Source organism: Plectropomus leopardus, chromosome 18 (genome assembly GCF_008729295.1).
Source record: "Plectropomus leopardus isolate mb chromosome 18, YSFRI_Pleo_2.0, whole genome shotgun sequence".
Lineage (NCBI taxonomy): Eukaryota > Metazoa > Chordata > Actinopteri > Perciformes > Serranidae > Plectropomus > Plectropomus leopardus.
The window spans coordinates 12,906,481-13,039,959 of record NC_056480.1 but is presented as its reverse complement, the minus strand read 5'-3'; the positions used below and the strand labels follow the sequence as shown (position 1 = coordinate 13,039,959).

Sequence of the window (133,479 nt, the reverse complement as noted above, 5' to 3'; positions counted from 1 at the left end):
GGAGGAGGTCCAGGGCCAACCGCAAGTCATGTATGACCTGAAAGCTTAACCTCTGTCCCAAATCAATACCGCATACTTATTCTAACAGTATTTAACAGTATTTGCTTATGTTGTGTGTTCACACTGGGATGATCACAAGAGTAGAGGTGAAATAAGTATTCAGATCCTTTAAAATTAAAAGTGTCCAATGCAGAAAAATCCTTTTAAAAAAGAAAAAAAAATCCAAAAAACTCCAAAAACTTTACTTCCATAAAACGGTTTTGTTAATTTAATATATAAGAAAACATCATAATTTTCCTAATAAACAAAGTAGACCACCGCACACTGAAAGACTTATTCAGAGCGAGCGACAGTGACCAAACCTGAAGAAGCAGCAGGCGAAACGCGTCGCTCGCTCTGAATAAATCACAGTAAAGTCATTCAGTGTGCAGTGGTCTACTTTGTTTTCCACTTTATATGTTCCTGCTACCAACCAGCACCTGACGATCACACTGGCTTTGCATGAGCAGTTTTGCTTATTATCATAATTTTTCTTTTTCTTTTTTCCACCTTACTGCCTTTCAACTAAGCCAAAGATATTATATTCTCCTGATGGTGTTTTTTTGTGCTTTTTTTCAGGAAATTCTCTTGTAACATTTAATAAATATCTTGCAAATTTTTGGGCCAGCTCCCTCCGTTTTTAAATAAATCAAGCCAGTTCGTTTAGGTTTGAAAGGGTACAGTCACAGGTGTGTTTGAGGAGATTTATGGTCACTTTTATAGTCAGGATGGAATTGGGACACCGATCAGTTAAATCACAATAACCGTACTTTAACTTCTCTCCTCACAGTGAGGCGGACTCTGAAGAGCGGTCTGACCCCAGAGGAAGCTCTAGCTTTAGGACTAACCGATTCCCCGGATGCACAGATGTGATCATCGCCGTGGAAACACAGCTACAGTTGTCAAAGCGACATCTCTTTCAGCCGTCTGCCTTCGCCAAACTTCACAGAGTCACAAACCCCTTTTGGTTTTTGCCAGCTGCTAATTTTGCCTGACGTGTCTGAGTGATGAAGCTGCAGCCGTGATAGTGTGTTTTAAATGCCGCACCAAGAAAAAATCTTTGAAGTGAAGAAAAACAATTTCGTCGAATGAGGACTGATGTACTCAACAAGAAGAAGAAATTTAAATTCAGTCACGCTGCCTCGACACTAAAGTGATACTTTTTTTTTTTATATAAACGTGCATTTGACATGTTGCATTAGTCCGATGGGATGATTATAGCTTGAGTTTCTGCAGCTGTGACTTCACCATTTTTTCATTTATTGAAGCTGTGAATTTTCATTGTAACGATTGATTTGTTGTCAAAGAATCCCAAGAGATCGCCACAAAAAAAGAGGCTAACCGGGAAACGAGGGAAACATTTGCTTCTGCAGCTGCACGTTTGACAAGTGACGACTGTTTAGTAGGATTGTGGAAGGTTTTCAGTCTGATGTGTGCCTTTCATGTAAAAGGGACAGCGTTGTACCTTTTCACCATCTCGTTTGAGTCACCTCCTACTTCTCAGATAACTCACAAAAAATGTCACATTCACAGGCGCGGTGTCGTCGAGTGTGACTGTTGATTAGAATTTACTTTTTTATTTTGGCAAAATATTTATTTGCAAAGCTCGGAAATGTTGCACCTTACTCAACATTAATAGTTTCCAATGCTGAAATGAACGACTGATTCAAAACACAAACAAAAGGACGTATTTATCTCAGAGGAACTGTTTGTAAAGTGTAAAAAGACAAAAAGATAAAGACATTTTTTTTTTTAAATTTTAATAATCTATTTTGAAGGACATGCAGATCATTCTGCATAAAATGTGTAAATGCCCTCGTCAGCTGCCAGGTACAAAGTACTGTAGTACAACAGTGTGCATGTTTAGTGCCGTTCATGTGATGTATTATTTTTGTAATTTCTGTAGAAACTTGTATTATAGTCTGAGAGAAAAGGGTAAAATGAGGCTATTCTGTGAATTGTAATAAAAGTAATAATAAAAAAAACTGAAAGATGTGGTCATAGCTGAATTATATGTTCTCAAAGTGTTGCTCTGTGCTGAGAGAGGGGAGCAATATTTGGGCATTTACTTTGAACTCTGTGGTCACATTGTACTTGAAAAGGATTGTGGGTAATGTAAGTGTCAGCTGAACCATCCGCTCCCCTCACAGCGCACCAAAAAACAGGGAAATATCGCTGCATTAATATGATGTGGTGAGCTGAACATACACTTTCACTTGAAATGCTGTGTATACACACTCTGCAATAAAAAAACAAAAACCACTGAGTGAAACAAAGAAGGCGCATGTCATTCTTCTTCACACAGTCAAACACATGAATGTGCTTTTACTGACCAGCCTTTGGATGAATGAGATGCCATAAACTGATCAACTGCTGCTCACTTTATTTGTGCAGTTTAATGGTGAATCGTGTCACTTTGTTTCTTTGAGTTAGCGTCTGTCTCTGCAACCATGGCCGAGTCGGATGGCCTCCCTGCTGGAGAGTTATGATCACTCTGGAGGAAAAGAAGCTGCAGGGCTGCAAACACAAGCTGCTGTCTTTGGAGAAAGAGAAGCACAAAGCCCAGGAAGTCTTGGAAATCAACCCAGAGGACAGCTGGGTGCACTGTGGCATGCACAGGGTGATCGCAAAGACAGCCATGCTTAAAAGGATACTTCACCCTCAAAATGTTCATCTGAATATTAAATACTCATCTTGTGTTTGAATTCCTGTGTGTGTGTGCATGTGTGTTGGCACAGGTAACCATACCTTACCTTATGTAACCTTAAAAAAAGGCAAAATGCAGTGGATTAATTCAAAGTGAATAAAAATAATAATTAGAGGATGTTTTTAATCGACTTTTTTGGTCAAATTGGCTTAAAGTAAAGCTATGATGACGGAAGATTATCAATACTATGAGTTGCATTACCTCACCCAAACCAGCAGGTGGCAATATGTGCTTTTATAATCGCTTGAGATGCACATGAACTGTGGAAAGAGTTAGAATAAATCCGTTGTTTGGTGTGCACTTCACTTGTCTCTTCAGCAGCAGACTGTGTCGGAGTTTAGTCCAGTCTGATCTGAAACCATGGCCCAGGACATGACTCTGCTGTGGGGCTCCGGCTCTCCCCCCTGCTGGAGGGTCATGATCGCTCTGGAGGAGAAGGATCTGCAGGGCTACAACCAAAAACTGCTCTCCTTTGAGAAAATGGAGCACAAGTCCCAAGAAGTGTTAGATATAAATGCCAGAGGACAGGTATGGAGGTGCTTAAATCCACCGTAATCTGTAAAATGATAAAATAACGTTAGGCTGATAATTTACCCCGAACATTTCCCTCCCCGATGAATAGCAGCATCTTGTTTTAATACGAAACGCAACCTACAATCTGAGCGTTTTAATGTCCCTGTTAGATACGTTATATAAGGCGACGCCAAACTCCATTCAAAACCTCATATATAAAATGATTTTCTGTATACCGGCATGAAAATAAACTAGCTGAAACATAACTGAAGGGTGTAGATGGATTATGTGGATGTGACTATTAATGCGGCATATGTTAAATTCACCAAGCACCATGTTTGTTTTAGGAAAAAGCACGAATTTGTATCAGACTATTCACTGAAGTGTCTTTGACACAAACGCACCACAGAGGGCGGTAACGGCACCGCAGAGCATGACAGACGGAGAGGTTTCTGCATTAGGTTTACTATCAGCATCACCAGTCTTGTTGTCACAATTAAAGTGCTTTTTTCTTGATTTATGTGACATGCATTTTACCAGTAAACTGAATAAGATTTAATCTTTTGAGACCTGGATTAACTTCTGCTTTCTTGTACAGCGTTCAGACACCTCTTACAAGTATTTTAAAACTTTGAACCTTTGAAACCTGAGCAAATTGGTTTGAATTTTTTTAATTTATCTTAAAAAAAAACACGAAAAACATGCAATCCGCAACTTGGCATGACATGTCCTGCATTTGCAAATAAACTGTAAAAGGTGACAAAGGAAAATAACTAAGTTAGCTAAAAAATAAAAATATGAAAAAGAGAGTCTTTAACTATCAAGAAAACTCTAATTAGGATTATATATTTAAAATTGGAGTTACAATAGATATATAGATTTGTTTTGATTATTTCTATTTACCTTTTTTTTAGCACTTTTTAGGGCCTGTTTTTTTTTTTTTTTTTTTTAGCTTATTTCAGGTAATTTTCCTGCAACGTTTTGTTAATTTCTTGCTAATTTTCGAGTAATTTCTTGTCAAGTTGCTTATTGCCTTCTTTTCATGCTTTTGAAATAAATCAAGCCAAATTTTTTTAGGTTTCAAAAGTTAAAAGAAATACAAAATACGACAGTTTAAAGTTGTGTGTTGTATGTCTCTTGTATGCCAAAATAAAAAAAAACTCAAGTCCCTCCCCAGCGCTTAAAAATGTATTTGACATTCCTCCCCCATTTTGCTCCCTCCATAAATAACAAACAGTCCCTAATAGAATTAATTCAGACGTGTTTTTCCCAGTAAGCCATGTGCAGCAGTTTTTGTTCCCCAAGAGTCTCTGTGTGGTGCAGTGCAACAGGTTTTCTTAACTGCTCCCAGTGCCGTCTGTGCTAACAGCAGTAAACCTTGAATAGTCTCCCTTGCTCACATTATAAGCTGTTTTATTTTTCAGCTTCCTTCTTTCAAACATGGAGACATCATCGTGAATGAATCCTACGCAGCCTGTTTTTACCTGGAGGTGAGTGACTCTGTCCATCAACTAACAAATATCAATTTAAAAGGCAGTTTAACAAACACTAAATTCAGCATTATGAAGTGTGACATGTTGAAATGTTTGTGTCTTTTCTGTCTACGTTGCAGAGTCAGTTTAAGTCTCAGGGGAACAAACTGATCCCAGACGGCCCGGCAGAACAAGCGCTGATGTACCAACGCATGTTCGAGGGCCTCACATTCTACGAAAAACTCAGTAAGACAAATGAATTAATAACACTTTAAAAACACTGCATAGAGTTTCTCGCAGTTATCGCACATTATAATTAAAGGGTAAAGCTTGTAAGTCCACCCCTGGTGGAAAACTTATTTTTTTAAATTTTGGCACAAGCGACAGCAGTTCAACTGTCCTGCATTTTGACGTAGTAAATGACCTGCTTGTGTTGAGGTTAATCAAAGTACTCGCAGCTGCGTGAAAGAAGTATGTTACTGGAATATTAGTTATAATTTGCAGTGTAAACAGCTTAGTATGAATATTGGCTTTTTTGGAATGAAGACAAAAATCTGACTAAAAGCCTTAAAATAACCCCGATCAGATCTGCTTTATATTCCCATTTGAGTAATGTTGAACACTTCAGTGCCCAGCGTGTCAAATCGTGTCAAATAATGTTGCTTTGTCTTTAAACAATAAATGATTGATGCTTGATAATGCTGCACTTTTAGCAATACTTGATATGCCAAGGAAATAGGATCATACACCCAGTGAAGACACTATCCTTTGTTTGTGTGTGTGTGTGTGTGTGTGTGTGTGTGTGTGTGTGTGTGTGTTCCTAGATTTAGTCATCTACTACGACTGGTTTGTCCCTGAAGGAGAGAGGCATGACTCAGCTCTTAAGAGAAACAAAGAAGCTCTGGCCACTGAACTCAGCCTGTGGGAGGGTTACCTGCAGAAGGTAGTGTGTACAGTACACACATAAACACAAACGAACGACATTTGCACATTTAACCATTTGAAACCTGAGCAAATAAACATAATCATAAACATGGTAAGAAGGCAGTGTGCAAAAAATAGCAAAATATGAGTAAAAATGACAAGAAAACGCCCTGAAAAATAGCACAAAAAAAGTTTAAAAAAAAAGATTTTTAAAAATGATCTGTAAAAATAGTGCTGAAAAAATAATTAGAATTCTGTAACATAATTTTAAAATTATGATAATTATAAATTAAGTTTTCTGGACATTTTTTACCTAACTTTTTCGGGGAGGTTAACGTCAGGGCTACAAAAATAACAATATGCGATAATGTGAAAGATAAAAATGTATAATGACATTAATGTTAATCAGCGTTCCTACAGATAATCCTTTTGAAACTTGAGCAAAAACATGGACAAAGGCACTGCGCAATTAAATAAAAGTGCAGTTGGTGGATGAACTGGAAGAAAAGCACTAAAAAATAATGATTATTGTGTAACATAATTTTAAATATGTATTTATGAAAGTAATAGATATAGTTTTCTGGACATTCTTCCCTAGGTTTTTGAAAAATGTTTATATAATTCAATTTTTTTAATAGATTTTTCTACATTTGCTGTATTGCCTTTTCCCCCATGTTTTCGAAAGAATTCTTTCTTGGTTTGAATGAAAGGCGTCTGAATTCAGCACATGAAACGTGATGTGGATCCAGGTTAAACATGCTTTATTTTCCACCTGTTTCTTTTAAGCTGGGCTCGAACTCTTACCTGGCAGGACCATCCTTCTCTCTGGCAGATGTGACTGTTTTTCCAACTGTTGGTACTCTTTTCAGATTTGGGTAAGTGAATAAAGAACGGCTGTTGCATTTTCTACAAGTCACACCGACAAAATACGTGAAGTCTTGACACTGCGGTTCAAATGTCGTCCACCCTTTTGTCTGCAGGTTGTCTGCTGAGCGTTACCCTAAACTGGGAGAGTATTATGCTCTGTTGAAGGAGCGGCCGAGCATTAAAGCCAGCTGGCCTCCTCACTGGCTGGACAACCCAAAGGGACAAGACACACTCAAAGACATCTGAGATCCACACACAGGTTACAGCCACGTCTGACCGTCATGTTGCGGTTTTCATAGAAGATGCTTTTGCTTTTTTATAACCTTTTGAAATCTGGAACAACATCACTTTTCTTGTGCTGCAGATTTAACCTTTTAATCCTGAGCAGTTTCTTTCAAATACACGGGAAAAGAGCAACTGTGTAATAAAAGATTGACAAACTGCAAAAAAGAAAAAAAGTTAGGGAAAATTGTCTAGAGAAAAATAAAATAGGTAAAAATGTCTAGGAAATGAAATGAAAATAGCTGGGGGAAAAAACTGTATGTATAATCACAATTCCATAATTAAATTTACGTTGCAAAAAAAATTTTAAGCACTTTTTACAGGCAGTTTACTTTTTTTGAAACATTCCTTTTTCGTCTTAAATTTTTTTGCTAATTTTCAGGTAATTTTCATGTAATTTTGTGCTAACTTTTGGGTCATGACGTCTCGTGTTGCTCATTGCCTTTTCCTGATGTTTTTGAAAGAAATCAATCCAGTTTGCTCAGGTATGAAACAGCTAATATAGTTTCAGCTCACATTTTGTCAGATATGATCGAGCTTTTTTATTTGTCTGATTAAAAACAGGGAAAAAAGTGTTGAGATTGCCAATATGTTACAAATATATCGGTGTCACTAGAGCAGAAATGTGCTCCTTACTTTTTATTTTGTCAAACTGACTTTCATATTTAGTTTGGTGTTTTTTGTCCGTTATGTTTCTGCCAAATTATTGCCCAAAAAATCAGTTGATAAACACAGGCTACGTTAAACTGCAACATGTGACGGTTTGCAGGGTTTCACATTGTGATGTTGTTGGCATAGCAGCGTTTGTTGCTGAGATACACGGCGTGTATATCTAACGGCAGTGCCGTTGACTTATAAATGTACAAGTCACTATAACAGCAGTTTGTTTGCATTTAGAGTCTTCCTTGTGAAGTCAGTTGTTTTAGTTGTTTCTTGTTCTAATTAACCTCCATTACAGCCAACATGTCTTTTAGGCTTTAGCACTAACTACAATGCAAATAAGAATATTGGCTCTACAATTGTACTGTAGCAATGGCCAAATAAAATGAAGAAGAAGAAAAGGATGTCTGAGAGTTTATATTAAAGTTTAGACTTAACTATTGCTGAGCTCAACATTGCATTAACCCTGTAAACCCAAATAATCAGAATAAGCCTAGAACAGACTTTCGATATCACATTTTAAAAAAAAAGGTAGGTGTGTTTGTAGTGATATGATCGTATGGTTTATTGTTTCTGTGGTCACGCCAAAACCTGTTTGCCCTGCACAGAGGTAAGTCAAAAGTGCTGCGTTATCATGACTTTGCATGAATGAGATTAGACTGTTTCCATAAAGTGCAAATGGTTTTACATCATATGTAGAGTGCACAGCTTCTTAGATACACAGCAGCTGCACTGCATGATGGTCAGTGTTACCTTAATTTAAAAACAAAAGCATTGTACATTACTGTAAAGGGGCATTTTAAATACTTTTAACTTTGAGTTCAGATCCTGCACACAGTACCGGGAGTAGAGCAGCTTAAGAAGCGCCAGAGCAACGTTTCTCAAACACCTCCTTGAATACCACTTTTCCTGCATGTTTTAGATCTCTCCCTGCTCCAACACAGCTGATTAAAATGATAAACTTGTTGCGCTTTACAACAAGCTAAAAGACTTGTGCCAAGTGACACACTGTTACTCGTCTTGGCCCAACACAGTCGCCAGAAAATATGCTGGCATTGTACGTTTATGCAAACCACAGATAAGTTACATTCACATGTCATTATGACACAGATACATCGAAACTTCATGTTTCAACAAGTGTGGTTAGATTTCAGCACAAAATGAAAATCTGGTGAAAGTAATAGAGTATGTTGTGACTTAAAACACCTAGTTTGGGCAGCACAATCCCTGCTGGAAACGCAGTGGTGTCTTAAAAAAAATGCTTTTCGAGGCACTACACGACTGGGAAAAAAAAGCAACGAGCCACTACAGAACACCCACATTTGGTACTTAAAAAGCTGCTGGAGACACAGCATTGACCCACTAAATCACAACCGTTTTTGTTGTTTGTCTTGAACAGTGGTCTGCAGTTTGGCAGGAGTCTTCCCGAGGTGATGTACCATCCACCATCCTCTAAACGTCCTGATTACAAAGTCACCTCAGGTACTGCATCACTCAAGAGACATTGATGTTTCATGTATAAAACTTGCAAGTGTAACATATTCGTGGTTTGCAGAAACACACAATGCTGTCATTATCTTCCGGCGACTGGGCTCCTTTTATCACACACTACCTGTTGCATATTCTTGATCTTTCTTCGAGTCTTTAGTCCTGGTACTGTTGACTTTGGGCTTCTACTGTTTTGCACCATCAGCTGATGATTACAGAAGCAGTTTGTATTTTATGTGAAAGAGATAAATCAACTATCATGGGGCCGCCAAATCAAGCCAGCAACCCCTGCTGCCTGTGCAACATGAGCAATGCACTGTGTGTTTGTCAGCAGCAGTTAAAAGTTCACACACAAGGAAGGAGTATAATGCTTACTGTGAGAACTATTATCTGATCAGGTAGTGTCTTCCTATTCACCATCAAACCAAACTGTTTCCTGCAGGACAAACACTGAGTTAGATCCATACATGCATCAGTATGTCAGGAAAGTCTGCAGCCACAGGGTCCACTGGTGTGCTTCTCAGGGGTGGATTATCAGACAATGGATCCCACCACCTCACCTACACAGGCACGTGACACAGACATTTTATAACTTTGTTTCATTTCGATGTCAATTTTTGTTTTATCAAGGTAATTTTGTGTCTCCTTGTGGTTGTTTTTTGTCTCTTTGTAGCTATTTTGCCTATTTTAGCTGTTTTGCTTAAGAAAATGTAATTAGGAATTAGAAAAAGCGACAAGAAAATTACCTTTGAATTCATTTAAAAGTTACAGAGAGAGAAATTAATAACAATTAAATGAATAATAATAATGATAATAAAAATATGGAAAAATGTCCAGAAAACCATCACTATTATTATTATTAGTAGTAGTAGTAGTAGTAGTATCATTATTATTATTATTATTATTATCATTATTATTATTATTCTTTTCATAGATTTCAGGTAACTTGTTTTTGTGTTGTCAAAAAGAAATTGAGTCAATTTGCTCAGGTTTCAAAGGGTTAAGTGACATTTTGCAGGCAAAGGTCTGGGCCTGTGCCTTGTAGGCCTATTCATTAATCCATCCATGATGTTGTTGTATCAGATAACTTCATCCTTGTTACGGAGCCACTACATTTAAAGGAAAAACTACAACCAGTATTTTTTTGTGTGTGTACTGTACTCATTCATCCAGCCTTTATTTAAAAAACAGGATGGTCCAGTTGGAGCAGTCCAACTTTGTGGGCACTCTGTGTACACACAGAATTCAAACCAGCATACTGAATGTTAAAATGCACTAAGTCATGCATGTAGAGCAGAACCAGTATCAGCCATAGTGCCCAAATAACATAGAAAAACCAGTTATATTGTAAACACCATTGCTTTCTGTCATTCTCAATATGCTTTGTCAACAGAAACTGTCTACCTCATGCTCATCAAGCTGATGAGCTGACTAGCAGAAGAATTTTAGAATGACGATAAAACGATATGAAGAGGGGGAATGTCACCGGTGCACTCAAAGTCACAAACGGATCATTTACAGACTACCTGCTCTGACTGGTTTACATTTTGATGCAATCTTTTTGTCATGCTTCTCAGGAAAAAAAAAAAAAAAGTGTTCAGCAGCTGAATGAAGCGCTGGAAGGAACAACCTTCAGCACCACATGATTTCCATGTGATTTCTGAAGCTTTCTTTCATGCAACAGGTTTTATTGTGATTGTAAGTGCAGAACATAATAGCAGAGATAGAGACTGTGTCAGAACACATGACCACGTTGATACAGGCAAACACTCAAGTGCACGACAACAGTTCAATGACTGACTCCTATAAAGAGGCATTAAGAAACCATTTCAGTGAATCGGTGATCTTTTTAATGTCACACATAAATGCTCATGCTCAAATGATAGATTTAGATACGTGTTTTTTTTTTTATTGCATTCAGTCGAGTTGATTTTTTTAGTCTTAATGACTGTGCCAGAGCTTTGTTCCTGTGTGTGCAGGAGTGAGTGAAAAGTGCTGAGTCACTGTGACTTTTAAACTGTCAAATTTCAGGATGCCGTTAGCGCGCACCAGGAAATAGTAATGTAAATCACTGCAGGAGGTGTTTATATAAATGAAAACATTACATCAAGATGACATTTCCTCATCCAATTCAGATACATTTTATGCAAGATGACTAGTGATTGCTGGACTGCCAGTAAAACCAGTTAAGTTCTAACTTCAGTGAATAGAGCCACTGTTGGTTACAATTATAATGCATAGATGTTATTATTTATTTGTCTTGAGTTATTCTCCATCAATGCACAAAATGTATTGTTATTTCAATTTTGGACTCTATTTTTTCTTTTTAGTTATACCATGGTCTGCATGGCTGAGAGCAAAGAGTATTCAAAGCAAGAGAAGTCCCTCCTCCTCATATGTCACTTTGCTAATGCCTGCGTATGCAAGCAGCTAAAGCAATGGCACTTAATTTATGGCCCACGGGCCAAATCTGGCCCCAATAGGGTCCCGAGTGATTCACAATGGGAATTTTTTTTGTACTTTCAGTATATATAAGGTGCCAGAGTGCATAAAAAAAAGAGTGCCAGTGGAGGATCCTCTGCACCCCTGAGAGGTCCTAGCTAAGCCTCTAGTGTCCTTAAACCTATAAACATCTTAAAATTATTGTTCTAATAATTGTACTGTAATTATATGTTTTAACATTATGTTTCAGAAATAATCTTTTTATTGTAATTATTATTTTTATTTTTATTATTAATTGTTTGCGCTTATTTATTTTCTTTTTTCCTCTTTTAACTGGTTTTTTTTTGGGTGATTTTCTTGTAACTTTTCAGTAATTTCCTGTTAATTGCTTATTTTGGGCTCATTTCTTGTTATGTTGCTCATTGCCTGTTTCCATGTTTTGAAATGAAATTAATCTAATTTGCTCAGGTTTCAAAAGGTAAAGCACTGAAAATATTCTAAATATAGTGTACAATCAAACTAATGTGGACTTTTTTTAGGTGGCTAGAATGCATTTTGTTGCTGAAACCTCCACAGCAGCACATTGCTTAGCCTCCATGTCCGACTCCAGCCTGCTTCTCCAAACTGGGGGCGTACAGACGGAGAAGGTGAAGTACCTTATACAACCCCAGTTCAAAAAATCTGAACTATCCCTTTAACAGAAGGTGGCGTTTACATGCTTGGACAGGGTGTGAACTATCTTAAACATCTTGAGTCACAAATCTTTGGCAATAACACAAAAATGGGATGGGACTTAATCCCACCAATCCGGTTGCAAAGGGCCGGACTTGTTATAAAACAGGCATCTGCCACACTGTTGCTTCACTCTCCAGTTCCTCCACCACTCACAGCTGTAGGTATTCTCAGGTGTAGCAGCTCACTTTGAAACCATGGCCCAGGACATGACTCTGCTGTGGGGCTCCGGCTCTCCTCCCTGCTGGAGGGTCATGATCACTCTGGAGGAGAAAAAGCTGCAGGGCTACAACCAGGAACTGCTCTCCTTTGAGAAAATGGAGCATAAGTCAAAGAAAGTCATGGACATGAATCCCAGGGGACAGGTAAGTTCACTTCAGACTTTGCTCTTACAATGTCACTCTGCTTTTACTTTATATGCACACATTAAAAATGTTACTTAAAATTCCCTTTCCACCACTCTTTCTTTCTTAAAGCTTCCCTCCTTCAAGTACAAAGACTATACCCTGAATGAGTCCTATGCTGCCTGCATGTACCTGGAGGTAAGCACTCTGCCAAAGCGCTGAACTTGGGCCGCCTTGTAAAAAATTTATGCAGCAATATTCCACCAAGTAGTTAATAAGTAGGAGGGTTCATTGTGCTGTGTATGACCAACAATGCCTCATAGACAAACAGACACCCTACACCTCAGAGGAACAGAAACCGGAGCGCCATGCAGCCGTTCATAACAGTTTCTCTTTTCATGTCTCTTACAACAGAGCCAGTTCAAGTCTGGAGAGAAGCTGATCCCTGACTGCCCCGCTGAGAAAGCAATGATGTACCAGCGCATGTTTGAGGGGCTCACCCTCAACCAGAAAGCGGGTATGTTAACACCAACATGCAAAGCTGTATTCTACAGCTGTTTTGCTAAACCAAGCTGTTGGTCCTGTAAATCCTGCATATTATTATTAATAAATAGTCATTATCTTTGAGACACTTGGATCAACCCTTTAAAGGCACAGCAATTGGTTTGATTTCAAAAACATGAGGAGAAGGCAATAAGCAAATTCAGAAGAAATGACTCTAAATAGCACAAAAATTTGACTTAAAAAAAATGAGAGAGAAGTAACAACCTGGATGTTAGCAAAGAAAAGTAAAGTTTAAAAAAAACAAGAAATGTACCTAAAAATTTGCAAAAAAAAACCCACATAAAAAGGAAAGGAATAATAATGTTTCTGTAGCATACTTTTAAATACATAATTATGATAATTAGGAACATAGTTGAATGGACATTTTCCCCTAGCTTTTATTTTTTAAAGTTGCTCTATGCGTTTTTATGTTTCTAAGGAAAAAAAAACAAAACAATTTGCTCACAATTCAAAAATATAAACAATTGTGAAAGGCATCTGAATGCAACACAAGAAAACTGATGTTGATTCAGGTTTCAAAGGGCTAATGCTTTGTCAGGTTACCACATCTTAGTAATAACCTTTATGACTCGGCTGATGTTGTTATGTAGCAAGAGAAGACGCGCACACAGAACAGAAAAAGATTCAATCTTAAGTCTGGGATTCAAATATCTCTGTTTTACTTGTCGTAGGGCTGTACAGACAGTGGGCAAATGTGCAAACATTTAACACGGACTGAAACATTTGCACATTTTTTCACTGTCTGTCCAGCCCCACAACATGTAAAATAGATATTTGCAATTTCAGTCTGATTTTTTTGTCGTTCCTTGTGCAAGTCAACAAACAACAAACAAACATGGGACAGTTTTTTTAAGGCGTAGCTCATGCCGTGCCAACCATTTGGTTTATGTTGCTGCAGTTTAGAGTTCTGCCTTATGGGACTTTGAACTACAGTGCTCTTGGCAACATCATACATCAAGCTGCCACCTGGGACCTCATGTCTTTACTGAAGCTCCTCAGAGGACTTGAGTTGTTCAAAACACACCCCATGCACTAATGAGCTGTGCATCCATATTATTAAGCTACGGCACCATGCATAATGTATATGTGGTGCACCCCTTAAAACAGGGAGTGATGTTTAGGGGTCAAATGTTAATCCCTCAAAGGATCACATGCTCAGACTAGCTTGCATGCAAGTCATGAGACAGAGTAGTATTTGGGGAGGGGTGCAAAAATAAAAAGCAGTTTTTCCAGTTAAATACAATCAACTTGTGCAAAATTAGAAATTGGGCTTTTAAAGTTTTCTAAGTGGGCTCCCTCAAACTTTGTTTTAGCTACTTTTCTGCCTTTAGTTTGACACTGTTGTCTCTTTACTCACCCCTATCACAGCTACTAGACTATGTCTAACTAAGAAGTTACATGCTCACATGCTTCTTACATGCCTCCATGAGCAGCCGTCAAGACTGAAGGCCTGTTTTGACATTTTTAGGGGACGTTATCTACTACAACTGGAAGGTCCCGGAGGGAGAGAGACACGACTCGGCTATAAAGAGAAACAGAGAGGCTCTGACTGCTGAGATAAAGCTGTGGGAGGGATACCTGCAGAAGGTAAACAAGAAAAATTATAAAATACTTTTCCCTCAAACACACAAAAGATACTGAGCTGCAGAGGAAGGCTTTGAACTTAAGTGACACTTGCTCATGAAACATTGCAATTACATGTCGGATGTTCTGTTAAACTTTAGCAGCAGCAGAATTTTGGGAGATACCCTTATTTGATTTCTTTCGGGGAGTTTTAAAGAAGATTCATGTAATTAATATCTGTATGGCTGGTTGGTTGGTAAGCTGGTTAGTTTAGCTTAGCGCAAAGACTGGCAACAATCGGAAACAGCTAGCCAGGCTCTGTCAACATGTTACAAAATACACCTATCGCCAACTCTAATGCTTACTAATTAATGTTTTTTTAATCCTGCTTTTTTTAGCTGATTTAAACTATGATTGTAAAAATATGTAGATGTGGTTTTACAGAGCCAAAGTTTCCCCCTACTTACAGTTACACTAAGCAAATCCTGGCGGCTGGCTCCATTCTTATATTTAGTATCCTGACACCAGCACGATGTCAATATTTCATAAAATAAACTAAAAAGTCATAAATCAAACAAAAAATCTTATGTGTAAAAGTGGCATATTGTTGTTTTACGTCAAAGAGTGCCCCAGGGATGACGTTTTTCTGTAGGCCAATCCAGAGGCTAACATCGCCCTGGTTCCCTCACCAAAAAACTAATGGGATTTTTCCGTTGGATTTCAGAATGTAGCGCAAAATAAGCTACAAACGTTTATGATGCTTTTTAATATCGTAGTGACACCCACAGTTGCCATCATGCCCAGTGCTGTACTGAGTAGTTTGCCGTTTATGTTACACTACAGAAATGTCACTTGTTCGTATTGTTAAAAATGTGTTTGTTAACAACATGGTGGTTTATGTCGGTTATTGTCATTTTTGTGTTAGTTTATAGTTTAAACCATTAGTGAGTTGGCTGTTACACTTCATCAGTCCAGCTGTATTTTCTTGCTATCATCTTGTAAACTTGCTTTGTACATGTTGAAAAATATAGATTTAGTTACTTAATGTGAAACTGCTTGCCGTTGCTACCTGTGCATATTGTAATGATAGTATTAATTAAGAAAATAAGTTTTATTTTCCAGAGTTTGAGCCCAGCCCGACACTGTCTGGCTTTTCAGGACTTTTCAGCAAATAAGTGCATTTCTTAAACTATGGAACTGTTTCTATAAAGGCATAATTGATTTCATTTTGGCTAACTACTGTATACTGTAGCATCCAGAACTGCTAAACTGTAGTTGTAAATAGGGATCATAGTACATATATGCAGCCCTGTGCAGCAGCTGACTTGAGTATCTTGGTTGTTCAGTCTGCCCACCAGCGCATAAATGTGACCCTAACTCTTTTGTTTCTGTCCTTCAGGGACCAGGCCCTTTCCTGGCAGGAAAGAGCTTTTCACTGGCTGATGTGACCGTTTTTCCAGGCATTGCTTATCTCTTCCATTTTGGGTACGTGGATGAAATTACTGAAAGTAACTTTAAGCTGCTTGAAAAAATAAATGCAACAGATTACCGAATGTAACAGTTTTTTTCTTTTCTCCCTTCTGTAGGTTATGTGAAAAGCGTTATCCTAAACTGGCGGCCTACTATAACTCTCTGAAAGACAGACCCAGCATCAGAGCTACCTGGCCTCCTACCTGGAAGGAGAGCCCACAGCCACAAGACCTGCTGAAAGACATCTGAGAGTCAAACACACATTAGCTGACACTATGGAAATGTTCCTGTTGGGTATATGTAACCACTCCTTGCACTGCACTACTGTTGTTGGCTGAATTTATAAGAAATATACACTTGCTGTTGCTGTGGTTGTTATTTGCTTGCATAATTTGTTTGTGACCTAAACAGCAGATGATTATTTTTGTGCTGTTAACAAAAGCAATAAAAACTGACTTTCAGATTTGTGTGCTGTTTTAATTTCTAGACCAGTGTCCACGGACTCCTGGTATATATTTTGCAGAGGTCTATGTAACTGTAAATTGTAGATCTCTGCACCTAGATATTTGACAGTTGGCATATAAACTGGTCTTTCACAGTGAGTTTGAAGTTTTGACAGCAGAGGGCACTAAACTCAAATAAACTACTGCAGCTTTAATTGTCCTTTGGTTTAGTTTCTCTCCAGAGAGTCCTAAAACCTGGAAATGATTTAGTATTTCAGCACCTCCAGTTCCCTCGTCTAGAAGACAATGGTTTTTTTAAATGGGTTTTTGATTAGATGCCTGAAATAGGCTCTGTAGTTAACACAAGTTTAAGAGACTGTCATGTTTTGTTGTACGACCTAAAATAAAGATGGTTCATAACAAGTGGCCAAATGAGAATTCAGAACTTCATAATGCCACACTGTGCCAAACATGGTTTTACAGCCTCATTTTGGTGGCAACATTAGATCATGCGACTATGGTGTAGTTAATTTATAGCCAAATATAAGCTTTTTTTTACTTCTGGTGATTGCATTAGGGTTTTAAAATTGATAAAAGTTTTTTGTTTTCTTTTCTTTTCTTTTCTTTTCTTTTCTTTTCTTTTAAACTTCAGAACTTATTTTCTACAGTGATACAAAATCCAATGGAAAAATCCCACAGGCTTTTTGACAAGGGAACCAGGGCAAAGCTAACTTCCAGTGACATAAAAGTTATACGTAAATTATCCCTAGGACACTCTATAAGGTCTGTGGTTGACACAAGCTTAGGAGACTTTCACATTTTGTTTTATGACATAAATATGTAAATAACGTAAATACTCCACTTGCAAACTTTATGAAGCTTTTATGTGACTTAAAAAAGGTGGTTGCTAGCAAGTGGCTAAATGAGAATACAGAACGTCATCACGCCAAGCCATGTCTGACTTGGCTCTGCAGCCTTGTTGTGGTGCAGATGTCATATCCTGCAACTATGGCGTAGTTTGTTACAGAGAGACACATTAAAATTGCATAATTCCAGGGTACATAGCTGTGGCCTCGGACCCTGGCTTTTTTGACCCTAAAAACAAAGCAAGTTAAACCATCATCATTTCAGGTGACAATTTTAGGCCTCCCAAAGCAACATTTCAACCACACTCATAGTGCAACATAATACTTTTAAGAACGCTTTTAAATCATGCCACGTAAGCAAAAAGTGTGTTATGAAGAAGTGAAAATCTAGTGCAATGATATGACTCAACAGACCATAAAAGCAACAACATTGGGAATGACACAGCAAAATGACATTTGAATTTGAAATGAGGAATAGGTCAGCAGAGTTAAAGTAAACAGAACACTGTTCCAAAGTCCTCAACATCCCACTGTTTGTCTTAATCTGGACCCTGAAAAAGCCAATAGACCTAATGGGTCACAGTTCATATAGGGTGTCCTTAAAATTTATAAATTGAGAAACAGTCTTTTGACTGACCTGCAGTTGCAGCACCAGCTTGTTATCTGCAGTTGTGCTTCAAGAGTCTGTTCTGGCATCAAAACTGAGAAGATGGGAGCGTATTTGATTTTGGTGGGTCTGCTGTATATCTGCAGCCTCTCCTTTGCTCAAGGTAATCCATGTAATTTCAGCACTTATGGTAGAATGTATTTAAACTTGTATGTAAAAGTCAGACGTTAACATCTTATGTGTAAAAGATAGACATTATTAACTAACTAACTAACTAAACAAGTAAGCAGATTTCTTCTTTATTCAGACTTTTCTCATAACTGAGCTCTCAAGTTATGATCAATATCCGGTTTTAACAATTTTCTAATACTTGTTAAATACATCTCTTGAGAAAAAGCCTCATTTTAGATCTTGAAATGCTTTTTTTCTCTCTCACTGCATTTATACTTATTTGTCTGAAATAATCTGCTCTTGAGGTTACAGTAAGACTCAAAGGAAAACTTTACTGGCTTATAATCAGCTTGCAGAATTTCAGAAATTTGTCTCAGTGATCAAGTTAAAACCTTAACTCTGTATTTTATCTAGCCAATGAGCACAGCAAAAGAGCTTCTGATGAATGTTTCTTTTCCTCCTTAATATTGTAATATCCAGATAAGAAAGTGATTAATTTCTTAGAGAAAAAAAAGACTGCAAGCAGCAAAATTTATCTTGTGTGCATAAGATAAGAAACTATTCAACTCCTGGGACTTCGGGGGCTTTGTATAAATGTGTGTGTTTTCTTCTCCATTTATTTAGACTGTAATCAACAGCTTCTGGAGAATGTGGATTTCCCAGGAACAGACATCACATCTCTCTACTCTCCCGATGCTGAGCACTGTCGGCAGCTCTGCACCGAGCACTCCTCCTGTCTCTTCTTCACCTTTATTCGGGCTGACTGGACCAGAGATAACAGGTACCGAACAAGCAGTACACGTTATTAGATGTAAGTAAGTGACACTAATCAAAAACAAATTCCTATTTTTTTTAATACTAAACTACCATAAACTGGCAGAAGTCAGGAAAGTGCTGGACATAAAAAGCAAAATGCAGTTTAACTGCAGTGCAGTTTATGACTTAAGCTCTTTTGTAGACAGAAAGACAGTTAATAAATGTCTGTTATAAGTCTGTTCGTCTTTAGATTTTTATTGTCTTAAGACATTTAGATTTTAGTTTTTCAAGGTTCGAAAGTAGAGTATTAATAGACATCAAGGTCTTAGCCTAGAGGAAAGAGTGAACAGAATCTGTTTGTATGACAAAAAATAAACATTCATAATTTAAACACAGGAGTGTGCAGCACCTTTTTTTAAAAAATTATTTATACTCTTTAATGTGTTTTTAATATATTTAATAATTATTTTAAAATATGTTCTAACATTGGGCCACATGTAGCTGATAAATCTGGGTCTATAACAGGGTTAAAGCTTGGAGACAATATTTAATGTTCAGTGGGTTAGAGGTGTTCTCTTTTAGAATTGCAGTGCAATGTTAAAACCATATCTGTTTTTGCCACAACTGTTCTGACACATTGTCCTCTTCACTTCAAAAAAATTAAAGTCAAAGACACAAAAAAACATCTGCCACTCTCTGCAGGCATTTCTACTGCTACCTCAAGAGCACTTCCACTGGACAGCCCAAAGTTCGGACATCACTGCTGGGTGTCACCTCTGGATTTTCTCTGAAATCCTGCATTCACGAGTCACGTAGGCTTAAAACTGCTTTGAACCATTATGAAAACCAGTATTTAATAAGTGATGCATGGTCACATTCCTCTTTCTTCTCTCTGTCTGTCTCCCAGAGCCTTGTTTGTCTAAGGTGTATCAGAATGTGGACTTCTATGGTGCAGACTACCAAGCCTTGTTCACAGCGGACTATGAGGGGTGTCAGAGAGAGTGCACACAGGATCCTGCCTGTCAGTTCTTTACCTTTGTCAATGGGGTCTTCACACCAGAGAAGATCAGGTAAAACTGGATCGCCTATTACACAGCTGTTGAAATTTCGTAATTTTATCCTCTCCCACTAGTTGTTACACACATCTTCTGAGGCACTGGGACAAGTCAGCAGTGATGGTTCCTGAGGGTTTCAGGTCAAGAGTAAATAAAGGGGTGTTTCCACTAGCAGGTCGGTTTAGTTTAGTCCAGTATGCATTTTTTTGAGTTTCCATTGTGAAAAGTTGTGGATGGTACCTTTAGTACCTTTGGAACTATTCCCACTTTTGGTCACCCCTCTGCTTGAGGTACCTAGCACACTGATCCAGCACTAAAAGACAAAGCTAGAAACGCTGCAATCAGTTCTTTGATCAGTAGAGAATCAACACTCTGTGCTCAGAGCTGAGCTGTGACTGGTTTAACCTCTGTTCATAACACGACATGAAGTTTTATATACATTAGTAAACTAGAATTGCAATATAAATATATTATAAAATTTCTTAGATGACATACACTAAGAGTAATGAGTTGATTGTTAAGGATTTAAAAATGTATATTAATTGTGAACTGATTATGTGAACTGCATATATTCTACTCTTCACCTGGAGAAAAAAAACTTGGCAAAGAGTCGTCATTCCTGTGCAATCCAGCACCACTAAACCCCTGCAGCCCCACTCTGTGAACGATTAATGTGGTGCAGACTTCACTCTGTATCACCTGTGAACAGAGAAGTACAGCAAGTGCTACTGGGGGGAACAATGAGTGACAAAATCCCCATCCACGTATAAGAATTCTGTCTGCTGTGGAAATGCTAAACAGATCTACGGTCGTGGTACCTATTTGTAGGCGTTACTTTTGGTCCCTAAGGTATTATACTGAAAGCTTTTGGTGGAAACTAAGCTTTAGACTTCCCCGGTCGCCCAATCATGCTGCCTCTTGATCCACAGCCCCTCCCTGCACACACACAAAGTAGCCAGTTGGTGAGAGAGCGGCGACAGGGGGTTGGTTGGTGATGAAAGCTGGCTCCTGCTGCTGTTAGGATCAACCAGTAGCAGAATTCAAATGCAATTCTGACATTTCAACCATTAGAGGGCAGTCATGATGCTTATTTGTAACACAATGTTTAAGATTAGATAAGATAATCCTTTATTAGTCCCACAGTGGGGAAATTTGCAGTGTTACAGCAGCTATGAGTTATAGAAACAATATAATAGCCAAAAATAATTACAAATATTAAAAAAAGAATAATAAAAAACAAGGTGCCAAATAAATAAGAAAACTTAGCACTCAAATGTCAAGATTTGGTCTTGAATAAATCAACAACACCACTAAATACTCATATATATTGTTTTTAAGCTGAAAATTGGTTTGCAGCTTTAGATACTATTTAATTCGACTAATGAGAAGGAAGATTTTGCTCAGCTGGCACCTGCAGGGAGGTGACTTGTTATGGGCACCACAATTCTCTAATTATGATATTTCTTGTTGTTGTTTTAGGTACAAGTGCCACCTTAAATTCAGCTGGGCAGTTCCAAGGACTCCTACTGTAGAAAAAAAGGCTGGAGTAATATCTGGATTCTCCCACAATATACAAATGTCTCAACACACAAACACGGGTACACAAACAGTCAAAGACAAAATATTAACAACTTGCCTTGCAGGTTGCTATGCATGCTTTTTTAATTGTATTTCATGTGTTTTATGCAGCATGTCAGGGCAAGCTTTTTCCAAGCACTGACATCCCAGGAAGCAACCTCTTGGCTCTGCCTGCAGCCTCTCCTGAGCACTGTCAGTCATTGTGCTCTGCTCACCCTTCATGCACCTACTTCTCTTTTGTCAGGTACTGTGAGTTTGACAAAACCCTCTCAGAGTGAAAGAAATATTTATATAACTTTATTCTCTGTCATGTAGCAAATTAGGCAATGAGTAATTATGAACTGCTGAATTATACTAGCCTTTTTGTTGTTCCGGCAACTTACTTACAGTAACTATCCTACTGTGGTTAAATATACATTTTCAGTCACCTCTGCTCTTTGTATATTATTAAAGCTTTCATCTTCTTTCTCTTTTTTTCAGTACTAACTTTAATTGTCACCTGAAGGGAAACAAAAATGACATGGTGATGGTAGCTAAACTAGGAGTCACATCTGGGCTACCAGCACACTTCTGTCAGCTGAATCACAGTAAGTATATTAAAAACATCAACAATATGACATAAAAAGGCTTTAAAAAGACACTCTGCCAAAGCTGGACTTTTTGTTCTCATGTTTTGTCTGTATTTATGAAAGAAAACTTTCATTGAAATGCAACATTGTTCAGTCACATTTTTTTTCTCATGTTGCATTGTTAAATGTCAAAATCATAGATATCATCTTTCTTTTTTTCAGAAAAAAAAGATTTTTTGAATGCCTCTTAAATTAACATCAGGCAGATCAGTAAAGAAAAATACAGTAATTATAAGTAGTCATAATTTTAAATAAAATGCCACCCTTTATGTTATAGTAAGAATTTGGGTAAAGTTGTCACTTATTCTGATTAATGTATATCATTTCATGTTTATTCCTTCAATTTGGGTCAGTGTAAAATTAGTCTTAAATTAAATTTCGATCTATATAAAATGTCTTAAAAAGTCTTGAATCTAATTTTTCTTAAGTATGGAAACCCTGAGAAATGTCAGAAACAACCATTAACCAAATCATAGCCATTTTTCTTTAACATTGCATGTAGCCTAAATGTTGAATGAACATGTTGTTATTTTCAGTTTGGTTATCATGTGATCTGAAATTACAAAGACTGAAATAATTAAGCACAAATGAATGTTTATGTATTTATTCTTTCAGTTTAGCCAATAGCAGCAGTCTAACCCTGTTCCTCTCTGCTGACAGGCTGGGTTAAGACCGTTCACGATGGAGTAGATTTCCGAGGTCCAAGCATTCGCTATGAGATGGTGGACGATGCAGCCACATGTCAGAGGACCTGCACTGACGATCCTAACTGCCAGTTCTACGCCTATGTCACTGAAAGCTTCTTTGACAGAAATTACTGGTACAGTGTTCTTCATGCATGCAAACGTGCATTAACACAAATGTTGTTAAAAAAATGCCCCATTTTATAATATGATGACAGCTGCATTTGTGGACCCCAGTGTAAGATGCAGTTTTGGATTTTGTGTTGCAGGCGCCGCTGCTATCTCAATCGTGTCATCACCATGCCTAATCCTCCTAAAATTACCAAACTGGACAATGTTGTGTCAGGCTTCCACCTGAGGAACTGTGTGTAGAGTGCTACACAAACACAAACACAAACACAAACACACAAACACACACACACACACAACATTGTTTAATCCTTTAACACATGTAGCAGCAGGGCATGTAGATGCAGCAGCCTGTAGCTGCTCAAAGCCCTGCTACTTTTTTGTTATATTTCGCTATATTTTTCTATTTTTTTCGGCACCATGGCCCCTTCTGCTGAAGCACGACTTTTCTACAATAGAGAAGTGATTATCAACATCAGAAGTTGTGAAGTGTGAAGTTGTGATTATATTTTTTTTTTTTGGTGCTTATTTTCAGGTAATTTTCTTGCAAGTTTTTACATTATTTCTTTTAGATCTTATTAATATGTTTTTGAAAGAAATAAAGCCACATCGCCTGAATATGACACACACTTTGTCCTGATCACTTCACAAAAACAGCAAAATCTGTGTCTCTGGCTTAAAGCTGCACCTGATAGACATTTAGAGGATTTAGGATTCATTTTTTCCCTTTTTTTGTAAATGTATCATTTATCAAGGAATAAGCTTAGATATTGCATTAGTTGGTGGCACCTTTGGCAGCAGCTACAGCCATAAGTCTTCTTCTGCATGACACAACAAGCTTTGCACACCTCTCCTTCATGGACAGCCATTTTCAGGTCTCTCCAGAGATGTTTGATTGGGTTCAGCCCGGGGACGGGCTGGGCCACTCAAGGACATTCAGAACTGTCCCTAAGGGACCTCTGCGCGTTGTCTTAGCTGTGTGCTTAGGGCCATTGTCCTGTTATATGGTATGTGCACTATGATACACACACAAACTGATAACAAAAATGTGATGCCCACCACCGAGGGTTGGTCAGGAGACAATACTGAATGTATTTTCATTGGGTTTTACATTTGTGGATGAGAATAGATGTGTATATACTACGGTGGAAACAATCAAAAAAGTGAGTCTAACCAAATGAGAAATGACTTACAATTTACAGAAACACAAACAAATTCAGGAGTAAGGTTAATGCTGATGATAACAACGCAACCACTGTGGCACAATATATGATAAATATTTGAAGTGAGATTTGCAGGAAAACTGACAACAGAATAAGATTTCCTTCAATACATATTCAGTACATACCAGTGATGAAGAGAGGATTCAGATCCTTTAAGTTAGTGCAAATATCAAACTGTAGAAATACTCTGCTACAAATCGAACATTTTACCTGAGTAAAAGTTAGTAAGTATGCTCAGGAAAAAAGTTTTTAAAATATTTAAAATTGTAATTTTAATTTAAACCAAACAACCAACCAAAAGGAAGAATTATTTTGAAAAACAAACTTAAAAATATTTACATAAATAAATTAAAAAAAAAAAAAAACATAAAAAAAAAAATAGAAATAAAAAACACCCCCAAAACTCAGAATGATCTACAAACAATACAAAAGTCACAAAAAAACGTATTTTTTTAACACCCCCAAACTCAAAATTATAAATAAAATTTTAAAAAATCACAAAATGATTTAAGAAAAGGAAAAAAAACTACTACAAAACTCAAAATTATTTAAAGTCAAAAAAAGACTTAAATGTTTATCAGAAATAGTTGTAAATCATTTTTTCTGTCAATCCACTGATTAATCAACTTGACATATAAAGTATTTTTAAATGATTTATATGCAAAAATATTAATATCACTAAAGCATTGTCATACAGTGACATCTGGTGGCTTTATTCAGACAGCCAATGACACATCAGTTAATTAACACAGCTGACCACAAACGGCAAACTGAACATGAACAAACAGCGGCAATTTAACAGTTGTTACGACCATTAAACAGTAGGCAGGAGCACGACTGAAAATACAGTCTGCCATGTGAAGTTAATGGTGAATAAGGTCAAGAAAGGGGGGAAGTTGCGTCAGTCAGGTGGTACGATGATAAGCATTGCACCCTACTCTTTGTGGTGGGTAAAGACGGACAATATTCTTCAGACTCTCTAACAAGTACAAGCAAGAAACTGCACAGGTATGTCAAAAACTCAATCTCTGTTGTTCTGAGTGTAACGTAGACAGATAATATAAGTCTCACAGTGTTCTGGCACTAAACATATTTTTATACTGAGCACATTGGCTTGATTTCTTTTTCAAAACATGAGGAGAAGGCAACAAGGAACTCAACAAGACATGGCCCAAAAATTAGCAAAGAAAAGTTTAAAAAAGTTACGGTTACAAGAAAATAAGCCTCCCATCCTCAAATAAAGCAAAACAAATATTTAAAAAATGCTGAAAATGAAAAAAAAGTGTTTTTATTTTATTAGTTTTTTTCCTGTAACACAGCATTAAATAAAAACATATAAATATTATTATGATATTATCAATGTAATTTTCAATTAATTTGATTAATTAATCAATTAATTTTTAAAACATTAATTTTCCAATCATCCTCTCCTATTTTTAAATTGTTTCCTTGTCACCTTTTACTAATGCATTTTTATGCATGATCCTTTGTTTGAGCCTTTGTTTTACTGACAGCCACTGACTGAATGTGTCACCTACAAGTCAGGACACATGTCTAATATAAACAGTCATTTGACCTGTATTTAACTACCTGTTGGATAACAGTGATGTTTAAAGACATTAAATTTCCCAGGCAAAGTAAATACATGTATGATGTGGAAAGTGACATAATATTTGATAAATGGGCAGGTTATTGTTTGAAAGCATAAAACATGCATGTTTGTTATTTTAACCTCAGATAGAGTTACTGAGAATTAATCCTTTTTGGCAGTTTGAGAAGTGATGTTCAGCAACCTGTGACAACTGTCACCTTATAACCTGTTTCACCACTCAGCTTTAAACAACCCTCAGGAATAACTTGGAGGTCTGGTGGCTCCTCCGGTGCATTCTGATATAAAAAAAAATTAAAATTTCAAACTCACAACTGTCAAACATTTCCCTGTTTTACTCATTGTTGAACGTTGACCTCGGTGCATAAGCCTTTCCCTCCTCCAGGCACTTCTACAGCGACGCCCTCTATGGTATGTACTGTGATGCCAGTTAGGAAAAAAATGTGGTGTATTTTTTGTCATAAAATAGAGCAAATAGACATAATCTAAAGACATTTTCAAAAAAAAAAACCTTTTTTGGGGGAAACTTTTTGGGGTACGTTGCCTCAAGGCAACACTGTACCATTATGGTAAGTTATGAAATAAATGCATTTGAAACACCTGAGAAAATATTCAGTTAACTCAACAGGTTATAATGTTTACTATTTGAAATGTAAAAAAAAAATTTAAACATAACTCCTTTTATAAGATTGCGTGTCTGCATGTTGCCTGCAGGCAACATCATACCATTGTGGAACAACCTATTGGAATGAATACGTCGAAGAGTCTAAGCATGTTTTATTTAAATTAATATGAAATATTTAACAAAGCAAACTATCATAACCTTATGTAAAATAAGAAAGTTATGTCAAATTCCAGTGTTTGATTTCTAGTGTGTCATTTGAATGCTTGTTTTCAGTTTCATTAGTATCAACAGTAATGGGCAAGTCGGGCTGTAATAACAGTTTGTTTGTCATCGTATTAAATAATTTAAATTAGAGAATATTTGTACAGGATTCAATTTCATTAATTGTTCTTAGTCATGGAATCATTGATGACAGCCTACGTGGCGATGATGTTATTGAAACAGGATGTTTACCCTCAGTAACGGATGTGCTGTTCAGACAGGAAGCAACGGCACCCATGTGTAGAGTGCCATTGACATGGCATCTCTGGATATTAAGCCCTTGTTGTGTAAAAAGATGTTTCTGCATATTGCTAGTGTTTCCAGCCTTACTTAAAAGGATTATTTTACAGTCATAACAAGCAGCACTCTGTTGTCATCTTTCGTGGTGAAATAAAGTGAAGCAATTTTGGGCCATTTCTTCCTCTCCGCTATATTCCCCTCTGGTTACAAGTTTCCAGCAGCGTCGACACAAGTGACGCACCATTATTTTTAATTTTCAATTGTTTGAAAACATGCCAACCTGGATAAAAAAGACTTGATAGGCTCAGAGGCATACGACTGAGATGGATCAGACAATTTGGAATTAGTTCTATACTGGAACCAGTTCTCGATTCCCATCCCTTTTAAGTAGAATTACGAGATATAAAAAGATAAAGTAAATGTTGAACGTGTTTTTACTCCCATTTCAATGTTTTAGAGGAGATTGGCAGCAAATCACACCGGTCTGAACAAACTGCATTAAAATCCAGCTGGTTACGGATGTTAAAATAACCTTTGACAGGGGCTCTGGCCCCTTATCTATTTAGTTTTAGAGGTTTTTAGTTTAGTTGATTGAGAAATATTTTCCTTCAAATGATGGACATGAATTTGCAGAGATATCAGCAGATGAAATAAGATCCTTGCTGGTCTAGCTGGTAGGTTGGTGTTACTTTGTTATTGCAGATGAAATCACAAGGACAGTGGTTACTGCCAAACAACTGTCACTATGGGTGTCGACAATCAGTCGTGCAAATCAATCAGGAGTATAAATGTGTCCGTTGCAGTGATACTTTTAAGGCAATTCCTGCAATTGCTGAAGAAGTTTTTTGACCACAGTTGTGGCTGAAGAATCGCTTCCTGGCTTCAAAACCTTAAAGGATGGGAACACTTTTGGTTTTGGTGGGTCTGCTCTGCCTCACTGGGGTCTCCATGAGTCATGGTAATATATCCACTTTTTTTCCTTGCTCTATGTAGTCAGATATGTGAGTGTTAGTGTATATCTTACCACTTAGTGATGGTTTGCTGATGTTATTTGAAGAGTATCAGCTTTCGCAACACGTGGGAGAAATAGAGTCCCTCAGGCTCGACTCAACAGGTTGAGAAATTGAGAAATGTGGCTTTTAAGTAGCCTCAGTGTGTCCGAGTTTGACACTGAATGTAATAGTTAATGAATAATAAGTTGCACTGCATCCACTTTTCATAATGTCTGTTGTGATTTGTAGCATTTATTTTCCAATGTTGTTCTTTGGTCAAGTGTCGTTTTTTTTATGTGTATTAATATGACAAACAAACAAAGTGAAACAAAGTAAAATCAAGTCAAAATCAAATCAAATTGTTTAGTAAAATCAATATTACCATATATGTACAGGTAAATGTGTCTGTGTTCCTCTTTCTTTTTTTGTCCAGACTTGAATTTAGGCCTGTGTAGACGGGAGTTTCTGCAGGATGTGGATTTCCCCGGATCAGACGTCGTACAGCTCTTCTCTCCTGATGCTGAGCACTGTCAGCTGCTTTGCACCCAGCACGCCCGCTGCCACTCTTTACCTTCCTTCGTGCGGACTGGAAAGGACGTGGCAGGTACAAAACTAGAAACTGATAAAGGAGTGATTAATAGGTAATATATTTTATTTAAAATACTTTCAGAAACATAACACTGAAAATAAATCAGAACTGAAAGTTCTAACAAATACACAACCTTCGTCTAACCACAGCTGCCCTAATGCCTTTGCCTATCTTGTTAAATGCCTGCTGTTGACCTCAGTACACCTGTCTTTATCTCCACCAGGCACTTCTTCTGCTACCTCAAGGCTGCTCCCTCTAGGCAGCCGCGGGTTCAGAAGAACCTGCAGGGTCACACCTCTGGCTTTTCTCTGAAACCCTGCAACCCAGACCCAAGTAAGTGTAGAACCATCATGAAAACCATTAGCAGTTACAAATGATGTGTGGTGAAACTCCTCTTAACTCTCTGTTGGGCTGTCCATCTGCCAGGCCCCTGTCTGTCTCGGGTGTATCATAACGTGGACTTCTACGGGCAGACTACCGAACCTTGTTCACAGCAGACTACGAAGAGTGTCAGAGAGAATGCACACGTGATCCTGGTTGTCAGTTTTTCACTTTTCTCGAACAGGGTTTTCCACCTGTGAAGTACAGGTAAATATAATGACCCCCGTGTCCTCAATAATCATTTGTGTTTAACAACTAAAGCTGTGTTTCCAACAAAAGCTTTTGGTATACGGTAGTACCTTTGGAACCAAAAATAACCTCTACAGACATGTACCTAGACCTTAGATCTGTTTTGGATTTCCACCGCACACAGGTTGTTGTCACTCGCTGCTCCGTCCAGCAGCACTCTCTGTGTTTCCTTGTTCAGTGGTGATACAGAGTGAAGTCTGCACCCTGTTTATCATCCACAGAACGAGACTGCAGAATGAAGTAAGAGTCTTTCTCAATGGGAAGTTTAAAAAAGAGCGTTTTGCACTGACTGCAAAACGCAATAGCAGGGATTTAGCCCTGCTGGAGTGCAGTTGACCGACGCATTTGTAATGCAAAATAACTAAGATGAAAACCTGATCAAAAAAATGTCATTAATTGCGAATACTTTTTAGGTAATACTTTTTCAATTGCAATTTAAAAAATAGTATTAGTATTATCAGTATAATATTTCTTTTAAACGCTCCACTAATTAGTTATCCAAAAGAGACAATAAAAACTGATGGAGTGGTTGACGTTGTTTGTATTGAAATTTAAGGTGTGTTGATGGATTCACATCCTCATCTCATGCACTGAGTAACATTATAAGTAAACGTTCCACCTTAAAAGTTGCCAGCAGTTGGCCAAGTGAATTGAAAATAATAATAATTCTCAGTCTACAGCTGCTAAGTGTTAACTGGTTAAGATAAAAAGGCAGCAAAACATCCTTTTATTTTATAATTATAGTTCACTTATGTATGTAGAACTTGTCATGTTATGAACAGAGGTTGAACCAGCCACAACTCAGCTCTGAGCACTGTGTTGATTCTCTACTGACCAAACAAGCAACTGACTGCAGTGTTTCTAGCTCCACCTTTTTTTTACTGGATCGGTGTGCTAGGTACCCCAAAAGAGGGGTGACGAAACATTGGGACAGTAACGAGCATTTTCATTGGTACCATCCACAACTTATCATAATGCAAGTGTAAAAAACTGCATATCGGGAAACACGGATATTGGTGGAAACAGGGCTAAAGGTTTAATTCCATCAGTAAGAATGCCACCTTGGTATTTTGTAATAATATTGTTTTTGTTATGTACAGGTTCAAGTGCCACCTTAAATTCAGCTGGACGTTGCCAAGGACACCTAGAGTGGTATCAAAGCCTGATCGAGTATCTGGATTCTCCCATAAACTACAGATCAGTCAAAACTTTAACAGAGGTAATCAAACACTTCTAACAAAGGTAGCAGCATTAATTGGAGTATTATCCTGCAAGTTGTTTTTATGCATCTTTCTTATTGTTCTGCTTGTTTTATACAGTATGTCATGGGAAAATTTTTCCAAACATTGACATCCCCTCGCAGGACATCCAAGTTCAATCTTCAGCCTCTTATCAACATTGTCAGGCACTGTGCTCTTATCATCCAAAGTGCACCCACTTCTCCTACGTCAGGTAAAGTGTGCTGTCACTGGTGTTGTGCATGAGAAATGTAGAATGACAACAGATACAACTACATTTCATTTATAAGAGTAGAGAAATATTTCTAAATAATTTCTTTCCTCCCGTTAGGACAACAGTTAAACATTAATCAGCCCCATCAGGCATCAAATTTGTGAGTGCTTTCATTGAGTAAGGCTGTGGGCATGCTCACTGGTGTTTTCTTACACCTGGGGCACTTGGCATTGCGCAAGTGGGGCTACACCAATACAGTGGCCTTTTGATCGAAGTGCATTAAACTGTCCAGCCACTGACCTTAAATTGTAGAATAATGATAGCAACGACTGAGGATGTTTCATGTCATACATTATTTTCTAGGTTACTCATTACGGTTAAAACACCACATTTTTTTTCTGCTACCAGCAGGTGGGACTTTGCCGCACTTGCTGCAAAGTAACCTGATCCTATATACACAACACTGTAACTGTCACAATTTCTGCCAACCTACTCTGTATTATCTGAACATTACTAAACCTGCATTTACCTGTGTTGTTATGTTTGTGATGTTTTCAGTCAAAATTTTAAATGTTACTTGAAGAGTAATTACCACGAGCTGAACAAAAGGTACAGAAAAGGAATCACATCTGGGCTACCAACACGCTTCTGTCACCTGGATACCAGTATGTACCACATCCCAGATCTGTTCCATCCAAAACATTCGAGTCATTTAACAATTATAAGGCTGTACGTGTGTATTTGTTGTGATAATTGTATTGTGTTGAGTTTCTGCAGTTTGTTGGCTAACAGCAGCAGTGTAACCCAGGTTGTCTCTCTGCTGACAGGTTGGCTGTTTCAGCGTTATGAAGGAGTCGATTTCCCATTTGATGACATTGGCAGAGCTCATGCGGCTAGTGTTGAGGAGTGCCAGAGAATCTGTGATGAGGAGCCCAACTGCCAGCACTACACCTACGTCCCTTCCAGGTTCATTTACTTTTCTTAGGTTCATTTAGTTTTCTTACAGTTACAGTATGCCATCAGCCTCCAGAAACCAGCTACATCCTCAATCAGATGCCATTGTTTTTGCTGCTTTGTAAATTTTTATCGGGCAGATTTCTGTTTTTACATGGATTTTATCATGTGATATCACTGAAGATGCATTTGTTGATTTTGTGTTCTAGTCACTTCTGCTATCTCAAGCGGGTCATCACCATACCCAATCCTCCCAGGGTAAACAAGTTGGCCAATGTGGTGTCTGGCTTCTCCCTGAGGAGCTGTCAGGAGAAATGCTTGGATTGATTAATCAATTGCATTAAACAGCCAGTGAAATAAACACATAATCAGTGTAATCCATATAACACTATACACACTATAATCACTATACTATACTCACTATACACTATAACACTATAATCCAATAAATGATTCAGCAGCATGCAATCTGTGTGAATTAATTTATTTTCATGTAACACTTTTCTCTGTTTTCTCTCACTTACATTTGTCAAACAGTTAAAAAAAAATCAATAAAGTTCAACTCAGTTGGCTTTATTGGCAGGACATTTGACATGTGTTGCCAAAGCACAATTACAGTTAAAATACAGTGAAAGGAATTAACAACAGATCACATTAATAAAAATATTAGTAAAATAGAGTTAAATAGGTTAAACTTGTAAAGAAAATAGAAAAATATATGATTAATGTTTGTTTTAGGTTACAGAATCAAGTGTAAGAAAAAAACCTAAAACTCATGGAGAAGAGTAAATAGGGTAAATAAAATCAAAAGGCTGAGTGTGAGCGCCGAAGAGATTAACTCCAGCTGTTATGTTTTGTTGTGTTTATTGTCACTTTATTATTATTATTATTTTGTCTCAGCACTGCCCCCACCCTCCATAGTGAAAATTAATTTCATCATTTAGAAGAACCCAAGACATGAAGGGCATAATTATATTAAAATGTTTATGTGGACGTTATGTCTCTTACAAAAAATGTTAACTTTAGATTTCCAGTCTTTCAATTACATTTTGGTTGAGATTGTCCATGTAGTTATACCTTGACTACTGCACTAAACTGTAAGTATAATATTTGCATATATACATATGTGTGTGTGTGTGTGTGTGTGTGTGTGTGTGTGTATACTGTATATATATATATAGTCACCTTCAGTGCTACACAGCTGCAAACATATCTAAGCAGCCATACATCTTTACTGTAGAAAAGCTGCTGGTTTCAACCATTATTTAATATTTAGTGATACTCTGGTGACTTTCTTTAGTGTCAAAGAGAAAAAAATATATAACATTCACCTTTCACAAGATTTTTTTTACCTACATGTTTAATATTTTCATGCAACAAACGTACATGTGTCTGTTATCAAAATCCACTATTTCGACAGTGAAAACAAGTTGTTTAATTAAACCAAAACTGGACACAGCTTGATAAAACAAATGCACAACTCTTGATTGTAACAGCGTGAGTTACAGTAATATTAAAAAAGTCAATTAAAAATAACAATATTTCAGTCAAGAAACAGGTTTCCATTTATTTCATACCAAGCATGTGATCATATAATTACGACGGAGGATTAGGGCCACATTAAGGGAAAAAAATTAATTATTTACGAGATTAAAGTCATTAGTTACGAGAAAAAACTCATTATTAACGAGAAAAAAAGTCATTAACCAGATTAAACTCATTATTAACGAGAAAAAAAGTCATTATTAACGAGAAGAAAGTCATTATTAACGAGATTAAACTCATTATTAACGAGAATAAAGTAATTATTTATGAGAATAAAGTCATAATATTCAAACCTGCTGCTTTTGGAGACCATTGTCAAAATGAGGGCTACGGAGGATTTGTTCCTTGAGACACAACGAAACCCCTCTGAATAGCCCATATATGCATCCAACGATAACCCTGCAGTTGACCAGTTCAGCCATTTCCCCCTCCAGAAAAGCAGCAACATCCTCCAAGTCCGACTGGTTCTTTCGCCGGAAAAGATGCAATTTCTTGCATATTCTTTTTAAAGTCCTGATACTTATGATAATGTGATGCTGATGTGCCAAAAGATTAAGTATCTCCTTGTTTGTGAAACCTATCCTAAAATACAACTCAACCAAATCCTCCGTAGCCCTCATGTTAACAAGTGTCTCCAAAAGCAGCAGGTTTGAATATTATGATTTTATTCTCATAAATAATGACTTTTTTCTCGTTAATAATGACTTTTTTTCTCGTTAATAATGAGTTTTTTCTCGTTAATAATGAGTTTAATCTCGTAAATAATGACTTTTTTCTCATTAATAATTACTTTTTTCTCGTTAATAATGAGTTTAATCTCGTAAATAATGACTTTTTTTCTCATTAATAATGACTTTTTTCTCGTTAATAATGAGTTTTTTCTCGTAACTAATGACTTTAATCTCGTAAATAATTATTTTTTTTTTCCTTAATGTGACCCTAATCCTCCGTCGTACTAATCCTCCGTCGTAACAAACCATTATGAAATTATATATAAAATTGGAGATCCAACTAAAACTTGTAGGAGTTAACTTGCTCCAGGGGGTGGCAGTAATGCTTAAAGGTGCAAAAACTGCCAGCAGGCCCGAAGAAGAGGAGGAGGCGGAAGCAGAAATCGGCAGCCGCAGTTTCACGGGGAGCCGGGCTCCACAATTCTCCTTGGATTTTTGCATTAAATTATCAAAACGTCGTACGCAATGAGGTGATTATATTTCAATACATTTATCGCCAAACTCAGTGTAATTTTACCCTCTTAAACAGCCCGTGTATTGTCTGTAGCTCGGCGGAATAATCTGACATGCAGCTTGCAGCGTGCATTGTTTGAACGACGGCTACCAGCTAACGTTAGCATGCTAGAGAGGTAGCTTAGCCAATTTATTAGCTTTTTTTTTTTACTATTCTGTGTCGGCAATGTAAGCGTATTTATTTAATCATTTTTATTTGTGCGGGATTTTGTATTATAACCGAACAATGTGTTTATGTTAGATAAATCGCTTAGCCATGTAGCTAACGTAATAATGAATGAATGATGGGGACGAGACGTTACGTTGGCGAGATATTGTTATCCTGTAAACCTGAGCATTCAGTCAAAAATCAGTCTTTTTTTTAACATCACCTCTTTCTATTTGAGCACATTTTTCCCAGTTTGAAAGAGAGTTACAGTCTGGTTTTATTAACCGCAATGACCAACCATTCAGGAGACAGAGGCCTCAAAATTGACCCATATTGGACGTGGATGTTTTCTTTTTTTTTTTTAATAATCTGAAAGCTAAAAAACTTGGTTTTCCCCGATATCAGTACTTTTTTAAATAATATTCAAACGGGGGAATTTTATTTGTCTTTAACCATTTGAAACCTGGAGAAGGTATTTATTACATTTAGAATAAAGAAGAGAAAAAATGAAAAATATTTAGGAAAAACAAAGCTATTGAAAAACTGTATTTATAATTATCATAATTGCATATTTAACAATATGTTGCAGTATTACAGATTTTTAAGAACTTTTTCCTGGTCTTGCTTGTCTTGTTTGTTAGTTTTTTTCATTTTCAGGTAATTTTCTAGGGCTTTTTTTTTACTAGTTTCTTGCTTATTCTCAGGTCATTTCTTCTTTCATTGCTCATTGTCTTCTTCCTATGTTTTTTTTTAAAAACATGAAGACTATTTTCTCAGCTTTCAAAAGGTTAAATCCTAAATTGGAAAAAAGTCATCTCTGTAGTAGACAGATGATGAATCCACAAAGCTGCACTTGATTTTAGGTTTCATCTCAAATAGTTGTTTGCATTTCACATTTGTTTGCCATCGTGACGAGAAAGCAGAAAATTAAAGTGAATCACATAATAAGGAGGCCCATCAACATAATTGCGTAGTGCAGAGTCATGAAAGATGTGCAGAGCTTTAACAATTCTTATATTTTAAAGTCAGTGGTCACAAAAATGCCTCATTTGTACATTCATATGTTTTAGAAACAAAGATCTGAAATTGTTAGCTTTCTGATGGTCAAAAAAACTATACTCTTGTTCTGTTGGATTGCCCCAGAATTCATTTTTGCAGTGGGACTGGGACAAATGGTCCCGTAGCACAGCATCATTACTCATAACATTACATGAGCATATGTGAGCAGTTCTGACATGTCACTGTGTTTGTGTGCAGAGGGGACCGCGGCAGGGGCCGGGGAGGCCGCTTTGGGTCCCGTGGAGGTCTGGTCCAGGGGTGAGTCCAGCCACCGAGCTGCTTTTCTTTTTTATTCATTAACATATTAAAGGTATCATGATTGAAACAGCTTAACTGCATTCTAGGTGAATTTAACATCATCATGTTTCCCTACAATGACACAGTATTCTGATTTTTGGCAACTCTCTGAAAACATCCAAAGCTATGTATGTCCTAGACTGAGTTTAAATCAGTCATTGATAGCAGACGGTTTAACACGGGCTGGGTTAAAATGATCATAAAAAAAGAATAAAAAAATGTTTGAGGTAAAGTATAGAAATTTGGCCCAAAGATACCATTAAACCATTTAACTAAGTGCTTAGTTTCCTTTAGTAATTTCTGTTAGCTTTTGTGCATAGTTTTTGTAGATGGGTTTTTATTTGATTAGATGTCTTCTGTTGTTGTGTTTGAGTGTGAATGTAGCTGCTGTAGAAAGCAATTTCCTGTAAGGATAAAAAATAATCCATCTAAAACCTCTATAAAAGTCACTATAAGCAATGTGTAAAATGCAGGATGCAACAAAAGTTCTCTACATCATGTTTTTTTTTTTTTTCCAGTTAGACTTTTTTAACATATTGTGAGTGTATTAAACCTTTTCGAGCTGTTTCCGAAATCAAACACAATTGTGTTAAACCCTTAATTATATTGAAATGTTGTTGTGACAATAATGACACTAACATTTGTCCATTACACCCACCACAATTTCAGCGTGGTATAATATCATTCATCCAACTGTACTCGATGCCTCAAATAGCTTACATCAGATATAATTTTTGTAGCCACTGCTGGAAGTCCGGATTACAAAATTTTAAAACTGTTTATCTTTTCCACTTTCCTGTCTAGGTACCGTCCATTTGTCCCACACATCCCATTTGATTTTTATGTGGTGAGTAAAAAAAGGAAAAAAACTTCATTTGGTACATTTTAACATGAGTGTCAACACATAAACTGCATTTAAAGAATAATTTAACAGCAGGATGGAAAGCGTTGCTCAGTCGGTTTCACAGCTGACTGCAGCCGAAATCACCAGATGTGGTCGGGTGTAGTCAGAAGGGCTCTCCTTATTTTAGTGTATAATCACCTGAAAATATGAATTGTTGTGTTTTCATTACCTTAGATTGAGCCATTTATATCTGCATAGGGAATGGATCCCTGTCTGCTGAGATTGCCACATTACACTGCCATGTTTCTACAGTAGCCCAAAATGGACAAACCGAACGCCGGCTCTGGACAGGGGCATTTGTGTTTTTGTGTCGACCACCGTATTTTGCAGCCCCTCCACAACAGTATTAGAAAAACACTTTTTTCTTTTTGTGTGAATCTGCTGTATTCAGTGATTTTTGCTTGAGTTTAAATGCATCTGTTTGTTTTGAAGAGAAAGACACCTCTGTGGATAATTAAGCTGTTAATCCTCCAAATTTTTAAGTTAGCAAAGAATAAAGGGTGAACATGTTTGCAGATGCTGGGCTAGTGGCCCGGACACTCTTAAAAAAAAAAAAAAAAAAAAGGCTGTTTTTTTATTTCAACATTTGACAAAGATAATTAACTATTTCAAAGGACCAAAAAAAATCATGTTTTGTCAGCATTATCATTAGAGGATTGATCATAAACTTAACTCTGACTGGCATTAAAAAAAAGTTAAAAATTCTTAAATCTACTTTGCCTTAGGCTTCAGGAACCCTGACCAATACTCAGTCCTACAGTATTGTCATAGTATCGGTATCGGGGTCTTTGGTCAAAAATATCATGATATATGATTTTCTTCATATCGGCCAGCTCTGGAAGCGTCTCCTAATTTAACTACTGTAGTAGTGACAAAGTTCAGAGTACTGAAGTTGGCTGTTTTTTTATCACAAGTGTGAGATGGCCTTCCCCAGAGTGAAGCCCGCGCCCGACGAGACGGCTTTCAGTGAGTGTCTGCTGAAGAGAAACCAAGACCTGAGCCCCACACCCGCAGAGCAGGTCGGTCGCAAACCTATGCCGACTAGATAACAATCATCCTCACCAAATTCTGTTGTGGTTTGTTCCTGCAGCGTGTTGCTTACGTTCATTGTCAGAAGCAATGTTTATTTTTTCCCTTCTGTGTTTAGTCCTCCATCTTGTCCCTGGTCACAAAAATCAACAACGTCATCGACAACCTGATTGTTGCACCGGGCAACTTTGAAGTGGTGAGTCGTTTTTCTTTCACTGCGCCATTTAACATCCTCAGTGACTCTGTGACCAGTGGTGTTCAGTTTATAAAGATTGTTATGAATTGAAATGTCCTGATAGAAAATCACAGGCTCCGTTATTAACACTTTGCCAGTGTGAACAATGTTGTGTTGTTGTTTTTGGCAGAAATCAAGCCAATATGCTCAATTTTCAAAGCGTTAATAATGCTAATACATATCCTGTCAATCATGGTGTATCCGTCTCCTCACAGCAAATTGAAGAGGTGCGTCAGGTGGGCTCTTATAAGAAGGGCACCATGACGACGGGACACAATGTGGCCGACCTGGTTGTAATCCTCAAGATCCTCCCTACATGTGAGTGATGTGTAGAAAGTGATGCCATCGGCTTAAAATGGAATAGGCTATCATTAGAATAATCGAAAGTGTGAAAGAAAGCTGCTGCTTATTTAGTAATTTAGTTTCTTGTAATTTGTTGGGGGGGGGTTGCTAATTTTTTGGGTCATTTCTTCTGATGTTCTCATTGCCTTTTACCTATGATTTCGAAAGACATCAAACCAATTTGCTCAGGTCTCAAAAGGTTAAACAAAATGAAAATATAAGTGGAAATTTCATGTTTAGCTTTGGGTATATGACAGTGCACATTTTGATTTGTCTTTAAAAAAGAATCAAGGTAATACAGTATTCATTTTCCAACTAAACCGTCTCGAGTTGGACGATGTGAATGGCAGCACCCTTCCTTGTTAAATTGTATGTTTATTATATTAAAGGCCTCAGTGGATCAGTCATTCAAAAGTAAAAAAGATCTTTATTCAGAGCCCATGGTGTTTTAGTGTCTGTAGTGCTAAAAGATGTTTTTTTTGTCTTTCACAGTGGAGGCTGTCGCTGCTCTCGGTAACAAAGTAGTGGAGACCCTTCGCACACAGGACCCTACTGAAGGTAACTCAGAGTGAATCATTGATCCCTGAAGTGGCCAACAGTTATCTGGTAATGTCACATTGCTAATCTCATTTTGTGTGTCTGCTGATTTCAGTGCTGTCCATGCTGACCAATGAGACGGGCTTTGAGATCAGTTCAGCTGATGCCACAGTCAAGATCCTCATCACCACCGTCCCTCCCAACCTGCGCAAGCTGGACCCTGAGCTGCACTGTATGTGCTTGTCCACATGTCTACAACACACACAAACATACACACAGCATTTAAGCTTATAGCTCGGTTAACGTCGCCACATCTCCAGTCTAGTCAGGGAAATTGTTTACAGTCATCTCTCTGCTGTCTGTCATAAAAATGCCAAAAGATTAGACTCAAATTTTAGACCATTATGTTCTATTTAAATGGGAAACAAACTTGGTTTCCTTGTGTGAACAGTAGAGCCCATCAGTGCTGGAGGTTTCATTTAGTCACGTTTTGGTTTTAAGTACTTAAGGTGCTGTAACGCTCTTGAAATAGCTTTTTTTCTGTCCCAAAAGTAAACAAGTCACAAATACCAAAAATAACAGAACTCACAGTAGCACTTTTACATGTTGGTCAGTAACATATGAACCCTATGCGATACAAACAAAACACTTTTCTTGGGTTTATTTTCTCCTCTCTTTGACTATGGCTATTTTCATGCACTCAGTGTCCACAGCCTACAAAATTTAACCTAAGCCTCACCAAGCCTCTCTCTTAAAAAGTCAGTGCCAGCCGCACAAAAGTTCGTCTTTTTTTCAGATAGGATATGCCGTGCTATGTTGCTACAATTTACATTCAAACTTGTGGGAATTCTGCATATTTTTACATAAATTCTCATGAAACATGTTTGCTTTGAGGGCAAAATACTCAAGGGGGCCTCAAGGGGGCACCACAAGCCTAATTAATAACTGTTGAGGCTTGTTTTTTTTTTTTTTAACATGATCTGTCCTTGTCACCACGTGTAATTGTGAATAATTAAAGTGTGAGGAGTTTTTAAATAAAAAACTAAAAGGTTTTGTAAGACTGTAAGCAAAATGTCAAAAATTACAAGGTCAAGGAGACTTCAGTCTTTTTGCAGCACAACTTGAATTTTATAAAGAAACGGAAAAAAGCGTATACAGCTGATCAAGCTGCCTTCTGTGAAAACAGAAAAAGCATGTGATCAAATATCAACTAAGATTCTGTCACTTAGTTGCCTATTTCATGCCTGAAATCTTTTCAGAAACATGTTTTAGCTCACTGTTTAACTGTAACAGGCCATCACAGGGTGTCATTGTATACACACGGAAGAGTATTTGCATCTTTCTACTACAGAGCTGGCCCCGTTTTATTTGAGGACTCTCTTTATATTTGTGAAATACTCCTTTTAAGGTGTTCATTATGAGCCACAAGGGCCCTTTAAATCTAGATTGGGATGCTTGGGTTAACTTGTGTTTCTTTGTTTCTTCAGTGGACATCAAGGTGCTGCAGAGTGCGCTTGCCGCCATCCGCCACGCCCGCTGGTTTGAGGAGAATGCCTCTCAGTCAACGTAAGAGTCTCTTTTAACACCCATTAAGCCATTAACCCATTAATGCTGTTATCTATCACCACAGCTCCTTCATGCATAGGCACGCTCATAAATTTATTGGATTATTTGATGTTTATAATCTCAAGGGTGAAAGTGTTGATTCGCCTGCTGAAGGACCTGAGGCTGCGCTTCCCTGGCTTTGAACCCCTCACTCCCTGGATCCTGGACCTGCTGGTAAGACCACAAGTCAGCTGCTTCACAAGTCCTGACATGTGACCCAGAAACACGGCCAGATTAACAAACAAAATGTGCCTGCATCTACAACTCAGGCCTCGGATGGCACACTGCGCTAGGTGTTGTAGTTGATATTAGGTGGTAGTGTTGACGCTGGTGTCCGTTGTGTTTCAGGGCCACTCTGCGGTGATGAACAACCCGTCCAGGCAGCCCCTGTCCCTCAACATGGCCTACAGGTCGGTTACCAATCACCTCATTTTATTCTTTGGATACGGTCACTTTTGGTGGGACGTTATTGTGAGATTTGCGTTGGCCTTGTGTGTTTTAAGGCGCTGCCTTCAGATGCTGGCTGCTGGTCTCTTCCTGCCCGGCTCTGTGGGGATCACTGACCCCTGTGAGAGTGGAAACTTCAGGGTGCACACAGTCATGACTCTGGAACAGCAGGTAGGTCCACACTGTATGATGTATTTCTATAAAAGTTGTACTCCTTATCGCTGCTCTTTTGATGGAGTTGGGGCACCCCCAAAAAACAATTTGTGTTTTTAAATAAGGTTTGAGGTGTTACAAGTCTGACCTGATCAAGTTTTTTAGCCCCTGATCCGAGTCATTTCATATTGAGTATCTGCTTATACTTAGTCCCAGTCTGATTCTTGTATTTACCTGGATAACAGCTGCACACTTCAAGCACTTTTAAGTTATTAAAATCAATACAGAGTATGTGCTTGACAGTCAAATAGCTCTGCAGTGCAATACAAGAAAAGAAGTGCATTCGAATGGTTCCTCAAGGTTTTTATTTATTTTTGATTTTTTTCAAAAAAAGTAAACAAACTGAAAATATTCTTATATGGCTCTATCACAATTCCACATATACAGCATTTCTTTTTTTTAAGTAAACTTATTGTAGAATTGTCATAAGTACAGAACACTATAAATGAGTAACATAATCATAATTATACTTCAAAGTAGTGTTACAGCTGAAACTCTGACATTCCCAGTCACAGCTAATAAAAATCGGCCACAATTGCACTGCAGCAAACCAGTAAAACTATTCCGCTTAAAGTGGTGTAGCAGCTTGAGTTGAAAATGAAAAAAACTCTGTTTCTACTTACTGGAGCAGCAGCATTACAACAAAACCTGATTATCTACCACAAATCATATGTGACACCTGTGTGACGGTGGACATAAACAAAGGATCTGGAAGGGCGCACGTTCAAAGTAACCGATGCCCTTCAATTAATAAATGCATTGATCCAGCCTGATACTGATCCTTCAGATCCAATCAGGGCATCCATAAATATTTTATCAATCAAAGTGTTACATGAACCTGATGACAGTGTGCTAATGTTGAGTTTTTTTTTGTGCAGGACATGGTGTGTTTCACAGCTCAAACACTGGTGAGGGTTCTTTCTCATGGAGGCTACAGGAAGATCCTCGGCCTCGAGGGAGACGCCAGCTGTAAGATCATGTCATTCTTCAGTATGAGAAGTATAGACGGGTATCCTGTTTAAAGGTCCAGTGTGTAGGATTTAGTGGCATCTAGCAGTGAACTTGCAGGACTGAAGCTTCCCCCATGTGCCAAACATGTAGGAGAACTAAAGTGGCCAAAATGAAAATGTGAGTGGCCCCAGCTAGAGTTAGTGTTAGATTCATCCGCTCTGGGCTACTGTAGGAACAACACAGCGGACTCTGTGGAAGAATACCTGCTCCATATGTAAATATCAACAGCTCATTGTAAGGTAACGAAAAGACAACAGATCTTAGTTTAAGGTGATTATAAACTTTTGTTGTCATGAATATTATACACCATTTCTACCACTAGATGCTCATAAATCCAACATAGTCGACCTTAAAAGCATGGGGTTGGAAAGCGTATACATACATACACGCATGCAATGCACACTCGGGCTTATCATCTGAAGCTTCAGTCATAACTTGACACTCGAATTCAAAGTCAGAATTCGAATGCTGACCTTTTTTGTTTAAATTCTAAAGGTCAAAATGTGTTGAAGAAAAAAAAAAGAAAAAATCATGCTGCGAATTCTGGAAATGATACATCTAGCAAAATTTTCCACTTTATTCAAAATTTGTTAACATTTACAACATTTAAACAAAAAACCTTTTCACTGCTGTCAACAGCACCCTAAATTACATGTATAACTTACATGTATACATCATAAAAAGTTGATTTGATAACAAAAAGGCAAACGAATCTAATGCAAAAAATCACTATTCGAACTAGCTGTGTATTGCTGTGTATGGGATATCCATTTGCATGTTGATATATTGAGCTGTGGTTCTCCAAATGGTGCTCGCATACACAAAATGAATAAATAGGACTAATCAGAGTGTTGTGTGTCTTTTGTTGCAGACCTGGCAACAGAGATGTCTACATGGGACGGTGTGATCGTCACTCCATCAGAGAAGGCCTATGAGAAACCTCCAGAGAGGAAGGAGGAGGAAGATGAGGCTCTGGACGAGGGAGGAGACGGAGAGGACGAGAGCATGGAGACCCAGGAGTGATGAGGAGGAGTTCAGGTACAACAGAGGTTTAGCAATTCTGATATTTTACACAGGTCCTATTATATTATACATTATTTCCTAGAAACTGTCGCAAATTGAACATACATAACCATGCCACTGTTACTTTGGTAATAAAAAATATTATTTAAGTGACATAACTTAATATGATGGTTTTGAGTTGTGTAGTTGTGTGGACAGTGTCTCTTTTTTATTTTAAGATAGAGGAAATTTCATTCATTTTTAATTCTCTTTTAAAGTTCCGCTTTAAAAACACAAACCACCTCCCACTCTCCCCTGATGCAGGCTTTGAGATCTGCCACTATAATACAGACGCTTGAGTAAACTGACCGTCACAGGTTCACTGACACACTGCTCTCTTTCCACAGTCGATAAGCCTATTGAGGAAGTCCTTTTTAGCGGCTGTGTTGTGTACTATGGATGTTACCTGGACAGAAACACCAGCAGGAAAAATGTTCCACCCGAAAGCCACTGGTCCCCTGACTGGTATCATTTATTTTCAGTTTTTATTATGTTTTTACTTTCCCTTTGTTTGGTTTTTACGTCATTGTTGTAACAGTAACATCCTTAATTAAACTTTTTTAATTTTATTCAGTCTAAGTCTTATTTTTACCAAAGTCAGAGCCAATCAAAGGTGAAAGTAGACCAAACAGTCCAGTCACACGTGCTCTTTATCGCAAGCGGTAATAATTATCAAAATTGAAGGATTTCAGTACACAAAAATGTAGTTTTGACTGATTCCAAAATGACAACATAGATTTTAGTGATGAAAAGTGAAACGAGTGACACATTATCTGAACTTTAAAAAATGGCATTAGATCATTATTTTATTAAATATTTACCACCAAATTCTAATCAGTTCATGCTCAAGTCCAAGTGGACATTTGTGCCAAATTTGCAGAAATTTCCTCAAGGCCTTCGTGAGATATGCCATTCAGGAGCGTGAGACGGACGTAAGGTCATAGAGACCTTTGACCACCAAATTCTAATCAGTTTATTGTTGGGTCAGAGTGGACGTTCACGCAAAATCTGAAGAAATTCCCTCAAGGCGTTCTTGAGATTGGGTTCACAAGAATGGAAAGGACCCAAAAACATAGCGCTTCTGTCCATGGCTGTTGTCCAGTAAACCTGTCTTTGGCTGCCCCCATCAACTATGTGACTGACACCTTGCATGTTGTTGTGGTCCCTTGAGATTATATACTAATTCTTGGATTCTAAGCATAAAGCATGTTAATAACCAGAAATACACATTCAGTAAAAGTATTTATTGACAGAAGTCAAAAAGATTCACATCCTGACTATCACGTTGTATCCCTAAACCGTCCCAGCTCGCTGTGTATCTCTAAATAGTTTATCCACTCAGGCTGATAATCCTGCTCGCATGTCCACTTAGCGGTTGAACTTCACTGTGCTGTAGAGAACGCTTTGATGCTACTGACCATTACATGGCCAAAGTCACTCAGCTGCTGTACCTGGGAGCTAGCTGTGAAGTCTGTCGAAAAATAGACGGTGAGAGAGGTGTGGGATCATCCTAAACAGAGCCAGTTCAAGAACCAGAACGAATTTGGTGGAAAAGAGGCATTAGTAGCTCCAAAAAATGATAATTCAGGAAGAATGTTGAAAAAAAACAACAAACTCACTTGGTTTTACTCTAATCAAGTTTATATCAAAACGTGGCTAAAATTTCAACTATTTTTTTTAACGCTGCAAAAAAAGTGCAAATTTTTGTGCTTTTCCGTCAACTCCTGTTAATCAAATAGTAAGTGTTTGAGATAAGCAGTGTTGGGAAGTGTTTTTTTTATGTAATAGTTTACAGATTACTAGTTACCCTGTTAAAATGTAAATTCTGAAACTTTTAATTACCTCAAAGTAGTGTAACTTATTACATTTGATTACAATTTGATTATTTTTCTAACATATTTTAAACAGGGCAATAAAGCTGAAAAGACCTTAAAACATACGTGCATACATTTTGTGCTGGAATTTGTCTCAATGGCTTTGCTGACCTGCGTTGTCCAAAAATATTCCAAAAGAAGGCATTCTTATTCTGCAAAAAGATGTAAAGCAACAGAATAAATGTTTTATTCAAATTTTTTTTCCTGAAAAGATTTGTTTTCCTATGGAACCCCTTTGTATTCACCAACATTTTGATTGGTAACTGTAATTTAATTATATGATCTCTCAGTTACTGTAACTGGTTACATTTATTTTGTAATTTAATTATTGTAAATGGTTACATGTAACTAGATACTCCCAGCAAGGGTTCCTGCACATCCTTAAAAAGTCTTAAGGCATCACATCCATTAGTTTAAATATAAGGCCTTAATTGGCATTAAAATATCTTAAATCAATCTTGAAGTCTTAAACATGCTCGGACATGTGAGGTAGGATTTTTATGAAGCGTTTGTTGTCTCACATTGCATTGCAAAAGCTCAAAATAGTGGGTAACTTTACATAAATAATAATAATTTACCAAGTGTCTCTTGCATTAACATCACCACAAGTCATGTTTTATGTTTCAAGATTTATTTCAAAAATAATATTCTCCATGACCATGAGTAAAGGATGTTGGTTTATGTTTTTTTCCGTAAATATCTGGTACTGCTGATGTAAAATTAGTCTTAAATTTTATTCCAGGTGGCAATAAAAAAAGATTTTAAAAGTATTAAATCCCACTTGCTCTTAACAGTAGGAACCCTGCTCCCAACACCGGCCGTCGTTATGTGAAAACATGTACATTTTTATTTTTCAGCCATCTAAAGTTGTTTATTTTCACCTTTTAAGCCACCAAGTCTTGTGCCTGTCATCGAGTGAGTTTGTATTTTCAGCAGTCTTTCTGTTAAGAGAAGTATTAGATGTCAGGACTGGGTATGCTGATGGTACAGAATTATGATATGTAGAATTAAATCATGAATGAGGGCTAGCTATAGAAATTGTGGGCTCTGTGCATCTCAAGCATGAAGCTGTAACTTTGATCAGTTCAAACATGCAGGTCAGTAATCAGCTGAGAGCAGTTAATCACTACATGGTGCAGAGTCAAACAAACTCCTCATGGATGCGACCTGTTAGCGGATATTTGATGAATTACGAGTCCCTGCCACTACTCCAAAACGTGATCACAGAATGATCTGTGTGTTAGTTTCACATGTCAGTCCTCCTTGTGGCCCCTCAGATGGACCCCTCCACTCTGAGCCGGGGGTCATGGCTTGAGCTTGAGCCAGGGGTGGACCATAGTGAGGATGGAGAGGACGGAGGAGGCCAGGCCACAGGCCCCGACGAAGCCTGACCCTGTGGGGTAAATCCCCAGCCGGTCTAGTGGTATGAAGATGTCACAACTGTTCTTCATCAGGTCCAGCAGCAGCGGCGGGTTGCTGTACAGCACCGTCACCAGCAGGTGGAACTGTCTGCGAAGCGGCGCTAGCATGACGGGCAAAGTGACAGCTCCAGGCGTGGAGGGGGAGGACAGGTGGTCAGCGGGCAGCGTGGTGTTGGGGCTGGGTGAGGGTGGGGATTTGGCGGCTCTTTGACGCTCCTCACACTCAATGAGGAGGCGGAGCTCGTAGACATCTCGAGTCAGGTTGAGGATCAGAGCAAAGAGGTAGTACCTGCAGATTTTAACCACACAGTTAATGATGCTTTGAGGCTCTACAGCAGGGATACTCAACTTGCTTTGCTTAAAATTACAGGAGACCAAGGGCAAGTTGCAGCAGCACCATACATGTTTCAAAGATTTTAGGACGGTTTAGGACTCTCTGTCTCTGATGTTACAAAATCTCTGATTGTAGGACATTTCTGTGATTTTCTGCGTTTCTTGGATTTTATGACAAATTTGATTTGAGGACATTTGTATGACGTTTGTAGGATTTTAGAACATTTCTAGGACTTCAGTATATTTTTCAGATTTTAGGAAATTTCTTGGATTTTACAACATCTCTGATTGTAGGACATTTCTAGGACTTCAAGATATTTCTAGGATTTTAGGACATGACTCTAATTGTAGGACATTTGGGGCTTAGCTAAGACCTCTGGCGTGGGGTGTGGGGATCCTCTACTGGCACTTTTTTGGGATAAATAAGTTCTAAGCAATACGGCAACAGAATTGGTTGCCCTAAGTTCAATATTTTTGGCATGTGCGATCTCATGCGGATGATGCTATCAAACTTATGTTGTTGTGTAATTCCATTTAAAAGGTGTCACATCAACCTCTGTTAACTTCACAGAGTATAATAATGTTACTTGTAAAAGTGCTTCAGATGCATGTGTCACTAAAACAACGAAAGAAGGAAACTTGCCTGAAAGATCTCTGACTCCATTTTTGCTGGTCCAGTTTGGAGATGAGGCCTGTTTTTCCAGCCCACAGGACATTGTCACAAGCGAAGTACATGGCTCTGTTGAGGTGGCTGATGGTCAGGCAGAGCCTCAGCACGCTGTCAGAAAGGTGTATGGCTCTCTTGGCAGACTCCAGCGCCTCCACTGAGTTGCCCAGACGCAGCACTGTGGGACACAAACACACGTCAACCACAATCCCCTCAGCTTTGATGCTTGGAGAAAAGCTCGAAAGCCTGCTTCACTCACACTTTCTTGTTAGGCTCATGTGTGCTTCCAGCTGACTGACGGTTCTGCGAAGTTCAGCCGCCGCCCCACCTTTCTGCAGAGTGTAGCCCAGCAGGGTGCAGGCATACTGAGCAGCCCTGTAAGTGTACAACACACACGCTCATCAGCTTGTTTGGGTAACGTTTTGGTTGACCCCAAAATCAAAAATATGTATTTTTTCCTGAAGTGTTTTTATCAATCTAGATTTTGTTGTGAATTGCTGAGTATTGGACATATCAGTCATAGAGATGTCTGCCTTCTCCAAAATATAATGAAACTATACTGGAGAGATGGCAGACATCAATCTTCAACATTCAGCAGCTCACAACAAACAATTTTGACCAACACATAGCACTACAGGTAGGGAAATTTTATTTTATTTTTTTAAATTTTGGGGGTAAACTGTGCCTTTAAAGTACTAGTTCTTTACGCAGGTAGTTAACTACAAATTTGTACCTAGATCAGAGTGATCCAAACCCAATGTTGATTTGAAAACAGGCACAAAAGTAAAGTGGATTAGCTGATCAAGGATAGAAAACCAGATTAAATTCATTGAGCAACTGGGCCCTGATAACAAACCCGTCTAACAGGCGATCTTGCTTTATGAAATACCCCTCAGGGGCAAACTCCCCCCTCTGGATGTTTTAGTTGAGCTACAGTTAAAGATCCAGATGCACCAACAGCGTCAAAACAACATGGAGAACTCGCAGATTGTCTCCACACTTCTTGACATTCAGATCAGTCCCCTAAAGTTAGCTGAATGTCAGTCTTAACTTAACTGTGAGCCATAGTGGACTTAACAGACTGATGACAGACTTTAATTACAAAATCCAAAATGTAAACAAACTCAGAGCGACTCAGTTTCAAATGTTAACCTGTAAAGTAGAAATTAACGCTTAAACCATCAAACTGACCAGTTTGTTAGCAGAGACGTTAGCCAACTAGCGACTGTTGACAACTTAAAATTGACACAAACATTTGCTGCTGACCTACAGTGAGATTTCAAACCTTATCGTTATTTATAATAAACATTACCTTATAACTCTCTCCTTGGCTTGGCTCTGGGCGTTAAACCGGACCCAGGAGTCCATACTGGTTTCTTCTTGTCTCTGGCCTGTAACGGCTGCTGCTACACCACTTAGCTGTCCACCTGCTACCTGTTTATACCAGCGACTGCTGAGCTGCGAGTTAGCAGCTAGATGTTGCAAGTATTGTCAAAAACAGTATTTAAAGGAAAGCTGTAATGACAGACTTAAGTGTTTACAGTCTCGCTAACCTCGCACACGGATATGGATCCAATCCCTGCAACCTCTTCTTCTTCTTCGTCGTATTTACAGGCAGTCGAAAACTTCAAACTGGTTTTAGGTGCAACACCGCCACCTGCTGGACTGGACCAGAGGCTTGGCGTCAAAGGGAAACTTGTGTCTCTGCTAAAAGTTTCTTGAGGCACTTTAAAATTCGTATAAAAAATGTGAAAGAAAAAAAAATGTTCTTAATTATGAAAAAAATATAAAATATTATGGAAAATGTTGTTGAACCAATTTAATTTTTACTACTGTGTGTGTGTGTGTGTGTGTGTGTGTGTGTGTGTGTGTGTATATATATATATATATATATATATATATATATTAAAAGCAACCTTGCCTGTCTGATCTTCAAGCTCATATCCCTTTGATATGTTGTTTTTAAAAAACAGGTTTAAATTCATAAAATGTATTATTATTAGTAGTTAACGAGACAGATAGCCAATATTTGTAATCGATATTCAATCATTAAAATCACCATACAGAAAATGCTAAATATCAGCCCCAATTATCATCCAGGCTGAGAATCTGTTGACCCTTATTTTGGATAAGTCCTCAATAACTGTTTCTTGAACATACAAATTCCTCTCAAATCGTATGGACTTTCCTTCATTTGAATTAACTTTTGGATATAATTAGGCAGTAGATGATGTTTTGAGGGTTAATGGAAACTATCACTGAACATTTTACTGTTTGTAAGCACTATGACGTTTGCGGTGGGCGGGGCTTAGCTAAAAGCAAAAAAAAGAAAAAGTTGACAGACGTTAGCTATCACTAGCTAGTACGTTTTTTGGCTTGTTTTTCGACAGTGGAGGAGGATATTATAAGTCACTCACTCTCCGGGATTGCGACTGTTACTGGGATAAGTTTACAGCCACCTACAGGAACTGATTATCATGATTTAAGTTTTGTGTCGTGTGGTCTGAAGTTCCGCCCAGTGAAGACACAGCAGCCTACACTTCGCATCAGGTAAGGTAAAAAGTACCGTATTTACTGCTGTAGGGATAAATAATGTGTATGTGTTATGTGTATTTAGGGTTATCATGTCCTTCTTAATCAGAATTGGGAGCTGTTGTACGAGTATCATTGGATTTTAACGCTAACATTTTTAGCGAATTAGCTAACGTTAGCTTCGTTAGCAAAACAAAACGGAGGAAACTGTTTTAAGTGACACACGCGCGTATGTCTGTTCCGATTACAGACTGTAAAGTTTGACGACTTGACAGATCCTCAAATTGAAGCCAAAACAAAAATATATGGCTTTGCTGATCGCGTCCGTCAGTCCCTTCGTATTATCTCATTTAACCAGTGTTTGCAGTGGCGGCCGGTAAACGATAAAAATCATTCATGCATTCATATTTGGTTTATTTGCTCATGTCAGTGTGTGTAATTGCCAGATCAATAGCAAAAACCCATGCCCATTTTTCTCATAATACTTCTATGCTACACATGCTATAAACAAGCACGAGGAGGAAGAAAAACGTATAATTCCTGCCCCTTTCTTACTAATAACAGAAGCTACTGTAGACAGATACAAATGACCAACATTTCTGTGTTTACCTTTCTTTTTTTTTTTTTTACAATCATATTAAATGTGGCAATAACAACAGAAACATTAAATCACAGTCATATTAAAATTACTGTAACTCAGAAAGTTCATAATGTCCTAATAATTTTTTCTTGATACCTTCTATTAAATTGAATAATATTTGAGCTGCATTTGAAGTCATTATCCAGAGAATTCCAAATTTTGACTCCATATACTGAAGCACACATCTACTTTAATGTAGTGAGAGCGCACTGACTTGAAATTAAACTTTCTTCTGTGATCCTCATCATTGGATCTTAATATGAACATCCTTTGTAGATTTTCTGGTAAAAATCTGTTTCCTCTATAGCCTACAACCCTGTCGTGGTGATTTGTGCTTCCTCAGATGTATTAGAGACCGGTGTTCCATCAGTTTTCTCAAAAAAATACAAATAAAATAAAATCTCCATATAATATTTGACAAACCAAATGTATGAAAAAAATCAGGTAAAAAAAAAAAAACAAGAAAAATGCAGCATACAAATGATAAAGATGATACAGATAAATAGACAGATGAGGAAATAAATAGGTAAATAAATAAAAAGCAAAAAACAAGACAAAACAAAAAAAAAATATAACAAGAAAAGAAATGGTCAAACATACAAATACACAGTAGTAGTACACTAGTCAGAGGACTCAGGAAGGACAGTGGTATAATTTTCCCAAAGCTTGACACTTTTATTGTTATTAATTAAGCTGACTGACTCATTGAGAGCGTCCAGTTCTGTGTGAAAAGACACATATTTAGGAGTTGACTTAGGAGTTTGTGAATGAAAAATTTAGCGAGACGTCATTGTGACTTCCATTGTATATTTTAGTATTTGTAGTTTAATATCCTTTTAACCATGAGTGCTAAGTGTGAGGTTGTCTGTTGTCAGACAAACTGCAACTGAAACTATGTGAATAATATATGATATATAATGCTATTTATGTAATGGTGCGTGTATAAATAACACACTGTTAAACCTATGGGACAAAAATAGATTGAGAAAAGTGAGGGGGACATGTCTCCCTTCCTCACTGTCCTTAATTGTTACAGGTGGACATTTTTTAATGTGTGGCAATACTTCATCGACAAAGTATAAATACTACAATACCATTTGTTAATCTTATTTTAATATACAGTCAACATTACAAGAGCAGCACATCTTTACAATAAAATATCTACAAAATAAAAAGAACAATATTCTAATTTAGCCAAATTTAATTATTTAGTACATACATTGTTTTAAGTATCAGAGTAAACATGTTTAATGTTTTATGAATGGGATGATGAAGGTATATATTTTTTTCTAAAAATGAATTACAATGGATCATCAGTGGCTTTGGTATGGGATGAAATCAGGTAAATAAGTAGATAAAAATAACTTTATATTTTAATTTGAATATTAAACTCAAACCTGTTCTCAAAAATGTAGTTCTATTTGATTTATTAATATGTTAAATAGGATTTGTCATTTTCCAACCTCCCCTGACAGACATTTTAACTCCCTGTGATATTTTAATATGTGCAAGATAAAGTCTTTATCCAGCCCTCAATCTGTGTACACTCCTGTGTTATTAATCAAAATTTACAGAGGATTATTACTTGAATTAGTAATAATTGGCAGTTTTCTGGTTAATTTTAAGAATAAAGCAGCAAGGAGATGCATTTAATTTCCCCCAATACAATGAAACACACAAAAAAGACGCCAAGAGCTGGCTGTGCACGCGCCCCTACGAGTTACATCTCGCAGCATCCACTGTCTACATCCTACCCAGAATGCAACACTCTATGTAATTATAGGGAACACCACAGTTTATGGTAAGGATGTGCAGCTATAGGCTGTGAAGAACCGACAGTAAGGTGGATTTTAGGACATTTCTCAGATTTTGCGTCATTTCTTTGATTTTAGGACATTTCTAGGATCTTAGGACATTTCTGGGATTTAAGTACGTTTCAAGGATTTCAGTAAATTTACAGGATTTTACGACATTGCTAGAATTTTGGTATGTTTCTGGGATTTTAGGACATTAGGGGCTTAGCCAGGACCTCTGTCGGGAGGTGCAGCGGTCTATTTTGATGCTGTTTTATGCACTCTGGCACTTTTGTATACTAAAAGTACATAAACAATTCCCAGTGTAAATCACTACATTTTTTATCAATAATTAGAAAATGGCTGGGGGGACAACCCGGCACCCTGGGGGGCAGGATTTGGCTTGCAGGCCGTAAGTTGAATATTACTGCTATAAAAGTTATCTAATTAATTCAGTAGAAATCTTGGTAGAAAGAAAATAGTTTCTGCATGAAACTGCTCACATGATTTCCGGAAAGAGACATTGCTGTTAAGTTTTTTTTAAATGAATGATTTTCCCCTATTTTTTGGTCCTTTTTTTTCGCATGGCGTCTAGTTCTATTATATTTGAGAAAAGTCAGACACCTTTATGGCCGATATCTCCAACATATGGTGACTCACTCCAAAACAATCTAGGCAAATAGCACTAAAGACAAGAGGGAAAACTAGCATATCTGATTTGGGGTGAACTGTTTCTTTAAAACTGTATTCATTTTGGGACGCACACTTTGCTGTGCGTCCCAAAATGGCCAGTCACTGTTCGAGCCCTGTACATGAAGGATGCTATCATTGTAAACACAAAGACACTCACATTAGAATAAGTGTCATCTATGCTTACACTAAAGACACTTGTCATTATTTATTTTGGTCCATGCAAAAAGATGCCATGTCCTCATACAGCAGTGCCTGCAGATCGACACCATCAGGCTAAAATGATTGCATTGAACAGTCAAAGTATATATATATGTATATGTATGTCAGTTTTCAAGTGTTTTTATTACAACGCGTTTTATACTGATACATAGTCTACTGTATTCATTCTATCAAACCACAGAAGTAACAACCAATCATATTCATCAACCAATGGTGGCTCTGAGGTGGACCTGCGAATGCTTTCTTTACATCAAAGTTTGAAGTTTTGAAGAAAGCATCCTCAGGTCTGGAGAAACTGGAACGCTTTATTTAATGAGTCATCATTTCTGAGGCGTTTCCTAGAGAGAACTGCTGTACGTCATTTGGTTGTAATTATATGGAAAATAGAGACAACCTTCAATTGACCGATCCTAAGTCGCCCCAAGTTATAGTTGCTAACTCGGACAAGCTAAACAAAAAGAAACATGGCGTGCTGGTTCCACTTACATGGTGCCACGTTGTTAATTAGATCTCAGCATCAGGCAATATGGCTTCAAGAAGCGAGTAATACAGACTATGATGCTGACCAAACATAAGTCTCTCTTTACTGTAGAAAGTTTCGTTAGCTTCTGGTGGCAGTGATCAAAAAGGAAACATTAGCCTTGATTTGGCTAACAATAATTTGGCTAACCATCTGTCCTTTTTCAAAGCTTGTTATGTAACCACAGAAATAAGGAGGAAGCAAATCAGTTTCCACAAGAGTTCAGTGAATGAAACATTGGTCCTTCTGACATTAAAATAATGACAATCGAGATTTCGCCGCGACAATGATTTTTAGAAATGTGACGAATCAGTGGTAGAACCTCGCTAATGCAACGCATTCAGTAAAACCGCACTTTCTTTACTGTATTACTTATTGATAGCACTAAATGGTGGAGGGGCACACGTGTCAATATGAAAACGTATGTTTAAGGACATTTCTATTTCCATTTTTGGTGAATTGTGGAAATAAGGCTCATGCCCGTGCGCCCAGCGCCACAATGAATGAGATTTATAAAACAGAATCAGGTGAACACACGGCTTTATAAATCCGATCAAAAGACTGCATGTGCATTTTTCTGCCTCTGTGGGTGCACACAGTTTTAGTCGTGAGTCTATTAAGAGTTTAATGCATCTGGTCCCTGGTGTAATCCAGTGTTTTGTTTTTAGTTGGTACGCAGCAGTTCAGACAAAAAATGGGGCCTCTGTCTGCAGACAAGCAAAAAGTCCATACATGGAGAATAAAGAGCCAGTAATCAACAAATAATGAATGGTTAACGAGTTTAAATAAAGAAAATCCTACTTTCCCTTGAATTGGTACCAAATAAAACAGTAAGCTACTTTCTAGGAAACTTCCCTTGGAATGATTAGAAAATGACTCATAAAATAAAGCATTCATTACCCAGAAAAATTTCCAAGTGGCCCAAATGCGAAAGGCCCAGACATCAGTAAGATAAAAAACAATAGTCCTGCTAACAAACTGGATGGTACCAGTTCAAACGGCAAGTTCAAAAGCAGTAATGACGAGATGAAGCATGGTTTTAGTTGTCCAGATATTTTTTACGTACAAAGATGCACACATAGACAGGTGGTGAATGCAAATCATTTCTGGGTGCATTATGGGGGTGGTGTGATGTGATTCGATTGTAGAGAGATGGGGATAATCCTCTGATGACAATGATGATGATGAGTTTGCACAATATCTGAGAAAGCCTACTTGTACCTCCCTGAATATGAGCAGAAGAGAACAGATAAATATGACATCTATTTGTGTTGTCCATGCTAAGATTAAAATAGTGCAAAGCGTACTCATTCATATTTTACACTCACAAGAGACTAAGGCAATAAATAATACTACTCAGGTATGATGAGTGCTTTGTTAATAGTTTTTTCTATTTCTAAAAACCGGTTGGACACGTTGTGATATCGTCAATAAACTACACAGATACCTGAGGGAACCACAGAATACCGTCAAAAGATTTTGAACAGCTGAAAACCAAATCACAATGTGCAACATGAATCTTCACGTGTCGAAAGACAAACCCGCGTCTGTCTCACAATCCAGTGTTGGTGCGTCTACGGTTGATAACAAAAAGGCACAAATCACAAATATGCATATGGCTGATGTTTGTAAAAGCAGCTCAGTCAGACGACAAATGTCTCATCTTATCCGTCCACAGATAAACTGGTTGGTGCATTTATTCACATTTGGATCTGTATCAACAAACAATATTCCCTGTGTAGCACGGTTGGATTTGTCCAAAGATTGTACCTTTTGAAATTGATTATATTTGTACCCTTTTAATTGGGGTAAATCTGGTGGATGCCACAGGAGAGCAGATCTCTGTCTACATGGTGCATTCAACCTACATGCTATCTAGGATTAATTTATTTGAACTCTGGCGTGTATCCTCCTTCAGTGTGAATCTTTTTATTTTATTTTTTAAAATAAAAATCTGATCACCTCTTATCATGGCTGCCACCTAGATACTTTCGGGTTATTTAATTCAGTTAGAGCCCTTCCTAAGAAAAACAAAGACTAAACCGAATCACAATGTTTATTTACAATAACTTTCGGGTAGAAAACTACCATGGGGCGTATATATAATCAAATGGCGCTGAGCAAACTCTGCCTAAAAAAAGGTTCACCTAAAAAAAAAAAAATCAATATCAGAAACGTACATGATGATGAACAAAACTTAAAACATTGATACATATTAAAGCTACTTTATGTCAACAGCCGAGGAATTTAAATTGGCTGTCTTGTTACATTATGTGGAAGGTTATCCACGGAAGATCACTTTTCAATTTCATTGCACATAACAAAATTCAATGACTTTTCCAAAGCTTTTGAGAATTCTTACTGATTCCATGACTTTTCCAGTCCAGGAAAATGTGAATTGTGAGTAAGTCAATGACCTTTCCAGATTTTCAATGACCATGGGAACTAGGTGATACTGATTTTTTTAGATGGACCTTTTTTCAGGTGGCTTAAAACTAATCAGTAAAGCAGAGTTTGCTCAGCGCCGTTTGAGCATATGTACTGCGGTTTTTAAAATGGAAATTATTGTAAATAAACATTGTGATTCGGCGTGCAAACGGCTCATTCTAAGGCAAAATAGACATATAATGTGTGTCAAAATAGAAAACCCAGTAATGAGTCCTAAAACCTGGAAATCCATTAACATTTCAGCACCTCCAGTTCCCTCGTCTCAAAGTCAGTGGGTTTTTTGAATTGGTTTTAGGTCAGAACAGAGAGACTTTTACGTTTTGTTCTATGCAAAAAAATGCATCAGTAATATACTTGCAAACTGGGAAGCTTTTATGTGTCTTAAAAATGACGGGTGCTAACAAGTGGGCTGAACAAGACTAAAGAACTAATTGCATTTAGGTTTCAAAAATCCTAAAATTGGTTTTAAGTGTCATAAAGGTTTGTTTACCACAAAACTTATTTTCTGCAATGATCCAAAATCCAATGGAAAAAAATCCCATTTTAATGAGGGAACCAGGGCGACATTGGCTTCCGCGTTGGCCTACAGAAAAATATCGTCCCTGTGGCGGTCCATATACTGTTTAAATAAAATAAAGTAATAGCATTCCTAATTAAGTAAACATTATTAATCACCATTTCATCGTTTGCGCACAGTAAAAACAGTTCTTAGCCAAAGTTTAATGAACAACCAAATTCACATTTAGAGTTACCAAACAGGGTTCTGGAGGTAATAAAGACAACAACCCAGAGTTCAGATAAACTTCTTAGTGCCCGTCGGGAGTGAATGCACAGTAGGAGATAATATCCTCAACAATCAGACCAGAGAACAGAGATGTTTCTGTCTTTGAAGCTTACGATGGTTGTTCTCCATGAATCAAGTTACTGTCACCTTGTTTCTGCTGTCAGAACTGTAGAGTTTAACTAATGTTCCACATATTGCTCAACTTATCTAGTACTGCTACTGCACATCACAGCACGGTACGTTATAAACCTAAATAAATACAAAGCGTAGTGAGAGTCCGGATCCTATCAGAGGGCTGCATTGATTGACTTCAGCCTGTAAGTGATGAGTGTGTGTGCGCATTTGGCGGAAAACTTAACTGTGACTTTGCACTGTAGTTATGAGGTATTTTGGCTTTGGTGATTCACACCAACCATTTGGTTACATACAGGGTAGCACTGTTTCATTACAAAGAACAACAACAATACTTTAAAGCTAGATGTTTTTGGCTTTTTAGTCTTTTGGTACAAAAATAATATAGCTTGAGCTGAGCGTAATAAGAGAGCTAACCAGCTATCGATTGCTAACAGTTAGATCAACGTACAGTGAAGAGCGCAGTACAAGCACAGAGATGACCTAACACTGGTTCCCTTAATTCATACTTCTACATCAGTTCAGTTTTTGATAAGAGAACGGTAATGCTGTTTGTGTTCAGTGTGAATTTACCAACAGCATTTTCCAGAGGTATGCGGTTCTCTTTCTGGAGTGGTTTTCACTTGTGGATAACTTGTGTTCGTGCAGGATTTGTACGTGTCTGTGTATATCCCATGAATAAATGTGCAGAACGCTCCTACACTTAGAGGAAGTCCAAATTGCATATAGGGGAACTGGATTTGTGTAACACATCCCTGGATTTCTACAGTGCATACAAATGTCTTTAGGTAAAAGACAAGTTGGTCAGAATTTTAACCTTCAGAGCTCCAACTCCCTTGGGTGTTTGACTTTAGATTGTAGAGTAAAGCATTAGAAAAAAACAGCACTTTTATGTCTGTGTGGCTACAGACATTTTGGTTGCAGAGTGTGTGTTTATCTGTGAGGCAGCATGAGTGAGTGATTGTTACAAGCATAATGTGTTGTTGGTCATTTACGTTCCCTTGATTTGCTTTGTGTATCAATTGGCATATTTGGCAACTTGTGTGTGTGTGCGTTGTGTGTGTGTGTGTGTGTGTGTGTGTGTGTGCACATTCAGAGAATCCAGATTGGAATTTCGAACATGGTCTTGGTCCTCAGTTAGCAGGCCCTGGGTCTGCTAGTGGCATAGTGTGCAACACCTCATCCAGAAGCTGCAGAGCGCGGTGCAAGTGGACCTCCACCCAGCAGGGCGTGTGTTTGATGCTCTGCCGGGGGTAGTCGGGTCCCCAGCCCTTCACGAAGCTGAGCCGCAGGATACACAGGCGCCTTAGGTCATCCACGCCGATCCCTGCTGCTGCTGACAGACCTGTCAGAGTGAAACCAGATATGATATCTGATTGTGCTCAGTATAAGAAATCATGACCTGGTTAGTCAAGATAATCCACAGACTTTGTCGTAGATAATGGTAGTGGTGCTAGGTGTGCTATCAGAAGGTGCACGTACCCTTCTGTCCGATTTTTCGTATGGCAGGTGTAGTTAGGTAACAAGAAAATAGTGCCTATGTGAAACTGCTCACAACATGGTCTGTGAATTTTCTTGAGAAATTGGGTCACGATTACTGGGAGGAGACTGTGCTGTTGAGTCTTTCAAATGTATTTTTTGGTGCCTTTAGCACAACAAGCTGAGTTTCTTTCATGTCGGAGATTTTAATCATTAGTTAGAGACCCCTCAGTCGACTGAGATTGTTTAAGCCGAGCAGTCGTTTTTGTTATGTTTTTTGCTAGTCAGTGTGCCGTGCAGTGGTAACTGTGGGAACCAACTCTGAGAACCAAAATGTCCCCAGAGTTTGGATCTGAGTGAGCGCTCTTGACTTTCACACTACTCTTTGGTACAGGCTGCTGCATAGACGCAGGCAGTGACACAGAAGGGGAGGGCTCTGCACTGTAAGGCTCTGAGAAAACATCTCTCCTCTGCTGAGAAGTGGTGAATTTACAGTTCACAGCCGCTTAATACGACACAGTCTCTTGCTCTTGTCTGATTATAGTGTTGACAATAATGTTGATGCACACTGTCAATCTGCTGTTAGCTTGTATACTATATTATGGGAATGCTGCTGTTACACTGACTGTCCCACCGAGTCCGGTTCAAATTTTAAAATTTAAGATGGGGAAAAAAAAGATTAATTGTTGAATATTTGTATTGAATTGCTGAATCTGACTCGGCTGGCACAATTCTGAGTTGGGTTCATCCCTAGAAGACAGGCATCTCTATGTTCAATATCTTCAAGGCGGCTCAGCAACTCACACCTAAACAATCTAGACTGATAAACAGCTCCTCTTACGGATACAAATTTTTTTTCATTGTATCTGTTCACAATGTCGTCCCCTGTATCCGAGCCAGTAGAGAAGATGTAAATATATATACATAAACTGTACCCTAAACCTTGGACACTACACCAAACACTTTGCCTTCTATTTGGTACCCACCATGGATTGTTAATATCAAATGAGTGTCAGCAACACTTACTAACTGCAGGTGCGATGCCTCCGACGCTGCCTGGACCGGGAATATTTCCTGCCACAGCAGCTGCCTGTGCAGCAGCAGCCGCCTGAGCGGTTGCTGCCTGCTGCTGCATCTGTCTGTGGCACTGCCGCAGGTCAAACACCTGGCAGAGACACAAGAAGCTTACGCTACAACAATCGTATATGTGTGTGTGTGTGTGTGTGTGTGTGTGTGTGGTGTGTGTGAGAGAGAGAGAGCTGGATTCAGACCTTGATGTAGGCTCCGGGGTAGATCTTGTGCACTGCATCACCTGGCGCTCGGCCTGCCTCCCTGTCGAGGTAGTAGCTCTGTACAAACACAGCGTGGTCGCTCATACAGCGCATCCACACATCACCCTCACCACGACACTCCAGCTGCACGCCTTTACCTATGTGCAACCTGGAACACACAAGAGGATAACATCAGGACAAACAGATGTGAAACCTCTGTTATCCTTTTTATCAGTAGTACAAAAAAGCCTGCAGTGGAAGTTGACTCAGCTGATGTCACAGGACAGTTCATTCAACAGTGGGACCATGACAGAAAAGATCTTTGGTCAAGATGATCGGGCTTATCTTAAATCTTTTTAAGAGACACACCTGGCTCTCTCACTTGCATCTGTGCGGTGGACGTTACTCAGCTGGCCGAGGCAGAAGCGATCGCCTCCTGACGGGTCAACATAACCGTCCACGGTTACTACAGGGCAGCTGGAGGGCACCTTGAACATCTCACCCACCTGAACGTCCATTTCGAAGTAGGAGATAGAGCACCAAAACTCTGGTCCTGCAATGAAAACAGAGCAAACACTTTGTGACAAAACTGTGGCTCAGATTTTTTGAAACCTGTGTGTCCTGATGTGAGACGTTCTGCCTCTCACATTGTTTTTATCACTGTAGATAGTGGAGTTAAATTCCTGATATGCCATCAATGAAAGCATGTTGATCAAAAATTTTGCAACTGTGGGGAAAATCTGGCCCCCAACAGGGTGCCAGGTGGCCCCCCAACCATTTTCTAATTCACAATAAAAATAAAGTGATTCACACTGGGAATTGCATTTGTACTTTTAGTATACATAGGGTGCCAGAGTGAATAAAACAGAATCAAAAAAGAGACAAAATTGCCAGTGGAGGATCTCCCGCACCCCCAGCAGAGATCCTAGTTAAGCCCCTAATGTCCTAACATCCTAGAAATGTCCTAAAATCATAGAAAGAAACATTTATGCTGCGACTGGCCCCTGGCCTCCTGTCAGTGGCACCCAAGTAAAGCTAGTTGAATATCCTGGTCTTACAACTCACAGTGCACAAGCTTCACTATCCCCATTTTCATAGAAATGAATGATTTCTGTCTATACAAAGTAGCCAACCAGAATGTAAATAGTAACAACATACAAAACACAAGCGTTCACACTCACTGAGCCCTGTGCAGCACCACCTTTCTTATAACAACAGTGAGCTTTAGTTAATTGCCAGTCGAAAAATACTGTGTGGAATCTGTGGAAATGTTGTCAGTTCAGTGTGTAGTCACAGTGTAATCATCTCTAACCTGGATGGTTGGACACAGACGGAGGGAAAGAGGTTGAGCCGTGGTGCTGTGACCCTGAAAGCAAAAGGTATGAGTTTGTTATTGTGAAGCAGAGAAAAACAAATCTGTACCCAACTGTTGAGTTTTCTGAGCTGAACTTATTTGGGCGGCGGGGGGGCATGAATGTTTTCAAAGTGTACCATATAGGCTTAGGGATTTATACAGGCATTTTCCCTGTATTTGCATCGGCACATTGATGCTCCTCATGACCGCTTGACAGTGTAGCTTTGACTTAAAAGTTTAGACTTTGGTAACTCATTGAGCGCCGTAGACTGTATGGATGGATGCAGAGTTCAGCTACGTTTTTAGTGTTGCATTTATTGAATGGAGTGTGGTGTGCGCTTATCAGTAAAGACCCTTAAAGGGACAGTTCACGCCAAAATTAGAAACACATTTTTCCTCTTAGTGGTGTTTATCAATCTAGATTGTTTTGGTGTGAGTTGCCAAGTGTAGAAGATATTGACCGTAGAGATGTCTACCTTCCCTTCAGTATAATAGAACTAGATGGCACTTGGCTTGAGGTCAAAGTACCAAAAAATATACATTTGAAAAACTCAACAGCAATGTCTCTTTCCAGAAATCATGACCTGGTAGACTTTGTTGTGAGCAGTTTCATGTAGGAACGGTTTTCCCTTTCCCACAACAGTATCACCGCGCAGAAAAAACTACCACGGGGTACTCCAGACATTGTGGCTTTATACGGTAGCTAATTAACAGTGTCATAAGCTCTGGTTTAATTCAGCAACTTAAGACCGTCACAATATATTAGAATGAAATTCTTAGCTAAGCAGAAGATAAATAATGATTTGTCTGATTATCTCAGAACTACATGTACTGTAACTATACTTGGAATTTTCCACACAAACAAAGGGATCCAAATTTAACTCTCCGTTTGATCATGTTGAGACTTTGTGCCAAATCATTCCCTGGGACAAACTTGCAAATATAGAATGGACCTATTTATACCACAACAATCCCACATTTGGACAGCCATGATCTAAGTTATTTGATAACATGGTGAGTGAGTCAATTTTCTACAAATGAAAAACATCATGTAAAATATTAAATGTAAAAGGCACTTTAAATGGGGGCAGTGTGAGTCTGGTTGTGTCAAAATTAAAGTGAACATCATGTGAAACCTTTTAGTTGTAAATCATGTCTTACAGTGGTGGTTTGGATGATGCAGTGGAGGTTGTGGGTGAGCACGACCATTCTGCTGGGGTCCTACAGGAGTGTAGGAGGCTGTGCTGCTGCCTGTCCAAACTGCTGAATAACAGGAAAGACAAGAATGATCAGTGTGGACATACCTTATTGATTGTTCTTTCTGACTACATGACAACATTTTTCGCATACTGCTTTTAGCAAATATTTATGAGCTGCCAATGACAATAACTGAGTAAAATGACATAGTATGTATTCAGGCTGTTCTCATAAAGTGTCTGTACGTTTTCCTACAAAAAGCAATGCATCCAAATTTGCACATATCCCATGTAGTATTTTGGAAGGCTGCAGTCACCTAACCACCATAACTTTACATAAATAACATAACTTTACTCTAATTCCGTAACTTTACGTTAAGAATGTCAACTCATTCGTAGGCGCTAATTCGTAGGGTGTTGTAAGAACATATTTGTGTGCATTTTCATAGGATTTTATATTATTTGATTGATGTTTTATTTAATTTTCCCATCTACTGGGAAGCAAGATAAAACACTGATTTTAAACAATTTCCACCATTGTATGTGTGTGAACTCACTGTGGAAGGCAGCCTGGCTCTGAGAGTGTTTATTGCTGCTGTATCCGTTCTGTCCGTGCGAGTGAGAAGGAGGTAGGGAAGGTTGTTGGGGGTGGGGGGCCTGTGAGGATTGCTGGGCAGCCTGTTGCTGAGGAGGGGGTTGTGTCGGGCTCGGGGGTCTTGGTGCCGGGGTCATGACTTGAGCCTGTGGAGATGCAGTTTGGAGACGGCCGTCACCGAGACCGCCCTGCAGTGGTAGCATGGGGCCAGAGCCAGTCACTGGAAGGAGAGCAGAGGAACAAATCAGGCCTGACTTCAACTATATCACCTGAATATATATGTATATATCAGTGACCCCCAACTCATGGCCAAATCTAGCCCTCGATAGGGTGCCGGGAAGCCCCCCAACCATTTTCTATTTAACAATAAAATGAAGTGATTCACACTGGAAATTGTTTATGTACTTAAAGTGCCAGAGTGCATAAAACAGCATCAAAACCGAGCTTGATTATCAGGAAAAGTGCCAGTCGAAGATCCCCCCAACCACCAACAGACATCCAAGTTAGGCCCCTAATGTCCTGAAATCCTAGAAATGTCCTGAAATCCCAGAAATGTCCTGAAATCCTAGAAATGTCCCAAATTCCTAGAAATGTCCTAAAACCAATGAAACATTGTTAAATCCTAGAAATGTCCTAAAATCTGAAAAATGTCCTTAAGTTATTGAAACATCCTAAAATCCTAGAAATGTCCCTACAATTCTTTAAATGTCAACAATGTCCTACATATACAGATAATGGAGAGCTGACCTTTGGGTGAGACAGGCAGGTTAGTGTATCTGGTGACAGGTGGGGGTCCATGAGGCTCTGAGGACAGCTGTGGGGGAGGCAGGGGCTGGCCATAGTGTTCTGGGGGAGGAAGCTTCAGGGCTGCTTGGTGGTCAGACAGAGGCATGCCAGGTGGGAGGTCCATCTGTATACAGTCATGGATGTATTCCTCTTTGATCAGGGCGCCTGGTGCTGCTGCAGGAGGTACAAGGAAGAATGACTGTGCTGTATTGCAATAATAATACTGTGAGATGTGGTTGATAACAGACTAAATCAGATCATCAACAAATTGAATACAAAGAGCACCTGAAAATCATCGGTGCTCAGGCAATTTATATTCCAACAGTGTGATTAAAAAAAAGGCCATTATTGGATATTTATAGTCAAGTAGGGGCTTGTAAGGGTTCATTAAAATGACAATTCACACCAAAATCAAAAATACATATTTTTCCTCTTACCCATAGTGTATTCATTGGTCTCAACAACAATGTCTCTTTGTAGAAATCATGACCCAGTTATTTAACATAATCCACAGACCTTGTTGTAAGCAGTTTCATGTAGGAACTATTTTCTTTCCACCAAACTACTCGCGCCAAGTTAATCACTGCACAGAAGAAAGGACCTTCTGCGAGCTCACCTAGCACCAACAGCTCAGCCAAGGAGTACACCATTAATATCTCACACTCTCATCAATGAGTAGAAGCAGACTTCCTTCTGTGCAGTTACAGCTCGTCAAAAACAATTTGAACATGAGGCAGTCCAAACTACAGTGTAAAGTCACTTAGTGAGTTGCTACTTGCTTCTTAAACATTTCTTTTTATAGCAATGACAGCAATAAAACTGTTGCACAGGGAGGTCAGGGTGTATGCTTTTAATCAGTGGTTCCCAACTGGTGGCTCGTGGTCCAAAAATGGGTTGCACTTCCCCTCATAATGGACCTTGAGTGACTTATGAACATGTCAAGTTTGTAAAACACACTTAATTTTGAAGTACAGACCTCCAGACTTTGTTAAGGGAGTTATTCATTACGCCAGCCTGTTTTTTACAGTACAGCAACAAGTTTATTGCCCTGTTCTTATTTGGCCCATTAACATGCTGTGGCTTTGCAGCGTCACTGGTCTTGAAACAATTTTATTAACTTTTTTGTTTGCCGTGCTATTTATTCACTAAGTTTCAAATAATTGCACTTTGTTCTTGCAATGTTTTATTTCATTGTGTGTAAGCTCATGTGTTGTTTACATTTTGCAAAATAAAATGAAATATCTGGTGATTTATCTCAGGCGTGGACCTCGATCTAATGACTAAGGAGAAATGTGGACCTGAGGCTGGACCAGTTGCGAACCACTGCTTTAAATTATGATGTGGCGCTGTAGAAATGGAACTTACCTGTATTTTGAAGGCTGAGACCAACTGTCGAGAGATGAAAACATCAAACAGAGAACAAAGCATCAGTAAAAAACCTCACCTCAACGGGATGAGTTTCATTAAGTTTGGTGAACAATGTTTACAATTATATCTAAGTGATAAAATGAGACACTTTAGCACACATGTTGAATGAAGTATGAAGCTGTCCTACCGATGCCTGGTGACACCACCCTCTCATAATGGTAGGGGTTGACACACACATTGTCGTACTTCAGGTCAAAGGCGTACTGGCAGAACTTGACGTGCTTGAGTTCATTTTTGTGGAGGTCAGGCCAGCGCCACAGCCGTGCATAAATGACGTGAGGAAAACCTTTCCTGCCCGCCACCTGAGGACAGAGCACAGAGTTATTACACCCTCTGTCATGCTTGATGACTCTTAACTCTGACTCAGCTGAGAGGATTGATATTGTATATTGATGCTGCATGTTGAAGGTGCACTGACCTGCAGCCGTCCGTCCAGCGTCCTCTGGATGGTGACACACTTGCTGGGATGGACACCATTGGTGGTAATGGCGGTGATGAGCGAGTCCAGCTCGTCTTTCTTCTCCTTCAGCTTCTTCACCAGGCTCTCGATGGCCCGCTTGGCAAAGCCCTCGTTCTCGCCACCCTGCCGGTGGCACATGAGGCTGTGGACGATGCTGAGGCAGGCGTCATTGCTGCTTGGAGGGTTGACCGACATGATGCTGCTGTACACAAGACACAAGAGGAAGGCTCGTTACACTTCTTTAACAAATTTTATCCACTCTGGTCAGCTCAAACTGGTTCATTATAGATCCTCTGATATGAAGGATAGATTCTAAACATTCCTCTCTGGAAGTAAATCTCATTTGCTGGTGGAAATGTGGTGGAGTAGTTTTTTTGGGAAAATTTCTACAACATGCCTCTGCATCAGGACCAGTGTGTCCCAGACATTTGCAACACAGGTGACTGCATAGAGTGGCAAGTATGGAAGGAAGGAAAGTCCCCAGTCTGTCAGTGCCTCTGTCAAGGATGCTTCCTTGGAAGGACATGTTCTTCCAAGTGGAGTCCTACAGAGACGAGGCAGAACTCCTTCCTAGCATTTGGTGAATGCACATCAACAGGCTAGCGAGTGTTCATTGAACAGGCCCCTCCTTCAATTCTGGCAAATCATGTGCAAAGAATTGTGGATACTTCATGCCCGCTGAGGATACACATATGCATCCTTAAAAATTCTCTGAAGGAAGGACTCGGTCCTTGGTAGAATTTGAAGGATCCTTGACATTGGAACAGTCCTTAAGCGGGATTCGATGACAAAACCTCCTTGAACCTCCTTTGTCACAGAAAATGGAAAGAAAATCTTACAAATGTGTTGTTTTCTTTGCCTGACATCAGACAGAACTGTCAACTCACTACGCTCTGTTTCAATCTTCAGTCTGATTCCATGTCCACTCTAAACGATTTGCATGGCGTAGAGGGATTTGATTTTCCCCAACCAATCACTCATTAATCTTACACCTTAATCTAACGCCATGAGATGAGTTACATGATGAGTTCAGCAGAGCAAAGTAAAAAAATTACAATGGGGTGAAAATTAGGCATTTTTTCTGGCACTATGTGGCAAAACAAAGGGACTTTTACCCTATAAGATATAAATGATAGGGGTCTAAGATAATTTTTTACCCGAGTCATCTTTCTTCTATTATATTGAAGGGATATCATGGTCCCTTCAAAGACACTCAAAGATAGCAGAACATTTATATGATGTAGGTTTTGTGTCAGATGTATAAAAAGATGCAGCTAAAGACTAGATGCCATATGGGTATCATTAATGTTTGGATTATAGAGCACATAATCTTTAGTAAAACAATAGAAACCACAAGGAAAAAAAGCTGGAGGGACATTTCTTTATCTTTCCAAAATCACAGCAGTCAGCCAATGGCTGAACATATTTCGGGTCTTACAGCAGCAAAAATCTAATAACTTGATGGCCCATGTGACTGTATAGTTAACTTTCTTTAGAATTGTCCGTGGCACTCTATGTAAATGATACAAAAGATAAACTATCAGGGCTCCCGCGGTCATGGAATTCCAGGAAAAGTTATGAAACTTGAAAAAACTGTTTTCCAGGCCTGGAAATGCTTTCGAATTTACTGAATATTTTGAAAAACTTTAAAAAAGAAAAAGTATATATTGTTTTGGCTGTTGTTTAAAATATTTTCCTAAAAATTCTATATCATGTCTAATGTTACATGAAATGCGTCTTATCTCTTGATAACGTAGTGCTGCGCTGCTGTGTGATCATTGATTGGATCTTCGGTTTTCTGTCCCCCAAACACAGATACAGCCTGGACGTTTTGTGAAGTACCCGCATGTGCCGTTCTGGTCTTTTGGCTTATCAAGCAAGTTGGCAGCAGGAACGTCTAACGTGTGAGTAAAGTGAGCAAGAGCTAGCAGTTTTCTTATTGACAAAAGTCTGGGTGCATTTATAGGCCTACCTGTTTTAATCTACTTGAAGAAATGGAAATGGGATAAAGTATTATGAAAAAGTTATGGAAGAGATTTTCAAAATTAAATGGTAAAAGTGTGGGAACCCTGAACTATAGAAAGGTGTAGTAAAACTTGAAAACTTGTGTAAAGCATGGTGCTCCTTCCACTAAGTACGTACCATGAAAATCATATACTATTGCAACACTATTTATTACAGCATGTTTTGATACGTTTACTCGTAGAATACATATATTTTTATCTAAATAATGGATCCCTTGTAGTTACACCACAGATGCCGAAAGGTTCTTGGACCCCAGTTGAAAAACAAAGCAATGGACAGTGTTTCAAATATGGATGTTGCTACAAAGAAGCTACAAACTGTAAAACATAGATGCTTCACACACATCTTGAACCTGACAGCACAGGAGAGCAGTACAGTCAGCACAGTTTCATGGTGGACGCCCAAGATTAGTGTCACCCATTCAGTATCAAAGCAAATATCTCCTCTTTTGTTCCAGAGTTATGACGCTGAATAATGGCCAATAATATTGCAGAACACTGAAGCCCACTTCTGACCTTTTGGATATAAAATGTCATTACTTCGTCATTTAATCCTATTTGACATTTGTGTGACATTCTGTCACAATTAGCTCTTGAATTCTTGAGTTATAAATGTGTTTTGTGAAGGTCACAGTGACTTTGACCACCAAAATTCTTATCAGTTTATATGCTAAATTTGAAGAAAACACAATCCTGAGATATTTTGTTTACAGAACAGAACGGACGGACAGATGAACAACAAGAAAACATATTGCCTCTGGCCATGGCTGTGGTTGGGATGGCAGCATAAAAACACCTTCCGCAAATGGTTTACTTACAAAACATTCACCTTTCAGAAACGCAACCACTGTCTTATTCATGTGGGAAGCATAAAAAATGTTGATCCACTTTATATTCGACAATGAGGAACCCTCACTACATGCCAAAGGGACAGGTGTAGCGTTTCCCCTGCAGAGTGGGATGCCATCCTGCACCCAAACAAATAGTCGAATGATCAACTGTTTCTTGCACAGATTAAATTAAAACAAAAAGAAAAAGAAAGAAAGACAGAGTGCATTATAAACTCCGATGGAATGAAGGATAATGCAGTCAAGCCTCATGCTGATTTATTGTTGAGGTTTGACTTGGTCATACTGCTCTGCTGACTTTCTTACAAGGATGTCAGTTGCCGTGCAACAATGAAACAAACCAGCACTCAAACAAAGCCTGTGAGATTATGCTTTCATACAGTGATCCTGATGATACAAGGAAATGAGTGACATTTTTATGACTACACGGCAGTGATCGCTGAGGCCGGACGCATTATAGTTTCAGGTTGTCCATCCGTCTGTTAGGACCATTCTTGTGAACGCAGTATCTCAAAAACACCTTGACTCAACAATGAGCTGATCAGAATTTGGTGTTTAGAGGTAAAAGTCACTGTGACTTTAAATCCCTCTCATTTTTGTGAATGCAATATCTTAAGATGGCCTTGAGGGAGTTTCCTCAAATTTGGCACAAATGTCCACTTGGATTCAGAAATGAACTGATTAGAATCTGATAGTCAAAGGTCAAGGTCACAGTGACCTCATAAAACATGCCATTGGCCATGACTCACTAATTCATATGCTCAAATTTCACACAAATGTCTCACAGGATGTAATGATGAAGTTTATTTCATATCCCAGAGGTCAAAAGGTCAACAGTGATATCACAGTGTTCTGCAAAAACACTTTTCTGGCCATATATAAACATCATCATCCAGAAACAGAGGGGGAGATATTTGGCCAGATACTGAATTGGTGACACTAATCTTGGGTGTCCTTAAAACTGAGGTGATTTCATAGATCCTATGTGCCACTGAACATTGAAACATTGAACACTGAACATTGAAAATGTGTGTGAAGCATCCATGTTTTCACAGACATGAACGTAAACAGTAAGTGCAACTAGACTGGTGCTCGGCAGAAACCACGACGGCAGAAATGGTGCATTTTAGCCAATCTGATGTTATATTTCCACTTGTGACATACTGTAGCTTATTTCAGTATTAAAGCCCAGTTTTCAATTTCATGTTGAGATAGAAACACATTCTTTGTCAACTCACAAATAAAAATGAAAATTCATTCAACTTTTAATCGCTAAGTCCTTACAAAGCTGATATGAAATATGGACATCTACAGTTCAGTTAATAATTATTTAGTTACATTATGGTTATTTCACACTTTCAAACCACAGCCAAGCAGTGTGTCACACTCATGTTCAACCCATGATGAGGACAGGGTTGAGGATTTTAGGACAGCTGGAGCAAATTCACCCACTCAGACCAAAGCTCACAGTGTGAAAGCCAAAAAACTTGGCAATACTGCCATACATGTTTGCTGTCAGACTTACCTGGTATTAAGTTGGTCAGCCAATGAGTGACCAGAAAGTTCATTGGCATCATGATGGCCCAGCTCTGAATCAGTCCCTGTAAGCAGAGCGCGAGATCAGGATTTAGTGGACACCAGTTAAGTGTGAAAATTCAACAGAATAGAAAAAGTATCATATCTTTTCCTGCAGTCAAAGTTGTAATTACACAGAAATAATAATAAATATACTGAAATGTCACAGAGAAATATAATACATATATGCAAGTCAATTAGGCTATTCGAAAGTGCACAGTAGGGGTCGACAGATTGTCAGCCTGGCTAATTATCGGGGCCTATATTTGGCATTTTGCTGATTATCTGTATCTGCGTTTTACTTTAATGATCACCGATACAATTAATTAATGAAAAGTGTGAGTATTACACTCAACTAACACCAGGGAAAGCAGTCTGCAATACATGCAATTAAAGTGTCAGCATGGGGGCGGGGGGCTTTTACTTTGTAAAACCTCAGGGAGCTATTTTTATTCATTAATTTTTTTAATAAATTTTCACTGAACTTTATAAAAACAAAAAATGGCTGTATCTTGCTGTATGTGATGTGTAAAGTTTCAGTTTTGATTAAAAATTTGCTAAAGACATTTTTAAAAAGTTTTTTCTTGGAGTTTGTGACATTCCAAATTCCGAATTTCGTCAGAAATATTTTTAATTTTATTGTAAATACAAATCGGTTCCAAATATCATTTTTTTGGTCTCACTAAGTACTAAATATCTGTATCAGTATCAGTCCTGAAAAAACACTATCCGTCGACCCCTAGTGTACATTACAGTATGTGAATAAATGTCCTCAGTGACCTTACAGCCGAATGAACATGCAACATACATGCATCTCATTTGAACAAAGAAACTTTCTCTAAGTTATTTCAATCCTGATAATTAAATTTACAACCAATTAGACTGTACAGGGAGATCAATTAATGGTATTGGATGTCCTGCAGGCTGGGCATTTTATTACAGCTTAATAAATCATGCAGCACATAAGCAGCCTATATGCTGAAAGTCACAGGTAGGCCTAACTGTTGCTACATACATTCACACTACACACCTTCCGTCCACGTCCCCTCTTAAACATACTGTATGTCATACTGATAATATAAAAAATAAATAAATAAATAAAACTTCCAACAGTGTGATTGATCAGGAGGCTGTGTGCCTATCTGGGCAGTGATCAGGCCATACATTCACTGACATCCCAGACTGGTTAACATGCGTCACGAAAAACCCTCTCCCAACATGTTCAGCTGTTCTAATAAATACATTCACAGCCTTTAAGACACACAATCTACCTGTATGTGGACCCGTTTATCAGGCTGAAGTTTGACGAATAGAAGGAGATAATATGAAAAGGCAAAATTCACATCTCGGCCAGTATGAGCGGGTATCATTGAAAGACTGAGACAGCATTTGTTGCGGATAAAAAGCAGGTTACAGTAAGCAACAATTTAGCGAGCTAATGTGTCCCCCTCATATTCTCGGTTATCCTGAATGGTGAGAGCAGGAGAAAAGAAAAGATGGAGATACATAGTTTGTACTTACACATCAGCCGGAGTGGAGAGAAGAAGTTGGACAGAAAGACCGTGTTGTATGTGTTGACCAGAGCTGCTATCTGTGTTTTTACTCCTTTGTATCAGACCTGTGTGTGTATTTCTCTGCGTTTTCGGGGCTAATGCTCTCTAAATGACTATAACGTGATGAGCTAATGTTTATTTCGCATACGTTGTACAGCGCTAGCTTGATGTTTCTCGGTTGTTTTATCCTTTTATCAGCCCCACTGTCTCCGCGTGCATCCTGTCTGCTCCCCCTCGCGCACGCCACAATAACAATAGAGGGGAGACGTCGTGCGCGTCAGTGTCTCGACATGCTGCAGCCAATGGGCGCGCGGGTCTCACAGGGACCACCGCTGTCGGCCAATCACGGCGCGGGTCTCACAGCAGGGCCGCGAGCCAGGGTCTGTCTGGTTCGTCTAGATTGACAGGTCCGCGAGACTGTTTTTTTAAGGTGGCGCCGCTGAGATTACCCCCCCAACGCGCGCGCGCGCACACACACACACACACACACACACACACACACACACACGTTCTGCAACTGTTATTTGAGCAACACTCCTCTCTTTTATGGTCAGAGCCAACATGCTTAAGAAAGCGATGACTTGTTCTGTGTTTTCCGCACTAATACACAGTCTGTGACCCTGCATCCTCAGTTCAAGTGTTAATGGAGGAAATATATTAGTTCAGTCTTGCATATTTTACAAATCTACGAAAAACAATGCCTTTTGCATTGTGACTCACTCAGACCGGTGGTAGAAGCATTCAGATCCTGTACTTGAGTAAAAGTATGAATAGCCTACCACCCTGTGAAAATACCCCATTACATGTTAAAGTCCTGCATTGAAAATTATTCTTAAGTTAAAGTATAATCAGGAAAATATACTATTGTACTAAATGTACAAAAGTATTTGAAGTAAAACCTAATGCAGACAAATCTTTCTTTAAAACACCCCAAAAACCTCAACATTATTTTTAAAAATATATAGAAAAAACACCACAAAACTTAAAATTATTTTTTAATACACAAAAAACACCACAAAACTCAAGATTATAAAAAAGGATAGAAAAAAATCATTTAAAAAATTCAACACACCACCAAACACATTATTTAGAAAAAACAGAGGAATGGAGGAAGTAGCCCCTATTTAAAGTATTAAAGTGAAAGTACCCAATGCAGACAAATCTAAAAAAACAACCCAAAATTATCATTAAAAAAAACACCCCAAAACTAAAAATTATTAAAAACAAAGAAAAATATCATTTAAAATGCTAAATCATAAGACTTAGGGAAAAGACACCCCAAAACTAAAAAAAAAATATATATAAAAAAAAAAAAAAAACAATTAAAAAAAAGACTTACATGTTTTTTAAAATAGTTGGCAATTAATTTTCTGTGAATCCATTGATTGATTGAACAACTAACTGTTGAATCTCTACTTGTGTAAACTGTTTGGTGATTTTATTACAAACATCATATTTTATAAGCTCTTCTCGTGTTTTTTATGCAAAAATCTTAATTTTTAAGCTGTCAGATAATGACTTGAAAGTAAAAAGGACAATATTTGCTGCTGAAATGTAGTGGAGAAAAAAGCATAAAGTGGCATGAAAAGAAAATGGTAAAGTAAAGTACAAGTACCTGAAATTATACTTAAGTATTCAGTATATTATTAAACTGATTAAATAAACTAGATATAATTGGCTGACAAGGACATCTGTGACACCAGAATAACTTAAAAGGGACCAGGGAGTGTATGTGATGTAAATTGTACATTTTACCAGATCTTTTTCACTCTAGATTTACAACCTGATAAACATCATATACTTCTGAACATTATTGTTTCCTGAGGTTTTTGTTTACTACTAGCAAAAAGTTATATCACGCTCTTGAAAGACCACCAGTAAACCAACATTCGTGAATTGGATTAAGAAATTGCCCACAACTCTACTTTTGGAAATAATCACTTACATAATTGAAGGTAAACAACCAATCAGCATTATCCTTATTGTATATCTGCATAATGCTGAGCTACAGTCAGTGATGTGATGAATGTGTAAGTGGCCCTCTGAACTGTTTGAATTCACTTTCATTTGAACCAGGTCTTTAATGTGATGTACAAATAATGAAAATCTGAAAATAAAATAAAATAAAATAAAATAAAGTAAAATAAAATAAAATAACATAACATATGGAAATACCATTTTTTTTAAAAAATATATTACTACTAATAATACCCTAATTTTTTATATGTCTTACTCCTGTAACATAATTTTAAATGTTGTGTGTGTTGTTTCCTTTTTACCCCAATTAATTTCTGATGCTAGAGACAGGATTACTGATTACTGGAGAATGACCAGGTGTTAAACCTGTAGTGATACCACTTTTTGTGCTGTTTTCAGGCGTCTTTTAAAAGTACTGAAACCTTTGAAAATTGGTTTGATTTCTTTCAAAAACATGGGGGAAAATGGCATTAGTAATTTGGCAAGATTTTTTTTCATAATATTATCATAATTAGATATTTAAAAGTATGATACAGAATAATTATTTTTAAAGCCCATTTTCAAGTCTTGTTTGCCTCGTTTGTTTTTGTATTCTTTTTCATTTTTTTTGTTCATTTTTTCCCCAATTTTTTCAGGTAGTTTTCTTGTATTATTTAATACTTTCTTGCTAATTCTGGGTCATTTCTTTTTTCGTTGCTCAATGCCGTCTTCCAGTGTTTTCTAAAGCAATCAAGCCAATTTCTCAGATTCCAAAGGATTAATACCAGATTAATAAAGCCAGAGCCCGCAGGACGATGTGTGGTCAGTTTGACAGTTCTGGTGAAGTGACAGAAACAAATGATCATGTACATGTACTGTCACACCAGTGCAATTTTAGTGTAAGCTAATGATTCTGCAGTAGAATGCAGAAGTGCTGCAAACAAATGTGTATTTGATCAAAAATATTTACAGCAATATTCCTTAATAATACAGTCACAAGTGTAAGTAGATATGTCCTGTCAAGATAGAAAAATAAGGTTTCAGACTGGAAAAAAAAAACGGAAAAAATTACTCACTGATTCACCAGGGGTACGTTATCAATTGTCAATGTTGTGTCATCACAGTGCTGTCAGGGCCAAGAGGCTCAACAATTGTGCAAACTCTCTTACACTTTTGGTGTAACTGCATTTACTTGTATTAACAAATTTTACAACGTAAAAATGTAAACAAGAATAGAAATGTTGCAGAACACAATGCAGATCACAAAAACACCAGTAACAGTGCGGCATCACCAGTTAAATGATAAACAGTTACCAGTACTCCAATGCATTCTGGTTAGCCATTAGACACATCTTCTGATGCCACTTAGAATCAATAATTTCTCATTTGGCAGTTTCGGCACTTTCATTCTCACTTCTCTCACTCACTCCCTTGCTAGGAGCAGCCAAGATGAGAGGAAGACACACAATTGACGTTAGTGGGGAGGAGACACGTTAGCATGATGATAACAGGGTTCGTACAGACAGGGGCGAATCAAATTCAAGGATTTTCAAGTACTTTTTTTAAGCACTCATTTTTATTTAAGAAACTGTTTTCACCGTAACTATCTGTTACAAGAAAATTGTGCAAATTTGTAAATGGAGCAACCACATGCTACCAGTGCCTAAAATCAATTTATTATTAATAATTGCTGCTTATGCACTGCCAAAATACAGATCAGAACTCATGCTAACTGCTCACGCTGCTTCAGTATGGCTGTTTTGCAGGCCGGTGCCGAGTATTTACTGCTGTTAACCGACCCATTTGCACTAACACAGCATTAGAAAATAACTGCAACCACAGCTTAACACAATTATCTAATACATTTAATAAAATTATTCATCATCCTGTTTTCCTCTCAATTATATTCAAGTACTTTATAGATAGATAGATAGAGTGTCGAATTCAAACACTTCAAGCACCTTGTACGAACCCTGTGAAAAGCACCTGTAAAGCTGATTCTATTGTATTTTGCCATTTTGCAGCTGCCTAACGGTAAACAGATAGCATCCAGGATTTTTATTACGACAACATCACATAAAGCAGTGCAGGACATCAGTACGTCATTAGACAAACGGTTAACTAAATGGCGAAGAAAGACTCATCATGTTACAGTTTCCTGTGTCCCTCTTCACAAAGCAGGAAGCAGCGGCTCAGGGTTTACTGGGGGAGCGGGAGGTGAACACTCCTGAAGCCTCCAGCATGGTCTTTCTTCGCGCTGTCTCCTTGGCCACATTGTGGTTGAGTCGCCTCAGACGTTCCTGAGGAGAGAATATTTAGGTTATTTGATTGTTTGCATATTGTTTTACTGTTTGTCTGCCCTTTTTTGTTTTTAAACTCGAGACTTGGACATATTTGAACTGGAGCTGCGGAGGAGCAAGAGGTAGATGTGAACACGTGGAAGCCTCGCAGGCAGCCTGTCACCTAGAGCAGCTCTGCCCTTGAGTATGTATAACTTACAAGTCCTGATAAAGTTTAACCAAGTGAGTTTTACCCCTTTCCCCCCCAAATTACCGCCTGCACACAAGTTTTTTAAACATGGGTAAAAAAAAAAATAGGCCATGAAGTACATTCGCACTGCCAGTAGGAGACATGTGTACGGGGCACTGCAGCAGACGAGTCTGCCTATCTGTGTGTGTGTGTGTGTGTGTGTGTGTGTGTGTGTGTGTGTGTTTGTGTTATTGACAGGCAGCAGAACAGGTAAACAGTAGAAAGCAACAGGAACTGATGTCTGTGAAAACTTCAAGGTGGTTTCTTCTCTTCATGTATCTCTCACTTATTCAGTCTCTCTTTAAATCTCATTACAGACTAACTTGGATCAAGGTTTTAGCGCTGCTCGGTGGTGGACACACCGAAATTAGTGGCAGCGTGTCACTGCATCTCGCCGGTTAAGGAGCGAAGGTTACTGCATTCACCTGGGTGTTGTTTTCCCATTAATGCCGGTCTGGGCCAGAGGCAAGATCACGTGAGTATTGCAGTCCAACCAAAAGTTTAAATTGTTCAAAAATACTGTTCAACCAAGAGTAATGTGTTAAAATGTTTATTAGTGCAGCTTTTTTTTCCCCATAACCAAAATCTTGCCACTGACCTGAGCATTCTGTAGTATGTTGTTTACTAGCACAACTCTACGTCTTGCATTCAGCAGCTTCTTCACATAAGGATCCAGGTCTAAAGCCACCTTCTGATGCTCATTTATCCGGCATAACTCTGCAAAGAGTGCACATTACAATACACACAAGATCAAACCAATGTATAACAAACATGTTATTTAATGTACTTAATACATTTATTTAGAAACAAAAGCTGATCTTAAAGGTCTAGTGTGAAAGATTTAAAGGCATTGAAGGGTTGAGGTTGCAGAACTCAAACTTCTCCTTTAGGCCAAACGCTGGCTGATGCAAAAATGTGATTGGCCCAATCTAGAGTCAGTCAGTATGTTTACATGCACAGATAAATTGGGCTACAGTTATAGCTTAATTAGGCTATTTAACTGGACTACCGCCTGTTTGCCAGTATACAAGCACTGGGAAAGAATCGATTTATTTACAGATGTCAGATTCCTCCATGGTAAGTGGGAATATGCCCCTTTTTGATCGTTGCAATTCGACCTTCTTCTGGTAAATCTGTTGTGTCACAGCCAAAACAAGTTAGCTTGCAGCAAACAGTGAAAATATGGAAGACTTTTCAGTGCTGTATATTTCATTAATCATCTTTGCTTTACTTTTAACATTTGTCTTGTTTTGTTTTCTTCCCTTCTTCTTCTTCTTTGTTTTTTTTCCCCCATCTTTCTTACAAATTTCTGCTGTTCGACTTCCGGGTCAACACAGCATACACAGAACACCTATGCCAGTTGAGGCGTTACTGAGGTGTATGAAAGACTAAACTGAACCCCAACTGCATCAACTAGGTGTGTTAGTCCGACTTTGAGATATTCAGCCGAGTACAGTTTCAGTTGGATTAACATGATAAATGTATTTTAAAAGTCCAGTTTTAGTCTGGCTAACACGATAATCCGGTCAAACGTCATGTAAACATATTTGGGGTTTGATTTGTTTTTTTCTGGGCTACAATAAAAACATACTGACGGTCTCTGTGAAAGAGGACTCGCCCTACTTGTAGAGCTAAACATCTCATTTTAAGGTAACAGAAACAAAACTTAGCTTCAGTTTATTTATGCCTACCATATACCATATCTGCCAGCATTTCACCCTAAATCCTACACTCTGGACCTTTAATTTTGATAAGAAAAGAAATAACAAAACACCACAATTTGGGAAAAATACATAACAGATGTTCTACAAATTACCTGTGGCCAGATTATCTATGTGTTCTCTTAATTCTACCTGGCTTTCTCTGCAAAGAAGAAAAGAATCACATTAATCCAGAGGATAGACAGATGATACAGTAAAGAATATAATGCAGTATAAGAGCAGTTTTGTACAACATTTAAAGCTTAAAACAAAATGACATATAATTGCTGAAACGACAAAGGCTCACGTGGGAGAGTTAACTGATATGCATCAAAAGTAAATTCTCAATATTTTGAATAAAATAATAATAAACACCATCGGGCCCCAAATATTGTGGAGGGTCACGAGACAGTAAAGGGACGGCAGACAGGCGGGATGGTTAATGCAAGCCAATACATGACGTCATTTAGGATTTAACACAAAATTTACCTGACTGAGTGCACGTGCAGGTCGAGCTGCTGAACAGCCGGTCTCAGGAGGTCCAGCAACCCCTCGGCGATCGCATCTTTGCCCGAAGAAGTCGCAACTAGAGCCGCTGACGCCATTTTAGTAAAACATCAACACGGGCAGACCGGAAGCGACGTCTTCGTGACGTCGGAGTCAAGAGCACCTCTCCATTTTCTTCCCGGGGACAGCAGTCACTTTAGCTAGCAGCACCATTTTGGGGAGACGCGTTAAAGAAGCCTGTCTCCAGCAATTTAGGGCTATTCAGAGAATCCAGCTAGACTTTGCACGTTTCTTCATTATTAGTTAGCAGAGTAGCACATTATAGGTTATATTTAAATTGAAAATAAGGACACACCACACGGCCTCACCGTGCCGGTCACCAGCTAACGCTAGCTAGCTACTAAAGCTAATCCTAGCTGGCTGAAAGGCTTTTTTTCGACCGACGCAACATTCACTGTAAGTAAAAAAAAAAAATGCGTTAAAATGTTATTATAGGCGCTTAAATTGCTATTAAGTTTCTTATATGATTTACAACAAAAACTACATGTCGAATTAGCAATTTGTTCTGCTTGTGTGACTCAGGGCCTAGTTAACCGTTTGAAACATCAACATCAGTTTTCTTGTGAAGATTTTTTTTTTGTTTTCTATCAAAAGTTTTGAAAACATTCAGTTGTCGATACTAAAATTTACAAATGAAAATAATGAGACAAATTGGTACAAATCAGGATGACGCAAGTATAATAGACACGCTTATAAACACCAAATAAGTTATATAGTAAAATTGTAATATTAGGATTTGCAGTTTTTATTGTTTTGATTTTTCTAACTTTGATATTGTTTTAAGGCATATGTATAGATAAGATTGTTTTAAAGTTGTATATGAGGGCGGTTTCTTTTAAAAATTATTTGAGGAATGTGAAATTTAGCTAAAATAATGAGCCAAACCAAAAAACTTTATTACACATGAGAAGGAAAATACTTGTGCTGCATATGTTTCTCTGTGATATATGACCAGGCAGCTGTTGAAACATTTCACCTGCCCTAATGTTACCCAGTGGCCTAATGATTATTGCAGCACACCATCTTGTTATTAGGCTCCCCTTCCTTGTTCAGCAATAGTTTTGGCTGATGGAAAAAAAGGGTTAATAATAACGTTTGATTTATAAAATAATCCAGGCCAAATTAGAAACATCCTCATGTGTTAAAGGGCTTTCTAAGACTGAGAGAGACAACCAAACTGGCAATTGTGGTTGTAAATATTTCTTGGTTAGGGAGGGGAAGTAACACTTTTTCTCCAAAGGTAATTCAAATTTCTGAATCGTAAACACTGCTTAACCTTTTGAAACCTGCTCAAATTAGCTTTCTTTCAACAACATTAAATGTTAAAGAAGGTTATAACCAATTAAAGAAAAAACACCCCAAAAATGACAAGAAAGTCACTAAAAATTACAAGAAAATAACCTGAGAATTAGTTGTTGTTTTTTTTTTTTTTAAATAGAAAACTGGTAAAACAACAAAACTAAATTGAAATACAAAAAAACAAATAAGTGAATGACCTGGAAAAAGTACTTAAAACGTGTAATAATTTGTAAAAATCATTTTTGATATTGAATTATGATGGTTGTAAATATATTTTCCCTAGTTTCTCCAAACATTTTTCCCTAGCTTCATTAAGAATTTTTTTTTAAAAATCTACCAATTTCTTGCAATTTGTGGAAGATTTCTTATAAAGTGGCTCATTTCCTTTTTTTCCCCAGTTCAAAGGTTTAATACTTGTGAAATGCATCTGAAAGCAACACAAGAAAAGCCGTTCCAGGTTTCAAAGGCTTAAATCACCCAGATATTTAGAAATAACCAAACAATACCATTCAGTATGTTGTTTGTCAGATGATTTTTAATTTCTCTCTAATTATCTTTAACCCAGCAATTGTGCTTACAGCATAGTCAGTGTTCGATGGCGTTTTATTCCTTTCAAGTGCTTTATCTATTCTAATTATTTTTTGCGTCCAGCATGTTTAACTCTTCTATTGAATATTTAGCTAACAACCTTGAAGATCTGATCCAGCTTTTGTTGTCTGATAAGGCTGAACAGTGCTGGGTGTCAGTATCAAGCTACTTAAAAACAAGATGAGCTGCTGAAAATATGGAATTTTAATTAAATATATATCCAACAAATTAAATATGTACATATGTAGCCTACTCACTTTACATCTCATGAACATTTTTCTAAAAACTGTAAGTCCTGATTTAAAATTGCGAAGCTGATTGTCTTATAGTTGACATATATTGTCTTAAAGTTTTATATAAGCTTAACCAAGAGATTTCCAAAACTGACGTCTCTGCTGTCTGTTTCCTTAAAGACAACTTTTACTCTATTGGACTTATTAAAATATAAAAACGTACAGTCCATTAGACATTAGAAGATTGAATAAAAGTTTATTACTCGGATGCTTTCTTAAATGTTCTTTGCAAATCGATATAGCAAAGAAAGAAATTATGTTCCAAAATTAAACTATCAGAACCAAGCCTGTTTGAGAATTATTGTTCATTAAGTTCAGAATAAATAATATCAACAGTAACCCTATCTCAGTGTTATACATTTAATGCAATGTTAAGTCAACTGTCCTCGCCGATACCATATGTTATTGCAGTCTAAATGTTCATCACATCCCTTATTATGACTACAAGTTGACTGTTTTTGTTATTTTCTGTCCCGTTTGTTTCCAGGAGCCTGCAAGCGAAGTCTGTCAAAATGAGCGCACCCTCCTCCCAAAAAGTTGTGCTGAAAAGTACCACCAAAGTGTCCCTAAATGAGCGGTGAGGCGCCACGCACCCTGTCAGCAGTTAGACACCAGATGCAAGGGCCAGCCTTGGCTTGTGAAGGTTCTAGTGCTCCCTACGGAAGGCTACTGTTGGGGACCGGACCCGACATGGATGCTATTCTAACTGTCCCCAGTGTGTGCGCTGCTCACTCAACTTTTTTGGTTCTGTCGTCGCTTCCCTATGCAGCTGCAAAGTTAAATGTGATTGTAACATGGAGCAGAATGGGCTTGCATGGGCCAAATATCTTGTGTGAGCAGTGCACACATACAGACAAGGGGAGAGGGTAGTGGTCATACTGGGTAAGCCTTGGTAAGCCTATGCTGGACCAGACCACTGTCCTGCAGATGCCCTGGCACTCCTGCTCCCTGTTACTTAACAGCACAGTATACAACACGTATACACCTGTAAAGGGGAGAGGAAAGCTAATGCTAAACAAGGAAGACGGGGCACATCTTTATCCTTTCTGCCTCTCTCAAATCAGTGGAAGTGAAGCACATGCTCCTTTATCTCCCTGTTTTGTCATTCTCTCTTCTAGAGTTGGGCGATAATAGCTAAAAAAATATTATCACGATTTAAAATGTTCATATTAGTCGACATCGATAATTATCTACCTAATAAGCCACATCATTATTTCTTAAAATTTTAAAGACTGATCTTTGCTCCTAAGTGAAGGTTGGAAGACATCACAAGGTTAACTGTGGTTTAAATTGTTATTTATTGTCAGAAAATAACAAATTTGACAAACAGCAGAACATGTCACAAATCTGATTCATAACAGTGATGATCAAAATAATGTTAATAAATGAAATAATAAACAGACGAAGAATATTAATCCTGGTCAGCAGCATGTCAAACTCTGTAGAGATGGTTTAAAATGTGTTTGTTTTAGTGACAATGGAAACGGAGTAAATAGGCTAATTTTAAAAAACTCAAGTGTGGTCAGCACTCGCTGCACAAGTTTTACACCTTCAATTTCTGCCATTTCTTAAAACAATAACAAAAGACAGACTTAGATCACATTGCAAAGTAGCCACAAAAGTCTATCCTATGTGACCGAGGCGGAAATCATCTTTACAGGCGTGTTAATGTATAAAAGTTTATTTCAAGTTACCTTCAGTCACATTATATCATTATATGAAAGTGTTTAACTTGCTAATATACTGTTAGAATAGTTGAGTAATCTTTAAAGCAACTGTAGCTGACGGTATGTCTTGAATTCAGTCACAGCGTAATATTATCCAGGGTTTAAACAGTCATGCCAAAAATAACTTAATGAACATTTAATGTAACATTAAAGCAGTGCTGAACACATCAGTGGCAGTTTGGTTAGTCACTGGGTCTCGCTGTCATCTTCTACAGCTGCTGCTCTGTCTTCCTCTAGTTAATGACATTGCATTACTGCCCCTCTCTTCAGGCATATGGGTGGTTTAATTATGTGGAGGATTCATCAAACATTTACTATATCGCTATTGAGGAAAATTAAATCGAGATAATTACCATTTTATCGCCTAGCTCTACTTTCTCCTCTCTGCTCCAACTCTTTAAAAGACCAGGTACTCAGTCCTAGCTTGGACGTGACAAAGAGCTCACCATTCCCCCTCCCATCTCTCCTTCCCTTCTGAGTCTCTTAGTGGTTAAACCACAAGTCACGGTCCATGCTGTAAGTGGCTGGGTGGCCAAGCACTCCTCACGTCCAGGGCCTCTGCTGCTGCAGCACGATGACACCCCAGCCAGTCAGCTGGAGGCCTGTAAGTGGCAAATTGCGCTCTTCTTCTGGCACCTTCTCTCTGCCTCTCTCCTTCAGTCTGTCTCTGCACTGTGAGTTTCTCTTCTTTATCTTAGTTCGCCTTCCTTCTTGTGCTTGTTTGTGCTAAATTCAAGTATAAATCATGCTGGATTGTCATGTGATTGAGAGAGAAAATGAGTGCCAACATAAGTGCATAACAAAAGAGCCACCACAGTGTACGTCGTGGCTTCATCTGTCAGTCAAATTACTTGATGTGGAACCCTGCTTCCTCCTCCTCTGTATATCCCCTTTCCCCTTCTTTTACTTCCTCCCTCTTTTTCCCTCCCACCTCTAAAGCTTCACTAACATGCTGAAGAACAAGCAGCCCACTGCGGTAAGCATTCGAGCCACCATGCAACAGCAGCATTTGGCCAGTGCCCGCAATCGCCGGCTGGCCCAGCAGATGGAGAACCGGCCCTCAGTGCAAGCTGCTCTGAATCACAAGCAGGTGAGGCCAATGATCAGATGTGCTGAGTGTCAGTGGACCTTTCTACCATGTAGAGCCACGTTGTAAATTAGAAACATGGAAAGAGATAATGAAAGAGGAGTGCATGAAACATCAACTTTTTACCTGCCTTGGACAAGAATTCTCAGTAGTGATGCGCAGGTCAACCCACAACCTGCAGGTCAGGTTGCTCTGATAGTTTCGGAGGGGTCGAGTCATAGAATGACAAAACAGCATTTTGACTAAGTGTTAAAATTTACAGAAACATTGTGCAATAATCCAGTGTACACCTTCATTTCCTGTCTTAAGGTCTGACACATCTCTCCGTTCATAATGTCCTGTTAAAATATTTCCCTCTGCAAATATGTAGGCCTGACACTGTGTTCTTAAAGCACGCAAGAGTCTCTCTGTCACAGTGAATCCGTTAAATATGCAACTCTGTAATGTGTTGAAAACAAACCCATGTACCAATCAGCTGTGCGTTCATGTAAACAAACCATATAGGTTATCAGCTGTGTGCTAGAGATCATGGGCTTAAGACATACCCTCTAAAAAGATTGCTGAGTGCCTGTTGTCTCTCTGACATTTTAACAGAAAATGCACATTTTATGTTGTGATATGTACTGGAAATAGCACATAATATAGCCAACAGCAATTAGTTATTAGCAGAACCTTTCAGCTGTGGTATGCAAGTTTGCAGTTTGGGTTCAAGTCATTGATCAATGCACTGCTGTACAGGACGAGCAGGTTGGGTTGGCTCTCATAGCGGGCTGGATTCAGTCGGGTCTTAAAACCTTGACTCGTGCATTACTTCTCAGCAATGCTAAGATTAAGAATGTGAATTTGGTTCTATTTGAGTACACAACCCAACCAAACACATCCAACTATCACCCAACTCTTAAAGCATTTTTTAAACATTTTTTCTTATTATTTTTCTTTACTACCTCCAGAGTTATATTTATAATAGCTCTCATCAGTCCTTTGTAGACTGCTATAAACCTGCTACCTGTCCAGCCTTAAAATGCTAGATTATACACTTAGCAGCTAAAAGTAATTTCAAGACCAATCTGCAGCTCAAACCAAAGCAAGTACCTGAGCCACTTTAGTAGTGATTCCCCGAAAGTTGTGAGATGTGGGAGAGAGATTTTGGAGGGGGCTGACGGAACGTGATTGTTAGTCGGAGTCGGGGCCAGATGCAAAAAAAGTTTCCCACAATGTATTTTTTATTAATGGCGTCTTTTGTCACTCTGTTACTACAACTGTTTTCACAGGCTGAATAGGTCTATACATTTTTAATTAGACCTTGGTAAAGTGAGTTTCAGTTATTAGAATTAAATTTGTCGAACTGGCGGAGTGGTGTGTCTCCTGGGTTTGAAAGCAGGCCGGTGTTTGCTCAAATATTAACTTATAATAGTGTGATATGGTGGAGCGTATTTTGATGTTTTTCATGCTTCCTCGTGGATTCATGCAATTTATAACCAGATATAACAGTGTTTGACATAGACCTTAGTTTCAAAATGTCTTTACAATGATTGTTTGGATTAGATTATGTAGAAGTGCACACAATTGTTAAATAGTCAAACTTATTTCAGGCTTCACAGTGCAGCTGAAACATGTCCCCCCCATGAGGCCCGAGAGTCTGTAGCAGCGTGGCTGACTCATCAGGCTCGGAGTAGAGATTCAGTCTGAAAACTGCCCTGAAGTCTAACAGCAGGAGCTATGTTGATGTGGGTGTGATGTTACAGTGAGACAATAAAATCTGATTCAAAGTTCGGTTGGAGTAAGGAATGTGTTAAACGGATTATCAGATGCTGAACCACTGCATAATGTTTATAATACATACAGAGAGTTGTCATTGAAAAAAACTTGATCTTAAGTCATGACAAAGTCAATGGTAGAAATACAAATTTGTCCTTCGATGTATCTGATGGGCCATTAAGGTGCCTCACTGGATTTACATTACAGCTAAAGTTGACCCTGGTTTAACAACCACTGTACTGATGAACATATCTCATTTCAATTAATGAGAGACCTGCTTTTTCACTCAAGATTACGGTCATTTGAGCGTGGCTTTAATCAAGTGCCTGTAACTTGTTGGGTGATTTTTTCCCCAAAAAAATTACCACCTTGTCTGATTTAATTTTTTCATAATTGCATTTAAATGACTTGTGTCAGAGCCTGAAGCAGCGCCTGGGGAAGAGCAACATCCAGGCCAGGCTGGGCCGGCCGATGGGGACTCTGATGCGTGGAGGACCTGCTGGAGGAAGAGGAGGGATGCGAGGAATGACCAGGGGCGGCCTGCGAGGACGTGCCAGAGGAGGAGTAATGAGGGGAGCGCTCTCCCTGAGAGGTGTGTATCCACAACCTCACACAACGTCTCACCTATGGCTGTGCAGTTTCCCACAGAGTTACAGTGTACATATGGAGGTAGCTGACGAGAGAGGGGGTTGTTATTTTTTTTAATAATCATATATGTATATCACTCTGTGTTGTCACACAGAGTTTCCATAACATTGTTTTTGCTCATGGTCACAAAGAGGATAATTGATTGATATATAAATAACTAAAAATGTATATATGTATTCCAGTAGCGCTCCTAATTAACAGTTCAGCTCCAAAAATCTATTTGTGGCGGGGGGATGATTTAATTGTGGCGGCCCGCTACAAATAAATGATTGTCTGTGAAACCTTGATATTGCTGTGTACTTTTTTTTGTCTTCACTGTTCGTCCTGCACTGAGTGATGATGTTACTTTGTGTTGCACAGGGAAGCGAGTGTCATCTTCAGGTGGCCCCATGCGGGGTCGTGGCGCTGCTGGCCGCCTGGCTATGCGGAGAGGAGGTCGCCACCGTGGAGGACCCGCTGGCAGAGGAGGAGCTCTGTCTCGAGGAGGAGCACGAGGAGGAGTAGCCAGAGGTCAGGGGATGACAATGTTTTACTTTTTCTATTTAAACAGGGAAAAAGACTATCAGGGTTTCTTTCTTTGATTTTTTTGGGGGGTGATTTTTATAGAAAATGTGGAGATTTTTTAGAGATTTGTTTTCTTTTTTCTTTTTGGTGGTGGTGGGGGGGGTGTCACAGAAAACAGACATTTTGGGCTTTTGGGTTTTTTTTTTTTTTTTTTCCCAAGAACACTTGTTTGGAAGGTGTGTTTTCTTTAAAATCAACAAAATGACACCATCTATCACTGCCAGAAACTGTAGAAAGCAGAAATTATTTTTGGATTTTCAAATTTCAGACAGCCCTTAAACATTTTTTGTGATATGTGTGTATATGTTTGAAAAGCGCTGGGCAAGTGCGGCTGGAAAACTTAAATTATTTTCAGTCCTTGAAAAGTCATGGAAAACTTTTGAAATTTTATTCATGAAAATGTGTGTGAAACCTGTTCTACCTTGAACTGAATGATCATAGACATTGCTTTAAATCATCACTTTGTGTGTGTGTGTGTGTGTGTGTGTTGGACAGGCCGCGGTGGACTGCGTGGCCGTGGTGGTTTTGCCGGTCGAGGTGGTCGCGGCCGCGGGCGGGGCCGAGGTGTTGGCCGACCAACTGTGACCCGTGAACAACTGGACAACCAGCTGGACGCCTACATGTCAAAGACCAAAGGTCACCTGGATGCGGAGCTGGACGCCTACATGGCGCAGGCGGACCCGGACAGCATGGAGTGATGCAGAGGGAGACACGTGTTGACTCGCTGCAGAACTGTACCGCTGAACTCACACATACAGTGTAGTTTTCCACCAGACTGACGGGCCGAGAAATGATGGTGTTTATAATTTAGATGAGAGTGGTGACAGTCCAGGACTCTTAGCTTGGAATAGCAGCAAATCAAGGTTACACTTGAATGTGCTTTGACCACTACTCAATTCTGCATCAACCTGCTCCTGCACACCCCTTTGAAATCTGGAATAACTGTGTGAAGGGACCTTTTTAAACAATAACACGCCCTGCTATCTATAGATGACTGATTTTATTTTTTTTATTATTACTTTTTTTTTTTTTTTTTTTTGTTAATATATGACCTAAAACACACCTTAAACATTTGGGATGGATATCTGTAATGACCCAGTTGATGTGTTTAACCTTCTGTTGAAACCAATTATGAATCACACCTGTTTTGGTTTTTTTTACGTTTATTTTGAATGTGATTTTAGCATTAGCGTGCTCCGACCTTAGGGAATTCATTGGCTTATCTTGAAAACATTTGCAATGCAAAACTTTTCTAAATTATTTGTCAAAAGAATGTAAGCAAAAGTGTTCTACGCCAAGTATCCACTTGTCATTGTTTTGTATTTAAAAGATGTAGTACTTTGAAGTTTTTGTTTCTCTGTATCTTCCACCTGTCTGCGTTCTTCAGTGGATCGCTGACAATCTTAACTTGTACTTGAGAGCATTTGTATGACATGATCCAAAGCAAGTAAAATAGGTTTTAATTAAAATGGAGATGATTTCCCTAATTGTGTCAATTGTATGATTTTTAAAAGACCATGAGTTGATCACAGATTAAATGGAGTCAGTTGTAATGTTTTTTATTTGATAACGAATATTTCAATTAGCCAGTAATGGCAAAGTCAACAAAAAAGAGCTCAAATTTGGTTCTTTTTCCACAGGACAGAGATGATTGCTAGACATCTCAAGTTATTCACAACCTTATGGCACCCTCATTGGAGACTTGTGCACATTTTCAGGTTCACAATCAATCATGGGTTTCTACCACAACATGAGTTAGTTTAAAAAAAAAAAAAAGCATCAAAACATGCTTAAAGATTTTAGCTTTGTAACAATTTTAGATATATAATCATGATGATAATAAATATGTGTTCCATGGCTACTAATTTTTTTTTACATTTGTGAGACATATTTTGCCATGTTGCTTATTGCTTTGTTTCCCATGTTTCTGAAAGAAGTTTCACCAAGCTGCTCGGGTTTAAAGTTTGAAAGGCTTTTGAAAGCCACACAAGAAAACTGATGTCACTCCAGGTTTCAAAGGGTCATTGTAAAAAAAACAAAAAAACAAAACGACAGTGAAATCGCATGAAATTTGACATGGTCATTGTCAGGGTCATCCTGAACAAGATGACCCCTTTTTTGTTATTTGTAATTTGAGCTGACTATACCTTTAATTTCCTAAAGAATTCTACAGTAAAATCATATGAAATTTGACATGTTCATGGTGAGGAAGCTTTTTAGCAGAAATCCCTTCTAATTCTCAGTAAACCTGGTGTGGATCCCTTTTGATTATATGAGGATTTTTGGGTGATTATTGTGGTATGTGACAAACATGTGTAGGCTATAAGTGTCAATTATTATTAATATTTATGACACATTCAAAACTTTTACTATGTGTAATGTAGTATGTTATAAAGTTGCTTTATTTGGTATGTAAAATTAAGAAATTAATGCAAGTCGAATGTTCTTTGTTGGCCCCTCAAAACACCCGCGCCATATCACCACAATTAAAAAAAAAAGTAAATAATTAAATAAATTCAATGTTATGAGGTAACCACCCTAGGAAATATTCAGCCACCCTTTGCTACATGACATCCCCCCTCTGTCCCCTATTCACACTGTAGCTGTCCTATCAAACAAAGGCAAAAAAGGCCCAAAATAATAATCTTGAAAAATATAAAAAAAAGAAATAAATTTAAGTTTATTGAGTCCATGTTCCAGATATTAATTGGCCCACAAAATATAATACACAATTTAGAAATTATGATTACAAAATAGGTGTGTGTGTGTGTGATTGTAGATCAAGTAAATGTATGGAAAGAAACATTAATGACAACAACAAAAAATATATTTAAGTAAACACGGAAGGCTATTGAGGGCCAGCCTCCTTATACAAATACCCAGATCTGAAGCAAATTTAAATGATCTAATATTTTTTGTTCGTTTGTTTTGTTTTGTTTATTTTGTTTTATTAATTTATATTATTTGGCAATAATGTTAGAGTTTCCCATTTGCAGTATTAGTCGATCACAAATGCATAAATCACACAGAAAATCATTAAAAGTCCAGCCCCTCTTGTGATCAATATGCGTCTCTATTAAAAAATACGGCATAAGAAACTGTTACAGGATGATTTCGGATTTCCGAGTGTCATTGAATGCAGAATTGGTTGTCGCAAAGCGGTTTCAACTGACGTAACTCGTCTTATAAATGAGTTTGCGGCACGTCGCGTGGTTCTCTTCTCGTGCTGTTTGACGCGGGTGTGGTGCTGCGCGTGAGGTGTCGCGCTCTCCTGTATGGAGAACATGCAGGTAATTTACTCATTCATTCAACAGATACAGCACATACTCACATTCACTCCTGCCGTGAATAAGCAACTTTACTTTAGTGTGATTGTTTTTGACATTTTAAACGAAACGTTTTCACATTTTGGGGGCCACGCTGTCCTCGTGGAACCCGGTAGCCTAAAATGCTAACGTTAACTGCCAGCGTGATGCTAAACACCTGAGTTTAATGCTTTGGACGAGTAAGTGAGTGTAGAAAGCAGGACTAGCCTAAGAGGCTAGAGGCTAAGAGGCTTTTATTTTGTAAAATTTGGCGCCAACATTATTAGCCAAAATGTTAAAATGAGTTGTAGGTTGATGCCGTGCTATCAGCGGCGTAGCCTCGAGTCTGTGGCCTCGAGCACAGAGCAGGAGACGGTTACAGATATCCTGAAATATTCAAACTTATCTTCAGCCCTAAGACGTCACTTGTGTTCAATATTTAGTACATGATTTAAACCTTCAAACGCCTGGATCGACTTTAGTTTTTTGTGCTGTGATTCAGGCTGCTTTTGGCTTGATTTCTTTTAAAAACATGGGAGAAAAACAACAATGTACAATTTGGCATGAAATAAGTCACAAACTGGAAGAAATTAGTAAAACATGACAAGGAAATTATCTGAAAATTGAAGAAAAAAACAAAGGGGAAATGTCCAGAAAACCCCGTAATTCGCTCTTTAGTATGTATTTAAATTTATTTTACAAGATTTGTTGAGCATTTTCTGGAAGTAACCTTCTCTTTTTGTGCTTTTTCCTCTTATTTTCATGCTTTTTTTGATTTACCATGTTTTTATATTTTTTTTTAGCTGTTTCTCAAGTTGCTTGTCACCCTCTTCCCAAGTTTTTGAAAGAAATCAAGACAATTTGGAGAGGTTTCAAAGGGATACACAGGGCTGCAACTGTTTTTATTTTCAGTCTTTTTAAGTATTCTCAATTGATTAGTTGTGTCGGCTACATCTCATGTCTTGTCCACAACCCAAAGATAACCAGTGTACCGTTATAAAGTTAAGAGTTGAGAGAGTTAAGAAACTAGAAAAAATAATCACATTGTAGAAGCTGGAATCAGAAGTTTGATTTTTTTCTTTATTAATTAGGAGCAATTAATCGCCTATTAAATTAGTTTATTAAATAGTTGTCCCTGCCGGTCACCTCGTCCTTCACGGCAGTGCCACAGTGCAGACTGTCAGTGGGATTGTCCTGTGCAGTGGGCTGATCCTTGGACAACAGTGGCTATAAAACATCAGGTTTTGCTTTCACCCCTGCACTGTTGGTTGCAGAATGGTGACAATGAGGCCTGGCACATTCTCCAACAGTTTACTCATTTAGACATACATGAAATACCCTGAAAATATACTGCACCTTTTACTTGGATATATAAAGAAATGTCAAGATTGAAATCTCTTATATTAAACCAACCTCTCTTTTGCAGGACATGGCCGTAGTGCTGGATGTGATGCTGATGGGGAAATTGTTCTACAGCTTGTACTGCCCTTCTGGCACATGAGGTTAGTTTGTTTGTTCTTAGTAATCATTTTGGGAACCCAAATTTAGGGCCAAGATGTCATCTGGAAGAGAGTGGAGAACAGTGGAAACAAGAACCCAATAAAAAGGCAATTATGTTCCAGTTTGTTGGCACAGTATGAGCTCTGGTCCTGTCCAGTGGGCTATAGTGCTCATACAGTGCACAGAGTAATTAATTCTCTTGCAACCCACTGCTGTGCACTCTGCAGTAGTGTTACTTATGGGAACTTACAGCTGTTATATTTTAAAATAATCGTTCTGTTTTTGCACCTCTTGTCTGCACTTTTACTATTGTAATGGTGATTTAAAAAAATAATTAATGATTTACAACATCTTTTCTTACTCCTTTATTGTAATTCTATATTCTGAAGCCCTTTTAATTGCACTGTTATATGAAATGTGCCTTGCCTAAAAGAAAAAATTTTTTTATTTTTTTTTAAATTACAGTGAATTTAAACAATCCTGTGACTGCGTTGGACCTCAAGCCAGCTGGGTAAGTTGTGCTGGAGAATAGACCTCCTGCTGATCAGGAGTTGTCATGATGATTGGCTAAATATGTTCAACTGCTCTGAAGTGTGATTGACAGCTGCCTCTCTGAACAACATGCAGTGCTGATAGCTGAGTATGTGGATGGTTCTGGAAACACACTCTCACCTTGTTCTGCCTCCTGCAGGTTTCCTCGCTGCCTTGGCCTTCAGCACCTATGCAACAACAAAAAGTGAGTAACATTGACATCACTTTTTCCCATGATGCACCCCACCTCACTCCCACAGAGTAGTTTTAACATTTGGCTGCTATAAATGGACAAATGCGATACAATGATGAAACTAAACTTGTAGATAGAAAACACACCAGAATCAAGTTGATCTGTATGATATACAGGGCAGCCAGTGAACAAGAAACGACTACATCATGGCAGCACTGTGTGGTATCTGCAGCCAGTTGCTCCATCAGCTGGTTAGTTCAAAAGTCAGTGCTAGACAAACTCAACATCTGGCATCGTTGGTCTCCATGCTGCATGTGTTTGGAGTCCTGGTATGTTTGTTGAAACACACTCATCCTCAAAAAAAAAACTCTTAAAGAGAAATATAAAAATCTCTTGAGAAAAATCAATGTTGTTACTCTGCATCTGCGCTTTGCCCTGAAGGGACAGTTCACCCCAAGATACAAATTTACCATTTAATCTCTTACCTGTGTCACCGACTTAGGAGGATGCTATTATTGTTTATCTTGCTCTGGCACAAGCTCTTTCGCTCTTTTGAGTAGATGCACGTTTGCTCCTGCAAGGTGATATGGTTGGCGGGTGTATTTTGCAAGAAAGGAAATGGTTCCTACACGAACCTGCTCACAGCACGGTCTGTGGATTATCTTCAGTAACCTGGTCATGATTTCTGGAAAGAGACATTGCTGTTTGGTTTTTCCAGTGTATTTTTTCGGTACTTTGAGCACCACAAGCCGAGTGTCATCTAGTTCATTTTACTGGAGAGAATCCAGACATTTCTACAACGGATATCTCCAACACTCAGCAACCTGCAACAAAAAAACCCAGATTGATAAAAAGCACTACAGGTAAGATAAAAATATACATTTTTGGTTTTGGGGTGAATTGTCACTTTTAAGAAGCATTATAACACCACGGTGCAGTGTCTTCCATCTTTAAACTAGGGCTCTAATTGTAGTGAGGACTGAAAAGTGAAGGTGTGCAGGGTAGAAATACAGTTGTGTGAAAAGGATCACACAGATCCCACTGTCTCCCCACGCTAAAGCCACTACCTAAACTGGAACGATTCTCAATAACATCTGATATCTTATTTTTAATATCTAGTATATTTATTTTTGCATAGCATATTCTTTATATTGCATAACCCATAGATAAATTTGATAAAGATCTGCAAAAACCATACAGATGTCTCACTCTGCTGCCTGACTTTTTTCCAGGTTTCTGCTGTAGCGGAGGATCGCCTCCTTATCTCTGGATTCAGCAGCTAAGGTGAGCATTAAACTGAAGGTTGCTAGAGACCTGTGAAAGCTGAGGTCTGTCCCGACGGTCCTTTGACTTGTAGGGCTGTGTCGTTGGAAATACCTCACAGAGTAAATCTGTGGTTTCGCTTTACCCACATGTTCACTGCCATGAGCCTTGTGGGATATTACTGCAGAACACATGAGCACTGACGTGACGGTCTTCTGACCGTTTCAGTAGTAGCATGCAGGGTCCCTTTAGTTGAGTTGGTGGTTGACGATAGGCTCGATTTGAGACGAACTGTGTCCCACCTGGAAAGTGGATGAGAGCAGGAGGTGACGACTCAATTCTGCGTTCGATTCAGGACAGTTTTACAGTTTCAGCAGCCTTCAGTCCGTCAAGGACCCACATGTTAGATTTGATTCAGATTCATTTAACTGTTATAAGTCACATCAGTTTGTTTGCAGCCTCCAATTGTTTTAATTATGATAGAGCAGCCTATTAAAATGCGACACAGGCGATCTGTAATTTCTTGTCATGGTTCGGTCTTAATTTATACAGGAATTCTCGTGTTTATCGACATATTTAAATCAGCTGAGCATACCTGTCACCCTCAAACTACAAGCATGAATAAATTGGCCTAATAGTCAAACAAGCAACAGCTTTTTGTAAAGATCAGTAAGACAGCCCATAGTCAGGGCTTCACATCTGTACGGACACTATTTTAAGAATCACCACATCTCACGAGACTACTTACCACAAGTGTCGTGCTGCTGAATACCTCAAGAATTAGATCAGTTAATTTACAGTGGACTTTGTATAGTTCATAATGAACGTCTTTAGTCAGCAACATGTTCTGTTAATAAACCTTCAAACCAGACAAGTAAAATGAAAAGCTCTAAAACAACAAAATGAAAAGTTTATATAAAACGTCATTATGTCAATAACTAAAACCAGTCAGCTGTTTGATCAGGTGAGAGCTACATGTTTGCCGTCATGCCGTCATCCACGCTGCCTTGCTCTCGAGATTATCGTGTCCGCTTTTGCATAACGGCAAACACAAATTTAACGGGCATGCATTGTGCTGCAATCAGCAATAATAGCATCTGGGTGAGTCTAGCTCATTTCGAATGAGCGTCGTATTTGCAAGACTTGTGTCAGCTACAGGAACCTGGCCTTTGCAGAATAAAGAGGTTGAACTATACTTGACTCCACATGGAAGAATACAATAAAAAAGAATAAAAAAGAAGAATAAATAATACTAAAGCAGACAAGTGTTGAGGAATAGTTGACTGGTTGAGGGCAGAAAAATGGTCTTAATGAAGACGAACTATTAAGATTCATTGAAATTCATGTAAATGTGTGATGCTCATCTAGTAAGCTAACAAGATGAGACAAAAATGTTGAGCTGGTCTGATTTTGGCGTTAGGCATGTTCTCATTTTACTCAAGTCTTTATTTTATTTCCAGCTTGCTGTGATGGGGGAGTTGTATGACTCGTGAAGTCGTGACAGCGGTAAGTGGGTTCCCACAATTTTAATATCTGTCCAGTGATTGGGCGTACATAGAAACAGCACTGTGTGGTATCTGCAGCCAGTTGCTCCATCAGCTGGTTAGTTCAAAAGTCAGTGCTAGACAAACTCAACATCTGGCATCGTTGGTCTCCATGCTGCATGTGTTTGGAGTCCTGGTATGTTTGTTGAGACACACTCATCCTCTTATAAGCAGTCAAACCTTAAAATGCCGGTTTTGTGTGAAAACGTCCACGCTGGTGTTTCCAGGTGGGTTTAGTAGTGACTACAGTGAGACACCTGACCGAAACAAAGCATGACATCTCGCCCTCTCTTCAGTCGACAAACAATTCTGCTTAACAGTCAGGGCGGGCAATATGACCATGAAATATCCCAATATTTTTAGGATTTGTTTGTTTTTTGCAAAAACAATTTTCTTGATGATGACAAAAATACTGAGAATATTTTATAACTTTCAAGAACACAAAACTGCACTAAAAGAAGCTTTATAGTTGTATATGTAAACATAAATGGAGATTTCCTTCAAATATTCAGTAAAAAATTGAACAGAAATCTCAGACAGAGTCAAATCGTTATCAGTGTAAAATGACACGAGGTGGATCAGGTGATGCTATTGGGTTACGCTACAAAGTTCGCCTCACTGAGCAGCTCACGTCATCGCTGCCACTCAAGTTTCTTCCTGCGCACGCTTAACTCATGCTGGTTAAATGTGTCCCGATGTGTGGTAAAAGACCCATGTGAATGAAGTAGTGCGTGTGCTGATGGTCATCACAGTTCTCAATTAAACCCTGATTATTGTTCTTCCAGGTTTCTGCTGCAGTAAAGGATCGCCTCCTAATCCCAAACTCTAGCAGGGATTCAGCCACAAAGGTGAGCGTTGTACTGAGAGATTTTAGAGATGAGTGGTGTCTACCAGTGAACACTGAGGTTTGTCCCGACAGACCTTTAACTGTAGGGCCATGTCGTTGGAAATGCCTCACAGACAAAATCTGTGGTTTCGCTTTACCCACATGTTTCACTGCCATGAGCCTTGTGGGATATTACTGCAGAACAGTGATTATTTAAAAAAAAAAAAAAAAAAAAAAAAAAAGATCAAATCACAGAAGTGAATCAGGTACTCTTCAGAAATTGATCCAAATTGTCAATTTCTATGCATGAAACTGTCTTCGACAAATCACTTCGTCTTCTGTACTTTGCAAACAAAGTGTTCAAAGATGAAAGAAACCTTAAAATATATAATATAGGCTGGATGTAATATTAGAAGATGGATGTGCTCAAATATTGATCTTGTTTGTTTCAGAATCCTGAAACAATCCTGGAGGAGAGAAGAGTCATCAGCAGCCCTTCGCTGTAGGTAATGTGCTTTCAGTGTCTTTTTGTTTGTTTTTATTTTCCCGGGTTGGTCATATACCAAGGCTTTCAGGACTCTCCGTACCTGACTTGCTGTGGAATTGACCAGAAAGCAAAAACCATCCCATCGGGCTTCTACAGCAGCCTGCTGAGATGACCTGAGGGGAACATGACACCTCTTTTTTCCTTTTCTGACACTTTTATGGCGTCTTCTGTAAACAAATGTATGGTAGTGTGCATCACTGACAGATGAAAGTGATGAATTGTCAGAATGACTTGGACGTTGGACGTCACTGTTGAGTGTAACACCTGAACTGTCGTCTTGTATTTTCAGATCGATGCCGAGCCATCAGTAACCAGCTGAGAGCACAACGGTCAGCAGTTTGATCAGCTGTCCCCTGCTCCGGAATAACGACAGACCTTTGTAATGGCAGCTGTGTGTGTGTGTGTGTGTGTGTATCCACAGCATTAAATTTTGCCTTGTCCTTTGTCTATTGTGTACCTGATAAATAAAATATCAACAATTAACCAACTCTCCGCTTGTCTTTTGTCGTCCTCTTAATATCTATGAACAAATGAGTTAAAAATGTGTCTTACAGAGTTCAACAGTCATGGAAAACTTGGAAAAGTCCTAAAATTTCAATCACATTTTCACATCATGGAAAAGTCATTAGTTACAGTCACTGACAGTTTTGGAAAAAGACAAGGAATGTGTTGCGTGTAAAGAAAATGTGAGAGTGATCTGTGGAAATGTTCCACCTGGTGTAATGTCCTGCCATGTTATGGCAAATTTATTTTCTGTATTTGTCAACATAATTATGCTCTAATATGCATCAATGGGACATCTTTATTTTACAATGACATTTCTCGATTTTTTTCCTCTGCGTTATACCTCTCCCTTTATGTGTGCCAGCCTGCTGAAATCATGTTTGAATGCTATATTTGAAAAATGCTGGGCAAGTGTAGGAAGATTTTTTTATTCGTATTTTTTTTTTTTTAACTGTTATAGGTCCTTGAAAAAGCATGACAAAGTTGTGAAATTTTGTCCATAAAAATGTGTGGGAACCCTGTTATTAGCATTTTTATTTAACTGATGGTTTTATTTTTTCTCTTTTGTTTTCTCACAACTTCCCAACTCACTGACCAATTTTTAGGGAATAATACATTCTTTTCTTTGCCAAAATGTGATCCATAAAAAATGATCACATAGCTGTTTCTGTTGGTCCATTTAAGTAGATTCATTGTCAGATCCATTTCCCTGCCAGTAGGGGGCAGCAGCAGAGTATTTAACTAAGGGAATGCCTTTTAACAACGAACTGCAAGCTTCAGGTAACCTATTCTTCATTTTGTGATAAAAGCACCAAATTTGGTACAAATATAGCTTAATCTCATTCGAAGAAATCTGGATATGTTACTGATATATAGCACTTTAGCCACCCCTGAGCTGCTGTTTCCATGTTTTCAGCACCACAAATATTACATACAAATTGAATTGAAAATATGTTACAATGTAAGGCAATAATAAATGAAAGAAATACAACATTTTTAATATATCCATCAACATGTCTGTCAAACTTGGTGCCTTTATCACAAAATGAACCAGTGTCATGATATGTTGATTCATGTCGCCCCACTAGAGGGTGAAACAATTCATAATAGATTTGTGACAAAAGTCATATCCAAATATTGCAGGTGGATGCTTCAGTGATTCCAATCACAGCAGCTCTTCCAGTTGTCTGATTTTGCTGACTCAAAGTGGCCTAAGAATCATTTCTTGCACATTTCAAACCTCCTGAGTCTCCAACCTTTTAGTTTACTTCTATGCAGTATGAACATTGTTTAAATTAAGATGGTTACATAAAACTGCGGAGGCTTGAGTGACCTCTTTTCAGGGGTGGCATAAATCCTCAAAAGGAAGTGTGATTTTCAGACAGCCTTTCCCGAAAGCAAAACACAACCATGTTTTTTTTTCTAACTGTGAAAAAGTGCAGAAAACAACTGAAGATGGTGGGAGCACTTTAATCTCATGTCATTTTTAACCAGTTACTTGCAGATTTGCACTGATATCTGCCCTTCACCCGAAAGCAATATCAATATCAAAACATGCATTTACTATAAAACCAGTGGGTCTTAAGTGCAAAGACATCACAGGCAGGAATTTCAGACGGACGCCCTTTTAAAAGAAATTAACTTTTACTGAGGGTAACTGAAGGGTTCATGCCATCACATTAAGAAACTTGACACATTTTGCTTTCTTGCATCAGCTTTATTGTTTTTGTGCAAAGTCAGGAATTAAATGCAGTCTTTCATATTAATATGCAACAATGTATGCATGCAAAGGTTTTACCACTTTTATGCTTTTATGCAGATCAGATGCAAGTTAACTGCAGCAGCATATTTCCTCCACTAGTGAGCAGTATATTTACAGTAGCACAATGACTTCGCCCTGTTTACGAGTTCAGGATTAATTTACCACTTTTTTAAGATAGTTAGGGTTAGAGTTTTTCCTTATCTAATGCAAGTGTCTAGAGACAGAGGGTGACATACATGTACAGATTGTAAAGCCCAATGAGGCAAAGTATAATTTGTAATATTCAGCTTCATACTGTGAATAACTTTAAGTGATTTTACTTGAAGAATGTTTTTCCTAATTTGATCTCTTTTTACTGCCATTCCAACAAGAAACATTAACTCTCAGTTCACAAACAAACTCTTGCCTCAGGGTTCATGTCTGGTACGCTCATTGAGTAATCAGTCCGTGAAGGAAGGGATGATTTATCCTCATAGATCAAGGATTTGGGTGGGACATTCCTTGGTTTTATGGTGGAAAATTCTCTTGATGGTATAATAAAAGAAGTGGGTGAAAGTTCACAGAAGGGAACATCGGATCCAAAACAGTTTCTATTCCAAGCCCTGAGCAACAACAGCGGGCTGTGCCCGTCACATGACACCATGCATGTGAATTACAAAGGAAATGTCCTGAGCGTCACACACTTTCAGAAACTGCTCTTAATCGTTCTGTTGCATAGCTCCAGTATTTATTGATTCGTAGCCCAATTCTAGTCTTATGAACATCGTTTTTGAGTTGTTGTTTTAATGCATTTATTGTGCTGCGGTCCCTCAATCTTTAAGTACAGGGTGTGGACAAAATGACAAAAATACTTGTCTATATGATGCACTTCAATACAGCAGTCCATTAGATACTCACTTTGCAAAACTGAAATTGTTCATCTTCACTTGCATATGCATATTTTATCTTTTTACTCAGTCATTTGTACTCAAAAATGTAATCTGTAGTTGCAATCAGGTTTTGTGATGCATCCAGGAAAGCTATTGTTGTCTAAACAGGCAGGGAAACATCAATGACTGACACTTAATTCAGATTTCACATGGGCTGGGCTTTCTCACAAATATATATGCATATATAATGCAAAAAACAACATTAACCTTAGCTGAACATGCCCATGAGCACCATTGTTATAGATTCAAGACTTTGATATACCATTTTCTCAGGTCCAAATGTACAAAGTGATATTCTTATGCGTGTTGTTGGTTGCTGAATGAATGTATGGCTAATAAAAGGCTGGTAACTGTAATAACTAACTTTATGGGATGGTTGATTGATTGGCACTCACAAAGTGACCCATTTTCACCAAAAATGGGCAAATCACATGAAGAACTGTGATACATTGTAATATTAGATCTGGTATTAATAATAATGGCAATTTGTTAAGTTTATTGGTGATTTTGAAACATTTGCTAATAATAATCTTGGAAGCATGTTGTAGTATAGCTATAGAATAGCCACGAATTTCTGTGGGCCGATGTGAAAGTTTGCGCCGCCCTGGTTCCCTCGTCAAAAAGGCCATGAGATTTTTCCATTAGGTTTTGGATTACTGTAGAAAATAATTTCTGTGGCAAATAAATGTTTCATTTAGCAAGATAGTCTTTACAAATGAACACCACATGTATGATTTGTAAAGCCTGAATGCAATCGCCAGAAGTAAAATTCTAATTTTAGGTTATAAGCAAGCTAAACAACTTTCACATCACCACCACAACAAGGCTGTTAATTTGTGTTAGGTGTGGCTTGGCTTGATGACATCTTGTAGCCACTTGTTAGACACTAACACTAGTTAAGACACTTGTTACTTGTTAGACTTGTTAAGACACTTAAAAGCTTAAAAGTGATTATCTAACAAAGGGCTGTATGTCATAGCATATCAATCAGCAGTTTTTTAAATGATGATTATTTATCAATATATTGGGAGGCATTTTGAACATAGAAATGTTGGAGAGAATGTATGTTCTCCCCAAATATTTTAATACTGCCTTGATCAATAATGTTTTATCTTTTTTTGTCATTTGGAGCAAAATGAGTCCCAAATAGGTTTCTGTGTACAGCTTTTGTCTGCCTGCCTGGCAGCTGATTGGCTGTGTGGAAGATCAGCCCTTACTGTGTCAGATGTTGTGCTTCAGGGGTGTTTATTCCGCAAGAAACTCTCAACTAAATTAGCACAAACAGTTAACCCACATTGAACCTGGAGCTTTCCAGGCTTCAGATTCCTGTCATAGGAAGGGATGGCATTTAAATACATGCTTTTAACAAAAGCAGCCCACTTGCACAACTACAAGTCACCATACTGTCAACTTCCGTTCTTAAGGTCATGAAGGAACTGTCAACTTTGAGGGGCATCATGGATATGATGTCCTTAAATGTGCTCAGAATCAAGGAAATGGCTTCTGCTGTTTCATTACAGTCAGAAGCTCCAGAGCGTGTCAGAAAGTGGAGTGGAGAATATGTTTGCTTAAAGTGAACCATACCTTAACTACACATTGTTTGTCTTGTGTTGTTACTGGGAGTGCCCGAGTGCAAAGGGTTGGCAGTGAATGATATGCAGTAACGATGCAGTATTAACAGTCTCTCCTAATGTGTATGCTGAATCAAATGTGATTGATTGGTATTTATTCTAAACATGTAAAACAAAACAAAAACAAAGATAAAAAACAAACTAAACAAAATAACAATAACTGAAATGGATGATATTCTTTTCACAACTCAATGATTAGATTCCAATAATCAACAAAAAATAGGTCATACCTGTTTGAAAAAGAGTAGGAGGAAATACAGACTTGATATTTCCATGCACAGGTACTCCTGAATTAAATTTATGCACTTCATCTATATCATATATGTGTGTGTGTGTGTGTGTGTGTGTGTGTGTGTGTGTATAAAACTCACATACACACATGAACACCTACATATATACTGTACATTCCTGCGAATCTTCACACACATGCAAGCACATGCATACAATATAAACATATTTTGTATGCATACATACCTGCATGCATCTGCACACACACACACACACACACACACACACACACACACAATTTATAACCAGTAATTCAAGTTGTATGTGTAACTTGGCCAAGACAAAGACTTGATTGCAGTTACAGCCTTTCCTTATTCTTAAACCTCCTGTAAAATAATGTTTTTGTGCATCTCCTTGAACTGAGTGATGTTTGTGCTTAGCACAACTGCTCTCCCTTTCAAATAATTTTTTTTTTGTATTACCTGGCAGTAAAATATTTATTGCTGTATACATTTTTGTTCTGTCTTTCTACTAGGTCCATAAACTTCAAGGCATTACTTAAAAATTACAAAGTTAGTGTGTGCACAGAATCCTACATCATACACTATCCTTATGACCTTTTTTCAGTATACATAATGGATGTAAAGTGCTTTAATAGGTGTTACCCCATGCTTCCACACAGTAACTTGAGTAAGGTGATACAAGTAAACAATAAAGAATTAACAGCACTTTATGACCCAAAAACTTTATGCTAGATTTTCACCAGATTTTCCTGCTTGAAATCATGCCTAGACATGTATTAACATGATTGAGAAATTTCCCAAAAAATGTAGTTTAATAATGCATTATAGCTGCATATGAGCAAAACTCCCTAAGGGATAAGGGATAACGTGCAGATAGCTAATAATCTGTACTGTTAAATCTCAAATTAAGGCATAAAAATGCCAAAACATTGATTATACTCATTTTCAGGGTTACTGAGGATTCTTAAAAGGTCTCAGAAGGCATTGAATTCATTCATTGAAAAATAAAGCCTGAATGGGTATTAAAATGTCTTGAATTCATCTTCCAAAAGTCTTAAAAATGCTCAGACAGGGGAAGTAAGATTTTATGGATCGTTTTTTTCTGACATTGCATTTCAACATTGCAAAATTGCAAAATAAAATTGCAACAAGATTGGTAAATCTATTTTTTGTTCAATAATGTAATGAATTCATCGTCTTAAACTTGTCATGATGGAAGTACAAGCAGTGGAATCTCAAATGCCGATTCAATAACACAAAATTGCCCAGAGATGCCGGATATTTATATTTCACACTTCTGTTAATAAACCAAAAACTAACCTGCTTTTATGATAAAATAATATAATATTGTTTGCTCATTGTCTTCCATGTGTGTCTTCCAACTTTAAAAAAAAAATCATAATTTATGGCACAATAAACATTTTGGGGGAAAACAATTTGTCCTTCAATTTAGGTTGTTAGAAAATTGGTCTTAAATTAAATTCCGAGTGACATTTAAAAAAGATCTACCTTGCATTAAGTTGCAGGAACTCTTCTGGATTTAGTATGTCGTTATAAAGACTCTATCAAGCTGTTGCCAACATCCACACCCTATTTTCCATAAATCGTCAGAATATACCTTTATATCTGTATCTAGATAGATGGATGGATGGATGGATGGATAGACAGTATGTAGATGGATGGATGGATAGACAGTATGTAGATCGATGGATGAATAGACAATATGTATATAAACTGTATACATGTATAGGTATGTCTGTATATCATATGTATATGTTGCCTGTGTCCACCCTAATCCTGGTGATATTGATAATGGACTGTAGGTGTTCAGTATCAGGATGATAATTAATCACTCGTTAAAAAGACTCTATCAAGCCGTTGCCAACATCCACACCCTATTTTCCATAAATTGCCAGAATATACCTTTATATCTATATCTCGATAAATGGATGGATAGATGGATAGACAGTATGTAGAGGGATGGATGGATAGACAGTATGTAGATGGATGGATGGATAGACAGTATGTAGATGGATGGATGAATAGACAGTATGTATATATATATACTGTATATATGTATAAGTATGTCTATGTATTGTATGTATATGTTGCCTGTGTCCACCCTAATCCTGGTGATACTGATAATGGACTGTGGGTGTTCAGTATCAGGATGATAATTAATCACTCGTTAAAAAGACTCTATCAAGCTTTTGCCAACATCCACACCCTACCCTATTTTCCATAAATTGCCAGAATATATCTTTATATCTATATCTCGATAAATGGATGGATAGATGGATAGACAGTATGTAGGCGGATGGATGGATAGACAGTATGTATATATACCGTATATATGTATAAGTATGTCTATATATTGTATATATATGTTGCCTGTGTCCACCCTAATCCTGGTGATACTGATAATGGACTGTAGGTGTTCAGTATCAGGATGATAATTAATCACTTCCACTTAAAAGATCGCTCATGAGTCAGATCGGTATGTAACCGTTCTCGGTTTTGTTTACTATAACAGTACTGTTCTCTCTGTCTCACTCCGACTTCCTGTGCTCGCATCTGCTGAGCACGCTCGACATTCCCTCAGCCATGCGGTGTCCACGCGTCGGATTCGCGCTGTGATTGGCTGGTGCTGACACAAACAAAGGATTTCCACCAATGGGAGCGGTGTGCACGCGCTGAGCCATGCTGCTCATTCTGGCTAGTCATATAAACCTGCAGTGCTCCTTTTGTTTACAGCAGAGTGAATTAGACACCGGAGAACTTCGTTAAACAGCCGAGAGCTCCTCAGCGGCTGAAAAGTACACTCACGAGGCTTATATTTTTTATCTCTTTTATCGGATAACCTGTATAAGCAGTCATGGTGGCTATGGCGAAGAAAGTGAAGACCTTTCAAATTGTCTTTACGGACCCTTGCAAGACTTTCTACTGCGGCGGGGATAAAGTGTCCGGTCGGGTGGAAGTGGAGGTGAACGAGGTGACTCGTGTGTCCGCGGTGAAGGTGCTGGGTCTGGGCTGCGCCAAGGTGGAGTACGCTAAAGGCAAGCAGCGGTGCCGACAGGAGGCCGAGTACCTCCGATATGAAGAGGTTCTGCGACTGGACGACCAGCCTACAGGTACTTTTTCACATCATCATCCTCTGCAGTCGCACAGATAACTTTATCATCTGCTGTAGCTGAGTAGCATTTGTCAGTGTAGATTGAATGAGCTGCTAGTTTCTTGTTTTCTGTAACGTTTAGCATTGTTGCTCCGTGACTCTTACACGCACTGGTGTTGAGGAATGACTGGCACTGTGTGCACCATTATTTCCTCTGACACATTACTTTTTTGTGCTGGGTTAGGGTTAGGGTTTTTTAGGAAATTAAAAAAAAACAGATATAATGTCTAATAAAACATTAAAAATTGGAATAGTTTTATATGTATGGTATTATTATCTATATAACCATTTTCTTGTTTTTTGTTCTTAATTTATGTGCTAATTTCTAGGTACATTTCTTGTGACATTTTGACAGATTTTGGCCACGTCTTGTTAAATTAGAGTTGCCTCCTCGCTCTGTGAAAGAAATCAAACCAAGCTTTCCAAGTGGAATTCCCCAGATTTCCTCTTGTTAGATCAGACTGGAGGGAGTCTCCCAGAGTTGACTTAACATCATTCTCCCTCGTGTTTCACGCCTTAAATTAGTTAACAGCATCGTCAAGCCAAAAGAAACAGTAGTTAAGACAAGGTATTAAATTATTCAATTTTCTCTTCCCAGACTCTGATGGATCGGTTGTCTTGAGGCCTGGCAACAAATACGAGTACACATTTGGATTTGAGCTCCCCCAGCAAGGGTAAGTTGACGATTCTTACTTCAAATAATATGATGACCTCATTTTTGGATTAATGGCTCCTCACTGATTATCTAATACTTTCGGTTTTAATTTTCCACATGTGTTCTTACAGGCAGCTGGTGTCATCATACAAGGGGAAGTTTGGATATGTCCATTACTATGTAAAGGCCAAGATGGAGAGGCCACACCAACCTGTCCTTGAGTGTAAGAAGCCCTTTGAGGTGGAGGAACCCCTGGACGTCAACACCCCTGACCTGCTGGTGAGTTCACTGACACTGAACAACAAAAGTATCATTTATATACAGTTTTTCAGCATTTTGCCTCAGCCCAAACACGGCATAACATATGAAACATAGCTCCTTTCTGTCTGTTCGTTATAAATTTATGATATACTGCTGAATGAGTCACTGGTAGAGTCTTACCATCCTGTGTCTCCTCAGTCTCCCACAGGTGGCATGAAGGAAAAGAAGGTCACCTGCATGTTCATCCCCGATGGCCAGGTGTCGCTGAATGCAAAAATCGACCGCCGTGGCTTCTGCGAAGGCGAAGACATCTGCATTAACGCAAAGTTTGAGAACACCTGCTCCCGCATTGTGGTGCCCAAGGCCGCTATCATTGCCAAACACACCTACCAGGCCAACGGCCGCACAAAGGTCTTCCGCCAGAAGCTGTCTTCAGTGCGTGGTAACCACATCATTTCTGGCATGTGTGACGCATGGCAAGGAAAGACAATCAGGGTGCCAAAGATCAAACCGTCCATGCTGGGCTGCAACATTATTCGTGTGGAGTACGCGCTAATGGTAAGCTGTTAACTAATGCATGTCGATTTTGAGCTTTTACATTTTGAGAAATGAAAATCAGTGGTTTTATACATGGATTAACATTTCTTTCTGATCCCTCTGCCAGATTTACATCCACATCCCTGGTAGTGAGAAGCTGATCCTGGAGCTGCCTCTGGTCATTGGTACAGCCGGTCTGGGCAGCCGCAGCAACAGCGTGAGCAGCCAGGAAGGTTCAGTCAGCAACGCCTCCCAGAGCTGGGTGTCTCTCAGGATGCCCTCAGAGCCTCCCAGCTACTGTGACATCACCCGTGACTGCCGCCTGGATCAGCCCCTCACGCCACTCCTGGATGACTTTGACGGTGACGACAGCCCCATCTTCATGAACGCGCCATCCTTCCAATTCCCACCACCTCCAGCATACACTGAGGTAGGTGTCTCAACCAAGTTGTTTCAATAAGACAGGGTTCCCACAATCATGGAAAACCTGGAAAAGTCATGGAATTTCCCAGTCGCATTTTCCAGGCCTGGAAAAGTTATTGAAGTAGTGAAAATCATTATTTATGTTCTGTAGCTGAAATATAACATAGCTGTAATATGCATCGACACGTGGCTTTTTTTCTGTCTTTTTCTCTAAGACAATGGGTTTGGAAGGCAGTTTCTTTACAATGTTATGTTGATTTATTGGATATATTGATGGATTTTTCAAGTTTCCGACAGTGCTTGAACACTTGTGGGATGCTAAAATATTACAAAAACAAAATTTTTTACAATGCGTGGGAACCCTGAATAAGTTTGCATAACGCTCTCCGTCAAGCTAATAAATGATTCTTGCTTATAGTCTTGGTAATAAAGCTATAATTATTTTTTTCCAGGCTGAGGAGGAGTACAATGGCAATACTCGCATGATGCCGGTCTGCTGAAGTCCAGCAGGGATTCGAGAACCGTGGTCCAGCTCTCAGGGACCATTCTTCTAAAGCACTTGAAAAGACGCAGAAGGTCCAAACTCCAGATGACACGTGCCAGATGGAGAAGTAAAGCTAGAAATGTGGAAATGGGACAGAACGAGGCTCGTCTGTTCTGTCCGCCGTCTTCCCCTCGCTTCATCACCTACGCTGATCTTGAGTCTTCCTCTTGGTGCTCTGAAGGTTGCACCACAGCGGCTGTGGGGCGCTGCATTTCTGAATAAGCTGTTCCTTCCAGAGACTCAGACTTTCAGGGTCTCACTGTCCATTCACAGACACTTTATGACTTTGTTTTTGGGGCCAAGCATTATACAAAGCTGCCCCCAGCCTGCTGTGACAGCTTTGACATTTAAGGGGTTTGTCTTATCCTCATGATGCTTTTTCATTCCTGTTAAACTCTGATTTTAAGGGATTTCCCCAGAGGAACCATCTGTTTCGTTGACTCCAGTCAGCTTGTGTCGCTGTATAGACTGTGTCAGGAATGTTTTTGCCTTTTGAGAATTACGTCATGCAGAATAATCTTCCTCGAATGCTAATAGTACCTCATGCAACATCTTTATTTTCCCATGTACCAGTGTTTGAAAAAAATGTTTTGTTCTTGTTTTTTATTGCACTTTTCGATTGATGCATTTTGCTCTACTACTGCCTATGTGAGTTTCTTTTTATGTTTTGTTTGAACGATGTTTGTGATGTGGAGAGTGCAACGCTGTGGTTACCCACTCTAAACTTATTGGAACCTCAACTTAGATTTTCAAATCCCAGCTTGGTGATTGGCTGTAATTTTTCGACACTGCAAGTGCCAAACATTGTCCATATAATTTAAACGCTCCGATATTATGGGACGCACCTTATGTGAGGATAATCATTGTATCTGATCTGCAGTTGTCAAAGACAACATTTCACTGGTGGTTTCACAACATCTGTTCTTTCAGGGCGCATGGAAAATTGCAGGTTAAGACTGATTTGTGAGAAAGTATGTTTGCGATGCATCCTTGATACTTACAAGTATTTTTTGTATGAGACCCTATGGGTTTGTTTTTTTAAATAAAGAATTATTGGAAAATATCCAGCATCCATGCTCATTTCATTGTAACTTTGTTTTCAGATCAGCCATCTGTAGTTCATTGTGGTTCAGATCTCACTTAAGGACCAGCAAAGTGTGAGGAAGAGGCAGGCATCACTCAGTGTCGCTGAGTGAAAGTATACAGTTTAGACTGAAAATGTAAGAGTTGACAGAAATATAAAAACTTGTTTACAGATGCTCCCAAATATACTTAAATACTGTAAAAAAGTATTACTACACTCATAACATTACACCGCTGCAAATAAGAACTGTTGAGTTCACTCGTACCAAAAATTCTCATGAACACAAATGTCAGTCATGATCATGAAATGAGTAATAGTATAATGTAGTATGCGATCTTGGCCCAGATTGTAGTAAAAGTGCAATAAGATAATCTGACCATAACTGTTTTTATCAGGTGGTACGTGTATATTGCATGTGAAACTGATCTAGTGATGCGTTCTTGTCTTTGGTTGTAACTTGGAAGTAGAGCTGGTGAAGGATTGGAGTTGTTTTGGATCTGAGAGTAAAATTTAATGGCTAGGTGTTTTGAGTAGTTCTGAAAGTTCAGGGTGCATACTTCAGAATAGCTCAAGCATTGTTGTGAGATGTGCGGCACGAAGCCTGTGCATGTTTTTTTTCCTTCTTAAAGTATGTTCTCCGCTCTGTTCTGCTGACGTCTGGTAACTGTTGAAAACAACCGATAAGGAAGCTGTTTATCTGTGAATCACTCTGAGACGGGGGCTGGTGCTGCGGGCCTGTAGGTCGCTGCAGGCTGGAGTGTTGCTTCACAGCAAGAATGGTCTTATGGAAATAGATCTCAGGCCAGGAAGTTTACTGAGCACATTCCTGCTCTCCAATGGATGAATACCAGGAAGAGAAAAAAAAGGCACTATCCATACTGGTAAGGTTCTAAGTAAGGATGTCCCGATTATGTTTAGTTGCCCTCGACCCAGATCCAAGTCATTTATTATTGAGTATCCACCAATACTGAGCCCCGATCTGATATTTTTGTTTCTTAGATTATACAGCTGCACGGTGCACGCTTTAAGAAGGTTTCTTTAAAGTTATTTTTAATAATACCTGCATCCAAGTTGCTTATTATCTGTGTTACAAAAAAAAGTTTTAAATGACAAACCCTCCCTCTAATTTTGTTGACCTCCCTGCATGTCTCTGTACCTTTCAGAGTCCAGTGTTTGTCGCTTCAGCAGCCTGTGTCTCAGTTACCTGACTGAGCTGTATTCTGTTAAGTGTTTATTTTAGTTTTCCGCACATCTTTTTGGTGAATTTTTGCTGTCCTGCTTGCATTGGCGAGCGCAGCTGTGGTTCACTTAGCATCGCTATCTGTCACTCTTCAGAACAAGGCGGAGAAACGCAGCAAAAAGGCAAAATGCGCGACTCTGACTGAGCTGAGATGAAAGAAGTGCTCATAACTTTAGTATATCATGTAAATGAACAGTCTCATTAATGGTGTGGGGTGTTTTGACGTGGGCAGGGTTCAGCCCCACCAATGGGGAGACAGATGGCTGAATGGAGTAGAGGGGCAAAGGCTGCCTGCAAAATGTAAAAACATTTGTGTGACAGCTGATGTAAAACAAAAGACCGGATGCTGTGTGAGCTTAATGCTCCTGATCCCGTTCAGTCCTAAAAATGCCTTGATGCCTTATCATGATAGTCATGGACAGTGGGTGCACCTGTATACATCTATTTAGTCTTATGCATTCTCTCCTTTTATGGAGTTCATACTGCCATGTTATTATCTCCCTCCCATATTCTGCTCTACATACTTGGCTTCTTATGGCATGGCTTACCAAAAATATATCTGCTGTAATCTACTGTACCCTGAAAATACTCCACCCACAATGCAGACACATGCACAAGTCTTTATTGCTATGTGGGAAGCCAGAGAGGGGTCTTGTCCTGGTTGCTAAACACTGTATGAGGGGGTTGGGCAGGGTCACAATCTGAGACACTTTCAGTAGGTGTGTAAAGTTACTATGGCCATGTAGAGCAAACATGCCTTCTCAATTAGGAAAGTGTTCACGGCAGCAAAATGTTGTGTTTCCCCTGAGTTTAGTGTCTGTGCAAAAAAAGATGACCAATGTAAAATATAAACATGAAGAAGAACAGGTGTAGAAATTAGGGGAAGGGGTGAAGCAACATGTGAAAGTGTTGAAAGTTTCCGAGTGTGCATGGTGCCACCAGTGTGTGGTTGGGTGGTTGAAGGGGAGGAGGGTGTAGTCACATGTAGAGCGAGTGTCAACAAATGGAACGGCCAATGTCTGTTTGACTGGCATGTGCATGGAAAATAGTCAGAATAGTGTAACACATCACAGTGTCATCTTGGCAAGGACAGAAAGCAAACTGTAATCATGACCAGACCGACTGGTATTGCATGGGATCTGGCAAAGATGGAAAAACACAAAGATAGACTGTAAATTTTGTATGCAACAACAAACCATAAAACATGTACTGATGGAATCCAACCTGTGCAATGAACAAAGAAAACAACTGTATGCTGCTGTATCAGACACCAGAATCAGAGTAACATTAAGTTATTTACTAAATCCCTCTGAAAACCAGTTACAGACTGTGAAAGCAGTGAAAGCAGTAATACCAAGACCTACTTGTGAGTGGCAGCAATATGCAGCGATGCGTCGAGACTGCCGGAAATTCAGAAGAAGAAGAAAAACTGAAGGCACGTTGTGAGTGCGAGCATCGCGAGATTTGGAAACTGGCGGCGAGATTCAACATGGCGGCGCACTGCTACTGAGGGAACACAACAAACGCGTAAAACTAAAACCTTAAAATAAGAAATTAAAAGACAATCTGATTCAGACTGCATGCTTCATCCATCCGCCACCTCCAACCCGGAACAACGCATCACCACAGCGGAGGATATAACCGAACTCGAAGCATTCATTGACCGCTATTACAACCTGCAGACCAGCACGGACCCGGACTCAACCAACCCAAACAAACCACAAAAGACAGACTCTTCAGGGGACACCGATGATCTACAAACCACCGAAATCGAGGTGAGTGAACTAGCAAGCACTAACTACAAACTGGACCTAGTAGCTTTCTAGTTAAACTACGATGAAATCAGACATCCGCAATAGCCTGGAGTTAGCCCACCACAACATCGTTCATTACAAAAATCAAAGCAGGGCTTACAAACCTCCGGAAAAACACAAATAAACTGAAACTTATGAAAGAGACTAACCTTAACCCCTAAAAACCTTTTCCATGCGCGACAACCTCACCTTCTCTCTGTCCTTTTTCATTTTGTTGTTGTTGTTGTTATTGTTGTTATGTTTTTGTGTCTTCATCATTTTACGTTTGTATCTTATTGAATGTCTGTGGTTGGTTATGGTACATGCGCAGACAGTGTATTGCCTCTCCACACACACACACACACACACACACACACACACACACTAATACATGCACACATGAATGAGGATGAGCACCCCCTCCTGAAGGGTCTGGGGGTCGCTCATCATGTCATCGACTTCTTCCATCCCCTCAATTCGGCACAATCCGTGTCAATCTGACACAAATAACCAATATTAACAACAAAAAGACTGTGCGCAGGGTGGGCAAACCTCCTCCTGGGGGTCTGGGCGTTGCTCACCTGCAGCCTGCTGTTGATGTGGATGAGCACCCCCTCCTGAAGGGTCTGGGGGTCGCTCATCATGTCATCGACTTCTTCCATCCCCTCAATTCGGCACAATCCGTGTCAATATTAACAACAAAAAGACTGTGCACAGGGTGGGCAAACCTCCTCCCGAGGGTCTGGGCGTTGCTCACCTGCAGCCTGCTGTTGATGAGGATGAGCACCCCCTCCTGAAGGGTCTGGGTGTTGCTCATCATGTCATCGACTTCTTCCATCCCCTCAATTAGAAAAAAACAAATTTCACACATAACTCAACCAATATTAACAAACAGACTGTACACCAGGGTTGGCAGACCTCCTCCCAAGGGTCTGGGTGTTGCTCACCTCTGGTATACAACCAAGATGAACTTTATGGTTTTTTTGTGTTTTCCTGTTAATCTAATGAATTCCTGTTTGTCATTTGATTCATGACTTAATTATTTACAATGATGTATGCAGAATCTGAAGGCAACGAGACCAGATTTTGATATTATTAGCACTCTGTTTTCTGTTTGTTGTAGTATTTGTTTTGTTTCTGCCAAACAGCTTGGTTCACTTTAGTTCAATACACATAGGCACTGTTACTTTTGCCTTTCCATTGTCAAAACTTAAGGGTGGTACTAATAAAACCAGTCCATTCAGTCCAGGTTTGTAACCTGTCTGATGAGGTATCATGAGCACTGATCTAATACTAAATGGTGGAGCTTGAAACAAACTTGTTGTATAAGATGAGATGATTTTCTTTTGGTATTTAGCTCCTTAGCAGGAGCAGTTTAGAACTGTTTGCTAACACAGAGTAAATATGCTTTATTCTTTCAACATTGGATTGTGTTGTTACCGCACTGCCTGGCTAACTGGCGTTGATGAATTTGTCATGTCGGTCTTCCAGATTCCTTTTTAGATGACGAACAGATTACCAACACCTCCTGGAATGGAGAGTTATTTTCATTCATTCATTCATGTATGCCTGCTGCTTAGCTATGACTGTAGTCTTTGCAGTGTGTTCAAGTGCAAGTTTTTGGCAGAGACACAAGGTAATGTGAGGTGATGTAACCATCAACCTTCATTACTGAAAGCTCTGTGATGCTGCTTTGGTGTGTCTGGGCCCTTAAAGTGACCCTTAGTTGAAAGTGAACCACTGAATATGTTATCTGGATATTCATTTTTTTTCCACAGACTTGTCTGATTATTGAATGTACAGCATTATTTGCTCTGACTTACTAATGGGTGACAAAGTACAGGAAGAAACAGTTAGTGTTTTGGTAGGGTGTGTACTCTGAACACCTGAATAACACACTTTTGTTGGCCCACTGAACAGTTTCGTACCCCTTGTCCTTAATTCTCCAAGTGTGTTGGACTCTATGGTTGAGGTGATCAGCATTCATCCCATAGATGTTCATTCATATGATGTTGTGATTGAGCGCTGTCGGCTGTCCACTTGTGTTTTCCGGATCAATGAAGTTAATCAAGTACATATACAGGGTCTTTTATCAATAGATATAGATAAGATTTCTTGAGATAAGATAAGAAAGTTAATCCTTTGAAACCCTTTTTTTTCAAAACATGGGAAGAAGGCAATGAGCAACAAAGAGGAAATACCCTCCTCTCAGGGGGAAAAAGTTGCAGCAAATCAGTGAAAAGCACAAGAAAACTACCAGAGAATTAGTGAAATAAATAAATAAATGACCTGGGGAGAAATTGTTTAAAAAATATTTTAATTCTGTATTATTATTTTGAATATTTGATTATGTTTTTCCCTGTTCCCCCCTTTCTCTCTACACAGTTTTTCCTACCTTTAAAAAAAAAAAATCTAATTCTACTAATTTCTTGCAATTTGTATAACATTTCTTATCAAGTTGCTCATTGCCTCCCCCCCATGTTTCTGAAAGAAATAACCAATTTGCTAAGAAAAGTGATGTTAATTCAAGTTTCAGAGGTTTGAAAATGCAGCACAAGCAAAAGAGGACAGTCTCTGGTTGGTTGGTAAGTTCCTCTTTTTTATGTTTCATTTCCTTTCTTAAGTATTTCCTTTGACTGAGAAAACTGGAAGAAAACTTTGGGGTGACTTGCAACAGAGGTCGCAGAGTGAACAGAAGCAGGTTGTCATGGTTACAGCTGTCCCAGGTCGCCAGAGCAGGCCGTTCTTATGCATATTTTAAAGATTGATGCTTCATTAAATGAGTAGCCAACGGGTTACAGTATGTTGACCGGATAAACTTAACATATAGGTCATATGTCTGTGTGAAGTATTGTCATACAGCAGAGACACGCCCTGTACTTTCTGCATTCTGAGCTCCTTAAATAAACCTGGAACATGCTCTGTTTAAGGAGTGTGTTTGTGTATGTGTGTGTGCGTGTGTGCGTGTGCATGCATGCTTGGGCAAAAACATAATTGCCATCATGTCATAATGCTTACCAGCATGCAGCATGCCTCGCTCTGTCCTCAGACAAGGCCTGTGATTGGCTGAGGCGGTGGATCACTCGCCTCCTCTTTGGCTGAAGCAGTTGTTCACGAGGGTTAGCATTCGAGAACGGCGTGTTCATACACACACACACACACACACACACACACACGGTCTGTGTGGTGTTATTTCCTCAACCTTCCTCTGTTTGTTCCCTCAGTGATTCACAGCAGAAAGTTCATTGCTTGCACAGCAAGTCCGGTCACGAGCCAGAGGTCAAGTATGATTCAAAGCATGCCTCGGTAAAACAGAGAGATGTTGCAGTAGCATAAAATGTGCTTTTACTCATACAATAAGAATTAAATCGTGTCTTTACACTCTGTAATAATCCCGTCAGCATCATGTGTCCCAGATGTTGTGTTTCATACCACTTGTGTACTTGAAACTCGTGATCATGCAGAAGTGTCCCACCCCGTTTCTAGAGCCATCTCAGGATTTATCATATCAGGACATCAAGTCAGACAGTGTCTTAAAATCAGTTTAATGAAAGTCTTACTCACACAGAAAAAGCCACTCCCCAAAACAAAGAAACAAACAAAGAAACAAGCAAAAAAAGAAAAAACAGCTTACCAGCCCTTTATTCCTATTTTTGTCTATGTAATGCTGCCTGAAGGAGATGCTTTATGTGACAGAAAGGGCCGTAAGTTGAATATCACTGAACTTTTCTATTCTTTGGATTTAATATCACATTTCCATAAAGTTGGGGAACTCACAAGAGACAAATTAAAAAGAGAATGGTTAAAATAAAAGCAGCAGAATCTGAGACTGCCTACATTTTAGTCCAGGTCAAGCTAGAAAAACCACCAAATTACCCATAATTCAGTTATAGTCACTGTCTTAACACGCCCTGCCAGGGAAATACTCACATCTGTCAAACTCCACTGCTTCAGTTTGAACAGTGCCTTGTTGGCCCAAGCTGAAGAAACCCTGATGACACCATCCTTGTGATGACTCCCCAGGAGGAGACTCACCATGACCAGTCCACTCACTAACTCATTACCTGTCGCGACGGTTGTTTCCACCTTGTGAGTCTTTGTGTGTCATCATTGCAAAATGCGGTCCTGCTGATACCTGCTGTAACAGAAACTAACCCTGAATACATGTACACTCAAGTGTGTCAGACCCTGCCACAGAAGGTGGTGATATGCTGTCTTTCAGCTAGCTGCTATTTGACCTTCCTCTGGTTGACCTATTACGTCACATCCCAAGCAACTTCGCAAGCGGCAAATAAGCTTCAAGTCCAGTGCTGCACATGTAGTGCACACTTTGTGCCTTTGTCTTGTTTTGTTCTCATCCCTTCTTCTTTTTCTTTTGTTTTTCCTCGCTGTCCTCTTTGAATTTATGCTGTTTGACTGCCCAGCATAGGGACAATGGAGCATGCGCAGAATGCCTAGTCCAGTTCGGGTCTGATTGAGGTGTATACATAAAAGAGTAAATTGACCCCCAGCCGCAGAAATCTGAATTATAGTTGAACTAGAACTTTTTATTTCTAATTGTGGATAACTTTTTTAGAAACAGGAGTAAGCTAAAAGCAGAACGTAACAAAAAAAAGACGCTCAAGTGGAGCTCATCAGTGCAGATGGATTATAAGCATGACCGTAACTTCACGGTGCAATTAACATGAAGGGAGTTCCATTTGTCTGAATGTACAATCAAATTGTCAGCACTTCTCAGAATCTCAGAAGTTTGACAGGTTTCCCTACTTCTTTTTATCTCCGCTGTTACATCCATCCAAAAAAAACAGACTCTGGAAACCAGCAGAGCACCCATTGGCTGAAGTCTGCTGCCATGCGTTCTGTGATTGGTTGAAGTTCTTGATCATGCACGGGGCATGCAGGCAGATTATGTCAGCATCCCCTGGAGGAAGTCTGTTGTTTTCTTTTTTATAGCACTGCTCTAGTGAGCTGGCTTCACGCAGGCGGGGATTTCTGCTCATTGCTGCTGAGACTGCTTTCACTGTTGGAATTTCCGTGTGCAATAGGCCCGTTTATTATGTCCCTGTTTGGTTCATAGAATTACACCTGTCCCCTCTATTGTTTTTCATACTTTTGCTGAAGTTGGTTTCACTCTGAAAAGTAAACTGCACAGAGTGTTGCTGCCCCGCTTAAACTCAATCTGTCAAAGAGCTAACAGGTTCTTGTCTGAGGACCTCAGACTGTGCAAAGACTACATTCTAAGAAATAAAGATGCAAACTAGAACCATAGAGGGTTCTGTGGCTTGTTCCCGTAGGAGAAACCTTTTTCGTTCCTCATGGAACTTTTCATGCGTTCTGAGGAAGGTTCCACCCAGACCCCCCTATGTGAGGTTGTACAGAGAACCCTTCTTTGGTGTAAAGGCTCCACCCAGAATCCTTTCTGGGGGTTCTCACTAAAACCCACCTTGGAGGTCTTACAGAGAACCTTTTCATATACCAAGGGTTTTATCCATGGTAGAATTCAACAGGGGGACTCTATGGAGAACCCGTTTATATTCCTAGGGTTTATCTTGAACCCATCCAAGCGATTCTACGGAGAACCCATTTTTATTCCAGGGGTTTAAATCGTAACCCAACAGAGGGTTTGACCAAGAACCCTTTCATATTCAAGGAATTTGATTGAGAACCCACCCACAGGACTCTACTGAGAACCCATTTACATTCCAAGGGTTTAAACTAGAACCTTCCCAAGGGACTCTATTGTGGACCCTTTTGTATTTCAAGGGTTTCATCTTGAACCCACTCTGGGGGCTCTTCCTCAGAATCGTCACCTGACCGCTGTGACGTGTCCTTATCAGCTGTTCTTCCCAGGCGTGGTCAGCCTGACGGACCTGACAGGTCTATCTGGCAGACCACGCCCCCCGCTGTTCTCCGGAGGAGAGAGTCCCAGGTGTGGGAAAGCATGAAGGCCCCCTCGTCCTGGTTGATGGTGTCCTTGCTCCGCTTTCTGATTTCAATAGCCTCTTTGATTGTTGGTCTCTGATCCTTAATCAATCAATAATCGATCAATAATCCTTGTGTTGTCTGATATTGCTGATTTTAAGGTTTTCTTGTTCTGCCTTTTCTTTTTCTGTTCTTGTAAATTGCCTCGCTGTTTCCTTCTCGCTCTCCTGCTGGTGTAAACAGTCTTCCTTTCTCCCCCATGTATGTTTTATTACATGACCTGCATGATATTTCGTGTATTACGTTGCATTTTTTGTCTTGTTCTGTCTTTTCTTTAGGGTGAACCAGAAGCTGTCCCAGTTTAGTATGTGGTTTATTGCCATTTTGTGTTTTTTCATGAACCTTTGTATTGGTTCTGTTATCGCCCAGATATATCGTATGGGCACTGTGTTTTTGAAGTTTGTTTTTTGCATGTCTTTTGCTTTTTGTTCTTTTGGTTTATTTTCTTTATTTATGACCTGCTGTTTTCCTTTGTTTGTGGCCCATTTGTGGTATTGACAGCGCTCGAGTGCATGTTGTATGTGTTTTTCCTCCTCCTGTCTATTCCCCTCGTCCTTTATCATGCTGGCCCGTTCATATAAATTTCTGACAACTGACAGTTTGTGTGCGGTGGGGTGCTCGGAGTAAGTTCTGATCAGTGTGTGTAGGTTTTCTGTAAGCTGTTATTTTTATGCTTCCATCATCTTTGTGGTGGATTTTTATGTCCACAAAAGCTATTGTCCTGTCTGTTTCCTCTTCGTTGGTGAATTTTATGTTTTGTTATGTGAGTTTTATGTTCTTGCGCAATGTGTAGTGTGACATCAACGGGGGTTTTTGTGAATAATGATAAGACATTGTGTGAAATGAGGATCTTATGTGTTTCTACTTTCATGTTTTTGAGTTCTTGTACCAGTTATTTTAAGTTTTTGCAATGGTGTTCTGTTAAACCAGGAATGGGTTTGAATATTTCAACCAGGGCTTTTGATAAGTTGTAGGTGACTGATCCGATGCTGTCTACAATGGGGCACAGAGGGGAGTCCTTTTTGTGTATTTTGGATGTTCCATAAATTCGTGGGGGTGACACTTGCTGTGGGTATTAAGCTGTCATATGTGTCCTGTGTTATTTTTTTGGACTCTAGTAAGAGTTTTAGGAGAGTTTTTTTTTCTTTTCTTCTGTGGGATTTTTTTTTTTCAGAATTTCATATGTGTTACTGTCCCCTAATATAGTTTCCATCTGTGTTTCATATGAATTGTGTGCATGACCATCATCGTCCCTCCCTTTGTCTGCTGGTAGAATGGTGATTGACTCGTCTTTTTTTAAGTCTATTGCTTTTCTTTCTTCTTTTGTGACGTTGCTTTGTGGTAATCTGGCTGAGTTGACTTTACCTGTGACCGTGTTTTGTAATTCTGCTTTTTGTCCCGGATCCTGGATTTTATGATGTGCCAACTCTATTGCTAATCTTGATGTAGTATTTTTCCTGGTGTAATGGCGAAATGGCGATATAGTGCAAAGGCACCACAATATGACTTGATGTGCACATTAAATTAAATTGAGGTTAAATGAAAAAAAAAATCTTAAAATGAATATTCGTATATCAGTTACTCGCCCTGTGTTAAATCTGTGCAGAAACCTTTTTTTTCTAGCATTCCTCCGCAGTGAACAATACTGCAAAAATAGTGTTATAAAGAGTGATCTTCAGTGGAGTAATTATTGAAGTAATTATCTTGTAATGTGTCATAGTTACAATATGCTATCAAACTATAGGTCACACAAGAGCAAAAGAAAAGGAAAAAGAAAGGAACTCAGATGGTGGGGTTATTGTTGAACATATAAAATACAGCTTGTAATGTAATCCGCGGAGGAAAAGCTATAACATATTATTAAACATAATTATATAATGATAAGTATGACTTTGATTGTGACCTAAAAGCAGCTCAGTGATTGGTTAGAGGGAGGAGCAGGGAGGTCAGTTGGAGGTCCTCCTGTACTCACGGAGAAACTTGTTATGCAGTTAGTTTGCCGAAGGTGCAGCCAGACATTCCACACTCCCCGAGTCTGTTTACTTCGTCCTCTCTGCGGTCTCTCCCTCGTACTCACAGGCCCTTAACCCTTTGAAACCCTGAGCAAATTGACCTGATTTCTTTCAAAAACATGAGAAGGCAATGAGCAATGAAAGAAGAAATGACCCAAAAATTAAAAAGAAATTAGCGAAAAGTGCAGGAAAATAACCTGGAAAGTAGTCAAAAAAGAAATAAAGTAAAAAAAACAATGAAGAAAAAACAAGGAAATGACCTTGAAAAAGTGCATTAAAATATAACATAATCTTTAATGTAATTCTGATAATTATTTCCCTAGCTTTTTTCCTTTTCGCTCCACATTTCCCCTAACATTTAAAACAATCTTTTTTCCCTTAAATGTGTTTTGCCTAACATTTTTCTTTTTTCTCTAGACATTTTTCTATAGCCTTTTAAAAAAATAATTTTCTAAATTTACTTTTTTTTTTGCAATTTGTAGAACATTTCTTACCAAGTTCCTCATTGACTTTAATTTCCTCATGTTTTTTAAAAAAAGAAATCACACTGCTACTGCAGGTTGGTTCATGTCCTGCTTATTTCTGTGAGAGTGTAAAACAACATGTTTGTGATGCACGCTCCACCGCATTCTGGATATGATTGTACTGATGTGTGTTCAGGTTGGAGGCTGTTTATACAAGTGAATACAGCATGGTTACAGAGAATCTGTGTGTTCGGGTGGAGGAACACTGTGTGCAGATGGAGGTGGAGCAGCGGTGTGTGCAGGTGGAGAATCAGAAAGAAGCCGCGAGTGCAGGAGGAGAAACCACGTGTGTGGGTGTGCCGAGTGCCGAATGTGGCTGGTGGGGCTTGTCTCTGAACTGTTGATCCAGTTGGCTGTTCCAGTTGGATCCTTGTTTCTCAGAATGGGCATGCTCAGACTGTTTCTCTGTATCTCAGTCTGGGCATGCTCAGACTGACGGTGAAGGCGATGTTTTTGAGCTGATAGAGATCTGCTCTGCAGATAAAAAAAAAATACATTATGGTTTACACCAAAAAAAGCTGAAATTTTGTAGAATATTTTAGTTTTGATTTATTTTTCATATAATTTAACATATGTAGAAATGAGGTCTGTGCCTAACATAGGCCTTACAGTTTGATTTTGTTGTTCCAAGAGACAATTTTAACCCTTTAAAACCTAGTTTAACATCAGCTGTCTTGTGCTGCGGTCAGGCACCACACTATTTAACCTTTTGTCCCGTGTTGGTACTCCTGCTTGCTCTTTTCAAACTGGGGGCATGTCAGTCAACTCTTGCTGAATGTGCAACACATTCTCAAATGGAAGTAGTTGCAGTGGATTTCCACGTCTACAGATTATGTTTTAAGTATCCTTTTGCATATGCTGTTTATGTTTTGGGAAGCCGCTGCTGTGATGTCAACAAATGATCATGGTGGCACGTGGTTATGTCCACAATACACATGCTGGCATGGATGGTTAGGTTTAGAGGACGAAGGCAAACGGTCAGATGTAGAAACAAAAACATAACATTCAGACAGGAAGCGAACACCAGACATTCAAATCAAAGTCCAGGACTTGTTGGATGCATCCGCTGCCCCCCTCCGTCCCTTATATTACATTGTCACCATCAGCGTTTCAATCTGTCTCTGTCCTGCTGTGTTTCACGCGCATGCAATAGGCTCTGACAAGCCACGTTGCCCATGTGCGCGTTATGCGCCTGTTTGACCGCGTATAATAACACCACGGTCGGTTCTGTCCACCTGCATTCTCAGCTGCGATGTTTCATGCACATAAAAGAGCTGAGAATGAGAACGAGTTGGTGTGTAACACGCTGACTATGATTATAAGTATCTCATACAACTTCACATCAAAAAGCAGAACCATCCCTTTAAGAATATCATTTATTCTCCTTTCCTTGTTGCCCCCTTGATTCTTGTAGTCTTGTTTTCTTGTAGTCTTGTCAGTTGGAAAAGCTATTTTATACAATGACATTACAATGGAAATTGTTGGCTGTATTATGAAGTGTTACCGTTCTTATTTCCCCCAATTCCACTTGTGGACATCACAAAACAATATGAAGTATGGCAGGATCGGAACTGGGATTTAACTCGTGATATGACAGCCACATCAAAAATATGGTGCTCATTTATATAACGTGACAAATTAAGACCAAACACTTGGCCAGGACACTCTTGAACAAGATTTTTTTCTACTTTTAGTTTTTTTTTATCTGGTTTAATAAAGGTTAAATGATTATTTAAAACAAAAAACCTAAACCAAATAAAAGGACCACATGGAGATGAGAGAGGGTCAGTAGTGACGCCTGCAGCCTCATTAACACAATGCTGGCATACGTTCGCTTCGGGGAAGTTGTGTTCCTTGAAAACCTTTTGGAAGGTCACATTCGAGTTATATCACAAAGCAATTTTAGTTTCAAACTGTCTTGAGGCTTTTCAGTAGGTGACTCTTCTGCAGTCTGTGGTCATTTGCAGCATCATTTTCCATGATGTTCAGCACTTATCTAAAATTTGCAATGACCTCCAGCTGCAGTGTGGTTGTCCTTGAAGCAGACCTGGGTAAACACTCAGAGGACTTCACATTTCACAAAATAACAGTGCGTGAAATGCAGAGTGCCGGCCCCACCTAGTGTCACATATTGTACGCTAGTAACGCCTTCACCTTGGCCATGCTGTTTACAGCCACACTTGGCAGCCTTTGTGTTATGTAACGTGTTTTTCTCTTGCAGACAGAGAGACAGAGGTGCAGCTGTTTGTGTTCCTGGAAAGTGTTGAGAGCCTGATGAGCCTCAGCATGTGTTACTGGAAAGACGGCGCAGAGAAACATCCTAACGTTTGAAAAGCAATAACAGTACAAAACAAGCAGCCAAACTGTGAAAAGCTACAGCTGGTAACTTTTATAAAAATAACTTCTTTGCCAAATTTGCTGCAACTGTCACTACATCCACACAGCATGAGACAGATAATCTGTGAAAAAAATGATGCCTGTAATGGCATTTGCCACAATATACCATGGCTGAAGGAAATCAACCAATCAGAAGTGAGGAGTTTCTGACGCAGCTGTCAGCCATGTTAATAACTGCTTGTGAACTAAGACTAGGCAGGGCCGATCAAATAAGAATCAAGATTCTGTGACTGCATCGCCTATTTCTCACTTCAGAAGTTTTCAGAAACATATTTTAGTGTATTGTTTAATTGTAAAATGAGAATGTTTGCTCTGGGTGGTACTAGGTTTTTGTTTGACTGCTGGCCAGTTCACAAATGTTTTCTTTTTACAGCAAAACGGTGAACTAAAGTAATTTTCTGAAAACATTTAAAATGAGAAATTGGCAATGCAGTGAGAAAATCTTTATTCATTTTGGTCAGCGTTGCCTAGTTTTACAGTTAGACAGCAGTTCATAGCTCTGATTGGTTGTTTTCACTCACTCATGATGGATTCTTGTAAATATCACCAGAAGCGCTATTAGGAAGAGAAACTTAACAATGTCTTGACTGTATACTATATTCTTTGGACTTGTCTAATCTTAATCTTCTTGTCATATTTAAATGAGATCTGTGTGTGTTCAGCAAAAGCCTACATAGAGGAACAGCTCTGCTATACTTGGACTTTTTTGTGTCTGTTTTATGCTTACTTTACTATGACTTTTTCTTTTTTGAGTCTTTTTAAATTTTTTTTTCTTTAATTTTTATTATGACATACTTTACCATGACCTTTTGGACAGACTATACTATGACTTTTTTGACATACTATTCCATAACAATTTTTGACATGGTGTACTATGACTTTATAAAAAATACTAAAAACGTTTAAGACATTTTTTTTCATTTATTACGACGACTTTTATGACAAGCTATATTAATGTTTTTGACATTTTATAATGACTTTTTTTTTTTTTTACATGCGAACCAAAGATGTTTGTTTTACATTCCATATTATGACATCTCTGATAGCTATACTTTGATGTTTTTGATGATTTTTGAGCTCAAAAATCATCAAAAATGCCATAGTATAGTATGATACTCAAAAATGATCAAATTCATCATCTAGTATGTTGAAAAATGACAAAATATGACATGTCCAAAAAACAACTGAAAACCACATTAAATAGCTTGTCGAGACACTTCATAGTACAGCATATTGAAAAAGTGACTGGTTAGCATTGATTTATCGCAGAGTGGCCAAAAATGTCTTTGTGAAGTTACCAAACAGTACTCTCAATTTGGGTTTTTTACAGATGTTTATGTATGCTCTCAAGGTGTAATGTTGTCATCACCACTCTTTTTCCGCGTAGTTAGCTCTGTGTTTACCACAGTTTCTGTTATCAAACGCCTGCAGTGCTTAAAACACTTGCTACTGTTTTTGTTTGTTTTGCCAAATCGAAACTGCTGTACATAAGTTTTCATAGCAAAAACCATTTATACATCTGCTGATTATTTATCTGTCAACGTGCAGGCCGCGGTTGTTGGACTGTCACAGTTGTAGTTGTGCCACTGTTACTGTAGTGAAATGGCAAAATACATCTGGTGGTGAAAAAAACTGTCAGACCACATTTCTAAATATTTCTGCTCATCCCTCAGACCCTACGTCACCATCAAGAGAAAGGCTACACTTTGCATCAGGGAAATCAAATCTTCCAGTACTATTTTTTAACAGATAATCTTATCTTTTTTTTTAACATATTATAGGCTTGCATTTATATTCAACACACTTTGTGGCATGATGAACATATTTTTAAATAATCTTTCTTCTATTTAATTTTTTGTTTTGGTAGTATAATGCACATATTTTTGAATACTTCAACATTTTTAGGTTCATTATTCTCTTTGCTTATACATGGTATTAGAGCAAACAGTAAAATGTCACATTTTATCCTAAGGATCAACAAAGTATTTATGATTCTGATCCACTCCTAAATTTGCTATTTACCCATGTATCAGCCATCTATCAAATAAAACTTGAAAATATGTAAGGTTTCATAATTTCTGTTTTCATACGCTTCTCAGGTATTACTTTTGAGACATTACATGTCTAATATTGAATGTGAATGTCAATGCCACACATGCAGATCTTTATATTGTTTAAAAACTGTTCAAAAAGTATTGTGATCATATAATATGGTAATGTGCTGTTTGATTTATGCAAGTAGAAAAAAATGTGCTTTGTAAAACACATTTAATTATAGAATAGTAAAGTTGCATACATTTCAAAGCAATTTGGAGATATGAGAGCTGGCTAAAACATTTTTGCTTGTTTTGTGCTTTTGCAGCTCTGAGGATACTACTCATGATTACCAGCCTGATCCTGATATTTTCTTTCCTTAAAGGTGCAGTTGGTAACATTGAGAAGAGAGAAATTTTGTACGAGTACAGCCTGCAGGTCCCTTCTCCTCCCTCTCTGCTTCACTGCACCACCTCCACAGGCTCGTAACCATGGCAACTGATGTGGCCACGGACACCACATGGTGAATACACTGGTAAAAATTAAATACAAACAATTAAGACATAAATAGTGTGTTTTAATATAACTGTAGTTACTGTTTTTTAGCTAGAGATGTGCTCTTCATCACATTATCTGTGTATTTATAAATTCCAACTCAAATCAGCTTGTGTGATGCCCGTAACATTACAGTGTTTCTGAATGTATGGTAGCATTCGCTTGATATTGAATTGTTTAGCTAATGTCAGCTAACACATTAGCTGCCACAGCCAGATAGAAGGTACGCTTGTAAATTAGCAGCTCATTTACATCTGTCATGCAATGCAAACTCACTGACATGTTGTATGTATTGATACAGTTATTTTGAGAGTGTGGCTCTGGACTCCGCTGAAGAAATCACCCCCACAACTGATACAAGGAGCAGGTGGGGAGAGGAGGGAGCTGGGGCGTCTTGTGGACCAAACACAGAGGACCTCGGCTTTTGCAGGAGGGATCCTTGCGCCTGATAGGGGGCCTGTAACCAACTCTCCAGATGCAGGGGAGGACAGCAGACCACCATAAATCTACGTCATGTTACATGGCAGTGTGGGACTCTCAAAAGTGGTGATACAAGGCCAATGTGTCTTGTCAACCCTTTACCAATTTCCAGCTCGGACAATACTACTACAGTAAGCCTTGTTACATGTAAATAGTATGAGTATTTTATTGTAAATAGAAAGTATGTTGAAAAATGTAAAAATATTACATGTCCAAAAAACAGCTGAAAACCACATAAAACAGCATGTCGAGACACATCATAGTATATAGCATGTCAAATAAACACCCCAAAATATCATTATGTAGCATGTGGGAAAAAAATGACCAAAACGTAATAGTTTAGTATATCCAAAAAATGTAAAAAATATTACATGTCCAAAAAACACCTGAAATGTACAAAAAATAGCACGTTTAAGACAATTCATATTATAGAATGTTGAAAAAAAACCCATTGTAATATGGTTATGGTTTGGGGGTTTTGTTTTCTAGTTTTTCCTTGTTTCTAGTTACTGTTATTTCCTGCTTTATTTTTTATTTTTACCTTTTGTGTCTCAACTGTGCTTTTTCTCTGTGTCTCTCTGTGTCTCCCTCTCTATCTCTGTGTCTCTCTATTCCCCTAATTCTGTGTCCCTCTGTCTCTGTTTCCCAGATTAGTTTCAACCTGTGCTATCAGTCTTGTCTATCCTTCCCGCTCAGTCTCCCCTGCACACTGTTTCTGTTTGAGTCTCGTTTGCTCCAGCCTAGTGTTCCCAGTCGCACCTTCCTTAGTTAACCAATCCCGTGTTTCTCTCCTGCTCCCGTGTCCACCTACCCAGCTGTGTGTCACTGTCTTGATTAGTTATTTTCTGTATACCTGTTTCCTTTCGTACTTTGTCAGTTAGTCTGTTGTCCTTGCTGTGTTCCTGTTGTCCCTGTCTGTTCCTGTTGCTTTGATCCTCTGTGTTTCACCGTCTCGTCACCTGAGTTCCTGGTTTGTTTTAGTTCAGTTTTTGAGCATGTTTTATTTTGTACTTTGTATTTTTGTTCACCTGTTGTTTTTTTTGTGAATGGATAATTTTCAGCATTAAACCTCGCTTGCAGTTTATACTTCTGGCTCCCTTTTTGTTCATTCTGCATTTTGGTCCCTTATCCTGCCTCACACGGGACAGAACAAACTGACCCAATCATGGACCCAACAGAACATTTTTTTGCCACTGCCTTCTCCTAACCCATCTGGGGAACCTGCCTGGCCTTGGGGGGGCACGTCTTAGGTCCTTAAAAAAGACTCCCAAGCCACTCAAGAAGAAGGTCCCCACACCCAGCTTACCAGCCGCCAGTCTCCCTGTCAGCCGGCTAGCCTCCAGCCTTCTCCTGACAGGAATCCAGTTCCGGCCAGCTGACGCTGCAGTTTGCTCTGTTGCTTCTGATTGGGTCAATGCCACACTCTGCTCTGCGCCTTCCGGCTAGGCTGATGCCGCAACCTTCTCCACACTTCTCCACACTTTCCGGCTGCGTATGTACCCAACGTCAGTTCAGAGTACCCGGCCTTCTTGGAATCTCTGGGCGGTGCCCTGGAAAGGGTGCTGACTACTTCTTCTGGGGGACTTCAATGCTCACGTGAAGAGAGGAGCGGCGCTGTCAACTGCTCACCACCTGGTGCATGTAGTGAAAGGGGAACTGGGAACATCTGGTGAAGGCAGAGATCTTCAACTCACTCCTCCAGAAGAACTTTTCGTGCATCCTGGGGGAGGTTTGGGACATGGAATCTGAGTGGTCCTTGTTTAAAAGCTCGATTGTATAGGCAGCTGCTAGAAGCTGTGATCAGAAGGTCGTTGGTGCCTGTCGTGGTGGAACCAAATAACCTGCTGGTGGAGACCAGGCTGAAGAAGGAGGCCTTCCAGGCTTTTTTGGCTCGGGGGGCTCCCGAAAAAGAGGACAAGTACTAGTTGGCCAGGGGGGCTGCAGAGGAGGTGGTCACCAAAGCAAAAACTTGGGTGTGGGAGGAGTTCAGGGAGGCCATGGAGGACTTTTGTTCGGCCTCAAGGAAGTTCTGGCAAACTGTGAGAAAACTCCGAAAGGGAAAGCAGGACTTGTCTCAGGCTGTCCTCAGCAGGAGAGAAGAACTGCTGACCCAGACTGGGGATATTGTCAAATGGTGAAAGGAACACTTTGAGGAACTCCTTAACCCTGCCTTAATGTCCTCCGTGGAGGACATATTTGTGGGAACCCTCATCCATATCCCGGGCAGAGGTCGCCGAAGTAGTCAAAAAGAGACATGAGATTCGCCCTGAGATGCTGAAGGCTCTGGACATTGTAGGGTTGTCTTGGATGACACACCTGTTCAATGTTGCGCGGATGTTACGGTGCCTTTGGAGTGGCAGACTGGGTTGGTGGTTCCCATTTTCACAAAAGGTGACTGGCTCCAATTATTGCGGTATCACACTACTCAGCCTCCAAAACAAAGTCTACTCCAGGGTGCTGGGAGGAGACTCTGTCCAGCTGTCGAACCTCTGATTCAGGATGAACAATATGGGTTACGTCTGAGCAGTGGATCAGGTCTTCACCCTAGCGAGGCTGCTGGAGGGGTCGTGGGATTTTGATCATCCAGTCTACATGTGTTTTGCGGACTTGGAGGTTATGGGGTGTCAGGTTCGCTTCTGTGAGCCATCTAGTCCCTGTATAACCAAAAAGCTCTGTCTGCAGTGTCATAATATGACATGTTCCATAAACCGCCTAAATCTGCCTAAAATAGTGTGCCGAGACACGCCACACCTCGACACCTAGCATGGGTTTGGGAACCAGTCTTCTCGAGAGGGGTTGGACTCTTCCACTCTGGAATTGCCACTGGTGAGAGGCACCAGGCAGGGGTGGCAATACTAATTGCCCTCCGGCTAAGTGCCTGTATGTTGGAGTTTACCCTGGTGGACGAAAGGGTAGCCTCCCTCCACCTTTGGGTGGGGGGACGTATCCTGACTGTTGTTTGTGCCTATGGTCCAAACGGCAGCTCAGAGTATCCACTCTTTTAGGAGTCCTTAGAGGGGTGCTGGAGAGTGCTCCTTGTGGGGATTCCCTCGTTCTGCTGGGGGACTTCAATGCTCACATTGGTAACGACAGTGAGACCTGGAGGGGCATGATAGGGAAGAATGGCCCTACCAGTCTGAACCCGAGTGGTGTTTTGTTATTGGACTTCTGTGCTCGCCACAGATTGTCCATAACAAACACCATGTTCAGGCATAAGGGTGTCCAAATGTGGACTTGGCACCAGAACACCCTAGGCCACAGTTCAATGATTGACTTTGTAGTTGTGTTGTTGGACTTGTGGCTGCATGTCTTGGACACTCGGTTGAAGAGAGGGGTAGAGCAGTCAACTGATCACCACCTGGTTGTGAGTTGGCTCCGATGGTGGGGGAGGACACTAGTCAGACCTGTCAGACCCAAATGCATTGTGAGGGTCTGCTGGGAACGTCTGGCAGAGTCTCCCGTCAGAAGGACGGACCCACCTCCGGAAGAGCTTCAACCATATCCCACTGACATGCCTTCCGGTGAGGAAGCAGGGTCTGGGGACTCGGGAGTCGACTCTCCCATCTCTGGGGCTGAGGTTGCCGAGGTGGTCAAAAAGCTCCTCGGTGGCAGGGCCCCGGGGGTGGATGACGTCTGCCCATAGTTCCTTAAGGCCCTGGATGTTGTTGAGGTTGTCATGGTTGACATGACTCTGCAACATTGCGTGGACATCGGGGGCAGTGCCTCTGGACTGGCAGACCGGGGTGGTGGTCCCGCTTTTTGAGAAGGGGGACCGGAGGGTGTGTTCCAACTATAGGGGGATCACACTCTTCAGCCTCCTTGGTAAGGTCTATTCAGGGGTACTGGAGAGGAGGGTCCGCCGGATAGTTGAACCTCAGATTCAGGAGGAGCATTGCAGTTTTCATCCTGGTCGTCGAACTGTGGACCAGCTCTGGACCCTTTGCAGGATCCTTGAGGGTGCATGTGAGCTTGCCCAACCAGTCCACCAGTGCTTTGTGGACTTGGAGAAGGCATTTGACTGTGTCCCTCAGGGAGTCCTGTGGGGGGTTCTCCGAGAGTTTAGGGTATTGGATACGGGGCATCCGTTCCCTGAACGGCCGGTGCCAGAGCTTGGTCCACATTGCCGGCAGTAAGTCGGAATCGTTTCCAGTGAGGGTTGGACTCCACCGGAGCTGCCCTTTGTCACAGATTCTGTTCATAACTTTTATGGAAAGAATTTGTGGGCGCAGCCAGGGTGTTGAGGGGATCTGGTTTGGTGACCTCAGGATTGCTTTTTGCAGATGGTGTGGTCCTGTTGGCTTCATCAGGCCATGTCCTTCAGCTCTCACTGGATTGGTTCGCAGCCGAGTGTGAAGCGGCTGGGATGAGAATCAGCACCTCCAAATCTGAGGCTATGGTTCTATGCCGGAAAAGGGTGGAGTGCCCTCTCCAGATGGGGGAAGAGATCCTGGCCCAAGTGGAGGAGTTTAAATTCTTCTGGGTCTTGTTCACGAGTGAGGAAAGGATGGAGCGGGAAATTGACAGGCAGATTGGTGCAGCGTCTGTAGTAATGCAGACTCTGCACTGATCTGTCGTGGTGAATAGGGAGCTGAGCTGAAAGGCAAAACTGACAATTTCCCAGTCGATCTTTGTTCTTACCCTCACCTATGGTCACGAGCTTTGGGTAGTGACCGAAAGAACAAGATCATGGGTTCAAGTGGCCAGGAGGCACTCGGGGAAAAGCTGCTACTCATCCGCATTGAAAACATCCAAAAACCACCCTCAAGCCAATGAAATGTTAAAAAAAATGACCCAAAAAACAAGGCTATAGTAAGGCAAAAATGTCGAAATTTGAAATGTCCAAACCAATAAAATAGCATGTTGATACAGTGTGGAAAAAACATCCAAAAACAGCCCCAAAAACAAATAAAATAGCATGTTGAAAAAATGACCAAAAAAGCAAGGCTATAGTAAGGCAAAAATGTCAAAATTTGACATGTCCAAAAAACAGCTGAAAAACCACTTAGAATAGCATGTAGAAGCTTATTATACTATACAGTGTGAAAAAACATCCAAAAACGGCCCCAAAAACAATAAAATAGCATGTTGAAAAAATGACCAAAAAAGCAAGGCTATAGTAAGGCGAAAATGTCAAAATTTGACATGTCCAAAAAAACAGCTGAAAACCACTTAGTATAGCATGTAGAGGTGCTTTTTCATATACAGGTTTGAAAAAACATCCAAAAACGGCCCCAAAACAATAAAATAGCATGTTGAAAAAAATGACCAAAAAAGCAAGGCTATAGTAAGGCAAAAATGTCAAAATTTGACATGTCCAAAACAGCTGAAAACCACTTAGAATATCATGTAGAAGCTTATTATAGTATACAGTGTGGAAAAAACATCCCAAAACAATCCCCAAAACAATAAAATAGCATGTTGAAAAAATGACCAAAAAAGCAAGACTATAGTAAGGCGAAAATGTCAAAATTTGACATGTCTAAAAAACAGCTGAAAACCACTTAGAATAGCATGTAGAAGCTTATTATACTATACAGTGTTGAAAAAACATCCAAAAACAGCCCCAAAACCAATAAAATAGCATGTTGACAAAATGACCAAAAAAGCAAGGCTATAGTAAGGCAAAAATGTCAAAATTTGACATGTCCAAAAAACAGCTGAAAACCACTTAGTATAGCATGTAGAAGCTTATTATACTATACAGTGTTGAAAAAACATCAAAAAACAGCCCCAAAAACAATAAAATAGCATGTTGAAAATATGACCAAAAAAATAAAAAAAAAAACACACCTCTACATGCTAAAATTTGACCTGTTCAAAAAAACAGCTGAAAACCACTTAGTATAGGACGTAGAGGTTTGTTTTCATATACGGTGTTGAAAAAACATTCAAAAAGGGCCCCAAAAACAATAAAATAGCATGTTGAAAAAAATGAACAAAAAAGCAAGGCTATAGTAAGGCAAAAATGTCAAAATTTGACATGTCTAAAAAAACAGCTGAAAACGATTTAGTATAACGTGTTTTTGACTCCATTGTTTAACGTCTCTGATGATTTTTGCAACATAGTATACTGTTTTTTTTAATTAAATTCTTGAGCAACACACTATACTATCATATTTTTGATGATTTTTGGAAAATGAGCTATAGAATGACATTTTTGATCATTTTTAACCAAAATACTATATCACATTCCTGATTATTTTTTTTAGTGACATTATATACTATTTACCATTTTTTAAAACCATTTTAGACAATTTTGATGATTTTCCGATGACTGATGTTTTTGATTATATTTTAGCGAAATACTGTAATACAATGTTTTCAATGACCTAGTATACAATTCAATACACGTTTTTGATATTCGAACAGCAGACTATACTATGATGTTTTTAAACACTGTATGATGGCAAAGATTTTTCATGAAATAATATACTATGATGTTTTTAGGCCATTTTGGATGACATACTATTGTATAATACCTATACGCTTTAATTTAGTCGACACTTTCTTATGCAATTTTAGAAGACATCTTGTAGTTTGACTTTTTTAAGGTACTTTGGAGGACTAAACTATGTGTCTTTTTACTCTTGTTTTGTGACATTTTGGACTATCATATGATTTTTTACCCTTTTTTGGATGGCATACTCACAATATTCAAAGTACTCACTCTCATTTCACAATTTAAATATTATAGAATGTGTGTTTTTTCATTTTTTTTGGATGACAATTAATAGTATGATTTTTTTTCTGACATTTTGTACAACCTACTATATTTGCCTTTTTTACACCATTTTGGATGACAGAGTATGGTATGACTTTTTTTTTTTTTTAACATACTATCCTTTGACTTTTTACAACCTTGTTTGGAATGCTTTGCTTCTTTTAAAATTATATACTATGACATTTTTTGACACGTTATACTTGAAGAATTAATATTTAATGACACTTTTGATTATAACTTTTTTTTTTTTTTTACACACTTTACCAAACACAATGCAATGAACTTTTATAAACAACCATACTGTTACTTTTTAAATTAGTTTTTAAATGACATACCATACTGTAACAAAACTGCATAGTGGCTAAGCCTAAACTTAAAGCCTCTGGGGGCTGCCTAGACAGGATATTAATTGATGCTCTCGCCAGTCTTACGTCAGCTGTTGGTTTTGTGAAAGCAAGACTCCAATCTTCTTGTGTTTGATGCTGTTTATTTGTCACCATCGTGGTCTTCACTCAACACGCAAGAACTCAACATCTGTGTCCACAAACCTTAATCAAAACACAGCTTTTTTACCATTACATTCAGCATGACATGGCAGCACATTGCGGTTAAAAACTGTATGTGCCCTCCGTTTGACAACAACACCTCGCTGCATGATGGTTCCTACCTGAATAAACACACACCCAATTCCATGACAGTGACCCCTAAAGGACAGGTAATGTACATGTATTCACATTATGAATGGCTCTTATACACCAGCCTCTTATTGTCATGTTCCAAACATACAATTCAAAACTTTGAAACTCTGGAGCCATATGCTTTACCACATTATTTTCCTCAGTCACATGTGATATACATTGTTATGTATGATCTGCTATTCTGCACATTCATAAACCAAGCAAAGTTTAGTCACTGGTCCTTCAATGACACTCGACTTGGTTTGTAGACAAACTGAACATACAAGTCCATTCTCGTCATGAAAAGCTTCCAAGACTGTTGGCCATGACCACAATATCTCCAGACATCAGATTTCTTCTTCTTTGAGTCCATTTTTGCCTTTCCTGCAGCAAAGGTAGATGTTCCCGTACCCATCGTTCCCAAAACTGATCAGCAAATGTAGTGAACTTGTCTCCACCGTCGTTTTATGTACAGATCATGTGGCTCGGAAAACCCAGGTGGCAGAGATGGTTGTCCTTTGATGAGGAGGATATGGTTTGGAGTGAGCGGCTCCAGGTCATTTGGATCATCAGACACTTTAGAGATTGGCCAGTCATGCAAGATGGCTTCAGCGTCACACATGACAGTATGAAGTCCATCATCGTCCAATCGCTGCTGTCAAAGAACTGAAATGAGAATCTTTCAAATTATACAGATAACAAGCTCCTAAACACCACCATGTTGTGAGTCTGCTGGAGTAATTAAGCACCAACAGGCCACATCTTGCTGCAACACTCCTTGAATCTGTTCATGATTTAAAGATGAAAGAGCTTCCCTCAACTCTCTCTGTACCAGTGAAGTTAGTACGATTGTCAGATTGGATGTGAGCAACTTGACCTCTTCTGCAGATGAAATGACATATTGCATTAATGCATGCATCTCTATCCAGGGAGTTGGCCACGTCCAGATGGTCTGCTCTGTTGGCAAGGCAGGTAAGGCAGGCTTCGCTGTTCCTCGTCCCTCTCTTATCACAATTGGTCCAAA

General features: G+C 39.0%; 10 protein-coding genes, 2 long non-coding RNA genes, 5 other non-coding genes and 1 pseudogene across 23 annotated transcripts in view; 15 read left to right on the top strand and 3 right to left on the bottom strand.

The window, feature by feature from the left end:
- The window catches only part of LOC121957789 (FH1/FH2 domain-containing protein 3-like), a 70,610-nt gene extending 68,295 nt beyond the window's left edge, over window positions 1-2,315 (top strand). Inside the window, 2 exon segments of the mRNA XM_042506567.1 lie at window positions 1-30; window positions 830-2,315. The exon segment at window positions 1-30 is cut by the window's left edge and continues 135 nt beyond it. Coding sequence (XP_042362501.1) covers window positions 1-30; window positions 830-912 — 113 coding nt within the window. The 3' untranslated portion in view covers window positions 913-2,315.
- A 733-nt stretch (window positions 2,316-3,048) lies between these two features.
- LOC121958101 (glutathione S-transferase A-like) lies at window positions 3,049-9,528 on the top strand. 3 transcript variants are annotated; one of them, XR_006106818.1, is made up of 8 exons: window positions 3,049-3,274; window positions 4,684-4,749; window positions 4,872-4,977; window positions 5,556-5,674; window positions 6,442-6,530; window positions 6,636-6,781; window positions 8,864-8,946; window positions 9,395-9,528. XR_006106818.1 is itself a non-coding variant. In XM_042506975.1 (7 exons), exons 1-6 carry the CDS (start codon window positions 3,107-3,109, stop codon window positions 6,766-6,768), a joined length of 681 nt encoding a protein of 226 aa, XP_042362909.1. In that variant the 5' UTR covers window positions 3,049-3,106; the 3' UTR covers window positions 6,769-6,781; window positions 8,864-9,229. The 3 variants fall into 3 exon arrangements, 2 of the variants coding, with proteins under 2 accessions (XP_042362909.1, XP_042362908.1); XM_042506975.1 differs by lacking the exon at window positions 9,395-9,528 and having other exon boundaries at window positions 8,864-9,229; XM_042506974.1 differs by lacking the exons at window positions 8,864-8,946; window positions 9,395-9,528 and having other exon boundaries at window positions 6,636-6,962.
- Window positions 9,529-12,253: 2,725 nt separating this feature from the next.
- On the top strand, window positions 12,254-16,528 carry LOC121957839 (glutathione S-transferase A-like). The gene is made up of 6 exons (XM_042506627.1): window positions 12,254-12,491; window positions 12,603-12,668; window positions 12,885-12,987; window positions 14,503-14,621; window positions 15,997-16,082; window positions 16,184-16,528. Exons 1-6 carry the CDS (start codon window positions 12,324-12,326, stop codon window positions 16,314-16,316), a joined length of 675 nt encoding a protein of 224 aa, XP_042362561.1. The 5' UTR covers window positions 12,254-12,323; the 3' UTR covers window positions 16,317-16,528.
- Window positions 16,529-17,997: 1,469 nt separating this feature from the next.
- On the top strand, window positions 17,998-23,268 carry LOC121957411 (coagulation factor XI-like). Its single transcript, XM_042505976.1, has 9 exons — window positions 17,998-18,146; window positions 18,779-18,935; window positions 19,613-19,722; window positions 19,818-19,980; window positions 21,445-21,563; window positions 21,655-21,787; window positions 22,024-22,130; window positions 22,833-22,992; window positions 23,125-23,268. The coding sequence occupies exons 1-9, from the start codon at window positions 18,086-18,088 to the stop codon at window positions 23,225-23,227; spliced, it is 1,113 nt and encodes a 370-aa protein (XP_042361910.1). The 5' UTR covers window positions 17,998-18,085; the 3' UTR covers window positions 23,228-23,268.
- Window positions 23,269-27,750: 4,482 nt separating this feature from the next.
- On the top strand, window positions 27,751-32,027 carry LOC121958163 (annotated as a pseudogene).
- Window positions 32,028-34,204: 2,177 nt separating this feature from the next.
- Window positions 34,205-43,806, top strand: ilf2 (interleukin enhancer binding factor 2). The gene is made up of 15 exons (XM_042506551.1): window positions 34,205-34,305; window positions 35,754-35,813; window positions 36,657-36,699; window positions 37,671-37,775; window positions 37,904-37,981; window positions 38,236-38,338; window positions 38,855-38,920; window positions 39,015-39,131; window positions 40,387-40,465; window positions 40,591-40,678; window positions 40,853-40,914; window positions 41,008-41,122; window positions 42,043-42,133; window positions 43,047-43,213; window positions 43,585-43,806. The coding sequence occupies exons 1-14, from the start codon at window positions 34,301-34,303 to the stop codon at window positions 43,196-43,198; spliced, it is 1,164 nt and encodes a 387-aa protein (XP_042362485.1). The 5' UTR covers window positions 34,205-34,300; the 3' UTR covers window positions 43,199-43,213; window positions 43,585-43,806.
- pex11b (peroxisomal biogenesis factor 11 beta) lies at window positions 43,588-49,118 on the bottom strand. Its single transcript, XM_042506552.1, has 4 exons — window positions 48,845-49,118; window positions 47,792-47,907; window positions 47,509-47,710; window positions 43,588-46,821 (listed from the first exon to the last, which is right to left on the bottom strand). Exons 1-4 carry the CDS (start codon window positions 48,898-48,900, stop codon window positions 46,416-46,418), a joined length of 780 nt encoding a protein of 259 aa, XP_042362486.1. The 5' UTR covers window positions 48,901-49,118; the 3' UTR covers window positions 43,588-46,415.
- Window positions 49,119-56,955: 7,837 nt separating this feature from the next.
- On the bottom strand, window positions 56,956-72,101 carry smad10a (SMAD family member 10a). 3 transcript variants are annotated; one of them, XM_042506360.1, is made up of 13 exons: window positions 71,831-72,101; window positions 70,260-70,335; window positions 65,821-66,064; window positions 65,530-65,704; window positions 65,340-65,363; window positions 63,936-64,148; window positions 63,151-63,408; window positions 62,559-62,660; window positions 61,356-61,409; window positions 60,413-60,596; window positions 60,044-60,212; window positions 59,799-59,937; window positions 56,956-58,638 (listed from the first exon to the last, which is right to left on the bottom strand). In XM_042506360.1, exons 1-13 carry the CDS (start codon window positions 71,832-71,834, stop codon window positions 58,427-58,429), a joined length of 1,854 nt encoding a protein of 617 aa, XP_042362294.1. In that variant the 5' UTR covers window positions 71,835-72,101; the 3' UTR covers window positions 56,956-58,426. The 3 variants fall into 3 exon arrangements, with proteins under 3 accessions (XP_042362294.1, XP_042362296.1, XP_042362295.1); XM_042506362.1 differs by having other exon boundaries at window positions 62,559-62,657; XM_042506361.1 differs by having other exon boundaries at window positions 65,821-66,061.
- A 2,888-nt stretch (window positions 72,102-74,989) lies between these two features.
- On the bottom strand, window positions 74,990-78,671 carry snapin (SNAP associated protein). Its single transcript, XM_042506365.1, has 4 exons — window positions 78,537-78,671; window positions 78,164-78,210; window positions 76,946-77,064; window positions 74,990-76,118 (listed from the first exon to the last, which is right to left on the bottom strand). Exons 1-4 carry the CDS (start codon window positions 78,650-78,652, stop codon window positions 76,011-76,013), a joined length of 390 nt encoding a protein of 129 aa, XP_042362299.1. The 5' UTR covers window positions 78,653-78,671; the 3' UTR covers window positions 74,990-76,010.
- Window positions 78,672-78,727: 56 nt separating this feature from the next.
- chtopa (chromatin target of PRMT1a) lies at window positions 78,728-88,065 on the top strand. The gene is made up of 6 exons (XM_042506364.1): window positions 78,728-79,010; window positions 81,282-81,371; window positions 83,461-83,611; window positions 85,784-85,958; window positions 86,375-86,524; window positions 87,074-88,065. The coding sequence occupies exons 2-6, from the start codon at window positions 81,307-81,309 to the stop codon at window positions 87,274-87,276; spliced, it is 744 nt and encodes a 247-aa protein (XP_042362298.1). The 5' UTR covers window positions 78,728-79,010; window positions 81,282-81,306; the 3' UTR covers window positions 87,277-88,065.
- Window positions 88,066-89,790: 1,725 nt separating this feature from the next.
- On the top strand, window positions 89,791-96,770 carry LOC121957383. Its single transcript, XR_006106767.1, has 9 exons — window positions 89,791-89,868; window positions 91,310-91,385; window positions 91,849-91,894; window positions 92,075-92,119; window positions 93,340-93,391; window positions 94,831-94,876; window positions 95,700-95,762; window positions 96,193-96,246; window positions 96,577-96,770. It is a non-coding gene; the product is annotated as an uncharacterized LOC121957383 (long non-coding RNA).
- Window positions 91,933-92,005, top strand: LOC121958337. The gene has a single exon (XR_006106824.1). It is a non-coding gene; the product is annotated as a small nucleolar RNA Z40 (small nucleolar RNA).
- On the top strand, window positions 92,319-92,458 carry LOC121958340. The gene has a single exon (XR_006106827.1). It is a non-coding gene; the product is annotated as a small nucleolar RNA SNORA8 (small nucleolar RNA).
- Window positions 93,430-93,564, top strand: LOC121958347. The gene has a single exon (XR_006106834.1). It is a non-coding gene; the product is annotated as a small nucleolar RNA SNORA18 (small nucleolar RNA).
- LOC121958339 lies at window positions 94,933-95,072 on the top strand. The gene has a single exon (XR_006106826.1). It is a non-coding gene; the product is annotated as a small nucleolar RNA SNORA8 (small nucleolar RNA).
- Window positions 95,814-95,948, top strand: LOC121958345. Its single transcript, XR_006106832.1, has one exon. It is a non-coding gene; the product is annotated as a small nucleolar RNA SNORA18 (small nucleolar RNA).
- A 7,348-nt stretch (window positions 96,771-104,118) lies between the features above and the next one.
- On the top strand, window positions 104,119-108,019 carry txnipa (thioredoxin interacting protein a). The gene is made up of 6 exons (XM_042506856.1): window positions 104,119-104,495; window positions 105,135-105,210; window positions 105,323-105,470; window positions 105,651-106,010; window positions 106,117-106,419; window positions 106,865-108,019. Exons 1-6 carry the CDS (start codon window positions 104,240-104,242, stop codon window positions 106,910-106,912), a joined length of 1,191 nt encoding a protein of 396 aa, XP_042362790.1. The 5' UTR covers window positions 104,119-104,239; the 3' UTR covers window positions 106,913-108,019.
- Window positions 108,020-108,773: 754 nt separating this feature from the next.
- On the top strand, window positions 108,774-125,556 carry LOC121958042. 3 transcript variants are annotated; one of them, XR_006106809.1, is made up of 3 exons: window positions 108,774-108,921; window positions 124,408-124,557; window positions 124,879-125,556. It is a non-coding gene; the product is annotated as an uncharacterized LOC121958042 (long non-coding RNA). The 3 variants fall into 3 exon arrangements; XR_006106808.1 differs by lacking the exon at window positions 108,774-108,921 and adding an exon at window positions 110,581-111,055; XR_006106810.1 differs by lacking the exon at window positions 108,774-108,921 and adding an exon at window positions 110,584-111,055 and having other exon boundaries at window positions 124,408-124,545.
- The last annotated feature ends 7,923 nt before the right edge of the window (window positions 125,557-133,479 follow it).

Bases quoted from the DNA above. Each gene is read 5' to 3' on its own strand.
- LOC121957839 (XM_042506627.1), top strand. From the start codon at position 12,324: ATGGCCCAGGACATGACTCTGCTGTGGGGCTCCGGCTCTCCTCCCTGC. The intron at 12,669-12,884 runs GTAAGCACTCTG...CTCTTACAACAG, and splicing joins CTGCCTGCATGTACCTGGAG to AGCCAGTTCAAGTCTGGAGA. The intron at 14,622-15,996 runs GTAAACAAGAAA...TCTGTCCTTCAG, and splicing joins GGGAGGGATACCTGCAGAAG to GGACCAGGCCCTTTCCTGGC.
- chtopa (XM_042506364.1), top strand. From the start codon at position 81,307: ATGAGCGCACCCTCCTCCCAAAAAGTTGTGCTGAAAAGTACCACCAAA. The intron at 83,612-85,783 runs GTGAGGCCAATG...GACTTGTGTCAG, and splicing joins CTGCTCTGAATCACAAGCAG to AGCCTGAAGCAGCGCCTGGG. The intron at 86,525-87,073 runs GTCAGGGGATGA...TGTGTTGGACAG, and splicing joins ACGAGGAGGAGTAGCCAGAG to GCCGCGGTGGACTGCGTGGC.
- pex11b (XM_042506552.1), bottom strand. From the start codon at position 48,900: ATGGACTCCTGGGTCCGGTTTAACGCCCAGAGCCAAGCCAAGGAGAGA. The intron at 47,908-48,844 runs GTAATGTTTATT...GTACACTTACAG, and splicing joins GCCAAGGAGAGAGTTATAAG to GGCTGCTCAGTATGCCTGCA. The intron at 46,822-47,508 runs GCAAGTTTCCTT...TAAAATCTGCAG, and splicing joins TGGAGTCAGAGATCTTTCAG to GTACTACCTCTTTGCTCTGA.
- smad10a (XM_042506360.1), bottom strand. The intron at 60,597-61,355 runs GTTAGAGATGAT...TTTTCATTGCAG, and splicing joins GTCTGTGTCCAACCATCCAG to GACCAGAGTTTTGGTGCTCT. The intron at 58,639-59,798 runs GTAAGTGTTGCT...TCACTCTGACAG, and splicing joins AGGCATCGCACCTGCAGTTA to GTCTGTCAGCAGCAGCAGGG.
- LOC121958101 (XM_042506975.1), top strand. From the start codon at position 3,107: ATGGCCCAGGACATGACTCTGCTGTGGGGCTCCGGCTCTCCCCCCTGC. The intron at 4,750-4,871 runs GTGAGTGACTCT...TCTACGTTGCAG, and splicing joins CAGCCTGTTTTTACCTGGAG to AGTCAGTTTAAGTCTCAGGG. The intron at 4,978-5,555 runs GTAAGACAAATG...GTGTGTTCCTAG, and splicing joins CACATTCTACGAAAAACTCA to ATTTAGTCATCTACTACGAC.
- txnipa (XM_042506856.1), top strand. From the start codon at position 104,240: ATGGTGGCTATGGCGAAGAAAGTGAAGACCTTTCAAATTGTCTTTACG. The intron at 104,496-105,134 runs GTACTTTTTCAC...TTCTCTTCCCAG, and splicing joins ACTGGACGACCAGCCTACAG to ACTCTGATGGATCGGTTGTC. The intron at 105,211-105,322 runs GTAAGTTGACGA...GTGTTCTTACAG, and splicing joins TTTGAGCTCCCCCAGCAAGG to GCAGCTGGTGTCATCATACA.
- LOC121957411 (XM_042505976.1), top strand. From the start codon at position 18,086: ATGGGAGCGTATTTGATTTTGGTGGGTCTGCTGTATATCTGCAGCCTC. The intron at 21,564-21,654 runs GTACACAAACAG...TGTTTTATGCAG, and splicing joins GTCTCAACACACAAACACGG to CATGTCAGGGCAAGCTTTTT. The intron at 22,131-22,832 runs GTAAGTATATTA...CTCTGCTGACAG, and splicing joins CTTCTGTCAGCTGAATCACA to GCTGGGTTAAGACCGTTCAC.
- snapin (XM_042506365.1), bottom strand. From the start codon at position 78,652: ATGGCGTCAGCGGCTCTAGTTGCGACTTCTTCGGGCAAAGATGCGATC. The intron at 78,211-78,536 runs GTAAATTTTGTG...TCTTCTTTGCAG, and splicing joins CTGCACGTGCACTCAGTCAG to AGAAAGCCAGGTAGAATTAA. The intron at 77,065-78,163 runs GTAATTTGTAGA...CACTCTTTGCAG, and splicing joins CATAGATAATCTGGCCACAG to AGTTATGCCGGATAAATGAG.
- ilf2 (XM_042506551.1), top strand. The intron at 35,814-36,656 runs GTGAGTCCAGCC...TTTCCTGTCTAG, and splicing joins CGTGGAGGTCTGGTCCAGGG to GTACCGTCCATTTGTCCCAC. The intron at 40,466-40,590 runs GTAAGAGTCTCT...TATAATCTCAAG, and splicing joins GAGAATGCCTCTCAGTCAAC to GGTGAAAGTGTTGATTCGCC.